Here is a 144,179-nt window from a genome sequence, read left to right as displayed (position 1 = left end):
TGAAATACACCTACGGAAGTATTCCAAGAAACAAAATATATCGCTTGAGTTCTATTTCCTAAACAAGGAATCCCATTGTTACTTGTAAGGATAAATGTGGACAATGTGAACCTCACATAAAAACTAATTTTTATTAAGGGCCTCTAATGACCTCTTTTAAATTTAATTTTTAAAGAAGAAATAAGAGGGAATGTAACAGCCCCACTTTTGCCAGTTTGCTAAACAGCAGAAGTTTATTGCCTTCAAGTATAGTCTTTATCACAGTCTCTTTTGCATTATACTGTATATGTTGCCTCTCTCAGTAAACTATAAGCTTCTGAAGGGCAAGCTGCTAATTTAGGGCATTTTGTGCCCCCATAGTCCCTTCCATTTATATAGGATATTGCATAGTTTTTTGTGTAATACGTTGCTGCCCAGTCGACTGAGTGTCTGAAGAAAGTTTCTCTGGGCGTCAGCCCTACAAAGTTATGGCGTGGAGAGATAGGCATATACAGCCAATTCTTGTTACTCATGGTAGTTAACGTTCTATATAGCTGCCGCAAACGCTGAATTAGCGAATACTGAACCATCTGGGGGACATACAGGATTAGGTTCCTGCAAGCCCCTGTAACATTTTCATCAACTAAGCAATCTATAACCTTGTTTTATGTGTGTTTCTCTTTAAAGACACTTTATTTAATGCATGTTGTTGATGTTAACATTGAACTCATGGCCATCAGCACTACAAGTTATGCCTGAACAAAAAAACACACATATTTTGTGTATAAGGCATATCACAGCCTTTTCTCACTTAGGAACACTAGATAGCACTTCAGCATTATACTTGGAGCCTTTTTAAACAGCAAAACCACCAATAAAAATGAGAAAAAAGTGGCAGTGAATAGGCTGCAGAAAGGACACGTTTATAGTATGAGAGCTGAAATGAGAAGGCGGAGCACAGCCTTCTTCAAAACCAAGTGAGAACATGCAAATCGGGCAACTAAAATTTTTCACTACTCTGCACATGTCTGTAAATGACAACGAAAGCACCATGAGTATTGATTTTGAGGTTGCAAATAAATGTTAGCATTTAAGCAAATTTGCAAATATGGAATCTGTGAATAAAGAGAATTGACTGAGGAAACTAAAGATGAGATAAAATGAACCTAGACAGGGGCCAATGAAGAAACTTGACCCAGTTCAACATCTACATCTCAATTCAACTGCACACTCATTTTCCCACTCTGCTCAAGTGCTACTCTACCAGGTTGGAAAATTTGTGCTATACTTGTGGCTTCCAGCACAAGTCCAAAAGATAAATGGGTTTCTGGATTTGCTACCTGCTGCTCTGCCGTGCGTTGACCTGTAAGTCTCACCTGAGAAGCGAGTTGACATTTACTGAGAATTGAGCACACTGCTGGTTGCTTGTTCCTTTGCCACTTTACCAATACAATTCTGATTTGTCGGGGGAAGACAGCAATGTACTCAATAAAAAAAAAAAATGACATTCCCAGAGCCCCTTGGTTAAATAACCAAGATCTGGTCAATGGGAAGCAAGTAAAAGTTGGCTTGGTCTTCGGGGAAAAATTTTAAAGTGAGGAACATTCAGTTAGCATGGAGTTTGTTGTCACTTCATCACCTCTATTCAGCCTAAAATAAAGATACAGGAGCTGAAGCATCAGTAACCATATGATGTTGAATGATCTTGCTTTCAAATGACCATCCCTCACTAAGGCAAGTGGAGCAGAAAAATAAAAAGAGCCTAGATTTCTGATTATATGATGGAGATGCCTTACCAGCCTCACCTCCAGATTTCCCACTAGAAGGAAATAATACTCTGAATATTTCTAAGGTGTCTTTTTGCTTGTTTATTTCATTTTGGAATTCTGTACTCACTGCTGAATGCAATTCCTTTCCTTCCTTTTTTTCTCCTCCTAAGTCTTTCCTGAGCTTTGTCAATATTCCTCATGACCCTCTTCTTGTTTAATAAGCTATATTTCCAAGCTTTTTGGTTTTTAATTAATATTATTCTTTCAAAGCTTCTATACTTCCCTTGCTTTCTCAGTTTGTCTCTGATCCACTTGCCAAGAGTTTCACTCACAGCGTCTCCTCTTCTCTTAGAGCCCTTGATGGCCGTTTGTGGGTTCCAGAGCTCTTGAGATTAAAAATGACAACGACCTGTTTTTCCTCCTCTGGTCGATGTTAAACCCGTTCAGGCAATTGCTCTCACCAATTTGTACTCTGGGATTGGGGGCACTTTTTCTAATTTTGTTCAAAGTATTGTCCATCTATATCTTCTGTAGTAATCCTAGTTGCTCTGTCTGTTTTAGTGAAAGTATTTGAGCAGATTGAAATGTGATAGCCTCTCTCACGGTCTTTTCTCTCCCAGAAGCTTCATTTGCATCGTATCTGATGATAGCATACACCACCAACAGGTACTTTTATATGTATTCTTTTATTTCTCCTTCAGAAAATGCTTTGAGATAAATATTATTATTAGTTACATTCTCAGATGACAAAATGAAGCCCAGAGAGGTTAAGTAATTTGCCCAAGGTCACCAAGATAGAAACTGATGGAACTCACATTTGAAGTTGGCTCTGTTTAGCTCATTCCTGAGTGCTGTGTAAACCTTTTAAAAATGAATATGAAAGCACCATTTCACAACTATGCTCCCACAGAAAGCCTCTGTTCCCGGCCTCAGAAAGGTCATAGAGAACTTCGTGACTTTTGACTCTAACTCATGGGTTAAAATATGTGTTAAAACAGATGGCTGAAAGTTTTTAGGTGAAAAGGAATCTGGTAAAAGTTTAAAAGAGAAACAGAAGTATTTTTGTTTGTAAAAGTCTAGGCAGACTCTAGTTAGGACATTTGTCCCCATGCCTATCCCTCAGGCCCCGTTGCAAACATTAATATCTTTGCGATAAAGGAATTACCAGACCACCAAACTCTGTCGAACAGCATAACTGCTTGACAGCACACTTCAGCATTCTGTTTACATGGTTAACAATTCTGGTTCCTTTACTTCTCTACCTAGGGCTTTTACAAACAAAAATGCTTGGATTTCCCCTTTAAACTTTTCTCAGATCCCTTTTCTGTGTCTGTGATCTCCCATAAGAATTTAACATCTCTGTTGGCACATGCATGTTTAAAATAATTTTTTCTCTTTTCCCAAGTTTCCTCTTACTATTGTTTTCCCTTTGAACTAAGAGGACAGAGGGGCATAGAGCATTGGGTTAGTGAGAAGAGGAGGTAAGATGGGAGGCACCATGTGCCAGTTCCTGGGGCAAGTGATTTCCTTTTAATATCGAAGTTAATCCTTGCATGGTTGTTTCCTGTACATCGTTACAATCTCAGCCCAAATGTTCCCTCTTTAGATAGACAGTCCATAATTCCTAGAGCTAAACCCACAAGGGCCCTCCCTATCTCCTACCTCAATGACTCTCTCAACCAGAGCTCTCTTTTATTTTCTTTAAAGTATTTTTTTCCTTCTCTGAAATAATCTTACTTTTTTGCTGCTTCCCATGTTTACTTTCTCTTTTCTCACATCAGAAAGTAAGCTTGTCACACAGGGTTTGGGTCTTTCTTCTCAATCATTGGATCCCTAGCTCCTAGACATTGTGGGGCACACACATAGTATTTGCTCAAGAAATACTTACTGAATGGATAAATGATTAGATAAAAAAAAGGAGAAGGAATTCTGGGTAGGTAGAGGCCAGAATCTCAATAGAATCAAAATGTTTATGAGGATAAAAATCTTAATCAAGTGAAGAAAGAAGACTGGCAAGAAGAACTTAGAAAATAGAGATGGAACCATGTTTCCTTAATTCCCTCCAAGGCAATGTACAATGGGTCATAAAGTTAAAACAAATAGGCCTTCGATCAGATTAAATAGTCTTTCTTATACTTTGTGCAGCGTAACCTTTGCTGTTTTCCCTCTTCTCAACAGATTACATTTTCCTTACTAAATTGATAGGTAGTTTGTGCTATTAAGACTCACTTTCTAGATGAAGGCCAATTGCATGCCAAATAATGATTATGAATATCCCAAGGCAGAGTAAGGCTCATTGCTACCTCATCTACTGTCTGATAAGCATAATTTGTCCCATGAACATTTGTTTGCTCAACTCATACTGATGTAGGTTCTTTCTTTCACGCTGGGATCTGGATATAGTAAACTTATGCATTATCTAGTAATCATTATTGTGAAGGAGTCACATTAATATGTTAAGTTTTGCTTCAAGATGTGCTTACCTAAGCATATTGTATGGTGGACCTGGAACTTAAATTTTGAGTTTGTCAATATTTCTTTTGTGAAATATCTGGGATATTCTCATTACTCAATTGTGCTATTTTAAAAAATAGGACTATCTGCTACTATATGAAGGACAATTTCCCCCTTTGATTTAGATTATAACTCTGTCTGATGCAAGCAATGGTATAGGAATTATTATATTTTCAATATCTAAATAATCAATTAGGTGTTCATAAACTTGAGTATTGTGATCTGTTTGGTAAGACAACTAAAAATAACACATCAATTTTTTTAATAATCTCAATGTGGCCTATACAAACATTTTAATTAAATTTTAATTTTAATTAAAAAATTAATACAGAATGCCTATATTGCAGCTGGCCCCATGGCCAACTGGTTAAGTTTACATGTTGCACTTCAGCGGCCTGGGGTTCATCAGTTCAGTTCCTGGGCACAGACCTGCACACTGCTCATCAAGCCATGCTGTGGTGGCATCCCACATAGAACAATTAGAATGACTTACGACCAGGATATCCAGCCATGTAATGGAGCTTTGGGGAGAAAAAAAAAAAAACGGAGGAAGATTGGCAACAGATGTTAGCTCAGGGCCAATCTTAAAAAAAACAACAAAGAGCTATTCCCCTTCCTTTAAGAAAAAAAAAGATTGCCTATAAAAACTTTAATGTATATTATTCTAAAACTAGTCATTCCCATATTACTTTTATAATCTTTGTATGAGAAATTCTCTTTCCAATCATAGGGTGAGCTACCTAAGTTAGACAAAGTGCCCCACTGAAAACAGGACAAATGGTTTATGAAATATATTTTTAAAATACTTTTTGAGGTATTGAAGAACTGACAACAGAGTAAGGAATTATCAAAACAAACTCTAAATGAAAGGGGGAACACAGACAGGGAAGCAGAGTTTTTGGACTACTTTTGTGCTGAGAGCAGGTTGCCGAAGCTTGTGAACTTGAACTTAGGTTTTGGAGGTCTTGTGGACACAGAGGAAAGACTCCTCGACACTGAACAGAGCTGATCAGGGTGAAGGGTTGAGGACATCATCTTTGGGAAGTTGTAATCACTGGAAATTCCCCCCATGGATACACAGCTCAAATCTACCTCTCTTTCTTTTTCCAAAAAAACCTTCAAGCTGTGACCTTACAAGGAAGCAAATCACCATATGTGAGAAGCAGCAGAAACAATAGAAATAGAAATAGACCCAAAGACATCAAATATTGGAAGTATCAAAAAAAGATAAAAGAAAATATTCTCACTACATTCAAAAACTAAAAGCAAGCAAGGAATGTGTATATATAACAAAAAGTTATAGAAGACTTTTAAAAAATAGAAATTCTAGAAATGAAAAATATGCTAATAGTAAAAATAAAATGATTAAATATATCAGCCATTTTGAAATACCTAAAAAGGAAATTCATGAGCTGGAAGGTAAGTCAGAAGAAACTACCCCAGATGTCACACAGTGAGGCAAAGTGATAGAACTACAAGTAAAGTTAAAAGACACAGGGTGTAATATACATATAATCAGAGTTTCAGAAAGAAGACTATACTCCAAAGATTGGAGAAGCCTAACAAATTTCAAGGAGTTCCAGGAGAAAAATTATTCCAGATCCAAGGGCTGAGAAGCAAGAAAGAATAAATATCAAAGAAAGCAATAAACATTGATTTTGTCTTGATGAACTTTGGTTGTATAAAATAATAATTGTCTCATTGAATTAAAAAGAGAAAGAACTAAAATATCCAAAAGCATCATATAAGTCAGGAAGGAGATAAATGAATTGTGTTAGTTTAGGACCTCAAGAAGCATGCATCAAATAAGATTAGATGCGCAAGGGATTGATTACTGAAGGATAAAGAGAAGAGAGCTGAGACCACGGGGAGAACAATTAGACCACAATACAGGTCTCCCACATGTGAAAAGAGAGGAGGAAGAAGCAGCATTGGGGAGGAAGAGGATCACACTGCAGCACAGATCTAAGAATATTTCATCCAGGCCCATAGGAAGTTCTCAAGCAAAAGCTGTCCATCAGAGGAATGCTGCACTGGGCAGGAGTGGTCAACACTACAACCCTCACTGTGGTCATTCTGGGGAAAACATGAGAGCAGCCTAGGGGAGGCACAGCCTTGGCATGAAATCAGTGGAGCATCCAGAGAGGCAGTAGCTGGGGCTGAGAGTCAGCTATGCTTCCCACAGCAGAAGAGCTGAGAAACATTTCTATGACTGCCGTATGGAGTTAAATTTTCTAATATCTTTGTATTTTGGAGGAATAAAGAGGAAGATAGAGATGTGGATGAGTGTAGATTTTAGTAGGTTAAGTATGCACATTGTAATTTCTAGAGTGTCCAAAGTATATTATTTCCAAACCAGCAGAAGAGAGACAACAGAATAATAGAAAAGGATTTTAGAAGAAGGCAAGAAAAGGGAAAGGGACAAACATAATAAGACTATGGAAGAAGTAGAAACCATAAAATAATATGGTAGATATAAACAAAATACATCACTTCTATGTTAACTGTAATGGACCAAATGCTCCAGTTAAAGACAATGATTGTCAAATTGAACCTTTACAAACAAACTGTAGGGCCAGCCCTGATGGCCTAGTGCTTAAAGTTGATGTGCTCCACTTCTGGGGTCTGGGTTCAGTTCCAGGGCATGGAGCCACACCATTCATCTGTCAGCAGCCATGCTATGGCAGCAGCTCACATAGAAGAGCCAGAGGGACTAACAACTCGAGTATACAACGATGTACTGGGGCTTTAGGGAAAAGAAAAAAGAGAGAGGAGGATTGGCAACAGATGTTAGCTCAGAGTGAATCTTTCCTAGCAAAACAAAAACAAAAACAAAAATAACTGTATACTTTATCAGACACATCCAGTCCCTATGCTAGATTCTACTTCTCTTGATATTCTTACTTTTTTTTTTTTTAAAGATTTTATTTTTTCCTTTTTCTCCCCAAAGTCCCCCGGTACATAGTTGTGTATTCTTCGTTGTGGGTTCTTCTAGTTGTGGCATGTGGGACGCTGCCTCAGCGTGGTCTGATGAGCAGTGCCATGTCCGCGCCCAGGATTCGAACTAATGAAACACTGCGCCGCCTGATACGGAGTGCGCGAACTTAACCACTCAGCCACGGGGCCAGCCCCTTGATATTCTTACTTTTAAAAAATATTTTTTAGCATTTTTTTGCTCTGAGAATGAACGCAAAAATACCTAAATTTCATAGGAAAAAGTCAACTTAGAATTTGCAATTTATTGGAAGATGTATGTAGAACAACGGTGGTTTTTCTTCGGTAAATTTGGGGGGTATGGAAAGGCCAAAGGCTTTAAATTTTCATGATAAAATAGCAATAACTGTTTAAACTATTATTTCTGAAAGGAAACTGAAATACCGTATAACTGTACACATATTTAATTAAACTATTAAAATTAAAACAGAAATTAAAAATTTTATTTGGTGACAATGGATTTAGTAAAACCAAATCCTTAAGTTATGCAATTATTTTGATTAATAGTAATGTGAAGAAGCCATAAAGGGATATATGAATGATTATGTATGTTTTTCTTTTTCCAGTAAAAAGGAGCATGGCCTTTCTCCAGGAGTGACAGACTTTCAGAAGGGATTTTTTTTCTGCCTGGATAATGGATACATATTCGAGAAATACAAAAAACCTGATGGAATGTGTCATAGCTGTTTATTAGAAGATTAAGAAATGATCTTAATACCTTTTTTTAACAGGCAATGGGTTCTGTCAGTTGCACTTGAGCAAAAGCTATTGTACATTTTAATCAGACCAATTTCATTTTCGTGGCACAGCAAGGAAGGTTTAATGAACTCCACAAGCAAACTTTGCTATGCTACAGGCACATCTTCAGTTTTAACTATGATTTCTGTCTTCAGTTCCCAAACGTTTAAAATCCAGTTTCAAACGAGGGTTTATTTCTAACTTTCTCTCGCATGGCTTTCACCACTGCTGCAGCCGGTCACGACTGATCCCAGGATGGCAGCTGACCACACTGATGCCTGTGTTATGGATTAAAACTGACACTCTTCCCATCCATAAAGCCAAATGTCCTGAAGAGTTAATAGATATTTATATATTCCTTATTAACAAGAAGCAGGTCTCAAAATCTTTCATTGTGAGCTCTAAATTGATCTTCTGTTCTATTAAGAAATGTTGTATATACAAATCTTGACTGTGCAGCATTTCTCAGTCATATCTTATTTCCTGTTGTCCATATGTCATGGGGAACTTTGTTGGAAGATATGTTAGGAAATGCCAAGTAATATTTCTTGTTCTCTTTGACCAATTGTTCCTGTGATTCTTCAGACAGGGGATGAAGCCAGACAGTGTTGTTCTTTCTTTTCTGCTTCTCCTCCTCTGCCGTCTCCCCCACCCCCTCCTCTTGCTTCTCTCCCCCACCCCTCAGATATTTCCTCTACAGAGCTCAGCAAGGCAAATAAAAGAAAACTTAGAGTACTGATTTTTTTTCTTTTAGTGAGGTGAAATAAATTGTTTTTTATGACACGAAATTTCAGAAAAAGTAATTTCATTGAACTCTTTGTAATGATGCTATGTTTCAACATCACTCTTTTTAAAAGGAGAAAAGACTCTTGAATGACACTTTGTGATGTTCTGACAGCTAAAGAGGGAGATGTCATCGTGATTCTGAGGGCTTTCCATGTCACTGAGGCTGTTCCAGGATTGTGACTGATTTTTGGTTTTTAAGGCTCTCTTTTGTTAAAAGGGTACAACTTGTTTTTGAGGGATATTAAAACCCCATCAGCTGTCCAAAGAGATAGCTAGGAGTTGTCTAATCCATCCTTCTAGACAAGTCATAAAATCTTTGTAGTCCTTTTAGGGAACCTTGGACAGTGTAACATCTGACCATGAATCACACATTTGCCCTGGTGTAATTTAAAGAACAGGGATTATTTAAAGTAGAGTTAAGAAGAGACAAAACTTACAAATTTAATTTAAATTGAATGAAATACTATACTATATATGAAGTGTGTAGCATGTAGTTGGTTCGTAGGAGTAATAAACACATGTTGTTTAACCTTTGCATTGAAGATGTGTTTTCCTCTCATGGTTTGATAACGGACTGGGTATACACCACCGCTTATTTCTCTACTCTGCCGTATCTGTTTCTTAAGGTTTGTGAGTATTGCTGCTGCTTCTCCCAAATGGAACTTACAGAAAACTTTCTACCAGCCTTGACCAGTTCTCCACCAACCCATTGGTTCATATGGTGAGGCAGAACCCAAGGACAAGAGGACCTTTCATAGGACCGGATGGAAACTCTGATACTTTTGTGAAGAGCTCTATATAATTAGTCCCCAGTGCACTGTGGAGGTGGCTCTGCCATTTTGACAACGTAATTTAAAACCTGACTTTGCTTTAGAATTGTGAGTACTTATTATGAAAATAGACTTCAATGATCTGAATCATACATCCCCCTCTCAGTTAGGTGGTTTTAGCTTATGCATCTTGCACTGTCTTTTTATGTTTGAGTTTTTATCAGTTGAACAATCTACCTGTTTTTCATAGAAATATTACTTGATTTGGGAACATTGGTAATAGTCTTGAGAATATTCATCTCAGTTCTTGATTTAAAGCTCACTCTGCCCACAGGAGTTTCTTTTTGTGACATATCTGAGAATGTGGAAGAAAACATCAATTATGCTTATGTCTTGAGAATAGTCAATCTAAAGTGATTAGCTGTCAGTTTTTACCAACATCGCTGAGAATTTCTTCATTAACTTACCGATACTGACTGTTCTCTGTGGTTTAAAAGATAATTTATATTCAGTAGATTTTATTTTTTAAAACCATATTGCATAATTCTGTACTTTTTGCTTTCAGTCTTAAAAATTGCCTTAGCTAATACATTTTCAAGGCATTTTTGAATTAGTTGTGTTTATGACAAAATAAACAATAGCAATCATAATGAGAATAATGTCACCTTCACAAATGTAGCTCTTTATATTAATTTTATGCCCTTTTCATATCACTGTCACTAATTAATTCACAGTGACATTTTAACTGAGTGTTTTTAATGGCTAATATTAATTACACAACCCCTGTAAAAATTTTTTTGTTAAATAATTCTGTTTTTACAGTTTTTACTGTTATGAAGCATTGCTAGTCCTTTACTTCCTTTCCAAGTTGATATTTAAATAATTTAGAGAGCTGTGAAATTGCCTGTTCTTTGTCTCTGGATTGACTGAAGATTCATGTGACTGCGGGTTGTATATATTTCAGTTCAGTATCATCCTTTGCCTTGTGGATTTTGTTTGGAGACAGTTCAGCTAATGTGGATAGCCACATTTGGGCTCAGTAATACTTTGTCTTCCTTAAGTGATCAATTTCAGTGAAATTGTTGCTGCTTTAAAAGACGGCCTCATGCTTTTTCATGTCTTCAATGACTGATTGTGAAAGAAACATTGAGGGCTTTTTCAGACTGCCACATATCAACCTGACATTTTCTGCCTTACTCTGTAGCTTCTGATTTTTCTTCAAAACCACTCACGGAAAAAAAAAAATTGAGAAAGTTTTTAAGTTTATAAAATTGTCTTTCATTTTATTTTTATTTTGTTTTTAAAGGCCTTTTCACTACACTCAGAGCCAGTCAAGAAACGTGAAACCCATTCCGCCTTACTAGTAACTACTTATCCTCCTATTTTATGTTATATCACCTTCATGGGCAATGAGCATGGCTAATTCAATTATTGTACCTCCAAAGGTCTAGTACAGTGTCTGTCAAGTAACAGGTGGTCAAATAAGTATTTCTTGGCGTTCAGAACTCTTGTTGTGAGTATTATCTGTGAAGCCACTAGTACAGTGGCCAGCTGGTAATAAATACTTGATACGTGGGTTCCTCTCTAAAAAGATCTGTGAAGGCAAGGACAGACTGTTGGTAAATCATCTGGCACCTGGTCACATATTAAGCACTCAGTGAGTGTGTATTGAATAAATGAATGCCATGATTTAGTCTTAGGCTTTTGTTACTTCCAGTTCCAGCTATTATTGCCTTGCATGCTTCTAGTTGCATACCCATAACTAACTCAGTAATTTTTGCTAAAAGGTATCATTGTTTGGCATATTCACAACTTTTAATTTCTACTGAGAATGAAAGAATCAAAGGAAGTTTGATAAACCATCTTTTGATGGTTTAAAAACCAGCATTTTGGCTCTGCCTCTCTCTTATCATTGTTAGGTTGACACCCCTTGCCATGGACTTAATATTTTTGTCTCCCCAAAATTCATATGTTGAAATCCTAACCCCAAAAATGTTGCTATTAGGAGGAAGAGCCTTTGAGGGGTAACTAGGTCACAAGGGTGGAGCTCTTATGAATGGGATTAGTGCCCTTATAAGAAGAGACACACGAGAGCCTCTATCTGCTCTCCACCATGTGAGGATGTGATGAGAAGATGCTGTCTGCAAGCCAGGAGGAGTACTCTCACCAGGTACTGGATCTGCAGCCACCTTGATCTTGGACTTCTAGCCTCCAGAACTATGAGAAATAAATGTTTGTTGCTCAAGCTGCCCAGCCTTCTGTTACAGCAGCCTGAACTAAGACATCCCTCCATCCTCTGTAAATCATCCTCTGCATCCAAACTAAACTTCTTCATACCAGGTGGCCATAGAGAAGGTAAAGGTGCCTGTCCCACCTAGAGTTTCAGGTGCCCTAACTAAGCTCAAAGTAAATAATTGTTTTTTGCAGCTGCTACAAAATGGTGACCCAAATGATATACATGGGGACTTTTATTTCTTTCCTGAAGGAGAAGATAAGATATATTATTTAGCAATTTGGGTACATGAAGAGAGTACAAAAGATAGGTACTAAAGATAGAGGTGACTCAGTGGGACTTGCTACGACCCCACATTCCCAATCTGACACAATACTTTGGTTTTAAATAACTGTGTTCAAGAAAGTTTCTAGAGAATATGGCTCCAAGTGGTGTACCTCTGGGGGCCAGATAGTAACATACTACCTTGTGTTTAAGGAGGGCCATCAACCCCCTTCATTCCCACACACTATGGCACAGCTTGGGGATGCACAGCAGGCCATGGTAACAAGCTTCGCCAGGAAGACACACAAAGCAGTGATAGGGCATCTTAACTAGTGGGTGGGAGTCAGAGGACAGGAGTGGATTTGTTCTTAAGCACATGTGCTCCAGGCCCCTGTGGATATCCAAACATGACTGAGACAATTTTGAAGGCAGAGTCTAAAATCTTCTAGGATAAAGGAGGCATTAGACACTGACATTAAAGGTCTAAGGCATTTGGATCAAAACACGATGAGATAATGGAGTAATTCAAAGCTACCACTGGTGTTTACTGAATCAGTCTCCAGAGTGGCTGAGAAAGACAGCCTGATCTTACCAGGAAAACAGAAGGATATAGTGTTCATGTATTTAATCATATACTTAATATAAAACATTTAATATAAAACTTCTTCCAATAAAGAACTCTTGTCAGAGGGTACTTTGTAAAACACACACACATACATACAAACAAATACATACATGAGTGATTTTTTTAAATTTCTCAGATGTAACAGAATATAAAAATATGAACATATTCATGGATGAGTATTGTTTAGAGGTTTTTTTTTTAAATGAACTTGAAAAACAATTAAAAATAATTAAGTTCACCAAAGAAAGGACAAGTTAAGAAGTGCAAGAAGAATAATTTATCTGGGCTATGGCCCATGTTAATTACATGTGTTCTGAATATGTCAGTATGATTCAGAAGGACTGGGTAAATCTAAAGGAGTTAGATTAGCTGGACTTTGAAATTTGGTGGCTTTTAAATATTTGTTACATAAAACCAACCAGCTCTGTGGAAGAATAGAAAATCAGCTTTGTACTGTTTGCAACATGGATGCATTCACGAATTGAAAAATTATTTATTGAGCACCTATTGTGAGCCTGATATTGTTTTATGGGATGAAGGTGTATCAGAGAGCAAAACAGACAAGTATCCTTGCCCATATGACATTTACATTCCAGCAGAAGAGCATAAAATAAATGATAAACAATAAGACTAAAATCAATGTAGATTATATAGCTTTTAAAATGTGACAAATGCTATGAAAAAAAATGAGAGCAAAATGCACACTTCGGGCATGAAAAGATGCTGGAATTATAGGTAGTAAAGAAAAATACGTATAACTCAAGTTCATTCATATGTGTCTTAATTTCTCTAATACCCAAAATCCTTAGCTTCCTTCCCTACATTCTAACCTCTGTTATACAGTCAGTTTATTCAGTAAGTTTCTAAGAAGCTTCTTAAAATTTTGTTTGAGATTTGGTCCCTTGGAGGGTGAGAAAGTAGGAGCAAGTGTTAGTCTACAAAAGGTGAATTTTGTAAAGTGTATTGTTTATGATCCTCTAATTTCATGAAGGAAGAAATAATCATACTTAGGTTCAGATACTCATATTATCTGTGCTTAGACTCAGATGTGAGTTAAAAAAGTGCCCATCAACAGATGATTGGATGAAGAAGATGTGGTATATATATATACAATGGAATACTACTCAACTGCAAAAAAGAACAAAATCATCCCATTTGCAACAACATGGATGGACCTTGAGGGAATTATGTTAAGTGAAATAAGCCAGATAGAAAAGGACAATCTCTGTATGACTCCACTCATATGAGGACTTTAAACCTGTGGACAAAGGGAACAGATTAGTGGCTACCAGGGGAAAGGGGGGCGGTGGGGGGTGGGCACAACGGGTGAAGGGTTGCACCTACAACACGACTGACAGACAATAATATACAACTGAAATTTCACAAGATTGTAACCTATCATTAACTCAATAAAAAATTAAAAAGAAAAAAAAGTACTTTCAAAAAGAGCTCAGATTGTTTTAATGTCAAGTTATTTATGACCTCTTACTTTTGAAAGAGACAAAGTGTTTAAGCCAATAAAAATTAAACCCCATCTCTGCAGACTGGGTGTTCAGAGGAAATAAACCTCTGCCAGGAATATAGGACTCTTGGGGTGGAAAGGCCAATGGGAAGCAGACCCTGCCTGCTCAGTCTACTGTGTTCTACAGACATCATTTATAGATGTTGTCTAGTCCTCTCCTTTGAATGATGCGCTGAGAAGCAATCCTATTCTTCCAACCCCTTCCTAGTCCCCATTGTTACTGTAGAACAGGGGTCTGCAAACTTTTATTTTAAGGGCCATATAATGCATATTTTAGGCTTTGTGAGCCCAAGTCTCTATTGCAATTGCTCTGCTGTTGTACTGAGAAAGCAGCCATACCCCAAATGTAAACGAATGGCCATGGCTGGGTTCCAATAAAATTCTATTTACAAAACAGGCAGAAGTCCAGATACAGTCCACAGGGCAGTTTGTCAACTCCTGCTCTAGAGCAAGATCTCATTGGAGAGTGAGGCCTAGCCAAGTCATGACACAAAAGGAACATTTAATAAAAAGCCCATTATTGACAACCTCCATCTTAAGAGGGGAACGCCGTTCACGGAAATGTAGCCTGCTTTGGGACCAAATATGGGGGAATAGCTTTGAGGAGTATCAATAGGAGTGAGAGGAAGCTATTTCTGCAGTTTCCTTCCTTATACTAGATATCAAGTAAAGTTCTTTCCCTTATTTATACCTTCATGCTGTGAAATGAAACTACATGGACATATTAGAGGGAATGTGAAGATTCATCTGGTTAGCTAACAAATAACAAATCCCGATTAAGAATGCCAAGGGAAATTGCTTGAAGTACACTCCATGATAGAGATATAAGACAGAACAAGACACAGCATCATTTTAGGTAATTTTTATGAATGAGACATCCATGATGTCTTGTAAATTCCATCCATATATTGGGAAAATGTAGGCCTTGTGAATAGATTTTGATTCTGTAGCACCTGGTTAAGTAAATAAGATTGATGATTGAAGAAGATCAATTTTGAAACAATTGTAATTTACTCAGATTGAGACAAATCTAACTACTAAGTTTAGGAATATCCCACTTTGGTCTATGCAGTCTCAATTCACACTAGGGAATATCTATTATAGTGAATAAGAAAGATTTATCCACACACACACTTAGATACATCAGACATATGATAAACAGAAGTCCAATTAACAGAAAATTAAGGCAGCTCTTGTTGGAACGTGTATGAGTCTGCTAGGGCTACCATAACTAAATAGCACAGACTGAGAAGCGTAAGCAACAGAAATTCATTTTCTCATAGTTCTGATGCCTAGAAGTCCAAGATCAAGGTATTAGCAGGTTTGGTTTCTCCTGAGGCCTCTCTCCTGGGCTTGCAGAGGACCACTTTCTTGCTGTGTCCTTATATGGCCTTTTCTCCATGCCCTTGCATCCCTGGTGTCTCTTTGTCTTCTTATAAGGACACCAGTCCTGCTGGATTAGGGCCCCACCCTTATTACCTCATTTAATCTTAATTAAATTTTTAAAGGCCCTGTCTCCAGATAGAGTCCCACTGGGGGTTAGGGCTTCAACATATGAGTTTTCAGGGAACACAATTCAGTCCATAACAGGGCAAATGGCATACAGAAGTTGAAAATGCTTGTGCTGCCAAAATTTTAACTGCTGGACCAAAAGCCTAGTATTACTGAAATGGTAATTGGGATTGCAAATTATACAGGCAGGTAGGGAAATATTTCTCCATGAACGACCACTAATAAGCATGTAGCTTTGGGAACAATTTTATGTTAACATTTTTCAAATTGATTATCTTGAATAATAAAGTATTGTTTTCATAAAATAGCATGTTAATTCCAGCACATAGTTCCAAAAAGAGCCATCATTGCATAAAAACAAAAACAGAGCAGAAGATTTTAAGCTTATAATTAAAAGTTGGAAATTTAAATAGAATAATACATAAAGTAAATGTGGTATAAAATTTTTATGACTGAGTTTTGAAAAATACTGTATTATCTCCGTTTAAACTGATGTTGTAATTTTTTCCTCTAAGTACCAATTTCTACTTGATAATCCTCAGTCCAGACCACTGACTCTCTCTTCTGCCTTTATAGTAGGGAATTGCATTTTTCTGCAACACAAAGTAGAAAATGAACATTCTGTGCTGACGTAAAGATTGGTCAAAACAACACAACATGCAATAACTCTCAGAAGCAAAGAATATTAATGATCATGTTCTATCATGATCCCAAACTTTGTATAATTCCTATAAGAGTCAAAGATACAGGATCTTATTTGCATGAAGTTGACAAAATTTTTATACACATCTGATTATTGCTCAAACTACATTTTCACTTAAAGCATCCAGAAATCCAAATATAAGTTATATAATATTCTGATGAAGTAAGAAAAAATGTTATGAAATATTTTAGAAATCTTTCTTTTGAAGTTTTTTCAAATCTCAAACAATTTAGATTTAGAAAGGTAAGTCATAGAGTATAATTCCTTCTCTGTCGTGTCACAAATTGTTTTGAAATATTTACCATTTTTCTAAGATGATAAACAGTACAGAATTATTTCAGTTTTAAAGAAGAATGTATAGTTTTATTTTGAAGTTCCTCAGAAAGAATTTTCCTCATATTTGTACTTAATATATGCTAATTTTTTTTAGAGAAGTAATAATTTCCAATTTGGAAACCAAATTCAGCAAACCATTTAATTCACTAGTCACTTGTTTATCTGAAATAATCATTTGATACTACTTCTAATATTTCAATATTATCTGAAATTTCTTAGGCAAGGCTCCAGTATCTGTTAACATGCAGTCTAACCGAATTTTTTATGAGCCACATAGTTTCCTCAAAATTATGTATTTGTTTCACTTATAATGTACTGAAATAAAAATTGCCAATCTTTTTGCAGATGCCTGAATACCATTGTTCAAAGAATTATCAATATTCACAGAGTTCTGGGGTTCCGTTTGCTGACAAACTTCATCCAAATTAACTCTAAATTGTGATCATGACAGTACATATATAAAAGTCTTCCTTCTCTCTTCCTAAACTTTGGGGAAACTATTAAACATTCCACCCATGTTATCAGCACTATTGTATTTCTGCCTGCTCAATTATGTTAAAATGAACTCTTAGTTGCTGTAGATAAATTTTTATAACTCTGTTTAGATTGGTCTCAGTCATTTTTCTAATATAATGAAAATCAAAATGCTTTCTTTAATTAAGAAAACCTTTGATGCTCTGAGAGTATTTTGCATTAATTGACAGTCATACCACTGTTGCCCCATTGTTTGTTGCATGACATTCTGTTGAGTTAATGGAAACAATGAATTCACACATCCTGCATCATTTTGGACATCATTATTTTTCTGCCTACAGAATTGTTCAAATCAATCTGTGAGCTCATAAATAAAACATCTCTTTCTTAACTTTGTGATTTCCAACAACTGAAAAAATTGATTTTCTTTACAAACGAAATAGACTCATCATACTCCTTTAACAGTAAACACTATTTCCCAAAAAATAAATATTTTCAACTCTGGATTTCAGGTTTCCTTCAATATGTTTTTTTGCGAGAAGATCACTTATCTACAACAGTTCCATCACAAAATCTGTTTTGACTCCAAAAGCAGTAGCTTCAAATGTATATTACTTTTTCATGTGTTCTAATTTTCTAAGAATTTTGTTTTTATTAGAAGCTTCTGGTTTTGCTTCCAAATAAATTATAGCTGCCTAGAAAATACATCACAGTTACAAACATGCTAGACAAAATGTCTAAATGTTAAAGGAAAACCCAAAGCAAACACAAAGCATTTCTAAGATGCATAATGTTGAAATGAATAAATAAATGAAATGATAAGGTTTATGTGGTTGTGATGATACAATTAAAATATCATTGAAAGCTGGGTTATTGTGCATCATTTTTTCTTGTTTTTTTGTAATTTTCTATCTTGACAAAAATTTGTCTATTTTCTACTGCCACAGAACAAACAAAATCACTGCTATGTTTCACCATTTATACAACTATTAATTTGTAATATTTACATATTTTTTCCCTGTGAAGAAAAATAGCAGCAAATATTGGGGCTGTGAAGGAGAACACAGTGGTGATTTTGAATGTCATTGTATCATTCATTTAGTGATGAGGCATGGAGTTCGCCTAGTAGAGTGCCCAGAACCACCATGTGTGGCTTGAGGTTAGCTACCTTTCTAAGTCTTCAGCCCCATTGGTGGTGTCTATTTCCAAGCACTCAGCAGCTACATTCAGTTTTATCACACCTGTCAAGTCCTTCATACCGTGCGTAAATTCTGTCATTGATCTGAAGCATACAGCACACAAGGAAAACAACCACCACCTTATCAAAATAGGAAGGGAAAATTCTAGCATCCTACTCAGCTTTATAATCTCATTACTACCATTCCTCTTTTTGTTCTCATGGTTTAAAATGAAAACAAAATAAAATTCTCTTCATTGATCTAGATCACCAGTGAAATATCTCCTTATTATCCCCAAGTTTGATTCAAAAATCTTTCGATAACAGACCAGAGACTTCTGCTTTAAATCTGGAGTAACAAGGACTAGCTTTATCCACCCACCAGAAATAACAAGATACACACAAAATGAGTGACACCATGGTTTTCAAGACATTGAACATCACTGACACAGAAAAGTAAAAATTTCTTAGAGATGAGAAACAAATTTGATGAGCCCTACAACTGCATCAGCTTACTGTCTGGAGAGTTTCCAGGCCCTGGTGCAGGGAGGAGAAATCTAGGCAGAGCCCAGTGGACATCTTGAGTTGAAGAGCTAGAGCTGGAGGTCCAAAATAACCAAGGCAGATAGAGTTTGCAGGGCAAAGCATTTCACAGCAGAGGGCTCCATGGACAAATTTCTGGAGGTCTATGGAGGGCAAGACGTGAGAAACAAATACAGAATAATACATGAACTGATGTCTCCCTGAGCAAGATTCTAAATATATAGTCGGAACCTTCAGGCACCTGCTTATGTTCTATTATAATTAAAATCTTAGGTGAAAACCTTAAGAAGATCCTCCAAAGATGCTTTGTGGAGTAAAGAGTGTGACATAGGCTGCAAAATACAGAGCCAGGGAAAGCCAAAAGTGCAGTAGGGACTAGCAATGTAAGGGTCAATGCTGGAGAAGTGAAGAAAAAATACCATCCTGATAAGGAGTAAAGCCACCACCAGATGAAGTCAGAATAAAATAAGAGATAAAACATGGAAGGCATGGGGCCAGCCCAGTGGTGTAGTGGTTGGGTTCCCACGCTCTGCTTCAGTAGCCAGGAGTTCGCAGCTTCAGATCCCAGGCAAGGACCTAGTACCACTCATCAAGCCACACTGTGGCAGCATCCTGCATAAAATAGAGGGAGATTGGCATAGATGTTAGCTCAGAGACAATCTTTCTCAAGGAAAAAGAGGAAGATTGGCAACAGATGTCAGCTCAGGTCCAGCTTTCCTCGCCAAGAAAAAAAAAAAAAAAAAAAACCAGAAGACAACAAGAGTGGTGTATGTGGAAGGGAAGATAGAATCTAAGTTGAAGAATAAGGGAGGGTTAATCACCTTTGACATAGTTTTGCCTAAAAATTTGAACCAGAATCTGACCCAGAATCTACATCTAAACGCTGGTTAATGGAAAGTATGGGTTGATAGAAAAGCAAGTTAAATGGCACCATAAGGAAGTAAATTCAGAAGGCAGACCATTGTCTATGACTTAAAAATAAACACAAATATCTCTACAAACCAATGACATGAAATCAAAAAGAAGGAAGTATATTAGAGAAAAAGAGATTCTTAAGAGATATAAAGAATAAACGCAATGTGTAGACCCTATTTGAATCTCAATCCAAACAATTCAACTGAATAAAGTTAGTGTAGAGATAAATCGGGAAAATTTGAGCAATTAGTAAGGAATTTTTTTCTAAATTTTGTTAGTTAAGAGCAAGGAATGATAGTTATAGTAAAAATTTCCTTAAAAATTATTGTGCCTCCTGGAGCAGGCCCTGTGGCTGAGTGGTTAAGTTCGCATGCTCTGCTTTGGCGGCCCAGGGTTTTGCTGGTTTGGATCCTGGGCATGGACATGGCACCGGTCATCAGGCCACACTGAGGGGGCATCCCACATGTCACAACTAGAGGGACCCACAACTAAAATGTACAACTATGGACTGCGGGGATTTGGGGAGAAAAAGAGGAAAATAAAAGAATGATTGGCAACAGTTGTTAGCTCAGGTACCAATCTTTAAAAAAATAAATTATTATGCCTACTAAAGTATGTGAAATAAAATTATCTCTGAGAATTTCTTTAAGAATGCCAAAATAAAAAGAGACGGGGCAATACACAGAAATGATTGGAAAAATATTGAAAATTGTTGAAGCTGGGTGAAAGGCATGTGGGATTCACTATATTATTCTATCTGCTTTTGTGTTTGTTTGAAATTCTCCATCATGAAGATTTTTTAAAAAGAAAAGATGTGGCTATTCAATCATACTTGATTCAGACCTCAAAAAAACATGGAAATGAAACTCAGAGTTTTTAATGCTTATAAATTTAAGCAAATCTTTTAACTCCTTCTAAACTCAATTCACTCAGGATAATATTGAAATCATAATTCATACCTAGCTCAAATGGTACCCAGGATCAGTATAACGTACGCAAATGTGGGCTGTAAACTATGAAGCTTTATTAAATATTATCTATCTTTATTTATTTAGCAACAGTTATTAAATACCTTCTTTGTACTAGGCACGTTCGCATATGTTGTCCAAATTTATCCTCACAACTATCCTATGAAGTTGATGTTTGATGCACAAGCTAATAGGCGTAGGAACTAAATCTCAGAGAAGACAGTAGGATTCTCAAGGCCGCAGGTCTAGTGAGCCATAGTGCCGAGACTGGGCAATCCTGGCTGGCTTCCACGCCCAGTCTTCCTCCATCCACTGCGGCATGTTTCCCAGTTATGTCAGTTTTAGGATGAGTGGGAAAGTATGGGTAATCCGTCTCAGGCATTCTAAATGAACCTCTTGATGAACGATTTACAACCACAGACTTTCAGAAATTGTCAGAAGTAGGAAAATCACTGGATTGTCTATAGTATTCTGTGTAAAAATACTTCAAAAAATGCTGACACCCAAAGGATAACCAGAGAGAAAGTGACGTGTACATGCAGGATAGAAATAATACCTTAAGACAGACAGCACCTTGCCTCCATGGAAGATGAGGACAGAGTGATATTAATAGCCTCAGTGACTTTGTGGTGGACTTGGTTCCCAGAGAAGCAGCTGACTATTTGGGGAACAAGAAGGCACCCAATAATATCTTAAAGCCGTAACGGTGCTAATGAGCTTTCCTATGCATATAAATGATGTCGTTAATGACATCCTCTCTGTGACATAGACCCTAGGGAAAATATAACTTTGGAAGCTGTGATTGCCTTAAAATGCCTTTCTCTAGAGACTAACATTTACTCAAATTGTCATTAATTCCCAAAGAAACAAGTTAATGCAAACAGTGCTGGAAATTACATTTGAGTTCTGCTAAAAAGCAGGTCATGTGTAAATACAGCTAATGGTAAGAAACAAAGAGCAGGAAGCAGTGCAAGCATCAGCAGCATCTTTGGCTGCAAAGAATAGCTACATGACACCAAGCTCAATTTAAGCCTTCCCTCCCACTTGGGTAGTTCTGCATCACAAATGATCAAAGCCATCAACTTGAAGGAGAACCTAATAATGACAGGGATTTGAGTGTCACGGCTTATATTTCTTTATTAAATCACTTTTATTACTTAAGTCTTGAATAAAATTAAGTTTTTAGCAAATTGTTAATAGCTTCAGCAAGATGGAGTTTGGGGGAGGGGAGGAATGAGAGATTCAGAGTGTTTGAGAAGTTCCTAACTGTTGCATACCAGAGCCCAGCCACACTGTTTGCACAGCCTCAGGGACACGGCTCATGTTGACTGTGCATTTGGTCAAACCCAGTATTTCCTATCATTGGTCTTATGGAATGGTCTGCTTACTCTCCTTACCTTGCCAGCACCTATTCCTCATGACCAGGATTTCGTTCTTTCCTTGAAAAGGAAATAGAGATTCAAAGCATCCTGGAAATGCCAGCATTGTGCCTGTGGTAGAAACAATGGGGATTACATAAGGGGATTGGGAGCCACAAACAAGTTGAATACAGGATAGGAGATTAACTTTGTGATTTGTGTGTTTGTATGCAGGCAGGGATGTGCACACTGCTTGGCAGGAGTAAGGGACTGTCCTAAAATTATGGAGAACCCAAGATTCAAACTAAGTACTCTAACATCGCATGGGGTGTCCTCTAGATTCCACCTTGCTATGTCTCTTGCTATACAGATCATTTTGCCTTGCACTTTCTCGTGCCATTTGGCAGCTGATTACAGAAGACACTAATTCAGTAAAGCAGAGGCCACTGTGAGGGAACATGATTAAAATAATAACAGTGGGCTGAGAATTGGGAAGTCTGAGGCCTAATCCTTTTCTAACCTTAAATCACTTAAATGAGCTGAGCCTTGTGTTTCCTCAGGAGTTTAATAGGAAGATTAGATTATAAATCACAGAACCGGGTTTTGTGTTGAATGGGTTCATTGATTGATAAGGACCCTTCTATATTTATATTGCTGTTTTAACACATTTAAAGCTATATAAAATTTTAGCTATTATTATATACTAACACTCAGCCCGTGTTTATATCACACCAGCACAAATAGTAAATCAGCAAGGCAATTCCCTGGAAAAAGCCAGCCAACTCAATTAACTAACTGAAATGTCTATCTAATCAAAAAATTTTCCCTTCCTCTTTTTGAAATTTTGGGCATGCTAAGCATCAATGTCACTTTGCATTTTAATCTAGAATGCAGTGATTTAGATAGCCCCTATCTGAATCATTAGCTTGCTAAATAATTAAATCCATTCCCTGACAATTTTTCACAGAAAACTTTTGTCATACAAAAATATGAGGTTTTTTAATCATCACCCATTTCCACCAACATTAATAGATACAGGCTGGACAGGACACAGGTCAAAGCAGTATTGGTTTCCTATAAGCATGAAGTCAAACAAGCACATTTTTGCCTTTCAGGTGGCCTGGTTGGGTTTAAACACTTAAAATGAAGTGCTGAATTTACATAATTCAGACCCTAGGATCAAATTAGACAGAAAGAGGTTAAAAGCCTGAAGAGTGAATCTCAACTCTGTCACTTACAAGCTTTCGACTTTGTTCAAGGTATTAATCATGCTGAGCCTTGATTTCCTCGCCTATAAAATGGGTATAATAATCCCATTATAATACAATGCAATGACAGTTGAATTAGTTAATCCACATAAAGCGCTTAGAACATTCCCTGATGTATAGCAATATTCACTGTGTTAGCTAAGAACATATGGGCTTATAAACTTTAAATTTCTGAAGTTTTTTGACCTTTGAAATGAAGTCGTTACTGTCCCTCAAATGTGTTCTCTGAGGTCTTGCCTAATATTATTTTAAAATGTCTTGACTATACATTTTCCTCTGTATATTAGCATTCTCTTTCACATGTTTATAAATCTAAAGGAAGTATCTGTAAGATGAAACTAATCAATATTTATTCTCATATAATTAATTTAAAAAGCATTGTACTTGAAATACGTGTTTCTTAGTTTTAAGTGGTTGAAGTTTTTCCATTCTTTAAATTCTTAAACTCTCCCCTTCACCTTGGCCGCACAGACTTACACGGTGTCTACACACACACGCACACACACACACAGACACACAGACACCCAAGCCAAATTAAAGCAAGATAAATTAAATCATTCTGGCACATAATTAGTTACGTCTGAGCAAATTATAAAGCATTGATGTTTTTTTCCTGAATCTTCTCACCTTATCTCTCCCCTCTCTCTGTTGTTTATACAGTTCTATGAAATGTCTAGAATTAAGTCCTAGAGAAACAAATTTGCAGATCGTGCAATATTTCAGTAGAGATATGCTGCAGGGCCCTGTGAGTTGCGTTTGTGTCTATCAAGCGACCCTATTCTAAACATGGATTCTTCCACAGCTGCTTCCGGCCTGTCCATGGACTAGCTCAGCTCCAGCCAAACAGGAAGCCATGGTAGGCTCCAGACACTGTATTTCTATCCACAGGACTTCTCCATGATTTTGTTGCCTGCAGGAACTCAAACAAAGCGATGGGTGACAGATAGAACAAAACTTTTGGAGACATGGAAAAAATGTAACCTTCTGCAGATCCTAACCAGATGTTTCATAGCCATTTATTTATTTCCCTGTTTTTCCTCTGCTAGCAAAACAGTTTAAATTTAACAGATTCATTATATACAACAAAGTGTTGTTATGTGAGCCCTTGAACATTTAACTTAAGAGCCAAGAGGTTAGGCAATTGTTTGAATTTCCTAAGGAAAAACAGATGTGGTTTCAAGGTCTCATGGTAATGGAATTCAGGCTGTGGGGAGGAGTTGGAAATGTTGCCTTCCTCTGAAGCTGCCACTCTTTTGTTTGTTCACAACCCAAAGGGCTTAGGCTGTGTGGCTTGGAAAGGTGGGTCAAAGTCATTTGTTCTTCATGCTTAGAAAGATATTAGTGAACTGATAAACTCAATAGATCAATTTTCTTGTTTATCTGTAAATTCTCTTTTGGGAACATTAGGTTGTGAAACCAAAAGCCAATAAGAGTAATTATAAATAGTGGATGGGACATTTTTCATAAAGTGTTTTTGCTTTTATCCAATTAGTTGAATCAATTTATTCAACTAAAGATAAAAAACCACTATATAGGGGCTGGCCTTGTGGCCGAGTGGTTAAGTTCACACACTCTCCTCTGGTGGCCCAGGGTTCACCGTTTTGGATCCTGGGTATGGACCACTCATCAAGCCATGCTGAAGTGGCGCCCCACATAGAGGAGCTAAAGGAACCTACAAATAGGATATACAACTATGCACTGGGGGGCTTTCAGGAAACAAAGCAAAAAAAGAAGAAGATTGACAACAGATGTAAGCTCAGGGCCAATCTTCAAAAAAAAAAAAATCCATATAGACACTGGAATAGATGGTAACAAATCCTACATCATATCTTACAATTATCTCATGAGACATGTTGTCACCACAGTGTTAACTTCAACTACTAGTTTCCAAACTTATCTGATTATTTGTAAATTGGGATGTTTTACAGAAGAAACTCAAGTTCTCTGGAGCCCCCTCAAATTTATGAAATCAGAATATTCAGGGACAGGATCTGGGAATTTGTCTTTTTAAAAATCCTCAAATATTTTTGATGATCAACCCAATTTGGGAATTACTGATCCACACAGGTGATTTGTCAATTAGCTGGTGAATTGCATCAGGGCAAACTGTTACTAGATGCATCACAGCAAAAAGCCAACAGTTGATTCTAGGGTGCCCAGAATTTTGACCTGTGAACACACATTCACGTTAGGTCTAAAGAATTGACTGCACTGGTGAGAGGCAAAGTCAGAACTCCAAGTTGGGCAGAAAATTAGTTCAAGCCTTCCTTTTCTACATCAGGATTCTGAGGCCCAGAATAATGATGGGACATTTGAAATAAGCACTTCGGGACTGGATTACAAGAACACAGCATGAGCTACGTTTGTGGTCTCTAACGCCTCCTAGGGATTGCCAACTTTGTAATTACAAACCTGTGCTGTGAAACATCTACCCACATGCATAGCAGATGACCAAGACAGCATCGGTTCCCTCTGCCTCCTTAAACTTTAGACAGGCTGCTTCTTGCCCCCAGCTCCCTGATCTCCCTTTCCTTAGAGCATTTGTGTTAGAAAGCGTGTAATTGTAAATTATTCTTCTATTTGAGCTGTAAGTCTTTTAAAAAGCTTCTTCACAGTTTTACAACCCTGAGCTGTCTTTCTCAAGGACATGGGATTATCTCTTTGAAATGTAATCATCAAGGAATACAATGGCCCCATTTCCCATTTTCTGTGGGAAGGTAGGAGCCTAAATTATGAAGGCACCTTGCTCCAAATTGTAAAACTAATTCTTGTTATGAAGATACGAGGAAGTTGAGTTTTCCTCTGGGCAACGACAATTACTTAACACAGGTGTCCTGTGATCCCCCCATCCCAGCTCTTAAAAACTTTCCAGCCCTTTGTTTCAGCAGAGTTGAGCTCATACTGAGTTCTGGTCTCTCTCCTCTATTGCAATAGCCTTGAACAAAATCTTCCTTGATGTTTAACATTGTCTAGGGCAATTTTTGCCTTGACATAAGGTACTGGGTACTTTACAGTAACAGTCACTCATGTGGTGTTCTATTATATTTCATCTATTTTCAAATAAGGACCTAGATTAAGATAGATCTCCTGTTAGTCTTAGTGTCTGTCTCTGAGAGGGCAGTAAATCATACGTGTCATCTATCTAAAAGAAAAATGAGTATGCTAACTATATATTACAGTAATCTACACTAGCTATATATTACAATAATATACATCAGCTACATGTTACAATAATCTACACTAGCTATATATTACACCAATATACACTCGCTACATGTTACAGTAATATATACTAGCTATATATTACAACAATATACACTAGCTATATATTACAGTAGGCCTGATGATGGACAGGGCGTCAGTTCCATGGGTCATAGCCAGACATCATGCTAAGTAACTGAATAGGAGTGGCAAAGAAACTACAAGCATATTAAAATGACAGTGATGGCTACAGAAGTGTGAGTTCTCCAGTCTGCTTCTCTGATCAGAGGAGGGGGAAAAGAGGTAGGAAATAAAGCAAAGCCTTTAGGATTTGTTAAATAGATATCTATATACATATCTGGAGGATGACAAAATTGGTAAGCTATTTATAGTTTGAAATCATCGAGGAAAGTAACTATGGGGAGCAAGTTATTTTTTTTTCAGCCATATTTTCCTCTTAAGGGCCAGAAAGTCACAACAGTAGGTCTATTCAAGTTGGAAAGAACAGAATAGCATTCATTGATCTTTCCTGGTGCCCAGATGACTGGATATCCCAGACACTGGCTCACAAAAGCAGAACCATGCTAATGACAGTAAAAGAAAACTACGTCTGGGGAGGAGGGGAGAAACATTCAGAGCTAAGGGACACTTTAGGAACCTCTCATTAAACTACAGTCAAGGATGACATGTGGTACAATATTCCTTCTATGAAGACATGTTTTCTTTCAATATTAGTTTTCTCGAGGACTGCTGTAACAAAACCACAAACTAAGTGGCTTAAAAAACCGAAATCTATCATCATACAGTTCTGGACGCTGGAAGTTCAAGATCAAGGTGTCAGCAGGGCTGGTTCCTTCTGAGGGCTGTAGGAGAGAATCTGTTTCATGCTTTTCCCTAGCTTATGGTGGTTTGCTGGCAATCCTTGGCGTTCCTCGGCTTGTAGAAGCATCACTCCAATCTTTGCCTTCATCGTCACATGGTGTTCTCCCTGTGTGCACATGTCTGTGCCCAAATTTCCTCTTTTTATAAGGACACCAGTCATATTGGATTAAGACCCACCCTAATGACCTAATCTTAATTAATTACATCTGCAATGACTTCATTTCCAGTAAGGTTACGTTGTGAGGTACTTGGGTTTAGGACTTTAACATACGAAGGGGTGGGAGGAGTGGCAATTCAACGCATAACATTCCAACATTTAAAAAAGTAAAGATTTTTTTTTCTCCCCAAATCCCCCCAGCACATAGTTGTATATTTTTAGTTGTGGGTCCTTCTAGTTGTGGCATGTGGGATGCCACCTCAACGTAGCCTGATGAGTGGTGCCATGTCCGCACCCAGGATCCGAACCAGTGAAACCCTGGGCCGCCACAGCAGACTGTGTGAAGTTAACCACTCAGCCATGGGGCCAGCCCCAAGATTTCTTTTTATCATTATAAAGTTTTTGATTATTGGACCAAGAATGTAGCTCTTTTCTATTTAAAGCGTAGTTTGCATCATCCAGGAACTTGTTAAACATGCAGTTTCTGGCCCACCTTAGTCCTGCTGCATCAGATTCTGCATTTGAACAAGCTCTCTGCTGATGCACATGCATATTCAGGTTTGAGAGGTGCTGCTGAAGCCCATCATGTCACATCTCCTAACCCAGCTGGGCTTCCAGAGAGGGCGAAACTCAGCTTCACTCTCACTTGCGACAATTTCTCTTTCGATACCTCTTCTGTCAGTTTTTCTCTTCTTGTTCCTATTTCCCTTCTGGTATATGGAAGCTATCTTATTATATTTATTTTAAAAATTAGCTTTGGGTTTTATTGTATCCCTTTTGAGATTTATTGTATCTGTTCTTTTTTACTTGAAATCACCTTAAATCACTTTTAGGAAGTATGCAGATTATAGTCTATCTTTCTATATTGGTTTTCTAATAATAAAATTGCCTTCCCTTTCAAGGCCTCTGTGATCACTGCTAAAATCCGCCCTGCTCCTGGGCCACGAGCTCCACACCACAGCCCAAAGTGGGAGTGACAACTTGGACAGACATTGGTCTCGTCTCTTTGGTTTTTTGAAATATTTTCTTTGACTGTGGAGTGAAGAAGTGAAAAATGATATACGCTCTATAGTCTAGTATAAAGTAAGTGAGTAAATGGTTAAAGCTGTCTGTTCAGAGTTTTTGATCCAGCAAGGAGGGAAGTAAGCAGAGCTGTTACATTCATTAAAAAAGTGTTATAGCCTAGTAGACAGCAGAATCCTGTGGTTGGAAGAGATGAGTGTTGGAGTCAAAAAAATCTGGGCTTGAATCAGAATGATCACATTTGCAATGCTTATGATCTGTTGTGAGATAGTCAACCCATCTAAGCCTCAGATTTCTCACCTATAAAAAAGGGAATAATATGGGGCTGGCCCCGTGGCCGAGTGGTTAAGTTCGCGCGCTCCTGCTGCAGGCGGCCCAGTGTTTCGTTAGTTCGAATCCTGGGCGCGGACATGGCACTGCTCATCAGACCACGCTGAGGCAGCGTCCCACATGCCACAACTAGAAGAACCCACAACGAAGAACAACGAAGAATACACAACTATGTACCGGGGGGGGGCTTTGGGGAGAAAAAGGAAAAAATAAAGTCTTTAAAAAAAAAAAAAAAAAAAAAAAAAGGGAATAATATCCACCAACTAGAATACTTATAATAGAAATGTTATATTAGACAATATGTGTAAAGCCACCTGGGAACAGTTCCAGATATGTTAAAAATACTAAAGAAATGGTCATTTTTGCTACCTAGTGATGTACAAGTTTCAACATGCTTTTTTGTTCTTGAAAATCAGGCAAACTTCATATGTGAGAGCCGTTGCCCAATATCTTTCTGTGACAAACTTCTCTGGAACTTGTCAAACATTATGAGAAAGAAAATATGTGTAATTGGCCTAGAGTAATCTCATGAGATAAAATAAGCTTTGAGGAATGTAAGATGACTTTGGCACAGCAATGATATAGTTCAGATTATATGTGTAAGGGAAAGTTGGATGGTGGTTTTGCCAGAGGAAAATAAAAGTTGGAATCAAAAGTACGTAAGTGGTGGGAACGTGATGAAAGTTAGGAAATAAAATAATAGAAATCCTAAGATAGAATTAAATTTTTAAAATTCTTCTATTTAAGTCTGCCTCTGCTGTTTACAGATGAGGAGATGAAGATGCAGAGGGTCGGTGGTGCGCAAAGTGGAATGAAGAGGGAGTTAGCACTTCCTCCAGTCTCCAACACAAGCAGACCATAAGGTATTGTGCCAATCAAAATTCAATAACCCCTTGCCAGCCAGCCTGCTGCCCTTGTGCCTCTCCAAAGTAGCATTCCTGGAGATCCTGTCAAGGCCAGACATGCTGTGGCCAAGGGATCGTTGAAGAGCTGGGTCTAGAAATCAAGAGTTTTAACTCTGTATTTACTGATTTTCCTCTATGCCATTTTATTTTTAAGGAAACAGTGATAGGTAAAAAAGTGTTATAGCTAGGGGCTGGCCCCGTGGCTGAGTGGTTACAGTTCCCTGTGCTCTGCTTCAGTGCCAGGGTTGGTGGGTTCGGATCCCAGGTGCAGACGTCCTCCACTCATTAGCCGTGCTGTGGAGGCATCCCACATACAAAAAATGGAGGAAGATCGGCACAGATGTTAGCTCAGGGTTAATCTTCCTCAAGCAAAAAAATGAGGAAGACTTGCTACAGATGTTAGCTCAGGGCGAATTGACCTCACACACACAACAAAAGTTATAGGCAGCCCTGGTGTCTACTGGCTAAGATTTGGTGCTTTCACCACCATGGCCCCAGGTTCGTTTTTCCACAGGAAGCCACATCACCCACCTGTCAGTTGTCATATTGTGGCAGCTGCTTGTTGCTGGGATGTTAAAAGCTATGCCTCAGGTATTTCAAATACCAGCAGGGTCACCCACGGTGGACAGGTTTCAGTGGAGTTTCCAGACTAAGACAGAGTAGGAAGAAGAAACTCTCCACTGAATTCCAAAAGAAACTGGCCCTGAGAACCCTATGACTGGCAGTGGAGCATTTTCTGGTACCTCGCCGAAAGGTGAGAGGAGAGCACAAAAAGACCCTCTGCTGTACACAGGGTCACTACGAGTCAAAATCTACTGGACAGCCATAACAACAAAAAGCAGTTATAGATATGTGAAAATTGATGAAAACAGTAATGTAAATAAAAGTGAGAAAATGATACAAAGTTTCCAGTCTTGAGAACTGAACAACTCTAAACCACATTTTTTTATCGTTCTTTTTTAACTGTACTAAGCATAGAGTGCATCCCACTTCTTTAAGAACCATCTTTAATCAGATGGCAGACGACTGTTGGTATGAGGCACTAAATTCAAAAGAACTTGAAGTGCTATCTGTCAGGCCCATGGGGTATCTTAGATTACTGAAGTGCATCTTTAATATTACTGAGAGAAATCAAGAAGGCATAAAGTGGATCGCAAAAAATACACCTGAAAATTCATCTTAGAAGGTGGATTTTTTGTCTTTTGCTTTCATATATGAAACTCTACTTCCCTAAATGATATGGAATTGCCCCGATGCAGTCTCTTTGAAGGATTTGTTCTTTAGCCTTTGGGAGAAAACTCAGATACCTATTTTAATCATTATAGCTGTAAAGTTGCTACAAGAAGCAGAGGCATCTGGTTCCAAGCTCAAATTTTATTTCAGTGAATGAATCCAGAGTAAATAAACCATATTCCTTCATACTACCTATAGTATTGAATTATGGATGGCTAGAATGAATAACCAACAGAATCTCAGAGGAATGAAAAAACCTAGGAGGCATCCCAATGTCCCCTGGCTACCTGCCAACAGTCTTACTTTCTGATGGACAGTTCTTGTTAAAAGTAAGAAAATCAGTAAGCATATCAACAGGGAAGGATTTTTCGCTTAAAGTGACAGAATGTAGATCTACCACCAGCTTAAATAGATAAGGGTTTTTATTCCCTCAGAATAAGATGTGGCAGCCTAGGTGTGGTGAAACTGCTCAAGGATGTCATTCAGAACACAGGTTTCTCTGTTCTTCCTGCTCCACTAGCCTCAGTGGGTGGTTTTCGTCCTAAGGCTTGCAATATGTTTGCTATCCCTCTAAGCATGGTGTCTGCCTGCCAGCAAGAAGAAGGAGGAAAGAGAAAAAGTCAAAGAACACCTTGCTAGAGTTGTCCGCTCTGTTTAAAAAGTTTCCCGCAGTCTTTACCCAGTGACTGCTGCTTCTGTCTCACTGACTGAAATTGTGGATGTGGCCATGCCTAGCTGGAAGAGAGTCTGGAGAAGCAAGTACTGGGGTTTCCAGACTTTATAGTTGAGAAAGGAAAGAGAGAATGAAAACATGGATGGTCTGGAGAAGCTAATCCATGTAGTCTGTCATAGCAAGTAATCATATCTTAATGAGATGATGAAGCTGAAATTGCAAATAGTTTATTTTCTAACTTTTTAAACTCTACTTCATGGTCTTTCTTCCCAAACACTCCTATGACCCATTTTAATTCATATGCTCTTACGTACTTCATTGTGTTAATGGACAGATTCAGAAGAGTGTTGTTATGAATGGGTAATAACTTAGTGAAAGGGATAATGTGTGTGTGTGTGTGTGTGTAAATTCTGGAAGGATTGCATGGATCACTGATATGCTGATATTATTATTGACCACTCCAGATCCACTTTTCACCCCTTTCAACTGTGCATTCTACTCTGAGTGGTTTACTTGTATTGAGTATATCAGTAGGGTTTCCGTGCTCTCTGACCTCCTACTGGGTTCAGCCAATGAGGAACCACCCCCGGAGGTCAGAGGGTAGGTGAACTGTGAGGCTATTAAAGCCCAGGTTCTTTCCCTGTGAGCAGGCATCAAGATGACTTGTGCCTCAGCTGAAGGCCACTGTTCCTCTCAAGAAAGCCTGCTCTACACCCAGTGGCAATCAGCTATGCGTGTGTATTACAGTTGGGAATATTTGAGTACTAACTAAATTGAGTGGATATTGACTATATTAAGAAATTATTGTTGTTTTTAAGTATGAAGTGGTATCGTGAATACATTTAAAAAATATCTTTTATACATATATTTAGAAACATGGATAAAATGATCTGATATATGAGATTTGCTTCAAATAACCTGAAAGAGGTGAAGTAGGTGAGTTATAGATGAAATCACCTTGACCATGAGCTGATAGTTTTGTTGAAGCTTGATAGCTACATGTGATTATCACAGATTTTCTCTCCTTTGCCCACACTGGAAAATTTTTGTAATTAAAATTAAAAATAAAATGGTCATTGTCACCTGTTATGGCAGGTGTATTTGCTTCAGGTGTGTGAACAGCATGAAAACTGTCCCTATTTTTGAGTGATTACTATAAAGTAAGGCTCTGGAATAGGAACTGAATCTTTTTATCATTTAATCTGCACCACAAACCCATAAGATAAATATTATTTTCCCCATTTGATGAGGAGGAAGTAGAGACTTAGAGAAGTTATGCAGTTGGTTCAAAGTTATAAAATCTAAATTCTGGTATTTGAACTAAGGAAAACATGTGCCTTTTTCCCAGTCTCACTCAGGGCTACACATTAGGCCTAGATTCACAGGGAAAAGCGGAGATCTATCAATGAGGAGTGTAGACATTTGGTCAAGAGACGTCTAAATTAAGCCAAGAAAATTTCATGATCTATTAGAACTCTTTTTCCCTATATAATGATTAGATTCATGATTGTTTCTTCATTCCTTTCTTCAGCAGTATTTATTGAGTTCTCTTCATGTGCCAGCACTGCTCTAGGCCTCAAGATAAGACAGCATACAAGCAGAGCAGGTTCCTGCCTCTGTGCAGCTTATTGTCTGGTCTAGTAGGAGGGACAAAGATTTTAAAGGCAAATAATTACAAGGTAACATATTATGAAGAAAATAATTAAGGAAATTGAAATAACAGGATAGAAGAACCTGTATCAGATTGTGATATCAAGTAAGGTGCTGACCCAGAGGATGAGAAAGGGTTAAGTTTGTGTGTTTGTTGGTGATGGGAGGGTGGGGAGATGGGGAATACCAGGCAAAAGAAATGGACAAATTTTTGTAACCAAAAACATTGCTTGAAAAGCTGAAAGAATACCAGCGTGGCTGGAGCAGAGTGAGAAAAGAAACGTTGGGAGAAATAAAGTTGGAGATGCAGGCAGGAGGCAAATTAATCAGGGTCTTGTAGATACAGTAAATAGTTTGCCTTTAGTCAAGGGCAACCTTGGCACTCTGCGAATCCAGAGTAATAATGCTGTTTGTCAGCATTTATCATTTATCAAATAACTTGTTAATAAATTCTGTGTGACTCCTGCCTATGTGCTGAAAAAAACCCAAAAACATGAATCTCTCTCTCTGCCTGATTGCTTACTGAACTCCGACTACCTCACTGGATGTCCCACATCCTCTTATTATTTGTCTAAAATAAACTCAGCACGTTTCCCCAAAATCTACTTATCTTGCATTCCTGATCCCAATGAAAAGACCAGCATCCACCCAATCACCAAAGACGGAAATCTAGATTATTCATCTGTATCCCAGAATACTCTCCTAATAGTCCACCAATTGCTAAGTTCTATAGATTCTATATCCACAGCATCAGGTATACCCACAACTTCTTCTGCATCTTTACTTCTATTGCCTTAGTTCAGGTGTTCACCATTTCTTGGGATGATTTCACAACCGGCTATTTTTCTTCTAGGCTTACACCTCTCCTGTCTACCCTCCATCCTATCCCCACAGTGACCTTCTAAAGCCCAGTATTTGACCTTCTCCTGTTTAAGATCTTTTGTTACAAATTTTACTCTAAATAAAGTTCCTAATTCTTGGTATGGCACAAAGGGCTCTCTTAGTCTCATCTATTCCTCAGTCTTATCTTTTGTAGCATCATTTCTTGGAGCCTTTATTCTAGCCATACAGAAATGCGTGCAGCCCTCCTGACAAGCCAGCCCAAGTCACACCTCTGTGCTGCTGCTCGCTTTGCCTGGAATGCTCTTCTGTTTCCCTCTGACTGATGCATGGATGACAATTATTGAGAGAGGATTGACTCCCCTTTGAAGAGAAAGCTCTATCATTACATGTTCTGTGAAGGCTTCCTTTTCAACCTTGGCACTCTGTGTATTGCACCAAATTTGCACCTCTAACAATTCAGCACATTTATTTCCATTCTATACTAATTTTCCAGTGCTTTATTTTCACCAATTCTAGATGAAAATAAGTTAGAAGCAGAAATTTTCCTAGGAGAGGATTAATTAGTGCTAAAGAAATTTTAAAGCAGGAACAATATTTTATATAGATTTAATATTTCTAATAGTATATATAGTTATACAAACTCTTTCCAACAGTGTATTCAGTTATATTAAACTGTTAAACTGTGACCATGATGTTAACATGCTTTGTACATTACTTAGAGAAGATATCTTTCTAATGGAACATAAAACGCTAAGAATTCTCACATCCTGACAGTGTGTATACATACGATACCAGTATGGGGGCACCGTCCATAATATTTTTATTATTTTACGTCTTGTTCTTTTCATCCTTGTCCAATTCATTTTATTACTTGAACGAAATTTCCTTTTTTTGATAACTCATTTAAATTATTCTTTATTTTTTCCATTACATTAAAGTGGAACTTGGTATCATGCTGTCACAGCAATAAGATCGTGATTCTAGAATTTTTTTGAAAAAAACCTCAATGTTCAAAACAGCCTGAAATAGAATATAATCATTGCAGTTTGCTTTCGACAGATGTATAAAGCAATTTCATGCTATATCATCTCCTTCAATCAGCATTATAAAAGAGTGAGCTCTGCCAGTAATTAGTAACCTTTTGTCTTTTTCTCACAATTTTCTTCCAAATGATGTAGATGTCCCCATCAAGCACCTCATCTAACTGTTACCTTATACAAACCCTACCATTTCAACACTGAAGTATGGATAGATTTTCACTTATTTTCATAGTAGAATTCATAGCCAACTAGTAATATGCCATAATGATCCTGATTTATCCTGTATTATTTGGTTGAAGTTATATACACACACAAATCCTTTTTCCACCATTTATTTCTTTCTGCCTTTACACCCACTTCTTGGAACACATGTCTAAGCCCCTCTAGAGGCTTCAGTGTCTCCTTACGGGAGGATGGAGGCAGAGAGAGGGAGAGAGAGAGAGACCATGTGTGTACTATGTACCAACCTAGTCCTATTTTATTGAGCTTTGTTAGTTTGTTTTTAAGATTGAATGTTGAATTTTCCCAGATGTCTTGGAGACATATAAAGAAATTATTTTTATCCTTTACATTACAAAAACATAGAGAATTATATCAATAAATTTCCTAGTATTAAAATAACCTTGCATTTATTTTATGAACCACATCTTGTTACGCTGTAACTTCTTTCAATTAATTGATGGCTTTCAATTAGTTGATATTTGTTGCTAAATTCTGTTTGTTTATCATTGAGATTTGTCCATATCGCTCTCAGGTTTTAATATCACTTTCATGCTCATGTCATTAAATATTAATTAGCAAATTCTTCTTCTTCTTATATGCTCCAGAACAGTTTAAGTAGTATTGGAACAGTTTAGACAGTACGCCTGTCATTTTGGGGAGACTGTTTGGCACTCTTCTTTTTCTCAAATAGTGTTCTTCTTTTAGATTTTCTATATCATCTTTGGCAAGTTCAGAAAGTCGTAATTTCCTGGAAAATCGTCTATTTCATGTATATTTTCAAGTTTATTTGTGCAGAGTTAACAAAGTGATCTCACAGGAATACTTTAATGTTCTATCCGTATGTGGTTATTTTCCCATTCTCATTTCTTGTTGATTATGTATGCTCTCTCACCCTTTCAGAGTAATTTTGGTAAATCCTTATTCATTTTATTGTATTTTCTCTTAATATCCACGTCTTTTATTTATTTAGTGATTTTGCCATCTTTCTGCTTGTTAATTAATAAATTTCTGCTTGTTGTCTTTCTTAGTTTTCCTCACATTCTTCTTAGCCTCTTTTTTATACTTTTCTATGTCATTTTCTGACTTCTTTAGTTCAACAATTAATTGATGGATTTTCATTCTTTCTAGTGAATTAATGTGTGTATTTAAGACTATGGATTTTTCTGTTTTTCTTTGACATTGCTTTTAATGGTTCCCAAATCTTTTGATATGGAATATTTTTATTACTGCTATTTTCTAGCTTCTCCTTATTTACACATCCAATTTTGTGAGGTTTTTTTCTGCTTTATGATCACATAGTATTGGGATTTAATGAGGTTTGCTTTCTTGCTGAATATATTGTCAATGTTCATAAATGTTCCAGGGATACTTGAGATGTTTTTCTGTTTTTTGGATATAGAGTTAATTACATAATTATCAGAGTATTTTTGTTTCTATTTATGTCTCATAATTTTTACTCTTATTCATTTGAACTTTTATGGGTCAAGAAAGGTGAACTAGATTTTACTATCATTAACATTTTTATATTATACTCCTCATAATTATGACTGAATCTGTTTTTATGTTAATCTTATTTGGAAAAAAGTTTTATAATTTTTTAATTTTCACTATAGACTGCAAACTTTATCATATAACATGACTTTCTTTGTCAATTTTGTCTGATGTTAAGATCTTAATTCTTATTTTATGTGTGCTTATATATGCCTGCTTTTTTTTTATTTTTGCTTTTTTGCTCGCCTTTTTATTTTCAGCTTTTCTGAATTTTTTTAGATTTGGAGGCTGGAGATCTGTTGTAGACAAAAAATATTTGGTTTAGGCTTTATTATTCAAAAGGGAAGATTTTAGCCCATTTACACTAATTAATATGATATATATTTTTTGTTTCAGTTAGTCTTCATACATTATGTTAAATTTTCTGTTACTAGTGCTTCTTTGTTTTTTATGTTTTATTACATGGTATTGTTTCCTTTACCTGTTATGTTCCTACTTATAATTTAGAATGTGATATTTTTATTATACTTTGAATATTGTTATACCTATAACTTTATGTATTTAAACTTCTATTTCTGTAACCAGTATGGACATTGACAAAATAACTACATTTTCATTGCCTTCTCTTTTCTCTCCTTCCACTATTTAATATTTTGTATTACATTTTGTGTCATTTTCTTGGTATTTATCGTTTTTTACTCTTATATATACTCATATCTCTATTCAGGATTAACAAGTTGAAATCTTTCTTTTGTCCCTAGTTCTCCTCAATGAGGAAGGCACAATACTTACACTATCTTCCATATTCTTTTCCACTTTCTTTCTTAATTTTAGTTCTGCACAGTTTATGTGTCATTCTCTGCGAGCAGAGGGAGGAGGAGATAGAGTTGAAAAGAAAGGTCATCCTAGAGGGTCTCCAGCTTATATTGGTGGTAGGAAGCTATTTCCTAATCCAATTCAAAGCCAAGTTTTAGGGAAATGCTAGAAGAGAAATGCATCTTAGGGGAGTCTGACATTCCCTACATAGTTGGCCCTTTGCTCAGGCAGCAGAGGAAGATGATGCAGTAGAAGAGGAATTAGTGGGAGAGCAACCTGCTCTCGCTCTCTCTCTGCTAGATGTGGCAAGGAGGTGAAAAATCCAGTGCATCCGGGGGACTCTGGGAAACAGCTAGATTTGAGCTGTTTGGTTAATATCATCCCTCCAAGACAGCTGTCTTCAAGTCTTCTTAGCAAGAAGCTGCTAAATATATCCTTTTATGGAAAGGAAGTGGTAGAAGTTAAGTCAAAATCAGATTTGAGCCTCATGTATAACTCATGGGGGAGCTAGCATTTAGACTCCTGAGACACAAAATAGATTTTATAGCCTCTTTAGCCAGAAAAGACTAACAACAAATAAATGAGGATTATGACTCTGTCCCAATAAATAAAGGATAAGTGCCTCTTCCCCTCGTCCCTTCTATTGATCCCCAGTGCTGGAGTAGCTGGATCTAGAAGAGAGAGGGAGAGAAGGAGGACTGAAGGAGTGTCCTTTGTCCCTACCCCCCTCATTTCAGGTCCCTCCAGCTCAGTTGGTCTACTTTGAGTGGGAGGGGAGGAGAGCTTTAAGCTGAGTGTCTGATTGAAATGTTAATATTTGCTAAATATTCACTAAAGTGCTGATTACTAAATATGACTGACAATTTATGGATGGAATCTCCCCAGAGTGTTAAGGAACTGGAAAGGGAATTTGGCATAGCATGGCTGAAGATAGAAAGCTGCTCAGAGTTGCACCCCACAGTACTGAGACTCCTGAAAACACTGGTTGCTGGGTCTTAGCATAGATAATGTGCTGGTTTCTTTGTGTTGATTGCGTGAAGTGAACTTGCTGTTGGCGGAAGTTAGTGTTCAGATTTGGCAAGGAAGTTGCCTGGATTAGTAGATTTTCTTCCTAATATGGAGCGAATTTCTTTGGTATGTCCCAGGTGCATGTGAGTTTGTGAGTTGTTTTTGTCTTCTCCTCATTCAACAGAAAGTAGTAACTCTGAACCTAGTCTATCTCCTCACCCTGCAAAGACAGTCTCCTGGGTATGTCCTCACTTGTCTGGTCCTTCCCTGTTCTCCTTAGTGGCACAAAAGGCCCAAAGAATTTCCATACATCAGTCCATAAATCTTATTCCTTTATTTCCAGTAAAGAGATTTCACACCACTTCCTTTACTTTATCTTTTCATTTTGGAAAAATTTGAAGCTACAGAAAATTTGCAAGAAGCTAATTTATGTATACTCATTCACCATTTGATAACATTTGGTACGTTTACTCTCCCTCTCTGTACATTGTAAGTACACCTGTATACACACATCCATAATATACATAAATAAATATTATTATTTACCTAGCCAGTTACAGATTTTATGATTCTTCACCCATAAATACTTTATTTATATCCTAAGAACAAAAACATTCCTTGAGGTAAACACAGTATAATTATTAAATTCAGGTAGCCTAACTTTGATACAAAATAACTATATCATTCATAATCAAAATTCACCGGTTGTCCCAATAATGTGTTTTAGAGCATTATTTTCTGATCCAGATTCCAATACAAGATCACCCATTGAATTTAGTTGTCATCTCTCTTTAATCTTCTTTAATATGGAACAGTTCTGTAAGCTTCTACATCTTTATATTGACATTTTAGAAGAGCATAGGCCAACTCTTTTGCACAACTTTCCTTTGTAATAAAGAATTTTACTGTTTTTTGGTGTTTGCTGACAACTTTTCATTCTCTCACTACCTCTTCCTCTTCTGCCTTGCATCTGGGCAAGGTGGTCGGAAAACCCAGGTATTCCCTTTTGGGTGCCTTTGGAGGCTCAAATCATGTAAGTTCCTACTCACGTGCAGGAAGGAACCACTTGCTTTGGCCCCACCACCTAATCACCTAAAAACCCCAAGCCAGTCTCCCATTCCTCTCTTTCAAACTATTTTTGGATGTTCTTGGGATCCATTCCACTTTACCCAGAAAGCTTTATGATATGGGTAATAAACTTTCCATTTCACCTTGGTGTGTGAGTGTGGCATCATCACTCTCAACATTCGATCCAAATTTTGAGTGTGAGTTCGTTTCATTTCTGCTGGATGCCTTTAACACCCTCAATTTAGACCGTATGATTATTTGCTCCCAAATGCATTTCACGCTGTGCTTTTTAGTAGGAGAGAACAGGAACAAGTGATGTTGTGCCTTTCTCAAGAGGACCATGACGTCAATTTTTGCCATTATTGTTGACAGTAACTCTGATCACTCGGTTAAATTCATGAAACTTGCTTTGAGGCACTATGTTCTGCCCTATTGCTTAAAATCCTAGTTTTAGGCATGCTTTCTCAGCGTCTTCCCTCATCTCTATTTGACCTGCACTGCATCTGGCTGTCTTTCTACATATAATGCAGAGCTGGTTACCAGTGTCTCCAATTTTATTAGTTTTTGGCTTCTGTTCTTGTTTTCCTGTTTTTTTTTTTTTTACAGAACAGAAGGAGACAGGGACATGAGTCCACATTAAAAAACCAAAACACCCTAATTTATTTTGTTAAACATTTTTCATGTCATGATCTATGAAATAATTGGAACAAAACTGAAATTAAATTAATTAATATTATTGCCACAGGAATCATCACACCTAGGCTGATTTTATTACTGTAAAGAGACTATGGTAGCAATCATAATTCCTAAGCTCAAAAAATTGAACACTGCTAAGAAAAGTAATTCAGGTGGTTGAACCTTATTAAAATTCCCAATTTAGAACTTGAAAATGGAATGGGTGTTTGATTAGAAACCCTGTCTGGATAATTCACAGCCTCATGGAATATTTTGATTATTTGGGAGAGGCTGCCGTGATTCACAAACTGAATTTCTCCATCTCCATAAAGATGCCTTGATGAAATAAATGCCACTGGCTTTCCTCCTGTAGCAGGGCTGCAATTGATTGCTTTCCTGGAGATATTCTCAGCTTTCAGAGATATGCCATTGATATGTTTATATTTTCTTCTTCCCACTGTAATATGATGAAACATTTTCCATCAAACACTACCACACCTGGGGGAAGTGGGGAGATATTGGTCAAAGGGTACAAACTTTGAGTTATAAGTTGAATAAGGTTTGGAAACCCAATGTAGAACATAGTGACTATAGTTACTTGAAATTTGCTGACAGTAGATCTCAGGTATTCTCTCCACACACACAAGAAAAAAGGCAGCTGTATGAGATGATAGATATGTTAATTACCTTGATTGTGATAATCATTTCACAATGTGTACATATATCAAAACATCATGTTGTACACCTTAAGTAGAAACGATTTTTATTTGTCAATCATACCTTAATAAAGCTGGGGGGAAAAAAACAACCACATCTTTAAGAACAAAGCTGGAAAGCCTTTCATTAAAGGCTATCATGCTAATTTTACCAACCTTGTTTTCATATGATGCCGTGTCTGTGATTTTATTCATGTTTCTCTGTTTTGAAGATATGGAGAAATTGAGGTAAAGTCAGAAACTGAGTTTCTTCAGCCCTAACTGGGGAAATAAAAGTGATCCTTTTTATTACACACAAATGGTTTAATTCTAAAATCTGTTTTCCTGATTTTGCAGCTTCTAAACCTTGGGAAGATGAGAAAGCACTGAAACTATTTTCCTTGTGTTTTCAGTTATTCAAGAGAGAATGGCTCAGAGAAGCTGCCACACTTATATTTCTAGCTGTGATAGAAAAAAAACAGCACTGACATAAAATATTACCAAGGATTCTATTTTTCATTTTAAAATCTCATTAAAAGGATATACTTAAAAGGAGAACCTCAGCTAGATAGCTTTTTTTTAACTGTCTTACCAACCATTAAATTAAGGTAGCACAGAAGACAAGAAAGCATAATTGACAGCAGGGTGTGTTACGCCTGTTGCTCTATAGGAATCGAGCAATGATGAAAAGGTTAGGATGTTTTCACCAAAGGTGTCTCCACATTTTCTCATTGTGGGCCTGGCCCTTGCTAATAGAAACAAGCCTAATTTTAACCACCAAGATGTCCCTCACTATGGTCTTAACCTTTTCAGGGGAATTTTCTCTTTTTAAATGTAGGCAGAAGTTTTCAAACAAAATTCCATTTTAGCAAAAAGTCTCACAGATGGTCTGAGGCCCAGTCTTTTGATGGTGGATGACAGATGCTGTCATTTTCAAAGTTCATTTTAGTGTCAGGAAAATGAATAAAGTACAGGGGGAAATAAAAATATTTTCCAAAGCCAGCTCAGCGGGCAGTCTGAAGTATTCACGATGCTTTTCATAACTACCTTGCCCCAGTGCTCCTAGCAAAACTTCTGAACTTTATAAAGAAAGCTGGGCAACCAGAATTGTAATAATCATAAATTCTGCTTATATGGAAACTTCCTCAGAATTGAGTGGCAAGCATGAAGAGTACATTATCAATCATTCTCCCAATTTCATTTGGTGGGAAGGGGGCATAGCGTTTCTTTTTTAACAGATTCAAGAGAGGAGAGGTTATAGCACCTGCAAATGTCATCTGATGAAATGGCTTAGGGGCATACTTTCCTGCACTGGTAAAGTGTCCTCCTGCCTGTCCACTCCTTGACCCAATTGTGGGTGCTCATCACCTTCTCCCTGGTCTAGGGGTGCATCTGATAAGGGGATGAGGCGGGCATGATCCTCAATGGGCCCAAATTTCTAGAGGGCCTCCCTCCCTGTCCCATGAGCACATCCCCTTGCACATGCTTTATACACACTGTAAGGCTAACAGCTAGTTCTTCCTGTCCTTTCCACTGCTTCCTCAACAGAAGTGATTTTCAGATTTCCCAGCAAAAAGAATGCATTTGGGAATTCGGGTGGAAAGCAGGTAGATGGAGAGAATTGTTTTGCAAGTGACAGAAACTGAATAAACTCACAACTTACTCATGGGCTAGACCATGTTTTTCTTTATACTGCATATACAGGGGAATATCCACTCCTGCTTGTTGCTTCTCAAGCTGTAGCCCTTTTGGGACCTCAAGGCTCAAAAGCTGCCTCCCATATGATTCTAGAGTATTCTTATCAAACGAAGCACCATTCCTTTTCACCATCCCCCAGACTCCACATACACACCAACATACTTTCCTTATTTTATTTTGTCACTCCAAACTTCCTTGCTTTATTGATCTTAAGAATATTTTTGCCACTTAATATCTGTTCTTCTTCTTTTTCGTGATGCCCATAGCGATCATATTTTATGCTTGATCTCACATGAAAGAAGCCAAACAAAAATCCCCTCCTGGCTCTGTTTTGTTCTTAAGCCACTGGAAAAAGGAAAGGAAATGGTGTTCTTTGGGGTTGCCTAAGACTAACATTTATTTTTCTCACACTGTTTCCATCCTAAAGAATTGCCCTTTATGAGTTTATTAATGATTAATTACTCGAGGTTCTCCATATGGAATTTCTGCTGAGAATCACCATGCCCATGGCTGTGAAAGAAAATGCCAACGTATTTTTCTGGTGGACAAGGTTATAGTGAGTTCAATACAGTAAATCTTGAACTCTTAAATATTTTACAAGAAATTTCTAATCATACACATATATTTCCTACCGCCCTTAGTACATTTATTTTAGTAAAAAATGATGTGTGCTCATGAGTGGGTTTATTGACAGTAATATATAAGCAGATTATTTTTTACTGCTGGCCCTTCATCCCACTGATATTTTATAATACAATTAGTAGAATTTCCTGTATCTACTTTATAGATGCATTTTATGATCAAAACAAAACATGAAAAGATATTTTGAAGACTTTTAGACTTTAATTTAGAAAAACATATCATTTAAAAGACTCATTAAGTTTTTTACATGTATAATTGGTGACAAAATTCTCGGGTCAATTTATCTGTTTAATGTCCTTCACATTTAGTACTCATTTATTGATGGCAATTTTACTATTTTATATACTTCTGATGCAAATGAGATCCCTGGACTCAAGGTCTGGGCACTAGTTCAAAATAGGCCTTGAATTTAAAAGAAAAAGAATAAGCAGAAAACTTAGATGTGCCCCCAATCTCTCTCCCCACTCTCTCTCTCTCTCTCTCTCTCATACACATACACACAAACACACAAATGCATGTGTGTGCCTGTACAAATGTAAACACACATATATGTTTTGGCATCTTGAGGTTTTGGACATTTTAGAAGACTTGGCTCAGGACAGTGAACAATGGTAAACAATTCATCTGGAGGAAAACATTGGAGACTTTGATGCTTGGTGGGAGACAGCTGCCGAGTAAACCATGGCCTTCAGTTCTATAAAGGGGTTGAAGATGTAGTGGACAGATTAGATTATTGATGGAGTAAGATTCTCACAGAGATGGGATGTGAACCTCCAACATAGGCAGAAGAACTGACTCTGTTTATGAGTGTGGATATCTCTTTCTCTGAGACAATGGGGAAGGAAATTAAGATGGATGAGTTATTCAGACCTGGTAATTTCTATTTTTTTCTGGGAAAAGATAGCAGTGTGACTACTGAAAGTGAATAGGGCAAAGGTAGAGTTGGAGGCTTGAAGGGAGTAATAAAGCTCAGAAAATAACTACCGTAATGAATGGGAGAAGTTATTTACCAAAAACTGAGGATGAAGATGATAAATTAGTAGTTATACTCAGTCATGTTGCTTTCAGCTTTTCTCTGTTAGCAGTCAAGATGTAGGACAGGAGAAGTTGGATGTTGGTATTAATCCAGAGTAGGGACTTTGCAGAACAGGTTTAAGTGATAAGACCAGAAGGTAAGTAACATAAGGTGGTGAGATGGAGGTATTTAAAGAATGGAAAAGTTGGACTGTGTGGTCTAGTTGGATGAAAAAGGAATAGAGGGAGGAACAAGTTGGTAGTACGAAGTGAAAAGGACTGACTGGAGATTGGCAATGGCCTAAGATAAAAAGGAGGCTAAGGAGCTGGGGTTTTTTAGGTAGATAAGCCATATAGTGGGGATAAGGTAATAATAACGTTGGAAAGGTAGAAAGCTATGGTTACAGATTTGGAACTGAGGAAGTTTCAGGTAACAAGATCCAAGCTTAGGGTTAGTTAAGGATAGCTAAAATTGAGAAGATCATGAAACTGTGGATTGGGTTGTCTTCAATTGAGAATTTGAGTCCTCAAGGATGTAGACAGAAAGTGGGAAAGAGAAGATGACTGTGAACCAGGTGTTGAAGATGATCTTGGAGATGTGATGACCTTGAAGGCAGAAAGGAAAAAGGAATAAAGGGAGTAGCTATGGAGATGTGGGAAAGCCCCCTACCAAAAGGAAATGTAGCATTAATGAAGGAAGAAACCACAGAGTGCAGAAAACTGACTGAGCCCCAGAAGGCTTCTTCCATAAGGAAAACACAGGGAAAAAAAAGATCTTATCAACAGTTCTGGAGTTAACTGTAGAAAGCTGTACATTCAGATTACTTACTAATAAAATTCAGATATGTTAATATGGAATCTAAAAATAAACATGTAGTTTCCATTTCCCAGTTGTCTAGTTCTACCCACAGCTTTATATCATTATTCCTGGTTTCCTGAGACTGAATTCCATCAAGATTACATATTTTATGCTCAATGAACCTGAACCATTAATGAATATTTAGTAACACTTTTGGAAATTTCTTCTGTCTTTTCAGTGCTGAGTGCTAAAGGCATCATCTCTGTTTTCGGTTCTTCTAGGTCTCAGGTGCCTGGATTTGAATCCCAGCTCTATTGGTTAGTGGCTGCATGGCAAAGAACTTAACTACTTGAAATCTCAGTTTTCTCACCTACAAAATAGGTGTAACAATAGTATTCACCTCACGGAGAGATTCTGAAGATTAAATGCGATAATCCATGTAGAGTAAATGTAAAGAACACAGGATGGAGACTGACACATAGCAATCACTCAATAAACACCAGCTGCTGTGTTATTATTGTTATTGAACAAGATTTCCTTGAGTAATCATTTTACCTCATGATTAAATTTTATCATGTATAAATTGGCAGAGAACTAAAGTGCTATGGTGTTTAATTAACTAACGTAAAAGTACCCATGACTGAAAAAAGGGCAATAAGACAGAATCATAACTAAATCAATGTGGTGCAACAAGCTTGGGGCCCTTACGTAATCCATTAGGGGAATATCTCACTTCAGGGCATATGATATAAACATAGTGAACCCGGAGTTGGAAGATCTGATTTCAGGTGCTGACTCTCCTCCTTCCTCCATTTTCGTCCTTGAAGAAATTCCTTCCTGCAGCCTAAGTTTCCTCATATGCAAAATGAAAGTAATAATAGTACCTCCCCCCTGGGTTGTTAAAAGTATGAAATGGTCTAATTAGGTAAAGCAAGCAGCACAGCACTGAGTCAGGGTTGGGACTTGATAACTCCTCCTCCTCTACATCTCTCCAAATTCCAGCAGGCTTGATCATCTGATTTTCCAGCTCACAGGTTATTCGAAACAGCAAATTAAAGTGTAGGAGGCTGATAGAAGAAGTTTCACTGATTTTGATAAAATGTGACAGCTGGTAAACTAATGTGGTGGAAGCAATACAAGAAAAATTAAAAACACATATGAGATGTGAAAAAAGCTGCATGGAAATCTAGGACATTTAATTCAGCAACAAACAGCCCGGAAAACGTCCAAGGGGATGAGGGATCCCTATTATAACACAGCACATTGATTGACGCTGTCAACAGGGATCTTGAGCCGCGGGATTGTGATCTGAGAAGAGGCCCCGTTCTTGTTCTTAGGTTTAATAAGAGTAGGTTGGGGCATAAAGTGAGAGAGAAGCCAAATTCTGTGCATATACATTCACACATTGTATCTCAGTTCACAGCAACCCTAAGAGGTAAATAATTTTATTCTCCCTAATTGAGTAGAAAACTAAAGTATAGAAATATTAAGTAACATGCTCAAGTTCACACATGAAAGTGGGCAGTCTGTCTTTGTAAAAATTTTTTATCAAAAATGATTTTATAAAGTTAAAAATTTGGGGAAGTATGATTATAATCTAAAAAAGTTAATTAACATAAGACCACTTTTTTTTAGTTACTACAAAGAGAGGGTAAAATATGCATCAATTTAGACATCAGAAATTTGTAAACTCAGACTCAGATTAGCTCCCACAGAAGGGGAAAAAGAGCAAAATTCGATGGGGGACGTGAGCATATTTTTTGAGATTCTTTGGGTTTCTGAGAAATTTTATACCATATAAAAAAGCATTTTATAGGTATTGGGATCATCAAAGAAGAAATAAAATGTAGACTATTGTGCTGAAAATATCTGCCATAAATGCTGTTATAATGGGATGAATTGTCTTCCCCCAAAATTTATATGTTGAAGCTCCAACCCTCAGTACCTCAGAATGTAATCATATTTGTAGATAAGGTCTTTAAAGAGGTGCTTAAGTTAAAAGGAGACTATTAGGGTTGAGCCCTAATAAAATAGGACTGGTGTCTTTATCAGAAAGAAAGTGACACCAGGGGCACCGGCACATAGAGGAAAGGCCACATGAGGACACATAGGGTGATCATCTACAAGTCAAGGGGAGGGGCCTTGGGAGAAACCAAACCTGTCAACACCTTGATCTTGGACCTCCAGCCTCCAGATCTGTGAGCAAATGAATTCATCTTGTTTAAACCTCCCAGAATGTGGTATTTTGTGATGGCAGCCCTAGAGAACTATAGCACTGAGAAGTGGAGTGCTGCTGTAACAAATGCCTAGCATGGCAAGTGGGTAATGGGTAGAGAATGGGAAAATTTTTGAAATGCATGTTAGAAAAAGCCTAGATTGCCTTTGACAAATAAAAATGGCAAGTAATAGGATATATTGGAGTATATGAGGAAGCCATTTTGTGTAAACCTAATTCAGCCTGACCTTGTCTTTCCAAAAGGGCCTGACTGAGGCCATTGAGCATGCATTGTATATCTGCTTTAGATATTCCCTATGGCAAGAGCAAAGGCCCTTGAGATAAAGGTGCAACTTCCCTCCCCCTCCCGACATTGGCATTTCTTTAAGGATTAAGCATCTTTCCTTAGGCTAGAAACTGATTTGCTGCGCTCACCTGTGACCACCCAGCTCAAGACAATAGACTTGCCTCCTGCTATGCCCTCCGAGAGAGCAGACCCACTACCTGCTGTGTCCATCAAGTGCTGTGCCAACAGGGCAATCTTGTGACTATTGTGGGAGGGACATTTCAAGCATATGTGAAACACCCTGTTTGGAGGTATATAACCACTCTGTGTACCCCACTTCTTCGGTGCCCTTTCTTCCTTGGGGAAGAATGGCCCTGGGCCATGGTCCTCAGATTTCAGCTCAGAATAAACTCACCCAAATTTTCATTTATACATTGGTTATGGATTATTTTTGTAGACACCTTGAAGAGACTCTTGGCAGAAATATGAATGTTAAAGACGATTCTGGTCAGGTCTCAGACAGAAATCAGGAACGTGTTATTGGAAATTGGAAAAAAGGTGACCCTTATTTATTTTTAGGAAGATCAGCCCTGAGCTAACATCTGCTGCCAATCCTCCTCTTTTCATTGAGGAAGACTGACCCTGAGCTAACATCCGTGCCCATCTTTCTCTACTTTATATGTGGGACGTCTACCACAGCATGGCTTGCCAAGCGGTGCCACGTCCGCACCCGGGATCTGAAACAGTGAACCCCGGGCTGCTGCAGCAGAACGTGCACACTTAACCGCTGCACCACCAGGCCAGCCCCAAGGTGATCCTTATTATAAAGTGTGAGAAGACTTGGCTGAATTGTGTTCCAATGTTTTGTGGAAGGTAGAACTTGTGAATGATGATGATGTGGGGTCAGTGATCCGAGGAGTCAAAAGAAAGATTTCTTAGACTCTTAAGATCTGGCAGTAGTGCTCTTTTATTTAGAGAATAGTGTGGAATAGCATGGGGACAGGGCCCATGGGCAGTCAGAGGTGCTGCTGCTGCATGGGGACAGGACCCATGGGCAGTCAGAGCTGCTGCTGCTGCTGCTTGTGTTGCCCCTGCTGGCATGGGGACAGGACCCATAGGCAGGCAGAGCCGCTGCTGCTGCCCTGAGTTGAGGGTTAGGGCTAATTTTATAAGGCATGGGTATGTGAGTCATCTCTTTACAAGACAAAGGAAAGAACATGAAAAAACGTTAAAATGGTATCAGTGCAGGTGGGGTCTGGTCATTGGGTGATCCCATGGCTTTTAGACAAGAATCAAATCGGATTAAGTAAAGGTTAGAAAGGTTAGAAGCCACCACCCTAAATTAGTTACATGAGATTGCCAGACAGCAACCAACTTAAGTTCTTGCCTTCCCCATTAAGAGTTTCTAGGGACAAGGTCATCTCTCTTCTTCTTCCTGGTACAGAGAGGGAGGCACCTTTTACAGATAGAGATTTACCTTACAAATGTAAATGTGTCCCAACAAGGGCAAGTTCCGTTCCCCAGAGCCTCCCTCCCTGTCCCAGTTTATCAGAAGCAATCAGCCCCAAACAATCCCGATGCCAAAGAGACATATCCTGGGGTGGCCAATTTCAGGTCCCTACAAGGTCATCCCCCCTTCCTTCACAAATGCAAATATTTCTCGAAGAGCAAGCAAATTCCAGTCCTCGGAGCCTGCTTCTCATCTGCAGTTTTGAAAGTAACCAACCTAACATCCTCATCAATGACATTGGATGTTTAGCTGAAGAGACTTTTAAGGAACATGTTGAAGGTGCAGATTGGTTTCTCCTTGCTGCTAATAGAAAAATGTGAGAGGAGAGAGAGAAATTGGAGAAGGAATTGTTAGGCAAAAGGAGCCCGAACTTGAAGAGTTTGAACATCCTCAGCCTGACCATATTGCAAAAAATGTGAAAATTTGCTCTAGATAGAAGACCAAGGGCATGGTTTGACAATCAGTCCATAAAGAGATTATGGGTGTGACTCAGATCTAAACAGTGGTCTCAGCAGAAGCCAAGAACAGAGAGAATTTCTACCAATAGAAACACTGGCAGTTTGGGCTGAAGAGGAGAGCTGGAACAAAATGGAGGAAAGCTGTTCAACTTCTGGGATTCTACAGGTCAGAATATCAAAGCTGTCCAACTACAAACATGCATTATCCTTCAAAAAATGGAAGAAATGATCCCAAAGGTGATTCATGATGAGGATTTTAGGCTGGTTAATTTTAAAACTGCAGATGAGAAGCAGGCTCCAAGGACTGGAGTTTGCTTGCCCTTTGTTGGAAAACATTTACATTTGCAAGGGAAACCTCCATCTGTAAAGATGCCTCCCTCTCTGTGCCAGGGGGAATGGGGATGGCCTTATCTCTAGAAACTCTTAATGGGGAAGGCAAGGACTTAAGTTGGTTACTGTCTGGCAACCTCATGTAACTGATTTAGGGTGGTGGCTTCTGGCCTTTACTTAATCCGATTTGATTCTTATCTAAAAGCTGTGGGACCACCCAATGGCCAGACCCCACCTGCACTGATACCATTTTAACTTTTTTATAGGTACTTTCCTTTGTCTTATAAAGAGATGGCTCACATACCTATGCCTTAAATTTAGCCTTACTCTCCACCCATGTTTGCAGCAGCAGTGGCTCCTCCTGCCCGTGGGTCCTGTCCCCACGCAGCAGCCTGACTGCCCATGGGTGCTGTCCCCATGCTATTCCACACTATTCTCTAAATAAAAGAGCACTACTGCCAGATCTTGAGAGTCCAAGAAATCTTTCTTTCGACTCCTTGGCTCACCGACCCCGCATCATTTCAGACATCCGCAGGGCTGCCATTCCACCACAGGTCTGGAGGCGAGGCTGTCTGCTCCGAGGTTTCAGTTTGGGGTCACCTCCTTGCTCCCAGCAGGCCAGACTGCTGCCACCCAGGGCCATGGAGTTGGAACTGCAGCCCAGGGCCCAGAAGGCAATGCTACCACCCCAATGGGCCCAGAAATCGGGTCTATCACCCCAGTGAACCCAGAGGACAGAACATTGAACCAAAGAGGATTATTCTGAAGCCTTAAAATCTTATGGAATTTGCCCTTTTAGGTTTGGACTTGCCTGAACTTGTGACCTCTCTCTTCTTTTCGATTTCTCCCTTTTGGAACAGGATTGTCTATCCTATGCCTGTCCCACCATTGTATTTTGAAAGCAGATAACTTGTCTGATTTCACAGGTTCGCAGCTGGGGTGGAATTTTGCCTCAGGATAAATCTTACCTACAGTCTCACCCACATTTGCTTTAGATGATATTTAGATGAGATGCAGACTTAGAGTTGTGGCAGGTTAAGTCTTTTGGGCTGTTGGGATGGGGTCAGTGTATTTTGCATGTGAGGACAGGAATTTTGGAGGTCCAGGGAGCAGAATGTCGTAGACTGAATTGTGTTCCCTCAAAATTTATATGATGAAGTCTCAACCCTTTGAATGTAGCCATATTTGGAGATAAGGTCTTTAAAGAAGGGACTAAGTTAAAACTAGACCATTAAGGTGAGGCCCTAAGTCAATAAGACTGATTTCCTTATAAAAAGAGGAAGAGACACCAGGAGTGTGTGTGCATAGAAAAAAGGCCAAGTAAAGACACAGAAGCAGTCATTTGCAAATCAAGGAAGGAGTCATTTGCAAATCAAGGAGAGAGGTCTCACAAGAAATTAAACCTGTCAACACCTAGATCTTGGACTTTTAGCCTCCAGAACTGTGCGGAAATGAACTTCGGCTGTTTAAGCCACTCAATCTGTGGTATTTTGTTATGTCAGTCCTACCAAACTAATAGAAGCCCCTGCCTTGGTGGCAATGTTGTGTGATGCGGGGTTGGTGAGCCGAGGAGTTGAAAGAAAGATTTCTTGGACTCTCAAGATCTGGCAGTAGTGCTCTTTTATTTAGAGAATAGTGTGGAATAGCATGGGGACAGGGCCCATGGGCAGTCAGAGCCGCTGCTGCTGCCCTGAGTTGAGGGTTAGGGCTAATTTTATAAGGCATGGGTATGTGAATCATCTCTTTACAAGACAAAGGAAAGAACATGAAAAAACGTTAAAATGGTATCAGTGCAGGTGGGGTCTGGTCATTGGGTGATCCCATGGCTTTTAGACAAGAATCAAATCGGATTAAGTAAAGGTTAGAAAGGTTAGAAGCCACCACCCTAAATCAGTTACATGAGATTGCCAGACAGCAACCAACTTAAGTTCTTGCCTTCCCCATTAAGAGTTTCTAGGGACAAGGTCATCTCTCTTCTTCTTCCTGGTACAGAGAGGGAGGCACCTTTTACAGATAGAGATTTACCTTACAAATGTAAATGTGTCCCAACAAGGGCAAGTTCCATTCCTCAGAGACTCCTTCCCTGTCCCAGTTTATCAAAAGCAATCAGCCCCAAACAATCCCGATGCCAAAGAGACATATCCTGGGGTGGCCAATTTCAGGTCCCTACAAGGTCATCCCCCCCTTCCTTCACAAATGCAAATGTCTCTCGAAGGGCAAGCAAAATTCCAGTCCTCGGAGCCTGCTTCTCATCTGCAGTTTTAAAAGTAACCAGCCTAAAATCCTCATCATTATGCATCAATTAAGAATTCTGTTATAATAATTCATAAAGACGATAAACTACAGATTCACAAATAATCAACATTAAAACGATGTTGAGTGCAAATCAGCCTCCATGCTGAACTATTACAGGAGAAAAATCAGTGTCTAGTATCCTCATACATCATATATCATCATACATCCCATTACATGAGAATTACATTCTCTACTGATTTGCTATTTTAAAGAGCAATGCTAGTTTAGCATATATTAAGTTTTATTAATTTAATAAATTTAATGTAATGGTCACATTCTTACTTCTGATCAAGAAATTGTGCCTCATTATTCACCCACCCCATAGCCTCAAGATTCTTGCCGTCAAACATTTTCCTGGTAGAAACTTTTGCTTCTGTTAATACCATAGGTGTTCTAATCTAGGCCTTCTCCTTCCCATACCTAGATTTCTACTGCTATATAATCTCCCTACTTCTAGTTTACACTGTTCTAACTTATTATTTATACTGTTGTCAAATTAATCTACTTTGCATTGTTACCCTCTTGTTCAAAAATGAACAATAGCTTTTTCCAAATATCAAATAATCTCAAGACTTTCCAATAATCCGACTCCTACTTTCCATTAGTATAGGAAATCTTTAATCATCACCTACCCTTCAAGTCTTTAAACAGGTCTTCTCACCATTCCCTGGATAAGCCACGTTCATTGTTACATCCTCATATTGTTGCTTAATCTGTTCTGCCATCCTACCTGGAATGAAGAAACCGATTCATGTCATTAAGACCATTCCAAGTCTTAAAAATTATCCAACTGCTCAAACCCATATTAATTCTACCCTTCTCAGAATAGTTAACTCCTTGAAGATATCACAAATTGGAGTTTTATCTCCCTGGTAAGAACTATCACGTTACCCCCAACCCCAATAGTGTATAGTACAGTATTAGTTACTTGGAGGGAACACAATGGAAGCTTGCCAATCAGCTGTAGGGACCTGAAATTGGCCACCCCAAGATATGTCTCTTTGGCATCAGGATTATTTGAGGCTGATTGCTTTTGATAAACTGGGACAGGGAAGGAGGAATGGAACTTGCCCTTTGTTAGGACACCTTTACATTTGTAAGATAAATCTCTATCTGTAAAAGGTGCCTCCCTCTCTGTACCAGGAAGAAGAAAGGAGATGACCTTCTCTCTAGAAACTCTTAATCAATACCAAAGGCAAGGACTTAAAATCTGCATTTTATTGTGCTTCTCTTGTAACCTCCTGTAACTGACTTCCCTCCCCCTCCCAACATTGGCATCTCCTTAAAGATTAAGCATCTTTCTTTAGGCTGGGAACCGATTGCAGCACTCAGCGGTGACCTCCCCAGCCCAAGGCAACACACCTGCCACCCCGTGGCGTTCACTGAGACAGCAGACCTAGCTCCCATTTCCATCAAGCGCTGTGTTGACAGAGCAGCCTTGTGACTATTGTGGGAGGGACATTTCAATGACATGTGAAACAACCTGATTGGGGGTATATAACCACTGTGTGCACCCCACTTCTTCAGTGCCATTTCTTCCTTCGGGAAGAGAGGCCCCGGGCCATGGTTCCTCATAAAGCTTTGTTTAATTTTCTCTTGCTGTTCTGTCTCATGTGAATTTAATTCATTCTCCAGCCAGAAGAACCCACATTTGGGAAGAGGAAATGTCTTCCTCCCCTACACAACACATTCACTGTCTTCATAAACACTTCCAAAGCATTGTATTTTTTCATAATTTTCGAATTCATTAATATGTTGGTTGTGCTTTTTTCATGTTTCTATGCCCAATGTCCAGCTCGTAGCACAACCATTGCTCAAAAGAGCCTGATAATCTGTGAGTAGAAACAGAGGCAAACAGACAGACGCTGTGTGATAAGCGAATTCACAGAAGCCAGCACAGTGCTGCTGCAAAGTGATCGACTACGCTTTCTGGATGAGAGAAGGGGCACACCGGGAAAGACACTTGAGCTCAACCTTGAAGGAGGAACAGGAATTCATTTGGTTCATAAGGAGAAGGATGTGAGAGTGGAAAACAGTCATCTTTTTAACAAATAACATACATAAGGTATTTGGTTGATGCTTCTCTGTCTGAGTTCAGTACTCATTGACTTCTTCAATAGACAAAAAGGACTAAAAGCCCCTTTTAAAACCACGAAAATGAAACTAAGTAAAAAAACTTGGAGTTGGGGAGGAAGACAAGGGAGAAATAAAGTCTGGAAAAGAGATGAAAGCTAACATGACAAACAGGAGGAAAAATACAACTATTACGTTTGACCATGTAGGGACCTGAAATTGGCCACACCAAGATATGTCTCTTTGGCATCAGGATTATTTGAGGCTGATTGCTTTTGATAAACTGGGACAGGGAAGGAGGCTCTGAGGGCCCTTTGTTAGGACACATTTACGTTTGTAAAGTAAATCTCTATCTGTAAAAGGTGCCTCCCTCTCTGTACCAGGAAGAAGAAGGGAGATGACCTTCTCTCTAGAAACTCTTAATCAATACCAAAGGCAAGGACTTAAATCTGCATTTTATTGTGCTTCTCTGGTAACCTCCTGTGACTGACTTCCCTCCCCCTCCCAACATTGGCATCTCCTTAAAGATTAAGCATCTTTCTTTAGGCTGGGAACCGATTGCAGCGCTCAGCTGTGACCCCCCCAGCCCAAGGCAACACACCTGCCACCCCGTGGCGTTCACTGAGACAGCAGACCTATCTGTCGTTTCCATTGAGTGCTGTGCTGACAGAGCAGCCTCGTGACTATTGTGGGAGGGACATTTCAATGACATGTGAAACACCCTGTTTGGGGGTATATAACCACTGTGTGCACCCCACTTCTTCGGTGCCCTTTCTTCCTTCGGGAAGAGAGGCCCCGGGCCATGGTTCCTCATAAAGCTTTGTTTAATTTTCTCTTGCTATTCTGTCTCATGTGAATTTAATTCATTCTCCGGCCAGACGAACCCACATTTGGGAAGAGGAAATGTCTTCCTCCCCTACAACCGTAAAACTTAGCCGTAAGCTTTCCAGCAGACAAAGGGAAGAGAGAAAAATAAATGTTACTCAAACCTTATAAGATAACAGCGAATATAAATATATCTTTATCCCAAACTGAAAGAAAATATCTCTCTTTGGAAATTATAGAGAGAAATCTGGGAGATATAATGGACAATGTTCTCACAAATATTTTTAATAGCTAACACAAAAATAGATGCCTATAAATATTTTCTTACTTTTTTTAACACATCTTACTCAGATTTTTATTTACAAAGAAAATGTACTGAATCTTTGTAGAAGAAAAGCATATAAGTCACTCATTCAAAGCAAAATAAGATGAGAAATATGAGACTATCCTTTAAGAATAGACTTTTTAGTCAGTAAAGTTGTTTTCAACTAGATCTTTAACTCTAAGGATTGTGTCAAAATTCTTCTCAAATGCCAGACACTCCCAAAAAAGATAAGAAATTTCCTGGTGCTAATAAACTCAATAGTTTTACTTGCTACACACATTAAGACTGCTCCTCTTCTTTTTTAAGAAATAATTTAGTTGTTTGAGATGCTATGAAGTCATCAATCATAGCTTAGAATGATGTCCACTGTGTATTTCTGCACTAGGCCTACTGAGATATGCATAAATGCACATTTATTCAGAGAGACATTTCACAGTTCTCTTTCTACTATGAAAATTTTTCAAAACAAACTTTTTTGTGTATTTATTTTTTCCCTGAAACTTAAGCAGAGGACTATGCTTTTATGTTTTGTAAACATTTACCCTCAGTTGCTTACTCTTGCTTTCTTAATTAGTTCACAGCATCTACTATGTATGAGTTAGATTTTATGCAAGGAGCACAGAATAAAAGAGCCAGCCCAGGCACCATGGTTTGGCCTGGTGTTCTGGCCAACATCCAGGGCCTCTGAGTGCCATTCATTCATCTTCTATTTGTATTTAAGACATTGTCTTTATTGGCTTTCCTAAGTGTCACTATCTAAATCATTTAATCAAGAAAGAAAATTGTGAGAACAAAATTTGGCCTGCCTTTACCATATTCCCAGAATGTGAAAAGTTTCTTAATTCTGTTGTTGTTTGTTGTTCCTGTCATCTGTTTAGGGATTTCCAAGCAAGAAAATGTCTCATTATTTCTTCTCTGTATCTTAGCCCATTTGTTATGACAGTTTTCTCTTTCATTTCTTGTTCAGCTTTCTTTATTAATCATGAAATATAACACAATTGTGGAAGAAAGAGTAAGAAACTGAGTGTGATGCTGCTGGCAATGAAAAGCCTGCCAGGCATCCTAGTGTGCAAGCCAAATGTCAGGCAACCAATTCACTAAAGCCAGAGAGGAGAACACATTTCTTTAAATGCTAACTGAAAAGCATCACTTGTGTGGGAGACATGGACTTTCAGAGGCCAGATTAGTGCCCTGTGATGCTGCTGCTGCTGCTTCTTTTTCTTTTTGGTGAAGAAGATTTGCCCTGAGCTAACATCTCTGCCCCTTTTCCTCTATTTTGTATGTGGAACACCACGACAGCATGGCTTGATGAGCAGTGCTTGGTCTGTGCCCAGGATCTGAACCTGGAAAGCCCAGGCCACCAAAGCAGAGTGTGTGAACTTAACCACCACGGCACCGGGCTGGCCCCAGTGCATGTGGTTTTTAACATTAAATTTCCCCGGTCAGATACAGAGAAAAAAGAAGATTCTTTCATAATATTGTGATCTTTACAAAACTAAGTTCAAAGGCTAATAGTGCTGTATTAGGCTTTGAGTGGTTGATTTAAGTTGTCTTACTTTAATCAGTCACAATTTCCTTATAACTCCCTACCAAGGGTCAGCAATCTTTTTCTATAAAAGACTAGAGATTAAATATTTCTGGCTTTACAGACCACCCAGGCTTTGTTATAACTAATCAACTTTGCCATCGTAAGGCAAAAGCAGCTGTAGACAATATGTAAGCAGATGAATGTGACTGTGTTCCAATAAAACTTTATTTACAAAAAGAGATGGTGGGTCAAATCTGGCCTGCAGACTGAAATTTGCTCACTCTTGTTCTGACTCTATAAAGGAAGTGATGTGCTCAGTTTAGTGATGCCTGTTATAAAATCAAAAAAGGGAGTTTAAATTTCATTACTAAAGAAAAGAAGAAAGTTACTTCTTTCACTCAACAAATATTTACAGAGCACTTGCTGTGTGTCAAGCACAGAGCTAAGTGTTAGGGAATCAATGAGGAACGTCACACAGTGTTTGCCCTCGAAGCTTACAGATAAAGAGGAGATGATCAAGTAAGGCAAATTAAAACATAGAAGGTGATAAACCCTATGATGTGGGGAAGTACAGGGTGTTACAGGAGCACATAGGAAGAAAGCCGTAATAGCCATAGATAAACTTCTTTCTATTTTCTGCCACGGACTTTAGAGCAATTCATGATTCATAAAATCCTTTCTAACTTTACAATTGGATTATTTTATTCTCATATTTCCTTTATCCTTACTTTAATTCTCCTCAATTTCTTCTTGCATTCAATGATTAATGTCAACCCACTTTTGTACAATTTAGTCTATAGAAGATGCTGCTGTTTAAAATCATATAACAATAAGGTGGGAAGAGACCCTTACACAGCACCTGTTAGAGTCCCCAAACATTTCGGTTGAGAAATAACAAGACTTGGAATGGCTAGATGATTTGGTCAAGGCCCATGGAGAAGGAGGATTAGAATGTGGATTTTTGGCTCGAGATCAGTTCTGACTCCTGTATAATATCTTGAAGTAAGAAGCAACCTTGTGGCCAGTAAATAGAAAAGTAAGAATGCAATCTTTAAATTAAGAAAAGGTGGGACTTGATGTAAGGACTGCTTCAAAAAAATGTTTTATTTTTGCTCTTTTCTGAGCTGCAAATACATTTTAATCGGATTCTCTAAAAGTTCATTTGGTTTCTTGCCAGGCAGGCATTCTTGCACACTTACCGTTCTAATTATAATTGTGTGGAATGTTACCCCTTTTTTTTCAAAATCTTAATCTATATTTAGGTAAATGATTTCTAAGTTAAAAGCACTCAACACACCATGTAGATAATTATGAACCCAAATCTGCCATTATAAAATTTCCTTCTTGTAGCAAGCAAAACGTAGATTTCTTGAAATTTTTTATTTTGGTCTGGCGGTCACACTGCTTGAAGCTACTAAGCATTCTTGCAGAGTCTGAGAAAAGTAATACTTACCAGGTTTCAAAATAAATTAATTATAAGGAGAAGAATTTAACAAGTGCCGAGGCAGCAAGGTCAATGAAAAGAGAATGTGGGAACAAAAAGCTGTAGTAGTCACGGAAAGCCTCGATGGTTTGTACGATTGAGTTCGCTTCTAAATAATTCTGCAAACACCAGTCTGCAGGATGGGACAAGTTACTGACAAGACTGACATCAAATCCATTCTTCCCCCAGTGTCATCGAGTCAGCATTTAGCTCAAGATAGATTTTTTAGCTCAGTTTTGTTTGTAGAGTGAAATTTGTCTGTTTTTCTGCTGCAGTCTATAACCCAGAATCATTTACAGGACAAGAGGAAGGGAATGGAGGCACAGGTTCATGGGTAACTTTCTTCTCTCAAGTATACTTAAAAGTCATTCATTTAGAAAGGGGATATTTAAGTGAAAAGAATAGAAACTATTATAAAGTTAAATATGCTTTTAGTAATGGTCATAAACATAATGGCTATAATGGTGAGTTAGAAATTAAGTTGATAGACTAAGAGAGAAAAAGAAAAAGGTGTGGCAGTGTGAGGAATTGTGTTGGGGGCATCACCATGGGACTAGTAGAGAATTTCTTCTAAGACAAAATCTTCTCTTGAGAGGCTTGAATCTATTTACTTAGACGACATACTTTGAAACCTGTCAAACACAGAAAGTGGTAACGCCAAAAGATTTTCTTCTTACGTAAGAGTGGCTTCTCCTCAATCTATAAAAATTTGACTTCTCGGAAACATTCTATAGAAATTCAACTGAAAACTTCCACTAGTTTATTGTCCTAGCACATTGGCCCTCTGGTAATTTCACCAACTATGGTAATTATTGACTGAAAGTGTGTGTGTGTGTGAGGGGGTATTTTGTATGCATAATTAGAATAAAAAATTTCTTTTGAGGAAGTTAGCCCAGAGCTAACATCTGTGCCCATCTTCTTCTATTTTATGTGTGGGACACCTGCCACAGCATGGCTTGATAAGAGGTGCATAGGTCTGGGCTCAGGATCTGAGCAGGCAAACCCTGAGCTGTCGAAGCAGAGAGCACGAACTTAACCGTTAAGCCACTGCGCAGGCTCCATAGAATAAAAATTTTTAACAACCAAAGTTGTTAAAAATTACAGCTCTGTGTTCATTGGTTACTTGTCTTAAACCTTTCATAGTAATATTTAGCAATGCAGCAAATAAAGTACAATACATTTAAAAGAATCCTAGAAAGGTTTAGAAGAATTTTTAACATAAACTGGTCCAAGCTCCCATCCAGTCATTGAAACGCTTCCACTATCTCCATGCAACATAACTAGTATAAGGTTATAAACGTCGTAGAAAAATTATGTTGAATATTTATAAAAAAGACAAGTAGGATAAATACCAAAATATCAAGATTTGTGGTAACTTAGGATGTTTTAAATTTCTTCCTTGTGCATTTAATGCTAACTTTGAAGTAGAAAATCAAATCCAAAATGTGTGAAATAACAAATGCCTTCTTTTGTATTTTTCTATAACTTTTTCACCAGAGCCCAGAGCTTAATCTCTGGCTTACTTAAATCTAATCCGTCTTTTACATTGCAGGCCTTTAAATATATGAATTAGTCCTCATTTGCCACTAGTCTTTCCTTTCACTAGATAAATGGATCTATCTACTATGGATCTCCCTACTGAAGATATGAAGATGGACATCACACATGCTCTTTGGTGCTTTGGGGGTTGGGGGTAGGCCATGTTTCAGTGGGATCTTGATCATCCTGAATTTATCTCTACAGTTTAATTTTATCTTCTATAATCTTTGATTACATGCCTCTTTCCATAGCTTCTGAACATGTTTTCCTTAGATCAAAGCCCAAGTACTCTAGTCTTTGTTTCATAAGACATAATTTCATGTGTCCCCTTGTCAGTCATTTGTGCTTAAATTCTTTCACTTTTTTCCTAAGATATGACCTCAGAAGTAAATATTTCAATGTGGCAGAATAAACATGGGCTTTGGTTTGTAAAACTGGAGTGCAAAGTTAATCAGTGGGGAATTGGTCCTCAACAGGGGAATTTGGACTGTAAGCAACAAGAGTTGTTGGCAAATTCAGGAGAAATTAGATTAGGTCATTCAAATCTTGTGGTGAGAGACTAAAAAATTTTAAAGCTCAATTTGGGATTTAGGTTTTACTACAGTGCTTGAATAGATCCAGTCACTCAATGAATACTTAGTAAATACTTACTGGGTATGAGGTACAATAGACAGGAGTAGATACAGGTTTGGGGACATTAAAGATTATACAATTGGTGGTGGTCGTGAGGCTTCTTTAAGAACAAGAATACCAAATTAGGTGTAAAAAGAAATATTTTCTTTTGTTTAGAATAAGAAGGCAAAAAAGATAAAAATTTTTTAAATCTGAAAATATCACAAAATTCAGAAGAAAACACAATATTTTCATGAAACAACTGCCTAACATCTCTAAAACAGATTTTTTTCCTACATATTTTGGCTGCAGATGCTTTATTTCTTAAATGGAAGTAATTTTATAATGTTATATGCAAAGAATAAAAAAAATGTAATCTTTCCACTACCATGTTTGATCCAAATTTGTTTTAATTATTATTGATTGTTAGAATATATAAAACATGAAAGACATAGGCTTATTTGTTGTGAGAATTATTTATTATACACATGCCATACGAATGCAGGCATTCTGAAAAAAATTTTTTCATCTGACTTTTAGTATTAAAATATTTATATCTATATCTATATCTTTTCTTTAGAGTCAGTTAATTCATCTTTAGTACTAGGTGCTAAGATACAAGAGAAAACAAGAAAGACACAGCAGCTACTTTTCTGGAGTGTGCATTCTAAGGAAGAAAGGAGAATACCCAAAGAAACAAGTAAATTAAAAGTTAAAGTTTATGATTTTATCTTTTTCTCAAGCAATTCTCAAAGTGTGGTCTGAGGTCATTTGGGGATTGCCAAGAGACCCCTTTAGGGTGCCCGTGAGGTCACATCTATTTCCTTAATCATACTAAGAGATTCGCCTTTTGTACTGTGTTGACAGCCAGCCCTAGTGGTCTAGTGGTTAAGATTTGGTGCTCTCACGGCTGCGGCCTGGGTTTGTTTCCTGGTCAGGGAACCACACCACCCCAACTGTCAGGTATCATACTGTGGCAGTACCGTGATGCTGAAAGTTATGCCACCAGTATTTCAAATACCAGCAGGGTCACCTATGGTGGACAGATTTCGGCAGAGCTTCCAGAGGAAGACATCCTAGGACGAAGGAACTGGCCACCCACTTCCAAAAATATCGGCCATGAAAACCCTGTGAATAGCAGTGGAGCATTGCCTGTTATAGCACCAAAAGGTAAGAGGGTGATGCAAAAAGACTGGACAGGATTCTGCTCTGCTATACATAGGGTTGCTAGGAGTTGGAAGTGATTGATCACACTAACAAACTGTGTTGACTTTTGCACCAATGATGCAAAGCACTGATGGGCAAAACTTTGGGTATACTAATATGAATCAAGGAAGTCCCCAACTGTACTAGCAGTGACTGTATTCTTCACCAACACGAACCTACTGTATAAAGAAAGCAAAGGGAAAGTCAATTGCACTTAAGAGTGTTCTTAATGAAGCACTAAAAATTTTAATTTAATTAAATCTCAACGCTTGTATACACACATTTTTAACAATCCATGTGATGAAATGAAAAGTATGTATAAAGTGATACTGTTACATACTCAAGAAGATGGTGTCTTGGGGAGAAATCACTTGTGCACCTGTTTGAGATGCAAGTTGAACCAGCCACTTTTTTCATAAACACCATTTTTGCTTTAAAGAGCAACTGAAAAACTAAGGTTATTGACTTGAGTTTTAGAATACATTTTCCCAAATGAGAAAAAAGTGATCTTGTTACTTGAATAAAACTCAGAATTTGTTGCCCATAACAAAATTTAGAGTTTCAGGGAAAAAAAATTTAAAGTTTGGAAAACTTTCATCTTACCACCATGAACTTGAAAGCTTCCCATTACTTAAAGACTTTTCTAGAGAGATTGGTGGTAATATGAACAAATGGGATGATTATTTCACACTGTTTTTGAATGACCAATGCACAACATTTCAAAATCATCCAAGCATAAAGATCTGTTCAAAGTGTAAGACTGACAATTGAATTTAATGTAACAGAGTATGTAAAGTTCATTCATAGTGTTTCAGATTCCACATTTCAATTAAACTTTAAGATATTACCACTTATCAAGTTTAGTTATAGTATCAAGAAAATATATTCACAATTTTCTGAAAAAGGTATTAAAATATTCCTCCATTTTCCATCTAAATATCTACGAGGCCAAATTTTCTTCAAATACTCCAGAACAAAACATTGCAAGAAATTGAATGCAGAGGTAGATATGAGAACATACAATCTTCTATTAAACCAGACACAGAGGTTTTTAAAACTGCAATATAATGCTCCTTCTGTCATCAACTTTAATTGTTTTGGAAAATATAGTTATTTTTCATAATAGTGTATTACTTATGTTGATATATAGTGGTTTATTATTTTTATTCTTAAATAAATAAACATTTAAAAATTTTCAGTTTTACTTTCTAATATGTTAAATATCAGTAGCTATAATGCACATAAACAAAAGCTGTTTGGGGCCCAGTGACCTAGTGGTTAAGTTTGGCACAATTTGCTTTGGCAGTCTGGGGTTCAGTTCCTGGGTACAGACCTACACCACTTGTCTGCAACCATGCTGTGGCGGCGACCCACATACAAAATAGAGGTAGATTGGCAACAGATATTAGCTCAGAGTAAATCTTCCTCAGCAAAAAGAAAAAAGTTCTTTGGAGTTCTCAATATTTTTTAGGAGTATAAAAGATTTCTGAAATAAAAGGTTTGAGAACCACTAATTTATATCCATCTTTCTTTTGTGCCCCTAGTTTTTTCTAACTTTTATACCAGCTGTTTCTAAAACTGAGCATAGCCAAAAGTTTTCTCCTACCTTCTCTTGATTATCATCATAGAGCATCAACTCTAGTCTGCTGTTATTAAACTGTGTTATTATTACCTGCTTTCTGCTTTGATATCTAGACTTTTCACTTTATGATGATGACCCATGTTTTCTCTCATCAGAGTTTTACTTTTTCTTGTCCCTGAACTTCTTGAACTCTGGCTTGCCAAAGTCCCTGTATATATGTCTGATCATTCAATTATTTTATATGATCTTTTTCATCTATGCCATCATGAATTAGAAGTGGTGCATCAGACAGTTTAAAACACTGGAGGAGCTCCTCTCCATTTTCTTTTTTCCACTATATTTTCCTGTTCATATTTTTGTCTGTTTTTTGTATCCATATCTTCAGATGGGAGTGGGAATGGGAAAGAAGTTACGTTATGTAAGCAATATTTTAAAAATTCCTGGAAAGTTTCTACTCTGAAAAAACAATTTTTGATTAGAATTCTGCTTCTTCAGTTGATGAGTAGCTTTCATTGGCCAATTGATTGCTGTGACAGTTTGTATTGTTGTTCAGCAAATATTCACTCCCTTCCCCTTTCACTGTAGGCGGAATATGCTTCTCTACCCCTTTAGTGTGGGGCTAGGCTTGGTCAACGGGCATTGGCAGATGTTATGCAATCAGTAGATTTAAATGTGATTGCATGGTATGGCTTGGCTCTCGCACTTTGCACATCTTCTATGAGAAAAACATATCCCAGATGGAACAACCAGCAAGCTATGCATGGAGCCAAGTCTAGTGAGCTCAGCTTTAACCAGCAGAGCTAAGGTCAACCACAGACTTTGAGTGAAAGAATTGACCAAGAGGGCCTTAACTTTCCCCTAAGCTTGGCTAACCTTCTGAAAGAATTCTTCTGTCCCTACGTCCTGATCTCCCTTTCCTTAGAGCATTTACTTTAGAAAACTTGTACTCGTAAATCCTTGCTCTGCCCCCTTGAGACACAAATCTTTTCAAAACCCTCTTGCCAGTTTTAGAGTCCATGAATATCTTTCTCAACAAACTGGAATAATCTCTTTGAAGTGGAATCATCCAGGAAGATAGCACCTCTATCTTCCAGTTTCTGTGAAGGGTAGGAATCGAACTTTGGCAGGCACCTTGCTTCTAGTTGTAAAACTATCTCTCATCATGAAGAAAATTTATTTTTCCTTTGGGTAAGGCCAATCAGCAAACAAAAATGGCCACAATTCCCTCCTCCCCTGACCCCCCACCCAATACATGCACATACCCCAGCTTGAAAAACTATCCAGCCATTTGTTACATTGGAGTTGAGTTCAGACTGAGTCTTCATCTCTGTCCTCTATTGCAAAGTCTTCCCTGCCTGTGTAACTTTGCCAGGTACCAGTTTTGCTTTGACAGATGAAATGTTTGTATTGTAAGACACTGAGATTTGGGGAGGTTTGTTATGTAGCATTATTGCTGCAATAGCCAACTAAGAAATTTGGTTGATTTGTTTATACCTATGTACTTCCTACATTATTTGAGATGACTCTAAAATGGAAGAAAAAAACACTAGAAAATAATCATATGGAGAAAATAATAATAGTTGGGGAGTAACAACAAAGAAAGATCTAATGCAAAAAGTCATATAAAATAACCTGTCTAAGAACAACTACTGTAGTCAAGCACCAAATTTATGCCAGACTTTATCTTCCTGGCAGTGGCAAATAGCAACCCTTATCTGTAACTGGAAGAATACTAGTAGTTAGAAGAGAGTTATATTTCCTAGTATACAACTCCAATGGGTAAACTTTTATATAGCATCAACATTTTCAGCAATTTAGCCAAAGGTGCAGAAATAATTGTGTAGCTTTCTTTTTAGTGCCCCTTGGTAAGAATCAAGAGCATTTTATTACATGATGATTCTATGAAGGTGTTTCTGTAAAGATGGAAAACAATAAAGTTTACAAAACTCATGGTAACCACAAAACAAAAGAAAAATTCAGAGCAGAGTCACAAAAAATTTTTTTAAAAAAAGAGGAAACACTGAGAAATACATCACAGAAAACCACCAAACTGAAATGGCAGACAGAAACAGAAGGAAAAAGAAACAATGGATATATACAGCAACAAGAAAACAAAAGCTAATAATAAGTCCTCATATATCAATAATCACCCTAAATTTAAATGGGTTGAATTCACTGATAAAAAGACGCAGTGGGTGGATATATTAAAATACAAGACCCAACAATATGCTGCCTCCAGGAGACCCATCTCAGCTCTAAAGACAAACATAAGCTCAAAGTGAAGGGATGGAAGATGATACTCCAAGCAAATGACAACCAAAAGAAACAGTGTGTAGACATACTTATACCAGACAAAACAGACTTAGAGCTAAAAAGGATAATAAGAGACAAAAATAGACATGATATAATGATAAAGGAGATAATCTCTCAAGAAGACCGACTTTTATTAAAACATATGGACCAACATGGGAGCACCAAAGTATATGAAGTAATATTAACAGACCTAAAGGGAGAAATTGATAGAAACACAATAATAGTAGGGTACTTTAATACTCCAGCTACTTCAATGGATAGATCATCCAGACAGAAAATCAACAAGAAAACATTGACCTTAAATGAAAGATTAGAAAAGATAGACTTAAAGAGCATTCCATTCCAAAAGCAGTAGAATACACATTCTTCTTAAGTGCACATAGAACGTTCTCAAAGATAGACCATATGTTGGGAAACAAAGCAAATCTCAATAAATTTAAGATTTAAATCACATTAAGCATCTTCTCTGACAACAATAGTATGAAACTAGAAATCAACTACAAGAATAAAGCTGGAAAAGTCACAAATATGTGGAGACTAAATAACATGCCACTGAATAACTATTGGATCAATGGAGAAATCAAAGGAGAAATCAAAAAATATCTGGAGATAAATGGAAATGAAAACATAACATACTAAAATATATGGGATACAGCAAAAGAAGTACTAAGAGAGAAGTATATAGTAATACAGGCCTACCTCAAGAAACAACATTACACCTAAAAGAACTAGAAAAAGAAGAACAAACAAAGCTCAAAGTCAGTAGAAGGAAGGAAATAATAAAAATCAGAGCAGAAATTATATGAAATAGAGACTAAAAAGACAATAGAAAGGATCAATGAAATTAAGAGCTGGTTCTTTGAGAAGATAAACAAAATTTTCAAACTCTCAGCCAAACTCCCTAAGAGAAAAAAGAGAGAATGCTCAGGGCTGGCCGGGTGGTGTGGTAGTTAAGTTTGCATGCTCCACTTTGGCGACCCAGGGTTCACTGTTCAGACCCCAGGTGCAGACCTACACACCACTCATCAAGCCATGCTGTGGTGGTGTCCCACATACAAAATAGAGGAAGATTGGCACAAATGTTAGCTCAGTGAAAATCTTCCTCAGATTTTCCTCAAAAAAAAAGAGAGAGAGAGACAGAAATAAGTTTCAAATAAATAAAATCAAAAATGAAAGAGGAGAAATTACAATAAATACTGCAGAAATATAGAGGATTATAAGAGAATACTATGAAAAGCTATATGCTGCCAAATTAGATAATTTAGAAGAAATGGATAAATTTTTAGAATCATACAACTTTCCAAAACCGAATCAAGAAGAAATAGAGAATCAGAATAGACCAAACACTAGTAAGAAGACTGAAATGGTAATCAAAAACCTCCCCCAAAATAAAAGTCCAGCACAAGATGGCTCCCCTGGTGAATTCTATCAAACATTCAACGATTGATACCCATTCTTGTCAAACTCTTCCAAAAAATTGAAGAGGAGGGGTTACTTCCCAACTCATTTTATAAGACCAACATTACCCTGATACTAAAACCAGACAAGGACAACATAACAAAGGAAAATTACAGACCAATATCACTGATAGAAATAAATGCAAAAATCCTTAACAAAATATTAGCAAATCAAATATAACAATACATTAAAAGGATCATACACCAGGATCAAGTGGGATTTATTTCAGGGAAGCAAGGATGGTTCAATATTCACAAATCAATCAACATGATTCACCACATTAACAAAATGAAGGAAAAAACTCCACACAATCATCTCCATAGATGCAGAGAAAGCATTTGACAAGATTCAGCATCCATTTATAATAAGAATTCTCAAGAAAATGGGTATATAAGGAAAATACCCCAACATAATAGAGGCCATATATGACAAACTGACAGCCAACATCATACACAATAGCAAAAAACTGAAAGCTATTCCCCTAAGAACAGAAACAAGACAAGGATACTAACTCTTGCCACTCTTACTCAACATAGTATTGAAAGTCTTAGCCAGAACAATTAGGGAAGAAAAAGAAATAAAAGGGATCCAAATTGGAAAGGAAGAAGTAGAACTGTCACTATTTATGGACATGATTTTATAAATAGAAAATTCTAAAGAATCCACCAAACAAACTGTTTAAATTAATAAATGAATACAGTAAAGTTGCAGGGTATAAAATCAACATACAAAAATCAGTTGCATTTCTATACACTAACAATGAACTAGAAGAAAGAGAAGTCAAGAATACAATCTCATGTACAATTGCTACAAAAAAAAATATATAAAATACCTAGTAACAAGTTTAACCAAAAAGGTGAAAGACCTGAACACTGAATACTACTAAAACATTGTTGAAAGAAATTGAAGCAGATACAAAGAAATTTAAAGATATTTAATGCTTATGGATTGATATAATTAATGTAGTTAAAACACCCATATTACTTAAAGCAACTACAGAGTCAATGAAATCCCTGTCAAAGTCTCAATGACAGTTTTCATGGAAATAGAACAAAGAATCCTAAAAATTGATACAGAATAACAAAAGACCCCTAATGACCACAGCAATTTTTTTAAAAAAGGAACAAAGCTGGAGGTATCACACTCCCTAATTTCAAAGTATGCTATAGTAAGCAAAACAGCATGGTACTGGCACAAAAACAGACACACAGATCAATGGAACAGAACTGAGAGCCCAGAAATAAACTCACACATCTATGGACAGCTAATTTTTGACAAAGGAACCAAGAACACACAACAGAGAAAGGAAAATCTCTTCAATAAATGGTGTTGGGAAAACTGGACAGTCACATGCAAAAGGGTGAAAGTAGATCATTATCTTTTACATACACAAAAATTATCTCAAAATAGATTAAAGGCTTAAACGGGAGACCTGAAACCATAAAACTCCTGGAAGAAGACATAGGCAGTATGCTCTTTGATATCAGTCTTAGCGTATCTTTTTGAATGCCATGTCTCCTCAGGCAAGGAAAACAAAAGAAAAAATAAACAAATGGGACTATGTCAGACTAAAAAGCTTCTGCACAGCAAAGAAAACCATCCACAAAATTAAAAGACAACCTAACAATTGGGAGGAGATTTTTACAAATCATATATCTGATAAGGGGTTAATATCCAAAATATATGAAGAACTCACACATCTCAACAACAAAAACTAACAACACTATTAAAAAATGGGCAGAGAATATGAACAGATATTTTTCCAAAGAAGATACACAGATTGCCAACAGGCACATGAAAAGACGTTCAACATCACTAATTAACAGGGAAATGCAAATCAAAACCACAATGAAATACCACCTCATGCCCCTCAGAATGGCTTTTATTAAAAAATAAGAAATAACAAATGTGGGAGAGGATGTGGAGAAAAGGGAACTCTTATACACTGCTGGTAGGAATGTAAATTGGTGCAGCCACTATGAAAACAGTATGGAAATTCCTCAAAAAAATTAAAAATACAACTACCATATAATCCAGCTTTTCCAATTCTGGGCATTTATCTAAAGAAAACAAAATCACTAATTCAAAAAGACATATGCACCCCTGTGTTCATTGCAGCTTTAATGACAGTAGACAAGACTTGGAAATAACCTAAGTACCCACTGACGGATGAATGGATAAAGAAGATGTGATATGTATATACAATGGAATACCACTCAGTCATAAAAAAACAATGAAATCTTGTCATTTGTGACAACATGGATGGACCTTGAGGATATTATGCTAACGGAAATAAGTCAGACAGAGAAAGCTAAGTACCATATGATTTCACTCATGTGGCAGATTAAAAAACAAGCAAACACATAGATACAGAGAACAGATTGGTGGTGACCAGAGGCCAAGCAGGAAGGGGACAAGGAGAAAGGAATAAAGGGTGACATTTGTATAGTGACAGAGGGAAACTAGACTTTTGGTGGTGAACAAAATGTAGTCTATTCAGAAGTCAAAAATATACTGATGTGCACATAATATTTATATAATATTATAAACCAATGTTACCTCAAGAAAGAAAGTTGATAGGATTAAAAAGAAATTAAATGCCAGCCCAGTGCTGGCATTTAATATACATCACCTCTTCTTGCAAGATAGTTATTATAATCCCCACTTATAGGATAAGGAAACTTAAAGAAGTTAAGTTACGTGGTCAAGGTTTATTTGACTCTGAAGTTCATCCATGTTTATTAAATTAAATTTTTTACAGATTCATCATTTCTAAGTAATTTTTAAATCATAAAAATTGTAATGCACTTATCAGAAGTTATTATTAAGCCTACTTCAGGGTTCTATCAATGCTCAAATTTATTGCATCCAATGTGTTGTTGCCTGAAGCAATGCCAGACTGACTGCACAAGACTCATTTGTGGGGTTATTAAAGATACCTAACCCTAAACCACTCTCTGAGCCTCTGATGTACCAAGCTTGATGGGCCCAGCGTCTATATTTTTACAAACTCTACCAGCTTTATCTAAGTCAGAGGCAGGTTTAAGAACCACTGCACTAGACTTTACTTTTTCAATAAAAATTTTTTCACCTGGGAATTTCACCAGAGTAGAATAGTAAATATTTTGTGTATACATTGATAGCAAATGCCTCAAGTTTAGGTATTTTGTTTAGTACATTGAAAGGAGAAACTTGTATCTCATAAACCAGTTAAAGAGATGCCAAAGTTCATACTTCATTCTTTAAGTAAAAAGTTTTCTGGGAAAACAAAGGTAATTTATTAAAAAATATCAACCAGCAGGCAAGGTCAAAACATTATTTAGCAGACAACTTTGGGTCTTTTCAAAAATTTAAACTATGACTTGGTTAAAGCTCCAAATTTCAACGCCTCAGAGAAAGGAAGAAATGGGCTTGAGCTGGAGAACGTTTATGGTTTGGATTCACAAGTGCCCTCCTTATAACAAGAGAACCCAATTCAAGGCTGTCTGGCATTTGATGGTGAGTGGGGCTGCCTCCTGATGGGCCATAAATGTGTCCCCAGACTGACTTGCTAATTGGAATTGGTGATTAAGTTCTGTTCCTCAAGATAATGAAGAGTACCAAAAATTGACCACTGTGGTGCTTACAAGGATAAGAATGGGTTCTTTTTTTTTGTCACCATTTGCCCAATAAATTTAGCTGTTTTTGAAAACTCTATTGCAATAGGATAGTAAGACTACTTGTGCTATTTTTGGTGTGAATGATTGTCATCCTATCACCCAAGGCAGGAGCGAGACTATTTGGTATCCAAATATACATAAAATACATAGATATATGGCTCCCAAAATGGAAGAAAACAGAAATTCTGGAGGCCAAGTCTTCCCACAGTCTCAGAGGTATGAGTCAATTACTATTTTAGGAGAATTGAGAGGGAAAAAATGGACTTGAATCGTAGTTTGTACATTGATCCTTTGTAATCTTTCCCGTTATATATGTCTTCTACATCAACAAGTTGCTACTCAAAATCTTTTCTTAACACTTCTAGAATAAAATTAAATATCTCATGTATATATGGCAACAGGTACTTTATAAGTTGTACTTTGGATGGGAATTATTGTTGCAATTTTTTAAAAGCCCAAATCATGGGATATCTTATTTACCAATCTAAAACATTTAAAGTTTAAGATGAGAATTCTACATATGCCACGAAAAACTAAAAAACATTAAAAAAAGAATCAGATATAATTGTATTAGTTTCCTAGGGCTGCCATAACAAAGTACCACGAATTGGGTGGCCCAAACAACATAAATTGATTTTCTCACAGTTCTGGAGGCTAGAAGTCCAAAATCAAGCTGTCAGTAGGATTGATTCCTTCTGAGGAGTGCAAGGGAAGGACGTGTTCTAGGCCTCTTTCTTCGGCCGTAGATGGCCCTATTCTATCTGTGTCTTTCACGTTGTCTTCCCTGTATGCAATGCCTCTTTTTGTGTCTAAATTTCCCCCTTTTATAAGGACATCAGTCATATTGGATTAGGGCCCACCCATACGACCTCATTTTAACTTGATTACCTCTCTAAAGACCCTATTCCCAAGTAATGTCATTCTTAAGGACTGGTGATTAGGAAGGACTACAACATTCTTTTTTAGAGGGGGCCGAAACAATTCAACCTATAGTAACGGACAAAACTAAAGAAATATCTTTAAATTTTTCCACAAAATGAAAAAAGCAACATAGAGGGCTTATTCCTATCCTCCTCCCAGTATACACTGCACTTACAGTGCTCAATAATTAGATGCTAACAGTGATGATTGGTCTGGTAAAAGATGTTACATATAGAAAGGGTGCAGTTTAGTTGCGCATCAAAGTTTTTAATAGCGAAATCAACCTATTTAATAAAAACAAATGAGATGTATTCTTCAAAATAACTAAAAAAATTTTGCTGAGGAGCTCAGTTTTAAGTGCAGGGCTTTTTCATTGCACACTCTGTCTATCACTTCATTGGAAATTTTGGAAATACTCACCAAACAGAGATTGATATCCTCCCTCATAGACTTCCTCAAAGCAAATGTAGAGAGAAGATCTCTACAACGGGTGTGTGATCAAACTACAGGACTGATGGATGTGATAACTAACCTTGTTGTGGCAATCATTTTGCAATATAAATGAATATCAAATCATCACATTCTACGCCTTAAACTTACACAATGTTCTATGTCAATTGTGTCTCAGTAAAGCTCAGAATAAAAAGATACAAGTACTGGAGTGGATTGTAACTAATTGGCAGCAGCCTGCAGTGGATTCCATGATGAGTGGAATGGTTTCACTAGCCCTCCATTCCTTCTTTTTTTTTTAGATCGGTACCTGAGCTAACAACTGCTGCCAGTCTTCTTTTCTTTTCTGCTTTTTCTCCCCAAATCCCCCCAGTACATAGTTGTATATTTTAGTTGTGGGTCCTTCTAGTTGTGGTGTGTGGGACGCCGCTTCAGCATGGCCTGATGAGCTGTGCCATGTCCGTGCCCAGGATCTAAACTGGTGAAACCCTGGGCCGCCAAAACGGAGCAGTGAACTTACCCACTGGGCCTCGGGGCTGACCCCTCTGCATTCCTTCTGTCTGCCTCATCTCTCCTGCTTCCTCCTTCAAGTCTTCTACCACATAAGCCACTCTATATAGCAATGCTATTAATGTAGTTCCATTGCTCTCACAAAGCAGAGGCTCTGGGAGTATCAGGGCTCCACTCTTGCTGTATATTCTTGTAATAATAACACAACACAAAGAGTGAATTCTACCGTAAACTATGGACTTTAGTTAATAATAATAATCTATCGATATTGGCTCATCAGTTATAACAAATGTACCACACTATTGCAAGATGTTAATAATAAGAGAAACTGAAGGAGGAGAGTATATGAAAACTCTCTGTTCTTTTGCTCAATCAAACTAAAACTCCTCAAAAAGTAAAGTCTATTGATTTTTTGGGCCGGCTCAGTGGTGCAGCGGTTAAGTTCACACATTCCGCTTTGGCGGCCCAGGGTTCGCCGGTTTGGATCCCTGGTGCGGACACGGCACCGCTTGGCAAGCCATGCTGTGGCAGGCCTCCCACATACAAAATAGAGGAAGATGGGCATGGATGTTAGCTCAGGACCAGTCTTCCTCAACAAAAAGAGAAGGATTGGCAGCAGATGTTAGCTCAGGGCTAATCTTCCTCAAAATAAATAAATAAATAAAGTCTATTGATTTTTAAAAGTCACCCTAAAGAAAATTATGCTCAGACTCAATACTGTGTGAAAAGTCTCTGAAAATATTCTGAATTCCAGAGTGCAGTTTTATCTTTTGCTATTTCCACTGCAGGGTTTCAGATTAATCAAATAAATAAATAATGAATTAGAGTAGCACTTGAGAGCTCTTCCACACTTTCAGTTTTTAATGTTTATCTCAATGAAGAAGTGTCTGTTTGCAGTGTCACTTTTGTAATGCTTAAGACATTCCATTATGAAAAGGAAAGGAAAGCACTTAAAGAGATTTCGTGAAGCAGTTGTCAAAAGCAGTTTGTTTGTAATCTAATAAGAAGCATATTACTAGTAATTATTTTTAAAACTGGGATTAAGCTAAGCAAGTGATGGAGGTTTTTATTACTTCTTTTCTTCAAACTCATAGCCATACAAATAACATATAATAAGATTCTCTGGGTCTTATTGCTCTCATTTCAGGTCCCTTCTCTCCTCTCCCTCTCTCCCCACCTTTGTTTTCTCAGCACTTTCTCCCCCATGACCAACATTTAAAGAAAGATTTCTGTAGAGACCCCCTGCTGTGTGTTTCAGACTTAATTTTTCTACTGGCTTACATCCAGATAATGTGATGCTTTGACTCACAGTTGCGGGAATGGTGCCTAGCGGTAAAACTGAATTCACATTGCTTTAAATTGTTGAGTTCTTTGGTTTTCATATTTCTTGTTGCTCCCAAACATCCAACCAACTGCCACTAATGACAACAAAAATGACAATATTTGTGTAACATGAACATGCAAATTGACACATTTGGTAAGACTGTCCATTGTTCACCAGTTTCATTTATCCTTACTTTGTGCTAAGAAGGTTTCATGATAGATGATTCTGGAGTGCTTGGAATAGCAATTTCTCACTTTCTGTTTATTTTACACTTATTTTGGTGTATAGAATAGCAAAGTCCTTCTTTACTTACACATTTTAATGAGAAGATATTTATTTTAACAAGCTAGAACCTAGGAAATACATGTAGCTTGCAACATAAGACTTCCTTTCCTAGTCGTAAGTAAATCAAGCTTAACTTAGAAACCTACCCTAGATCTAGGTAGTATCTTGACCACACACACACACACACACACACACACACACACACACACCCCTCCTGCCTAAGAAAGCAAGGAGATTCTGCAACTGTAATGCAGATGACCACTCAATTGTAAATTCACACACATCCAGTGCATCTTTCTGGAGTCAAAGTCAAGTCAAATTTCGACGGAAGATTCTGGGGCGTTTGGTTGGATAGTCACACATTCAGAGCTGAAGCTTTTATTTTATTTTGTCTTTTTCTCTGGCATGAATCCTAAACACACACATCATTAAATCTTTACTGAGGGTTGAAATGTTAATTTGTGATTTCTCCCCGAATTCTCTGAAAATGATGTAGTGAAACATTTGGAAGTCACTTAAGGATCCAACAACCTTGCAAACTTGTGACAGATCCACAGCAGCACCTCCGTAGGGAATGGTACTCCAGAGGTAGAACAACTTCACAGAGGGAAATTGCCACAAAAGACCCTGCAGGCCCAAATCCCCCTTTTCTTCTCCCACAGCCCGTGATTACTATGCCTGGAGAATCATTTATAAAACTCCCATGTGCAGAGTCTATGGGTGATTAATGAATCTGGGGCTGTTGCAGAGCACCCAGAGATTTGTCATTCCTGGAGTCAAGCTAGCAAGAATGAATTCCAGCCAACGTTCAAAGTCAGAGTGCAGCGTGCTCCAAGTGGCCTGAGAAACTTCTGGCCCTCTGACTGCCATCGTCTCTTAACTTTTTATCACAGACTAATCATACATTCTCTTTTTTCTTCCTTTTATATTGAAATAAATGGAATAGAATAATAAAAAATATCTTTGCCTCCAGGTTATGCTTTCTCCTCTCTCTCCTTGTTCATGTTGTCACTCCTCTTCCATTTCCTCTTTATTTTTATATCTAGAATTCCCACTCTTTGTAATTACTTACTTCCTTTGTTCTTTCCGTATTCCTCTGTCCAGAGTCTTGTCTCTATCTCCTTACTATTCCAAATCTTTCCCTGATTTATAATCTCTAGTAACTTTTCCGCCTTCAAAGATTTCTTATCTTTTATTTCCATCTCTCTTCCGTTCTTTCCTCTTTACGTTCTTTCTGCTACTTGCTGTTTCACTCCATTTATCCCTTCCCTCTGTTTTATACTTCCAAAGAAAAATCTCAACCTCTGTAGAAATTGACTGTGATTCTGGAGAAGATTTTGGAAAGAATTTAGAATGTTTTAAAATAATTCCTCTTCTTTGACAGGTGCACCAAATGGAACTTCAATTCAGTCTTCGAGTCCAGAAAATTGGCATATATGTTTTCCTGAATAAATTTACATATTGAATGTAAGAGGTCTCAGTAAATTTATAGTGACATAAAATAAATACTAACTGTATGGATTACGGAAAAACTATGCAGTAAAATCTACACAGTCAGGGAAGATGAGAATAGGCTTGAACATGGAGAAAACCACACCAGAATTCTAAATATTCACCTGATTCAGAACAAGGAATAGGTTTTAAGTGAGCACAATATAAAGAGCCCTATTCTCTTTTTCTTTTGTTTCACCAACGGAGCAGCAATGAACTGTGTGTGTGTTTATTTTCAGGGATGGGGTCGCGGTACAGGAGATGTTCAGTGTGTGACTCTTCTAGAACTGTATTCTAGAACCAAAATTTGTTGCTTGAAATTGAATTTGCATCACTTTAGTGCACACCTATGCACAAAATAGAAAAATAGCTCTGAAACCTAATCTTAATATCTGTTGAGCATTTATTTAGATGAGAAGTTGGAGCTTTATGCAGGATTGGAGCATGCTCTGTGCACAAACGCTAGTAGAAATACTCAACTACTCTTCTATTCACAATATTTTAATTACTTCTTTCCAAAACTTGAAAACTCTTCTCCTTGGAAGGTAGTTTAGCAACATGCTGCCTGGAGAGTCACATAACCTGCACATCCCCAAACATAGGTGGATTTTCTTACTCTTCCTTCAAGCCACATCCAGGACTCCTTTCTGAGAGTTTTGGCAAATAACAATTTCTCCCTGTGGCAGACACAATAATGGCCCTCCTAAGACGTGCACATCCTAATTCCTGGAATCTGTGAATATATTACATTACATGGCAAAGGTGAATCTAGGTAGCAGAGAGAATTAAGTTTGCTAACAAGCTGGTCATAAAATAGTGAGAATATACTGGATCATCTACGTGGGCCCAATGTAATCATAAGCGTCCTTAAAAGTGGGAGACAGAGGCAGAAGAGGAGGCAAGAACGATGAGATGCAATGTGAGATGGACTTTCCTGGCAATTAGTGATTGCTATGGGTTAAATTGTGGCCCTCTCCCCCCAAAACTACATTAAAATCCTAAACCCCAGTACCTCAGAAGATGACCTTATTTAGAAATAGTGTCTTTAAAAAGGTAATCAAATTAAAATGAGGTCATTAGGGTGGGCCCTAATGCAGGATGACTGGCATCTTTATAAAGAGAGGAAATTTGGACACAGACATGCTCAGAGAGACTATGTGAAGAGACACATGGAGAACACCACTTGAAGGTGGAGGGTTGGAATGATGCATATCCAAGCCAAGAAATGTCAAAAATTGCCCACAAACCATCAGAAGCCAGGGGAGGAGCGTGGAACTGATTGAGTCTCACAGCCCTCAGAAGGAATCAACCCCGCCAATACCTTGATTTCAGACTTATAGCCTCCAGAACTGTAAGACAATAAGCTGGTATTTTAAACCACCTATTTTGTAGTACTTTGTTATGTGAGCCCCAGGAAAATATTACTCTGGCTTTCAAGAAGGAAGGGAGCCATGAGTCAACAAATGCAGGCAGCCTCTAGAAGCTGGAAAAGGCAAGGAAATATATTCTCCTCTAGAGGCTGCAGAAACGAATGCAGTTCTGCTGACACCTTGATTTAACTTTGTGTTACAGACTGTTTGTGTCCCCCCTAAATACGTACATAGAAGTTCTGATCCCAAATGTGACTGTATTTGGAGTTGGGGCCTGTGGGGGAGGTGATAAAATCTAAATGAGGTCATAAGGCTGGTGACCTTGAAGAAGAGGGAAAGGAAGAGGCTGAAAAGAAGAACAAGGAGACACCAGAGCTCGCTCTCTCTCTCTGCCATGTGAGGATGCAGAGTGAACGTGGCAAACTGCAAGTCAAGAAGAGAGTTTCTCACTAGAAATCAAATTGACCAGAACCTTGATCTTGGGCTTTCCAGTCTACAGAGTTGTGAGAAAATAAATTTCTGTTGTATAAGCTACAAGTCTATGACGTTTTGTTATGGCAGCCCATGCTGACCAAGATGCCTTGTAAGACCCTTATTAGACTTCTGACCCCCAGAACTGTAAGATAATAAATTTGTGTTGTTGCAAGCACTAAATTTTGGTAGTATTTTACAGCATTCCTGGAAAACTAACACATTGCCTGTGTCATTAAATTTCTAGTGATGTCTTAGCTATCATATAGATTGGCACCATGACAAGCTATTTGTTAGTCCATCTTTTAGTTATTTTAGCTTAAAACACACTCCAATTAGAGCATCCGAGTAGACTTTAGATCAGAAATGCAGCAAAAGGAGTGATGGCTGAGAATTACAAACGTGGTATTATACAGTCAAAGGCACAGCATTGCACAACCATCGTGGCCTTCATTTTACAAGTTCTAGTTTTACTTGTTTTGCTTTTAAATAAAACTTTTAAAAGACAGTTATTAAATAGTTCTTCTTACCAGAAGAACCTGTTAATTAGGTAACTTAAAATTCTATGAATACAATGTTTCAGGAAAAAATGTCAAATGATCTGGTAAATTATTACTATTTGTGGAACATTTCACATCTATAATTTTATTTGAAGGCTATAAATTTTTCCTGCTGCCCATGAAGCATGGATAAAGCATAGAATTAGCATTTTGAAGAAGACCAAGGTAGAAAATATACCTTGACAGAGACTGGGAAAAATTTAATACAAATAGCCAAAAGCCTAACACGACGTGAACTAAAGTAACATTTTCCCATCAATCCACAGTTTCAGAGTATCCAGTAAACCCAAAGCTATACACTCCTGGGATTCAATATTTTGTAGACTTAGAAAGTTGGTAGAATAATGTCCTCAGATTTCTTCCAGTTCTGCCATGTAAGAACTGAGTAGCTTCGAGCAAATTCTTAACTCTTCTTTGAATATCAACGTCTTTAAACTTTACGTCAAATAACTCTCCATTTTTACGTTTTAATATAATTAAACTTATATTTCTGTAAAAGTTTTACTTATGTTGTTTAGTTTGTGTAAAGTATTTAGCACCACGCTAACACAGAATAAGCTCTTTATATCTTAGCGACTATTATTATTACATCCTCAGCAGGTTGTGTCAGTTAACTTTTGGTGCATAGAAAATCGCCACAAAATATACTAGTTTGTATTTCCGTTGATTCAGTTTAGGATTCTGTAGGCCTTCTGGGTGGTTGTTTTTATCTGAGTCAGTTCAGCTGATTCTCCCAGACTTGTGTCTCTTGTCAGCAGGAGGGCTAATGGGGCTCAGTGACCTAGAATTGCTTCAGTCTCATGTGTAACAGTTTGTTGGTGAGGGCAATGGGGAGGATTGGAACACTGGTTCATCAACTGGCAGGTTAGCCTGGGCTTCATCAACTGGTTGTCAGTCACAAAGTTCCTAAGAGTAGCAAGAAGGTCAAACCTACATGTGTTTTTCAAACCTCTACTGATATCATGCTTGTTAATGTCCCATTGGCCAAATCAGTGCTAGCCTAGTCAGTATGGGTGGATACTACCAAAGGGTATAGATGGGGAGGCATCATTTGTGGTCATTTTTGAAATCAACTACAAGTTTGAGATCCACATATACATATGGCATTACTCAACATCACCCTTGAGATGTCTCATTTGCACCCCAACTTAATATGTAATATCTGAAGTTGAACCTGTCCATTCTCTAGGGTTTTATAACTTAGTAATTGAAACTACTTTCCAACGAGTTACTCACGCCAGACTACTAGAGGTCATATCTGACTGTTCTTTTCCCTTTGGCTAATAGCCAGTCAGTTACCAATTTCGTTAGAATGTGTCTTCTACAAATCTTTGAATCCATCCATTCTCTCCATCCCCACAACTACCACCCAAATCCATGCCACCATCATCTCTTGCCTGGAAATGTAACTTGCCAATTGCAGTAGCTATCTAAATAGATACTTTGCTTCCCTTCTACATCTATTCAATTTGTTCTTCACAGTACAACTATATATTTTATAAAATGCAATTCTGATTATGTCATATCACTACAGAAAAACCTACACTGGGCTAAGGGGTTTGAAAAACTTGGCCTTATAGGAGAAAATAGAAACAAGAAGACTAAGTTTTCAAGAAGGTAGTTGGTGATAAAACTTAGGAACTCTGTGTGTGTGTAAAAGTTATTTTTGGATAAGAAGATATGATTGTGTTTGCAAGTAGAAATCCTTGGAAATTATGGAAGGAAGAACCAAGGGAACAAAGTCCAGGCAGAGTTAGAAGAGATAAAATCGAGAGCACAGGCAGGGTTTCTAGAGTCAGATGACGTAGGCTGGCCAATGTGTTTGGTTTTATTCAGCAGACAATTAATACACAGTGCCTGGCATATAGTATGTAATTAAATAATTGTTCGATAAATTAAAAATGATTTTTATGAGGAAAATGACACCATCCCATTTGTTTTCCAAATCTAAGTCTTGTTTAAATAAGAAGAAGCTATTGAAAAAGTAAGAGTTTTGAGTTAGAAAAACTATTTGAACCATGTGTACATTATTTTGTCTAAACAGTAACAAGGGCCTAGACTAGGAATGGAAAAGGAGAAAGGAAAGGTGGTACTGGGGAGACACTTCATAGGCAGGTGGTGACCTCCAAGGTTTGGTGATCACCCGGATGAGAAGCAAAAGAGAGGTGTGAGTTGCATTCAGACACGTTGCAAAGTTTCTACACCAAGAGTCTGAGAATATTGTTAAAAGAAAAGAGAAAGAAACACACTTATGAGTTGTTGAGAAGAAGATGATCAACTCAGTTTTAGACCTACTGGATTTGGAACCAGAGTGAAATACCATCTTCTGACACTTAGAAAACAGCTGGGATAAGGTTTCCTTGCTTTCATGTTCCTCTTCATCCCATTTTCTCAGTCTGGGATGCCTTTGCTCTACTTTAATTTTTTAACTTTTATTGAACCTTTAGGATATCTCTTAGATTGTCTTCTCTAATCTTCTTAGTCAGATTTTACACTCTTTCCAACTCCCTTTGACAACACTTTGCTTACATCCATTTTGAACCAATTACTTCACAACATCTTACATTATAGTGAGTTTGCCCATCTGTATCTCTCATTAGACTGGAAACTACTTGGGGTGAGGGGTGGAAACTAAGAAATTATCTCTTCTTTACCTTGATGTTTTCACAACGATCTCAATGCCTAGAATATATGACGCTCTTCCTGCTAAGTGAATAGATACTAGCATCGTTTAAAAATTTTCTCTTCTTCCTCATGCTTGGCTCATAAATGACAGAGTAAGCATGGTTTTTACAGGGCATAAGAGAACAAAATATGCAGGCAAATTAAATGCATACAGAAAAAACTTGTGAGGGAGTTATAATAATACATTTACTATTGAAAAGTGCATTAAATTTTTATTATTATTGATTTCCATGGTGAAATAAAAAAATGCTGAGTAGAAGTCATAAAACCTGGGATCTAATTCTGCTCCCCCACTCTTTGGTTCCATTACTCGGAGAAAGTTGACAAAACTCTTTGGGCCTCAATTTTTCTCATCTACAAAATGATGTTGAATGGTTTCTAAGATCTTCAAGAATTCTTCACTTTCTACCATTTTTGTCTTTGGCTAATTATACAGGTAAAACAAATAAAGTATCCTGATCTAAAGGAGTTGGAAGAAATGCAGTACAATCAAAAGGCACTGCCATGAAATAGCCACATTTTTCCAGGCTCCAGTGCAAACTTCTGAATCCCATGAATCTTTATCCAGAGGGACACTGTTGCACTTGGTAACATCTGAATGTGTAAGGGCCATGTCTAACATTTAGGAAGCTCAGTTACTCTATGCCCAGCCTAACTTATATAACTGTGAAACAATTCTGCACATAGTCTAGAGCAGGTAGCATATGTGCCAGGGCTGACCAAACTTGGCCATCAAAGTCTGGATTTGAGTGTGTAAATAATGGTACTTCCCATCATGACAAGATGGTGAAGATTTGTCTCTCCCTGCTCCTCTGCAATATGTGGAACTATAAACTCTAGAAATATATCAAGAGGCAACCAAAGAAGAACTTTGAAAGTTGGAAGAAGAAGCTGAACTGGTTAGAGACCCCAGGGCTAAAGGAATAGCACAGCAGGAGGATGTCTTACAAGCCCACAGCCACCAGAAGAAGGTGACCGAGGCCTGGTGTCTCTTGATTCCCAACCTACCAACAAAGGGCATCCCAGGTAAGCTCTTTCCTACTGCAGATCAAAACAGAGTACCTCTGACAACACTGGGCAAACCGAGCAGGACCAGCAAGGGGAATTTAATCAACAGTCCTGCTGATAATTATCAGCTAGGAGAAGCCCTCTCCTTTCCCATTGGTTCTATGACTCCTCTCTCCAACCCAGAAACACCATACAACCAGGGGACAAAGCAAAGTGGGTCCCAGCACAACAAGCACAGTCCAGGATGTGCTCATCTCTCCTGTCAAACCTGAGATTCTCCTCTCTAACCTGAAGACACCATGCAGCTGGGGAGCACCAACACAGGGGAACTCACCATCACAAGTTCCCAGCCCAGGAAGCACTCCAGTCCATGGGTCTAAGAATTCCTTCACCAATCTAGAGGGACAGGGCACCCTGGCATTGGTAAGCTCTTTTGGATCCTTCAAGTAGCATCAAGAGGGACCAGCAGGAGTCCCAGTAGCAGGAGATAAAGCAACCAGACCAACCACTCAGTATCTGAAAATTAGACTGTAATTGGAATCACAAAAGTAGACCAGGACCTACATGCCAAATCTAAACAGGGTGCCCTCCTATTAAAAGAAAATAGTTTAAATAGGGCCCAGAGTCTCCTAGCCAAAATGTTCAAGATACAATAAAAAAATATATCATCGTACCTAGAACCCAGGAAATCACAACCTGAAGGAGAAAAGACGATCAACTGATACTAACACTGAAAAGAATAAGATGTTGGAATTACCTCACAAGGATTTTAAAGAGGCTGTCATAAAAATGCTTTAACAAATAATTATAAATTATCCTGAAATGAGAGAGAAACAGAGAAAATCTTAGGAAAGAAACAGAAGTTAGAGTTAAAAACAAATGGAAATTATAGAATTGAAAAATAAAATAGGTAAAATTTTAAAATGTCAGTGGTTGGGCTCAATAATAAAGTGGAATGGACAGAGGCTAGACTCTGAATTTGAGGAGAGAACAATAGAATTCATTCAATCTGAACAACAGAGAATATAGACTGAAAAAAAAAAAATAATAATCAGAGCCTCAGGGACCTGTGAGACAATAACAAAAGATCCAGCATTCTTATCTTTGGAGTCCCAGGGAGAGGAGAGAGGAGATGAAAGAGTATTTGAAGGAATAAAGTCTGAAAACTTCTCAAGCTTGACATAAGACACAAACCTACAGATTCACAAAATTGAAGAAACACATCAAAACACATCATAATTATACTTCTGAAATGAAAGACAAAGAAAAGATCTTGAAATGAGCCAAAAAGAAATGACACATTACCTGAGTCCATGGTGACCATAAGAAAATAACACAATATTTTTCAAGTGGTGAAAAAAAGAATTGTCAACGATGAAATCTATATCCAGTGACAGATAGAAAACTCTCCTCCAGGAGTGGAGGGAGAATAAAGACCTTCTCAGAGGAAGGAAGACTAAAAAGATTTGTCAGCTGCAGACTTCCCTTAAGGATTGGCTAGAGAGGCTGGTGTTGTGATACCAAGGACAGTTTATATCAGGTACTATAAAGCAACGTGCCCTCAGGAATTTCATGTTCCATGAGTGGAGGCTCCATTTAGATAATTCCAGCAAAATAGAGTGAAGTGAAATATTCATAGAGTGTTACGGAACACAGAACGTGGGGGTCATTAGGCCCAAGCAGTGGTGCCTAGGGGAGGTGACATCCACGCGAAGCAAGAACCAATTGCAGAAAGCAGCTTGAGGGAAAATCTTGGTGAAGGGAGAGAAGTGCAAAGTGGGAAGCTAGCAATAAGCAGGTGTCTCTTGGACAGAGAACAAAGGTGTCTAGTGAAGGCTAAGCAAGGACAGAACACAGGCTAACATGGAGCAGGGGCAGCTTAGGGAAGCAGCATGGAGTGCTTTAGAGAAGGAATTTTTACAACAGAAAAGATGTAAAGGGAGGATTTCCTTACAGATCCTCTGTGAAATAACCAGTCTGGACAAATCACTTAGTGGAAATGCAAATGGTAAGGGCTGATTGATTTTAATGGAGAAAGAAGACACTTGCTTTGTCAAGCTATTGTACCCGGTAGCAAAAGAGAGAAAAACATCAAAAAGTGCCCTTCGGGTACCTTTTAATTTTCTACAATGGGAAAGTTCTTAATTCCTTTCTAAAATAGCCCTATGGCTCCTTTTTTTCTTTTTAGCATTCAAATGACACTTTTTGAAACTTGAGAAAAAATAAATTGAACGAGTAGTTTATGATAAAGCGGTTTTCCACGAGTGTGACTGGAAGATTTGTATTCCTTTTTCTTTATTAGAAAAAACAAACATTTATGTTTTGTAGCAAAAACTTTTTGCAATTTAGCTGCCAGAGGAATTTTATCTTTTATACTAAAAATATCACAGTTTATAAGACTTTTTAATGCAGAAACATTTATTTGCCATCCGAGTGACTACGCCTCTGTCTGTGATATGTACAATAAAATATAATGAAAATATAATGGTTTATGGGATTGCTGCTATATAATTTGTGGCACTTGAAGAGGTAACAGTGCCCAGCAAGTGCTTCCAGGATCACAATACAACAAATGCCCTCCCAAATAGGCCCAAAGTAACCAGGTTAATAGCTAAGCGCAAGTGATAATTTTGTTGAGGTCGTGTATGTTTCCTTTACTCCACTGGGAGAAAGAAGGTCTTCCAGCTGTTCCTTAGAAATACTCTCATCTCCATCCCTTCTCCATTCCTACTGCTAAAATCACAGCTCATTCTCTCAGTCTCTCGGCTAACCAGCTGGTCACCAAATTTTTATCACCTCTAACTATCTCCTTAATCTACCCCTTTTTCTCACTTGATGGCCCTAGTTGAATAACCATCATTTTTCCTGTCACTATCACAGTAAATTCCTGGCTGACCCCTGGATTTCTCATTTCATCCCTTCAAACTGTCCTTCACAGAGCTAAAAAAGTAAGTGGTCTTTCTAAAACATGTATCTCAGCATATGTTCCCTCTGTTTAAAAGCCTTCAGTGGTTTGCAGTTGCTTTCAGAATAAAATCCAAACCCCACGACTTGGCCCCAGTGCTGTCACAGGGTGACTTCTGACCATCTTTCTGAGGTTTTCTCCTGCTGGGTTTGCCCTCACAGCCCATGTTCTGCCAAACGGAACTATTTGCAGTTCTACCATTGGGCCCTGCTTCTTCATATCACCCTGTCTTCACACAGACTCTCTCCTCAGTCTTAACACCCTCCCTATACTTACTTCCTTTGTTGTATTGATGAATTCTTATTCATTTTTGTTTATGACTCAGTGTGTTAGTTTGCTTGGGCTGCCATAATGAAGTACCACAAACCACGTGTCTTAAAAAACAGAGATTTGTCTCACACTTCTGGAGACTAGAAGTCCCAGATTAAGGCGTCAGAGGGTTGGTTCCTTCTCAGGACTGTGAGGAAGAATCCGCTCCATGCCACTGCCCCAGCTTCTGGTGGTTTTCTGGCAATCTTTGGCAATCCTTGGCTTGTATAAGCATCACCTGGATCTCTGCCTTCATCTTCAAATGGCATTCTTCCTGTGTGCATGTCTGTGCCCAAATTTCCCTTTGTATGACACCAGTCCTATTGGATTAGGGTCCACTCTAATGACTCCGTTTTAGCTTAACTACCTCTGCAAAGGTCCTGTCCCCAAAGAAGGTCGCATTCTAAGGTACTGAGGGTTAGGACATCGACATATGAATTTTGGGAGGGCACAACTCAACTCCTAACCTTCAGTTTAAAGGGAACCTCTATGACATTTCCTATAATCTTTCTCTCATTTAAAAGATCCTCTTCTTGCTTTTGTTTAGTCACTGTACCTTTTAAACACTTTTAAAATAATACCTAGTACTGTGAATCCTAATTGCTGGTTTACACATTTTGTGTACTAATGTGCACTATTGTATATCACAATTGCTAGTTTCCCCTGCTATATTGGGAATTCCTTTTTTAAAAAAGACATCTTAATTTTTGTTTTTATTCCCAGCACTTATGATAGTGTCTGTGTATATATATTAGTTGCTCAATAAATGTTTATTGGATGAGTAATGAGTGAATGCATAAATCAGCGTATTGCAATCTACTTCAGTTCAAAAAAAATCTTAATTTCTAAAAATAAAAATGTTTAAAAATCGATTAACTTTAAAATGAAATTGACTTCAAAGTCAAATAAATTGTTCATTATTTTATAAAATTAATGGATTCACTTTTTTAAATTTCAAATGTGAATCTTATGACTGAGTGAAGCATGAATTTTATTTAATAATACTTTTCAGTTGACATAGTTTTAAAATCTTTGTTTGGACATCTAGGCTCCCAGTCAATGCCAAATTTATGTGGTGCTTTATACTTTGCAAGGTGCTATCTTCCTAGAAGCTATCTTATTTGATCCTCAGAACCATTTTATTCTATTGACATTATTATCCTTACTGTAAAGACAAGGAAATTGGTATTTAGAGATGTTTTGGACTTTTCCAAGAGCAAGAACTAAAATCCATATCTTCTGATATCTTCTCTGCAGATAAAAAATTTTTATAATTGCAAAAATGTATACCCATAATAACTTTTCTATTGTTACTGAATTGTATCTTTTAGGAACTCAAAATAAAATTTAAGTCAAATAAAGATGAGTGTGTATAATTAACTATGTTCACAAATTGTCAAACATTCCATAAGCTGAGGAATGAAAAATTTAGTTTTCTCCCTGAAATGTATTTGCTTCATGGGACTATGCCCTTATATTCATTGGAACACAGACCTAACTGCAAAGCAATAGACTACATGATAATACAAAGGGTGTTTTCATAAAGGGCAAGTGAATGTGCTCTAACAACCTCGTCTAGATCAGGAAGACTGCGGCAGAAATAAGAAAGGAACCAGAGACAGTTTAGATGAGATTAAAATGATTTCACCAAGAATATAATCTATTTGTTAGTTTTTTCCTTTGAGCAGAATCTTCCATTACAGGAAGAAAAATAAAAGAGAAATTAAAATGTTTGGAATCTCTCTTATCTGTAAACCTTCAAAGTTGTGTTTACCTAATTGGATTATAATGAAACATAAACAATGAGAGTCTGGCTGTGACACTGGGCAGATACAGTAATCAGCTGGGTTCCAACTGCTGGGAAAATCTCCACTAGAAACTTCTCAAGTTCGCTCGCAAGATGATAATTCTTTACCTAGGGCAATCAACACTTCTAAATAACAAATCAAGAGAAGATGAATTGTATTTCAAGGTTAACTCGGCACAGTCCTCACAGATTTAAAACAGAGAAACAGGATCTATATTTAGAGCTTGAGGTCTGGGTCCACCTCATTATTTTCAGTGTCCCTTAATTTTACTTGCATTTAAGAACTCCTTTAAGTCACACACCAATACATCCATAAATTTCTTCTATTTTTTCCATGATGCTCTGCACAGTGTCAAGCACAAAGGAAGTGTTGGTGAATAAATATTGATGGATGAATATCCATTTAGGGTTTTGGTATTTCACTGTTTCATGGGCATAGCAAAAATGATCATCATCTTTTCCAAAGCACTTTCAAATGATTTATCTCATTTAAACTTCGTAACAATAAGATAAATAGATATCATTAAATGAATCTTCAAAAGGCATAATGATGACTGGCTCAGTGGCTATTTAGAAAACAAAGGGCAATGACTAGCAGGGAATGAAAGTTCTGCCTGTCAGCATTCCCCGAGAGGACTATGGAGTTGAATTGTCATAGAGAGCAGGTTGGCTGCACATCTAGAGAATCTGTCATTAAGAGAGGAGGTCTGGAGACAAATGCCTTAGTCCACTTCTTTCTTTTCTTTTTACTATGACTGCCACCCAAATCACTGTTAATTTGTTCTTTGATGTTCTATATTAGCTGCCTGACTAGTCTCCCTTCATTCATTGCTCCCTTCACTAAGTCCAATATGTTTCTACAATGCTTCTAAGAGTGACCTTTCAAAAACGCACATCTGATTTTATCACTCCCCTGTTTTTAGAGATAAAGACTTTCCATTGCTCTTAGAATAAAGATTACAGTCCTTGACTTGCAATGCCCTGCAAGTTTAACCCTGCCCACTTCTTATTCATCAGTAACTTTTCCCTTTTGCCTTAGACATTTGCATACTCTGGATCCTTTACCTGCTGGACTTTTTCTCCCCTCTGCCCATGCTGCTTTGCTTACCAGGGACTCTGTTAGGACCCAGTTTCAATGTGACTTTTTAAGAAGGATATTCCTGATTTTTTATCTGATTTTGAGAAAGATAACTGAAACATTTATTATATTTTGAAAGTTATATCATCATGCCAATATGTCTTTAACAGTTATAGAGGATTATAATGTATAATAATGGTGAAAATTACCTGAAATTAAAATATATTTGGAAGATTAAACTTAATGGTTTTTACAAAAGAGTACCTTTGGCAATTAGGTTATGATGCACTTCCACACAGTAGGTTGACTACATTCAGATAAGAGTCATAGTGTAATTTGTAAAATCTGGGTCAAACCTCAACAAATAAATAACAAATTACTCTTAATAAGACACAATGTATAGACCATGACATTGGAAGATTCTTATGAATTTTTCCAGCGGAGAGCTGTAGTACAAATAGACAGGCCAAGAATAAAATCTCGCTAATTTTTAGTGACTGCTTGAATAATAATATTGCTAACATCTTGTTTAATAAGGTTCACATGCATTTAAGATTTCGATTTCTTTGAATCACGTTCTCTATTAATTGTATACTCTTCCTGGAAATATAAATGAGGTCATCTTTTTCACTGAATCGATTTATGTAAATATTTTATATTGTGCAGTAGTTTGCCTCTATTAATCAAGGATAATGTAAGACATTTAATGGAAACATTTGGAAAGCTTAAATGTGTGTAGTATAGAGAAGATATATTCGGGAGACAGTAACGAAATTAATAGCAGTGAGAATTAGTGTATTATGAACAGTGGAACAGATGGGAAATGATTTGATATTTTAAAAATGAACTTTTTTCCAAATTGGAGCAATTACACATGCTCACTGTAGACAATACAGAAAAGCCTAATGAGGAATTAAAACCTCTAATAACATCATCATTTAGAGGTAATTGACTAGAACCTCAAAATTTCACTGTATTCTATTATTTTTATATCCTATGTTTTTTTTTCAAAATTATAATCACATATGATTCACACTTTTAAACCTTCTTTTCTTATTTAGGAATTATTTCCTAGGCATATTTTTTAAATCTTTTGGAATACACGCAAAGCATACTTTTTGTTTGAAAATAAACATGATTTTAATGCTACCATAATATTACAATTATGATTAATTTATTGATTAATTCTCTAATCATTGGATACTCAAGATATTTCTTGTATTTTAACATTATGAATAGCAAACACCATTGTTCAAGAACAATTGTGCATGTGCTTGATTATTTTAGTAGCATGGATTCCTAGAAATGTGGTACTCGATCACAATTTATGTATATTTGTAATACTTTTGAGATTATTGCCAAATTGCTTTCCCTAATGGTGTACAGTTTACAGTTTAATCATTTGTTTGTGAGAATGTTATTTTTCTACTTACACTTACCATTACTGAGTGTTATTTCAAAACATCATGCCAACTTCATAGTTTGAAAATGTAAATCAAGGGATAAGATCTTTATTAGTTGTAAATTCTCCACCATATGTACGTAGATGTCAGTAAACAATCTTAAAGAGAAACAGAGAGCTGAATGCAGTGGAGCAGTGGTAATACAAGACTATGGTAACCTGTCTAGAGGCTGGCCAGGCTTTTTAACTTGACCTGAGGATGGTAAAAATTACAATCAAGAATACCTTTAATATGCCAAAAAGGAAAGAAAAGATGAAGGAAGGGAGTTCCCTAAGTATTCCATCTAATTTTGCTTATTTGTCTGACCCAAAACTTCAATCTTGGATCATGTATGAGATTTGAGGGGTGGGGAGAGATGCCAAAGAAAATGCTCTTAAAAATCTTGGGTTGAGGGGCTGGCCCAGTGACATAGTGGTAAAGTTCGTGTGCTCCACTTTTGCCGCCCAGGGTTCACAGGTTCGGATCCCAGGCATGGACATAGCACCACTCACCAAGCCTTGCTGTGGCAGCATCCCACATAAAATAGAGGAAGATTGGCACAGATGTTAGCTCAGTGACAATCTTCCTCAAGCAAAAATAGGAAGATTGGCAACAGTTTTTAGCTCAGGGTTAATCTTCCTCACACACACATAAAAATCTTGGATTGAAAATAAAACAACCAAACAAGGGAATGTATGCCATTCATACATATTTGAAAAGGTTAAGTCTCAGGATAATCACTACACCATTTCTTCACATATACAATTTCCTTTTAAAAATATCCTCCAGGAAAATCACTCAATATTGAACTTTAGTAAGGGCTACCCCTACTCACAGATACATGCCTGTAACACACACACACACACACACACATTCTGTTCCTGGTACAATTGTGTGAATTCAAATGTATTGAGAATGCCAGCTGTCAAAAAAATCAAAATAATCTTTTTGCACTGTAGCTTTCCCATTCTAAGAACTGCCTATGATTTGCTTGAATATGACCGCCTGGTCATTGGAATAAAACAGAAAATATGGAATTTTGAGTTTATGCTTGCTCACAAAGAGTAAAAATAATCAAAGACATTCATAACCACCACATTTACTCCTCTGCCTATTTTATAACAGAATCAATGTGAGGGAGAGCAGAATATGCCACCTCAAAATGTGTCACTTAGTCATGTGGATTGTTGTGAGCTGAAGGCAATTAAGACCCAGTAGACTCAGGAAAAGCTTTTTACCTCTCCCTTAACCACCTAAAAGAATTTAGACAAGGGGTCTGTACCAGGGAGAGAGATATTACCAGAGATAACTTATATATCAGAAAGATTTATCTACATGGCATGGCAAATGTTTGTTTACCAAACATTTGCTCTTTTCATCTTCCTATGAATTGTCTTCCTCCCATTTGTAGCCTCAGATCCTTAGTCTTTTTCTTTAGCTCAGTGTGGTGGTGTGTAAGCCTCAATTGTCTGACTGCTTCTGATCCTCCTGTTTTTGTGGGGGTCCCATATATACGTAATTAAATTATTTTTTCTGTTAATCTGCCTTATGTCAATTTAATTACTAGGCCAGCCAAAGAATCTAGAAGGGAAGAAGGGAAAATTTTTCTTTCCCTAAAAATGCTTTTTCTTTCCAAATCAGCCATTAAGGATAAAATTGAAAGCATTGCAATCTGTGTTCTGGTTATTCTAATGATGGCAAACGATGAAGCTTTATCATTAGCAAGTATTTTCACCTAAATAGAGGGTGACTAAATATATCCCTTCCTTTAGAGATTTTGGTAGGAAATAGAAAAATGTTGATGTTTCCATTTGTATGTGGCCAAACAGTGAGGAAGAATCAAGCATCTCCATGATGGAAAATCCAAGGTAAGCGCTTGCAGAGTTTCTGGCTTTAGTTCCTACAGGCTGCACCGGGGGAGCAATCAATTTGCTCCTGATTGGTCAAGACACACCTCCGGAGCCATCCAGGAAATGTGAGGGGCTGCTTTGGTGGGCTCAGGTGAGTTCCTCAGAGTTGGGAGTTGCCTCAAGGAACAGACATAACTTTAATATCAGTCCCAAACCTAAATTTCCCACACACCAAAATTTGTGTTTGAAAAGAACGATCTAAGCTATCCTAAACACTTAATGTTTTCCTTTAGTTCCCCAAAGAATTTTTGAGAGGTCTTATAACACCTAATAAAACGACAAGGCAACAAAGGAAAAAAGGCAAGGGTGAGTGGGTGTGTTGGTATGTGGGAGGATATCAGAAGTTCTGCGTAATGAAACTCAGAAACAGTTGTCAAGTTCGTTCTCCAGACGTGACTTGTATTTGCATTGAGTCAGAGACATTATTCCCACAAGAGAAATGGTTTAACAATTCATCAGTTCTTTTCTCTGTAACTGAAGGCCCCTCAATTATTCTGCTATAAAGCACAAAATCTAAGGAAGAGAGTACTGAACATGCAACCCCAGATCAGCATAAAAGAAGGGAGCTATGCCTTCAAACCTGTGGTAACAGGCACAGTTAGAACTGCAATTTTTAAGGAACAAGTTCTGTGGTCTTTTGCTTATATTTTGAAAAAGTCTTAGTCATATAAATTTTGTGCTTAAAATCTCAAAGTAACAGACATGTTATGAGATCTAAGTATCCCTGAAATCATCATGACCCATTATATTATACAATAAAATATTGTACTCATATTATAGAAAATAAAATTGAGAAATAATGAATTAAATCTAATTTGACTTAGAGTAAAATAATATTAATATTTCTTGAGCATTTGCTATGTACCACTCACATTACTAAATACTTTAAATATATTACCTCTTTAATACTCAGAACAACCCTGTGAAATCAGTATTATTTTTATTCATATTATAGATGAAGTAAGTGGTGCTTAGTTAAGTAACTAAGTTATGATGGCTCATAACTAGTAAATAGGCAACTCTTTAATTTGGATTGCAATTTCATGATGAAAATTTTCTATAGCTATGATTTTTTAATTTTAATTGAACAAAATTTAACTCAGGGGTTGCGAAAGTTAGAGATAACATCTATTTATCTTTGCAGCTATTTTCATATGTTTTTTAACATTCTAAAAATAGACTTTTATTGTTAGCTTATTACAAGAATTTGTAATGATTTTCATACTGGGCCTTCAGATAATTTCAATGATTGAACATAGAGGGAGCTCCAGGAATTTTCTCTTCCAGGAAAAAAGTTTCTTGAAAACTTTATTTCTCATCCATGTCAAAACATCTACCACATGTCTCTTCTCTTGTTGCAACCATATTTTATGAGGATTCAGCCAGAAAAATGAACCTATGAAAATAGGATTTGAGTTGCAGCATGTTTCTTTCCAGTGAATATCAGCACATCTATTTGATCAATTTACAGCTCTTAGTAAGTTGTCGTTTACATGTCAATATTGAGGTCTGAAGTTAGAGCCTTATTGTCATCCACTGTGTTCAATACCATCATCAGCATCTTGCCTAACATGCGTCATTTCATAGAAGGCAAATAGATAGTTATGGGACTAATTAATAAGAATGAATAAATTCTTACTAAATGACTTTACATGTATATCACTTAGCATATACCTAGCATATAACTGTTGACTATTATTATTATTACAATTATGAGCCAATATAATAACAACTTATATCTTGGAATGCTTAACAATCTGATGAGAAAGATAGAATAAGTCCGGAAACAAATAGAGATATTAAAACGCTTTCTAAATAATCAGAGAAATAAAATGTAATTTACATGACTGTATGTGTTTTGTGCACTTGGTCCATTTTCCCCACTAAATTGCAAGACATTCCAAGATATTTGCTTACGGTTTGTTGGATAAAAAAGAATAATAATACCCTAAATGTGTAGGATACATTTTATAAATCTATGAAATTATAGTCATGAAATGAAAAGCCTTGTTGTGGTTACTAAGTTGATCTTTAGCTTGCAGTTATAGTGTTTCTCAGTGTTTGTGAGGACCACTGGCTGCGTGCTTGAGAATAACCTGCAGTGTTTTAAGAAGTATAGTTTTGGGGGAAAGATTCCTAAATTAAGCTTCCAGTTTTAAGTGATTTAACATTTAAAAAATTTCTTCATAAGAAAGGTAGGTTCTCCTACTTGCTCTTTCTTATTTCACAGGACATGTTTGATTTGTTTAGCCTCTCAAGTTGTAGTCATCATTGTCCAAATTGCTTCAGTGTAAATACAGGTAAAACCATATTTAAGGACCACGGATAAGTTATGGCTCAAATTTTCCTGTTTAAAATTTGTAATCATTTTTCTTTGAAAAGAGGTCCATGACCACTTGCTTCAGAATAAGCTAGGATGTTTTGAGAAATGCAGATCCTGGGTTCCTTGCCAAGCCAACTGCATCAGCTTCTCTGAGGGTGGGGCCAAGGAATCTTGATTTCAGGCAAAAAAATAGTGATTTTTACTCACACTAAAATCAGCAGAAAAGCCTTATTTCTTTGCTCTTGAGCTCATAGCTGTGATTAGTTAGAGCCATAGTGTCTGAGTGAGGAGCCACTACATGCTAGCATGAGTCCTTTTGTGGTGAGTGGTTCTTGGCTAAGATAATACAGTGCTGGACAAGATCAAAAAGCTCTGAGGGTCTGCTAGGTGCCATACCAGCCCAAGCTCTCTTCCACCAGAAATCCCTGGAGGGCAGGATTCTGGAATGGGCAGCATAAGTCGGGGCTACTACAAAATAGAAGGCATAAAATTGATACCCTGAAAACAGAAAATTGCTTTTTTCAATTACTGTCCTGATGTCTCTCTGAATTACAAGGATTCAGTGTTTCAGAACGATTAGCAAACAGAAATTTCTAATTAAAGTAATAAATTAGCACAAGCTTAAACAGAAAACCTTTTTGTGTTTCTATTTTTGTCAGTAACGGAGAAACTGAGAATCTTGCCTGAGTCAGTCAGTATCATCAAACTGAATGCCAACGAGTATCATTCTGTAGATGTGTGGACAGGATGGCCGTACAACCTGCTGAGTCTGGGATGGTTCTGATACAAGCCTGATCTTCTGGTTGAAGCACGAATAGCACCTTCTTTCACTCTAAAAAGTGTCCTGGTTTGGATGATAAATTATGTGGTCCTCTGTCTATAGACACATCTCTGTAGAAGATTGAGCAGAGTGTGACACATCCTTGAATTTGTGTGTATATTTTTAAAATCAAATGTATGATCTCTTTGCTTTATGAAAGAAGGATTGTCAGGAAAATGCTTTCCAGTGAACTGAGGTGTCTGGTAGTTTGAATACTGATCTCCTGAAATTCCTTATGCTATATATACTAGGCCTTTTGTTTTGGACATTTTAAACATTCTGATGACCATGAATCAGAAGGACCTTATGACTCATGTCCCCCAGGCTCTGAGCTATAAAAGCAGGATCCCTTACCCATAATTGGGAACTAAAGTAGCTTTAATTGTGTTTAAAAGTCTTTTGGGTTGTGAATGGAAACCAGACTTCTCGTAGTGAACACGGCATAGCTATACAGAAGTTGAAATGTAATGATGTACGCCTGGAATTTATATAATATTATAAACCAATGTTACTTCAATTTAAAAAAAGAGAGAATCTTTTGGAAGGAATTGAGTTGAAAAGTATATGGGCCTAGGTACTCTGAAAGTAGACAGTGGAAGACAGCATGACAACAAAGGGCAGATAAAAAGACAAGCAAAATGATTTTGCTTTATACCAGGAAAGACATTTGGAACTTTCTATTTAAAATGCTCTTTGTGACCATTAATTAGTTAATCTTAACAACCTCCTGGTAGAATACATCAGCATTATTATCACTTGCTGCAGATGCAAAACTTGAAATACTGTAAGATAACGAGGCTTTAGCAAGAATTGAACACTAATGAATGGCATAGTAAGAATTAGAACTGAGTCTCTCTTGGGCAATTCTATTCAGAGTCCACCAGGCCAGAGTCTCTGTAGTGTAGCCAACACACCACTCTGTGATTACAGAAGCACATCCTGAGGAATGCCCAAGTTTGGTAAGAAAAGACCAGCTCAATGCTCTGAAAGCTAAATGAAATATGTGTGTCCATGAGGCACAGAGATGCTATCTTTGCCTAAGACCTCTGCGGAGAGAAAGACATGGTTCAGTTTGCTCTGAAAGGAGACACATACTAAAGAAAATCAGCAATTGGCTGTAAGGGACTTTACGTGGTATCACCTTACAACAAAGAGTAATAGAGAGGGACCAAGGGAACAAAGATTTTTGTGTTTTGAGTTGCAACTTTGCAGAATATGGTTGGAAACAAATAGCTTACTGGGATCGTCACCAGAAGAAAAAAATCACTGCCATTTTCTTAAACCCAGATAAAAATCTGAGAGGGAACTGGCTAACTTGAAGAAAGGTCAGAACTGGTGAACCATTTGTTCTTCTGCCTCACACTAACCAGTCAGCTGCTAACTCAATTCACTGAAGAAACATTATGTCAAAACGTTAGTAATCCACTTGTAGAGAAATAACAGATGACAGACTTTTTCTAAAATTTTCAAATGGTCTTTAGTATTGAAAGTTCTCCTCTGGCAACCAAAAAGTTTTCCGACTTTATATTAGTGTGGGATAGGAAGTGCCTTAGGAGAAAAGATGGACTCCTAACTTATACTTACATCAAAACAAATTCCAGAGTTTTTATAAACTTCAATGAAAAAAGAGAAATACTGGTTAAAATACATATGACTCTCTAAACAACACAGATAAATATCCAAAAGAAAGATGAGCAAATAAAATAAACAACAAAAGAGGAAATACAATTAGCTAGTAAAAAGTTTTTAAATGCCTAATCTCACTAGTAATTTTTTAAAATTTCATTTAAAAATAGATAATATGCATATATACGTATATATAAAATACAGTAATTAGATTGACAAAGAAGAAAAATAGTATTACTATCTTGCCGGGGTCCAGCCCCAGCCGGAACAGGGTCTCCTGAGGATGGACGGTGTCGGCGAAGGAGGAGGCAGTGAGACAAGGAGTTTGGTGTCCAAGTCTAACTTTATTTTGTGTATGCATGATTTATATAGGGCTCAGGATATGCAAGGATGATTTCATGAAACAGTCCCAGTATATTTTTTTGGCTCACGTAAGCGGCTTTTTGTAAAGTAGACAATAGTCCTAAGAGCAATTGATTGCAAGGTAGACAATAGTCCTAAGAGCAATTGATTGTGTGTAGGCCTGGGGGGAGTCAAGCTTCTGCAATCCTTTACTTCAAGGAGGCCACCCCCAGCGGCCTCCTGATTTAGTGGGCCGTGGCAACCACCGTCCTCCTAGAGAGATCTGTGGGGGCCACAGATTTCTTTGTTCGCTCTCCACTCCCATGGCTCCACCCAACCAAAGGACAGGTCAAAATGTTCTTTCCCTAGAAGATGTTTTTCCCCAGAACTTTCTCTAGAATATTGCATTGTATCATTCTCATTCCCAGGGCCAGGCTGACTTCCCCTGAAATAACCCCAGGTGCAGAACAGAGTGAGCAGAAGCAGGAAAGTCAAAAGTACCAGGGAGACTTATTGCAGGGGAAGCCTGGTAGATTCCCTTGAGGATCGCTGTGCGTCCCCTCATCTCTCTCCCGGACCGTGTCACAAGGCAGAGGCTTAACTTGTAGGCTGACGGCTCCCGGCACTATCTAGTGTTAGCATGCATGTAAATAAAAGGTACATCCTAAAAATTGAATTGTTAATTAGTAACAGGTGTCTAGGGGGCAATATACAATATGTATCAAAAGCTTTAAAAATATACATGCCTTTTGGCACAGAGATGTTATTGAAAGAAATACATCTTGAGGGGAAAATCATCAAACAAAGATCTAAGCAGAAGAGTGCTTGAAAAAGCAATATTCATGATATCCCAGATAATGGGAACAACAGAGAATTGACTGACTAAATTATTATACATTGTAAAAGGAAGTACTATGTAGCCATTAAGGAAAGAAGAAGAACAGCAACAGGACACAATCCTGCAAACAATATTACATTAGTTCTACAGAGGGTGCCTACTCATTTCCCAGGAAGCTGTACAAACTGTCAGCATCTTTTTGGACCTGACACCTAGGTGTTTTTTCATCTACACCAAGAGAACTACTTGATAATTATTCTAAGGCAACATGCTTTGGGCAGAGCTTAGAGCTGCTTTTTTTGTGACATCTCATCCTTGCTCCTTTGGCTGTCCTAACACCCAAGGCAAGATAATCCTGAAAAATATTCCTCTAAAAAGTACTGGTGAGCTAATTTATTTTGGGAGAATGAGAGAATAATATGTAAAGAACCATATGAAAGAACAATGTGTAAAATATATAAAAACTGTATTCAGTGGGTTCCAACAGATATGACTATGCCTTTTAGTCTTGCTCTGAAGTACTAATTGCGTAGGCATCCTTTCATTCTGCATTGTATATACATTTGAATCCTAAACCTGTCTTCTCCAGAGAAAGAAAGGGGCAAAACTCCCCTCAAAATATTTATTTACTTAAAAGAAACATTCAATACGACACTATAATTTACTACTGCTATGTCATTAGGAATCTCTGGGATGCATTATCTGGGTTTTTCTGACCCAATTTCAGCTTCTCTTATTGATGGAGAGAATTTTAGAATAGCGTTGAGTCACATAAAGCTGTAGTTCTCAAACTTGGGCATCCATCAGAATCACCTGAAGAACCTGTTATAACACAGACTTCGGGTCCCAATCCCCAGGACTTCTGACTCAGGAGTTCTGGAGTGGGGGTTGATTTTGCCTTTCCAAGTTTCCAAGTGATGCTGATGTTGCGGGTCTGGGTATCACATTTTGAGAACCACTGACTTCAAGAAATGAGCAACAAAGAAATCACATACTCTAATCTAATCTATCTAACACTACGTGTACAAGCATCTTTCAGACAGACATCAAAAAAGTATATTTGCCTTACAATTTACACAAGTACAAATCTATTGATTAATGATACAGTAATAGATGTGTCATACGATGATGTCACTACAAATTAACTTCCTTATATAGTTTTTGCAGGTTTTATGCTTTAAATTAATAAAAACATGAATTCCAAAGTTTAGAATAGAATGAAGTAATTTATTTAATCTAAGATTGTAGTTAAGCAAACTGATCCTTCAGTTCAGCCTTATGCAATCTCATTTTTGTGAAATTAACTGGTGGGTGGTACAAATGAGATTAATAAAACCAGGTATCACTTATTACTGCTTCCGTCATTATTTGGAAATTCTTAGGATTAAAAATACTTCTGTTGCTAAATTGTATACTGAATAGAGGGTTCTGATGAAGAGGTGGGGCATAAGGTGGATTTAGCTAGTGATGGACCATGTGTTTTAATATATATTTATACCTTTTTAAACTATGTGAATAGAAGCTCAAGAAAGTCACAGAATTTGCATAAGCAGCACAGTTAGAAAAGCAGAAAATGGTGCTCCTGGAGACCACTGTGTATTTCCAGGTCCAGGATTCTGTCACTAAGTGGTTGCCATTGTTTTCTTTTCATTTAACTTCTGGAAGCAACCATTCAAATACTATTGCAAGCAGTAAGTTACATATTTGAAGCTTAGTAAGCTTCCAGAGTTTCCAGAACTTTCTTGGCATTAAGGATAACAGTTAATGATTACCTTGTGGGATGTTAAGTTAGGCCAGTAAAATCAGTGTATGTGAGTGCCTGTGTGTGAGTGTGTGTGTGTATATCTGGGTGAAAACTGTCCACAATCAGGGCATAATTTTAATCTCTAAAGCTGTATTATTAACATAGACATCACAGAGTTCTTTTTAGATACATCTAAATAACGAAAGTGTCTATCATGCTTTTCTTCTTTGTGGTCATTGACATTAAACTTTGTGTTTTTACCTATTTAGTCCTACAGATTTTCAGTAAGCACTTTCCCATTTCCATAACACCAAAATCCTGGCTCATTGCGCCGTTCCTAACAGCATCCACAAGATCACTCCTCATTCCTTGACCCAAATGATCAGACATTTAATTGTTTCGCATGCTGTAACTGATGCCTTCTTGTTCTATTTCAGGGATCATTTCTCTCATCATTCATTAGACCTAGAAGTCTAATGGTAAAAGAAACACTTTTTCATCCTCCTCGTTTCCCAGAGGATCAATTTGGATACTCTTTTTGTCTTTCTCTGCCCCTTTACTCGCTCTGCTTCTCTTTGAGTTACCTGGAGCAGTGTTTATCTTTGGAAACATCTGGACAAGCTCTGTCTTTTCTATCCTTGTTCCTCTGGGGAACAGAATGCCTACAGTGAGTGTTGGTTTTGCTGCCATCAAGAGAAGTGGCTCTTCTCCAAGGGAAGCTTCTGCAGCCTTGTGCTGCCTTGACTAGGTGGTTAAATCTAAAAAATTCTGGAGCTCAGGACTAGTAAACCCTCTTTCTTAACTGCCTTAAAGCCATGTTTTCTAATCTTGCCTCTCTTAGTAATAAAAGATAAATTTTGCTTCATAACCTGAGTAGGGAGGGGAGATGCTATTGATTGTGGCCACTACGGACCCCAACACCAAGCGTAAATCTCATCCGAATTTATAGATTTTATGTTATTCATAAATCCCTCTCTATCTTTCCCTTCCCACAAGGGTCATGGTTTTTCTCGTTTATCCTATTATATGTGTATGTGTGTGGAGGTGTCTATATGATTACATGTAAACGTATGCATAGAACCTTCTTTGTCTTGGATACTGCTTTTCTTATGTTTTACTCTGGGTTCATTACTCTTCTTTCTTCTTTTTCAGTGGCAACTCCATACTCAGACCTGCCTTATTGACCTTGCCAAATTACGACACTTGCTTTCTCTACTGAGCCGTAGATTCCTGTGCAAAAACCAGTGTTTGCTATCTAATATAACAGAAGAGGTATTAGTGAATAAACGACAAGAAAGAAAACAATATCAAAAGTTAACCAGGATGATAAAGATAGTATTTAAAATCACTGATAAAAATATGCATTAGTTAATAAATGGCTTGGGCCACCTGAGTAGACAGCTGAAAAAAAAATAAGATTTCTACATCAAAATAAATGCTAGGTAGATTAACCAATTAAACCAACAAATTAGATAATATATATGATAAAAGTAAATAACTAACATAATAAAATGAGAAATGAGAAATTTGTAATCTTGGAGAAAAAAAATCCTAAGTATGACACAAAGCTCAGAAGCCATAAAGAGAAAGATTCTGTAAATTTGACCATAAAAAAGACTTAAAAATTGTATATAGCATAGGGTCTTGATTGATAGCAGTATGGGATTATTTTTCAAAATGACAAATGCATACACTCTTTTTAACACCAGCAATTCTAGTCCTAGGATTCTTTCCACAGATATACCAGCAAGTGTAAGAAATGACATATTTTTAATGTGTCATTCATTTAAATGTGTCATTAAATGTGAACATTCATTTTAGCATGGTTTATAAATACAAAATGTTGGAGAGTATAGCTGTCCTTCAATAAAGGACTGATTCCATTTTGATATATAATTGAAGATAAAGATAGCAGTTCAAAAAAAAAAGAGATAACTTGCTGTTCTCTGACTGATTTCACATAGACTAATTTATGAGATAACTTGTGAATAGCTTGACTAGGGAAAAGCAAGGTGCTGAACGGTAGACGTAGTAGACTGCCTCTTAAGTAAAAAGGGAAGATGAAGATGGAAACAAAGAAGACATATATAATTCTGTAGGAATACACAAGAAATTAGTAACTGTGGTTCATCCAGTGAGAGGAATTAGTGAATCAGGGAACTGAAAGGAATGGTACTTTTCACCACATAATCTTTAGAATTTCTAATTTTGTATGTTGTACACATATTACCTGTTAAAAGGAATATTTTAAAAGAACAAATCTGTATCTATAAAATTCCTCTGAAAATTGTATAAGATTTTAAGCCAGCTTACACTCATCTTCTCCATTTCCCACACATCCCAGGGTTTGTTGAAAGTATCTGGAGTTTTAGCTCTAGAATGTTTTGTTGTTGGTGTTGGTGCCGTTGGGTCGATTCCAACTCCCAGAGACCCTGGGTACAGCAGATGGATCCTGCCCCATCTTTCCGTGCCCTCCTCTTACCTTCCCGCACTATATCAGACAATGTTCCACTGCTTTGAAACCTTCATAAGGTTTTCATGGCCAATTTTTTTAGAAGTGGGTGACCAGGTCCTTCTTCCTAGTCTGTCTTAGTCTGGAAGCTCCACTGAAACCTGTCCACCATGGGTGACCCTGCTGGTATTTAAAATATTGGTAGCATAGCTTTCAGCATCATAACAACACACAGCCTACACAGTATGACAACCGTCAGATGGGCAGTGTGGTTCCTTGACCAGGAAACAAACCCAGGCCTTGGCAGTGAGAACCAAATCTTAACCTCTAGACCATCACTAGAATATTAACTTTAAATTGAAACATTTAGAACATTATGCTTCATATTAGCAAAGTCTATACATTTAAATTTTGTAAAATGCTAAGTTTATAACCAAGAAGAGCATATCTATGGAACGTATTAATTCTGGTTTTACCCCTGACTGCAGTGGCCACCATCATATGTGAGAGCAGTTCTGTTTGAACATAAGTATATGGGGAGCATATTGATGAAAATAATAATAATAATCATGTTTTCACATATTGAGGTATATGGGGAAGCTATTCTGGTTTAAATTTGATTTGGCCTAAAACTTGTTTTCCCCAGAGTAGCCTGACTTGTGGCCTACCAAACACACATTGTACACCTGCTTCGAACACTTCTCAAAAGAAAAGAATGCATTCTTTAAAGATGGGGATGTAATGTCTCCCTCTGTCTGATGCTGATACCAGTACTTCTTTGAAGATAAGTTTTTCTTCCCAGAGAACTAAGGTCAAGTTGACCTGCTATGTATGTACTAAGCTGCAACGAAACATCTCCTTGAGACTTTGGGGAAAAAAAATTGTATTCCTGTCATGCTTGATGTATGTTCTTTGTTATGAAATGGTATATAACCATGCTGTCAACCAGGCTTCCCTGGAATGCTTTCCTCCCTGTGGAAGAGAGTGCTTCAAGACTAGTCCTTAGCTCAATAAATATCACCCTATTCTTATCTATACATTGGTTATTGATTATTTGCGTTGACAATATGATTTAGAATCATTATAGAGGTAGGTTTGGGGAGGTAAAGTTTAAGGAAATATAGTTTAAAGAAAGCCTTGGTAAACTTGCCAGAGTATTAATCATTACTTCTCAGTCTACAAAGGCTGGATTTGAGAGAAAGCTACAGGATAACCATATCAAGTCCTGCCAGTATATATGACATAATATTACTTTATTACCCTTTCTGCCTGTGCCCCTTCCAGAAGACTCTTGATTTCCTGTTTTCCTCCCCATTTCATGAGGTATCTCCACAATGCAGCCCATATCATCTGCCATGGTAGAATGCAAAAAAGAACACAATAGTTTTTAGCTTCCCCCATCAAGAGATGGAGTCTGCTTCCACTTCCCTTATGTCTGGGCTGCCTTGTGCTTTCTTTGACTGATAGTATTGGGCTGCAGTGATGTTATGCAAATTTGTACCCTACACTTCAAGGGGCCTTCCTCTCCTGCTGGTAATGATACCCTGTGAACTACATGACCAAGCTCAGGCTGGCCTTCTGGATGATGAGAGAGATGTGCCCTATGAGCCTTCACTGTCCCAGAATACAGTCGGTGAAAACTCAGAAGGAGAGCCATCTAGTTGAGCAGCAGCTGAACGCAAACACATGGTGAGTCTAGCCATACGTGTAGAACCACTCAGCTGTACCTGGCCCAGACTCCAGACCCCCAAGAATCATGATCTAATTAAACGGCTGTTGTTTTAAACCACCAGGTTTTAGGTCGGTTTATTATGCAGCAATAGTACGTTATTCTCCTGGAATAGCCACCTCGCTGGTTTCTCGCCCCCAATGTCAGTAACTAATATCACCCTGACAAACAATCTTTCTCAATACTTTTCAGAGATACACATATTTTAATTCCTAAACTTGAGTTTTGATACTATTTCTTTTTTCAAAGAATTCTTCCTTTCACTCGAATTTCCAGACCCTACACACAAGTTCATCTCCCCTAATTCTCTGCTCCCTTCTGCTCTGTCATTTCCTTTCTACCAACTCGTCCTTCCTTATCGCCAAGATTCACCTTGTCTAGAGGGTCCCTTTAGACTAACCGCCTTGCTCATCAGTCACTTCTCTTCAGTTAGTGATCTAATATGCAGATTACTAAACTACCTTGGAGCTGTTCACATGTCGTGTTGTAATCGTTTTCCAGACCAGGTTTAATGTAACACTGGGCATGGAGGAACAGTAACTGACCTTTGAGATATTAACAATTCCTCAGAAAAAAATAGTTAATTTGATCAAATACATCTGGGATATATTGGGGTAAGCAATAACAAACTGTTTTGGGTTTTGTTTGTCTATTTTTAACATCTTAAATCCTTTTCTTCATAACATTATATGAATTGTTAACAACCAAGGAGATATAACTGGTCCCAAACTAACCATGGAACTGTTGACACTCTACTGGACAGATTTTAAGAACTGTTATCTTAATATTACCTTAAGCTTAAATACATAAAAAAACAGCTGTTAAACAAAACCTGTAGTCCTTAATGGCCTGTGTAAGAAAAACAAGAAAGAGAATTGATTAGTGATATGGAAATTAAAGAAGCTTTTTAATTTTTCTTAAAATTCAGTACTGTAAATTTCTAAACTATGAGAATTCCTTTAGATGTTAGATTATTCATATTTTATGCTTGTGCATATTTTTATAATATTTGCCTTTGTGACTGAAATAGATATCTTAAATATCAGTTAATCTTTGATTAAGTCATCTCAATAACTCACATATTTATTAGAATAAATGTATAAACGTAAACATAGTTTTGTAAAACCTTAATTATATGTGTGACAGACTGAAACAGAGCTGCCCAGTCGTGTGTCACAGCTTTCTCATTTGACACGAATTGGTTATAGGTATACCACCATATTGATCGCTCAGGCTTTCAGAGGGCCTCACAGCCAGGGTTCCAGGCCAGTGCCCTCTGCTCACGTCAGCACTTTATCTATTTACTCAATGTGCTGTACAAAAGTATCATCTTCTACATGTGCTATGAGAAAAACTTTTTGGAAGCACTATTTCTCAAACTTCTGTGTGCACAAGACTCATCTGGGAAACTTAATAAAACACAGACTCTGAGGCCCCATTCGCTGAGTTTCTGATTCAGTCAGTGTGCGGTGGGACCAAGCATCTATATTAGTAATAAGCACCTCAGATATTTCTGAGGCAGATGGCACGAGAACCTCCTTTTGAAAAAACACTGGTAGATCAGTAGTCAGTATCTTAACAGGAGAAAGGGAAACATTTTTTTTTTTCCTTAGCAACTTCTTTGCTCTCATCCTATAAATATGGGAGCATCCTAGGGGTTCCTTTTTGGACTTCTCTCTTACTCTCCTGGTGATCTCTTCTAGTGTCAGGGTTTTAAACACCACCCACATGCGGATGACCCTAAAGTTTCTATCTCTAGTCTGGACCTCTGCAGTGAACTCTGAACTTGGTTATTTTATTTACTGCTTGTCATTTCCATTTGAATTTATAACAAGGAGCTCAAATTTGACATGTCCAAAGCTGAATTCTTTTATCCTTACATCTTCTCCTCCTCCAGTAGTTCCTTCTTTACTTAACAGCATCTCCATTCTACATTCTCAGTTGTTCTGGCCAAAAGTCTTAGTGTCATTCTCAGCATTATTCTTCTGTCTTCCCACCCACCTCCAAACCAACAGTATATCCCCCCAGCTCTACTTTCTAAATATTTCCAAAATCATTTCCAGTAATCATTTCGTCTTCTCTATTGCTACTCTCTAATCTAACCCACCATGCTTTCTCACCTAGACAATTGCAATCGCCTCTTATCGATTCTCCCTCCTTCCACACCTGCTGTACTTGCAATCTATTCTCTACATGGCACCCAAGGTGAGACCTACAGACTGAATGTTTGTATCCCCCCAAATTCGCATGTTGAAGCCTAATGCTTAGTGTAATGGTATTTGGTGATGGGGCCTTTGGGAGGTGATTAGGTCTTTGCATGAGATTAGTATGTTTGTAAAAGAGCCCCCAGAGAGCTCCCTTTCCCCTGTCAGTCATGTGAGGACACAGCGAAAAGAGCTGTCTGTGAGTCAGGACACTGAATCTGCTAGCACCTTGATCCTGGATTTCTCAGCCTCCAGAATCGTGAGAAACAAATTTCTGTTTGTTCAGAAACCACCCAGTCTACGGTATCTTTGCTATAGCAGCCGAATGGACTGAGACAGTGAGTCTCCTACAGTGTAAGTTAGATCATATTAGTCCTCCACTCAAACCTTCCAAGGCTGCCATCTCACTCAGAGTGTAACCCACTGATGGGTCCTCTTCATCAGCCTACCGGGCCTTCTATATTTCTCTCTATCCTTGTCTCCACCAATCTCCCCCTCACTCGCCTCTCTCCAGCCACTTTGTCTCCTTTATTGTCTATTTAATAGGCCAAGCAGGAACCCACCTGAGAAACTTTGCACTTGCTCTTTCCTCTGCATGACTTCATCCTCATTTCCTTCAAATCTCTGGCCAACTGCCACCTTCTCAGAAGGAGCCTTCTCTGACCACACCCCTAACACTCTTTAGGCCCCTAATCTATTTTTGGTCACAGCTATTCATCACTTGACATATTAATTTTTTTCTTGTCTGTCTCTCTTCAAAGTAACTCCATGATATTTAGGAAATCCATCCATATTATTCATTGCCACATTCCCCAGGATATAGAACTGTGCTTAGTTCAGAGTATAAACTCAGTGTTTCAATTAATAAGTGCATATACGATAATATGTAAAATATATGGTCAGTGAATATTATAGTGTCATTAATTCACTTATTGAAATATACTATTAGAAAGAACCCCTCTCACACACATATCAAGGGTGACGGATGTAGATTGAACAAATACTAAGGTAAATGAATAGCTGTTAACACTTGATTTCTGGGCATTTAATTAGCAATAAGAAGAACTACTAAATATTGGCCATGGTTTACACAGAGCTTTCCACTGTACCATCAGATCCTCACAACCATACAGACGGCTATGATTAATACCCTTTTTTATAGATGAGAAAATGTTGCCAGAGGGTTAACATTACTCACCTTTGCTCAAACAGAAATTATGGGGCAGAGGAATAGCAGCAGAGATTTATTGTGCTTTCAAGATGTGTCTGGCTCTGCATAAGTGCTTTTCAGGCATCGGGTCAAGAATCCCATAAGAACCCTCTGAGGAAACTTGCATCCCGAGTTGTGGATGGAAACAAACATAGATTAAGTTACAGAGTGAGCTAAGTTAGGATTCAAAAGTGGGCGGTCTGACCCTCGAACACAGACTCATCACCTGTTACTCTACAGCTTCCCCCAGGCCTGGGGCACCCTCTGCTCTGCTCTCTGGTGTTTTTGCTATCACCGTTACTGATAACTTCTGGGAGACTAGACTGCGTTCTGTCGGACACGTTCAAAATGCTCATTGAGTAGGATATGGAGATATTCTACTCCACATTAGGCAGGCAAAAGATGATACAGCATTGTCAGATGTTCTTAAGTAAAATATTAAAAATATTAAATCATTCAACATTTAAGGTTATTGCCCTAAAATAGAGTTTTCAAATAGGTATAAAGGTCAAGACTCCATGAAACTGTTATATATTTAAACATTAGATGTGACAATTATTGTTGCTGTGAATACGTTATAAAAAAACTTACCTTTGGCACTCATACTTTCTTTTTTTTGTATTTGACAACAGCATTGAGCAGTTTAATCTTATTCTGAACGATCCCATCAGATATTGAATAATTTTCTTAGATCTGTAAACTGAACTATTCCAAAGCCACGTGGTAATAAATCGTGCATGATTATAGTCTGATCATATAAATACTATCACTTCTTGAACGTGGGCATGTATTTGTTCTTTTGCACTGTTGAAAAGTTGGTGGGAGGATTGGACTTGCTGTACTATACTAATGAGATTTTCTGGACTGCAATTACTCCCTAGCTGAGTTTTGCTTTTTTAAAGGTGATAAATTACTAACCATATGCTGTGTGACTCAAGTTGTTTGGTGAAGAGGGTGAGATTGATGAGCCCAGATGGGCCTTTGCAATGAAGACAGAAACCCGAGATGGTTCAAATTTGAATTAGGTCTGCTAATAAGATGTGTGTAAGGAAGAGGTAGATAGAAGAAATATCTAAATTTCTCATAAGTCGCCATTTATTCACCAGTATCTGCTGTGCACCTCTGTGTGCTAGGCCATGTGATGTATTAGAAATGAGGAGTCCAATGATGTTTACCACTTCTGGTCCTCAAGGAACTTACAGTCTAACTGTACTCAAGGCTTTCTAAACATTGGTGCTTGCCTCAGTGAAGTTTTAATCAACTCTATGATGGTGAACACAATGTTGTCCCTGGCCCTTTTTATCTTGGACTAGGCATCCATAGTTGCATGGGTGGGAAGGGGGCAGGGATCAAAACATTCTTAGAACAGACTCTCCGTCAGTTCTCGAATCTGTTTGCTCAATGACATAGCTGAAATAGTTAAAGGTTCAGCTAAATTACCAGTTAAAGTGGTTTTTCCTGCCGTTCACAGGTCATTTTCTAACTATCTCATCTTAACCAATTATGAAAACCATTGACAAAGACCAGAAGGGAAAAACATACGGAGATCCAAAATCCTTGAAAAAACGCTATGGCAGAAGCCCGGGAAGCAGGTGTGGAGAGGGCATGATTAAACTGTAGTAACATTAACTTTGCATTAAACAGAAGCTTGGTTTGTTATTCTGATTCTTAAAACCTGTCTCTCTGAAAACATAGTTTAGCGTTAGTTTGGAAGTCTCATCAAAATAAAGAGTCATTTTAAAAAAAAGTCTAAACCGCTAAAGAAGGATGGTATGTGAAGTACAGAGATTTAAAAACGGGAACGTTTGAGAATTTAGACATTGCCTGTGAATAAAAAATATTTTTAGTAATGGCAATTGTGGAGTTTTTCTATATTTCAGGATGAATGCTAATACTAATTCATAAATTTTTTTTTCTATGTATGAGCAAACTGCAGTAGTAAAAGAAACGGCTGCTTCTGTCAAATAGGTCAATTTTTAAAAAGTAGCTCAACAGTTACAAAACATTCATCATCCATTATTTGGGGGACAGGGGATTGGTAAATAAAATGAAAAATCACTCGTATTGTTTTTGTCTTTGTAAATGATTTTCAATCTCCCTGCTTCATAAGGGTCAACTCTTCTGCCTTTTCCTCTGGTCTCCCTCCAAAGCGGAGTAGCAGGCATTATCTCCTGCCTCACGGTTAACATAAAAGCCATCAGAAATCAGCACTTTGCATCCAGAAACATCCTTTCCTATTTAAGTTTACGTAGAAGAAAATAATTAAATAATTAAAATGATAATAACGATGATGATGACGATGAAGACGATGACCAATAGGAATTAAGTAAGCGTTAGGTGCCAGATTGTGCTAAGTGCTTTATAAACAAGCAGTTAATTAGTCTCTTATTATCCCAGTTTCTCAAATAATAAAATCAACACTACAAGAAGTAAAGGAACTTTCCCAGGGCCCCATAGCTAATAAATGACGGAGCAAGTAGGTCAATCAAGATGACTGTGGCCCCAGTGTTGAAACCTGTCCTGCTCCTGCAGTCTATCTCCCACCCTGTTCTACATCCCATACCACTTTGCCTCTCTAGAGATCTTGAAATAGGGTTATCCCTCTGGTTTCTGAGCACTCAATATTTCCCTCTCTATGGGCTTTCTCCTGTTCACACGCATACATGTGCTTTAGGCAGAAGAGATGGGAGGAATGATGTCATGGAAAAGAATATAGTATGTCTATGACAACCAGTCTTACTGGAATACATACTGTGACAATATGTCTTATTTAATCCTCCTAACAGGCAGTGATGTCAACTTACGATGCTCTTTCCCATGAGACTGAAAAACTGAATATATTCTGTTGGGTCAGAATAGATGGGGGTGTCAGGATTCCAACCCAGTTTTCTCTAATCCTAAACCCATGCTCTTTTCATACAATAAAAATTTACCTAAAATTTGTGGTATTTGAATATTTTTTACTGGGATATTGGAAATTGTTGTTGGAAAATTCCGCATATGTGTTCATAGGTTCCTGAACAAACTGGGATCTGAAGGGAAAGGATCTCTATCACTTTACAGGCTGTCCCCAATGAAAGTATCCATTATGTTCATATCTTGATAGTCAGTATCTCTCTCTTCCACTCTGCACGTCCCTTGAAGGACCAACATAAGCCATTGCTCTTTCCCTTGCCTGAAGAGTTTGATATCCTATCGTTTGTTTATGAATAGATTTCTTTTTTGGAGTTCTTGGTGCATTTGGAACTTAATTCTCATCTCATCTTAAATTCTGCCAGCTTGTAAGATACCTTTACAACAACCATGCAAGTAATCAATCTCTTTTGCTTTCAATCAATACAGTATAATTAATTTGGCTGGTCGGCAATGGACAATGTTTCTTCCTAAATTTGCAGTATGTGAAATACCACTCAGAAGCAAAAATGAAGAATTGTCTCTATCAGTGTGATCAGCTCCTTGATTGCCATATTATAAGGTAAATACACTGCAAGAAGCTGGGGAGGGAATATTTGGGTTGCAAACCCTAAATACTGCTTTTAGTTTTAAAGGGCAAAAAAAAATATTTCTCATATATCTACTTCTGGCAAAAAAAAAAAATGAAATGATAACTCCTCTGTTGGTTTGAAGAAAAGCTTGATCCAGTGGTATCTTGGACAAACATCTTGATTTCCCAATGCTTTGAACCTGATAAAAGCAATTATTTGATCTAATCGCTTGTTTGTATGTCTCTAAAATATTCAAACTGAATGCCACCATGATATTGAGCAACAGTCAAGGCCCTTGGAGGTCTTCACTAGTCTTGCATGTGAGATCTTAAAGAGACTACGCATTCAAAAGAGGCCTTTACAACTTTTTCTCAAACATACATACTAGTAAATATTTATTATATTACTGAACCATGGTTACTAAAAGCTGTAAATGCTTGCAGGTGTAACTCAGTAATTAGTGCACCCAACATGCACCAATCTCCAAAGCTGAATCAGGTTTATGATCAGTTCCATCATTTCCCTTCATCAGACATCCCAATAGGAGATTCCCAAGAAGAGGTTTCCAAAGGTTTGGAGTAACACCAAAGTACTTTTTCCAAATGGCAGCTTTTAAAAAAAGAAAGCAAGAGAAAATATCTTCTTGCTGGTATTGGAAACATTTAAGTTTTATTATGGTTTGGATGTCATAATTCAGTTAGAAATATCCAGGGGACATAAATAGGTCAATAGCACTGTGGTGGTATTTATATTCATTTGGAAATTTTAAAAACATCACCAGTTCATTAAAAAGGGGGAAGAAGGAAAAGTAAACAAAGTCACTGCATGCTGTTCTGAGTAACCAGGCAAACATTATTTCAGTCTCCTTTGTCTCATTTTGCTTTTCACTTTCTGGATCTCTTAGCAACCATCATTTTCATGCCCAGAAACAAAGGTAAAATATTTTGTTAAGAAGTATTTGGGGTCGTTGCTAGTTTGTTTTTCTTTAAATAAAGCCATGTTTATTCCAGTTAGAATAATGGGAGGAAAACAAGCTTACGTAGCCTCCTTCCTGGGATGGTAATGAAAACGATCTTCAAAATATAATTGGAAGCATGGCTGTGAAAGCATAATCTTCTAGATATGGTTGGAACACAGGACTCCCTAGACCTAATTACTGCTAAATTGGCAAAAGAAGCTGGAGATGCTTTGGATAGTGCTTCGCCCTGTGCTTCTGAAATGCTACAGATCAATGTAATTTTATTAGTTCTGGGTGTTTAGAGCTACACGTATCCCAAGTTGTTTCTCAGCATCATAAATAAAATCTCTAAACCTGCATTATCGACAACAGACAAGGATAGAAAGTCATAGTGTTAAGAGAAAAGCAGATTTGCCACTAACTCAAGTGGCCTCTGAAGTCAGATGAACCAGGTTCCTAACTGCAGTTTTGCCACCTATCAGCTGCGTATCCTCGGGCAAGTTATTTAATAGGTCTGTTTGTTATTCAAGAAAATCAAGCTAATAGTGACTACCTCATGGAACTATTATGAAGAATATGTCTTTTTAAATTGCATAGAAGAGTTTACCTTAGTTCTTGATACTTAGCAGATGCTTAATAATTTTTTATTATTTTATATTTTCTATAACCATCACTGAATATTCCTAAGCTCCAGCCTTACGTGAACAGGAGTTAGTCACGTCCTTATCGACCCACCATAACGAACTCCCAGAGTTTTTCCTTGTTCTTCATGACTCATGCAGCCCCATAAGTTGTAAGTTCAAAATCAAATTTATCATATTTCCTCCTAAACTTGTTCCTCCTTCCCTATTCCTCTTAACTCCTAACGATGTGTTTCTGCCATGGTCTCCAGCCCCTAGAATCTTCCTCTAGCCCACCGTTCTCTGCCTAATTCCTCACAGTCACCCAGCCACCCAATGTAGTTAAGCATATTTCTAAAATATATTTCCCATTCATCCTCTCCTAACTGTCACTGCTACTCGCCACTTTTTGCGTTTTGTCACCTTGTGCCAGGAATAACCACCTGCCTGGTTTTACAGTCAGCAGGCATTTTCTTCTTTAAATCTTCCACTGTTACTAGATCATCCTTCCTAGACGAACGTTTGGATTGTATCACTCATCTTCTCTAAATCTTTCCACATCTTCCCACTGCCTGTCTACTGAATCAGATACAACCCCCCACCCCGCCCCCCAGTCTGGCATATCACACAGCAACAAGCACATTTTCTTTCCTGGCTTATATTCCATCACTCCCCTACAGAATACTTAGAATACTCTTGCTTTACATCAAACTATTTCATTGGGAATCAAGTCTGCAAGTCTGTCTTTAACCCCCTGCTTTCGTGTCTTTCCTTAAGCTGTTCCTCTACCTAGGACGCTCTCCCTCCCAAGCAAAAATTAAGTCCATGTTTCAATATCATCTCATTCATGAGATCTTTTTAATCCTGCCTTAAAATTTATCTTTTAATTTTCAAATATCATAAATGTATCTATCACTATCAGTGATGCGTTATTTAATACATCAGTACAATGCTTTGCCGCTTACAGGTATGCTTGTATATTACTTATAAAATGATACCTACTCTGTTCTGTGTTGTTTATTTCCGTACTAATTGGTATTCCTACTGATAATGGCATTGCCCTACAAAGAATTTTTTCTCTCTTTACATTATTGAAGTTCTATGAGAAGAAAAGAGTTTATCTCCTTACTCAGAGAGCTAGTTACAAATTAGAGAAAATTATAAAAGCAAAAGACACAGATTGTCAGCATTCGTTCAACAAGTTTTAAACATATACACACACATACTTATTCTAAGATCTGTTCTGTGCTGGATGCTAGTTGTATGAGAAAGGTACAAAAGAAATAGTTATACAAATAATAACTTATTTTAGCTGTGATGAATGCCACTAATGGAAATGAGTGTAATGACACCATGGCAACAACAGTGATAGAAGCAAGATTAGACCAGAGAGAAAGTGTTTTAGACGAGAGAAAAAGACAGTGAAGTTTTGTACAGAAAAGGGAAATTGCCAAAGAAAGTAATATTTACACAATAAAATGTTTTGAAATACCTGCAAAAATATAGATGGATATAAGGCATGATACAAAAAGAGGACTTAAGAATAATTCTAAGATTCTATGTCCACAGACAGAGGAATGGATAACAAAATGTGGTACATACATAAAAGAGATCATTCATCCTAAAACAGGAAGGAAATCCTGTCATATGCTACAACATGGGTGAACCTTGAGGATATTGTTACATTAAATGTCAGTCACAAAAAGGCAAATACTGTAAAATTCCACTTATGTGAGGTCCTAAGGTAGTCAAATTCATAGAAATGAAAAGTAGAATGTGGTTACCAGGGCCTGGGGGGAAGCTGAGAAAGGGTTTAACGGGTCTAGAGTTTTGCATTTGCAAGATGAAAAAGTCCTGAAGATATTTTTCACAATGATGCAAATGTACTCCATGCTGCCCAACTGTACTGTAAGCTGTACAGGTGTCCACCTTATGGTTAAGAGGGTAAACTTTGTTATGTTTCTTTACCACACACAAAAAATTCTTACTTTGGCCCATAAGGTCCAGTGCTACCTATGTGGTATCCCTTCTTACAAGTGGATAACACACTGCCGACGTTATTATTCTCCAAATAACAGTTAGTACACTCCTGCCTCGGAGCCTGTGCCCTGGCTGTTCTGCTCTTCCCAGTTTATTTGAATTCATTGTTCCCTACTTCAAGTCCTAGTCACATGCGATCTCCTCAGAGGGTCCTCTTCTGATCCCCTAGTACGCAATCTAAATCATTTTCTACCCCCTTTCTCAGGTTGATTTTTCTTTGTGGCATTTACCACCACCTGACATGTTGATTTATTTGTGTTTTGTTTTCCCCATTAAAATGTAGATGTCATTACAATAAGGGCTTTGTCTTTTTTATTGATTACTCATTGATTTAGACCCAAGTTTGGTAGCAGTGCCTGGTATATGATAGACATTTATTTAATATTTGCTAAATAAATAAGTAAATGACAGATAAATCATTTCAACACTAAGAAGAGAGATGATAATTGAGCCTTATGATTTGAAATGCTGCTCATAATTATTGTGAATGTCCTGCATTCCACTTACACCCCTGTCATAAGCTACTGGTGTTTGCATACTACTGTGAGACTCGTCACCATATCATGTGGTACCCATCTAGCTTTGCCAACAAAAATAACCTTAAAATTGGTTGCCAAAAAAACAAAAATGACCTGATCTATAGATCATTGATTATGCCCCCTATGAGAAGTGATTTCAAGTAACCCTATCCTCTTCTTCACAACCTCCCTCACCCGTTCCGATCCCTATTAAAACATCCTGCAAAGGGACCGATCCTTTAATTCTAAAATTGAAAACAAGATTTAACATTGAGAAAGTTATGGACCTTAACTCACATTCACAAGAAGGAGTATAAAACATCGTGTTTGAAGACAGGTTTTGATGGAAATATCAGACTTGACCTTAACGTTTTGTATATGATAAGAAAGACATTATTTATTTGGGGAACAAAAGGCAAGTTGGGATTTTTGATTTGTTTATTTCACAATTTCTAATTATTTCTCTTACATGGAAATCTACCCTAAAAGCTTAACTTGCTCTTAATATTCTTCATGATTTAAAAATTGAAATTAGCAGGGCCAGCCCGGTGGCACAGTGGTTAAGTGTGCATCCTCCACTTTGGTGGCCCAGGGTTCATAGGTTCAGATCCCAGGCATAGACCGGCACACTGCTCATCAAGCCATGCTGTGGCAGCATCCCACATACAAAAAAGAGAAGAAGATTGACATGGATGTTAGCCCAGGAACGATCTTCCTCAAGCAAAAAGAGAAAAGACTGGCAATAGATTTTAGCTCAGGGCCAATCTTCCTCACCCCCCTCAGAGGTTGATATTAGCCTATGCATTATAATAATATTTTAAATGCAAGGGCAGATATAATTCTAAACTGAATGATTCTGGACATATCTTGCAGGAATAAATGTTTGCTTTTGCTTTTGGACTTAAGTAGTTTCAATTTACTTTGCAAACCTCTTTCATGTTTCCAGTTCTTAGCTCTAGACATAATACCCTCCACAGATGGTGGATGTCATTTGATCCTGGCCCTTTCTAGCAAATTCGCATATGTCAGCAAATGAGCCTAAAACAACTCCAGGTTTCAAATGCAAAACATTTGTAAATTGCACTGATTCATAATCAGGACAACATAATAAACTACAATCTAGTCATTCTCAATGGGCCTTATTCAGCAGAAAAAAGCTGTAGAATGGAAGCCAAGAGAGGATGTTGAGCTTGGCTCTCCCAGTACTAGACTTTTGGAAATTCAATTACTCGCCTGTGGAAAGTACTGGAATGATAGCCCTGGGGAATAAAATCCCTCATCATTTCAGAACACAGAATAAAAGGCCAGACTTGCCTGTTACCACCAAGGCCCACCAAGAAATTTAATTCCCATCAACTTCCATTTTCCAACTTGAATTAAACACTTTCATAGTCAACAGGCTATCAATTACCAGTCCATTGCCCCTACCCCAGCTTAGTTTAGTTATTGATTTAATATCAATTACCATTAATATTTTAGCATCAATCAATGTGAATTATTGTGGTATAGGAGGGTTGCATATAAAGGCAGAACATTTCTATTGTTATGGTTATTTTTAAGTACAAGATTATTTCTTCTTATATCCTGAGAGAAGTGAGGGAGCCCAAAGTCATATAACCCAGAACCAGGATGGCACTTTAAAGGAGTTAATATAACTCAGGTCTCAACAGAGGTCTTGTTAAAAAAAAGTCTCTGATAAGAAAAGAGAAGGAATAATGAAGAAGATTGGTATAAATAATTCTGAGACACATTTACACGGAAACCATGTACATGTAACACATCAAATAAAATAAAGTATTTAGGAAAAGTAAAGTTCCTGAAGCCTTTGTCATTGGCTGTAGCGTTTTTATATTTTCAAAGAATAACTCTCTGCTGTTTTCCTTCTGGAGAAGCAAATGGGTCAACCAGGTCTGACATTTGTGCCCTTTTGAGAATTTAATTAGATAAGAACCAAGCTATAAAAACAAAAAAGAAGAACCAACCACCTATCAAACCTATCTGGCTAATTTGAACCACACAGAGTTAGAAGATCTCAGATTGATGTTTCAAAGCCTGAATAACGCCAAAAATTGTTACCATCATAAATGGTCTTCAAACAAAGGACATAAAGCTGTGAGTGACCATCTTTCCACAAAAGGAGCTTTGCAATTTTATAAACCCCAAATTCCCAAGGCTCAATCTCAGGACTTTACATAATGACTGTAAAAAATCAAAATATCTCTCTATTTTGGTGCCATCCAGCACCCAGCAACTCCGAGTTATCCTCCACACCATGTCTCAGTCGCTGGATGATTTTTATTCTCCTCGAAGTAAGTGCACATGTATTGCCGCTGCAAACATTAAACTCGGAGCATTTCCATCAAAAAACTTTCCTTGAGTTCTAAAAGAGAGTTCCCCCTGAAAATTTTATAAATAAGAGGTTGACATGTAAAAGACTTAGGAAATTAATTTATTCAGTGTAAACATATAAATCTTTATTTTTGTCTTATTTCTTCCTATCCACACCATGGAAAAGTGTTTCTCTTTTTTTACTTGAAATACATTCAAAATTATTCAAATATAACAATAATATGTTTATTATTTAAGGTACAGGTTTTCTAATCACTGCCCAAGACAAAGGGCCACAGGTGAAATAAAGAGTCTAAATAATGTCAGCTTAAATTGATGAAGTTTGGGAATTTGCTTTGTGATATTCTAATCATTTTGTATTTTAGATGATTTATTTATACGCAGTATTATTCTGGAATGATTTGAGGCAGGCTAAAAAGAGGCAGGCAATCCAGAAAGACAAATTTTTATTAAAAAGTAAGAGAAACATGACAAGGGACAAATAAGAGCAGACAAATAAAATGAACTCCAGAGCGATAGCCACAAATAACACAGGCAGTGAAAGCCTAGCCACTCATGGGAGATGGGCCAGGACATTGATCTGCGTCCAGTGCTTTCTAGCAAGTAATAGGAAATGAAAACATAGAATCACAGTACCCATAAGTTAAAAGCAAACCAGCTGATTAAGGCGAGCACAAATATTCCTTATAATGAGACAGGAGAGAAATTACTCTGTGTCCTTATAGAGAAATGCTGTGAGATTTATTTAACAAACACCCTTCTTACCATCCTTCAAATAAACATAGTGATATGTGTAATTGTACTGCCTCTATATAATGCATCTTTATGTAAGCCAATGACGTTACAACAAAGCACAGTTCAGGAAAAACCAGTTCACCCAGGGACCGTATATTGCCATCCACATAGAGTTCTCTCTGAGAGTCTGGCTGAATTCAGGGGTGGACTTTATTGCAAAGGGAATGCACAGGCAATAAGTACAGTTTTCATGGCATTTTTTTCTTCTTAGAACTTAACACATATTACAGTAGTCCCCCCTTATCTACAGTTTTGCTTTCCACAATTTGAGTTACCCACAGTCAACCACGGTCCAAAAGTATTAAATGGAAAATCCCAGAAGTAAACTACTCATAAGTTTTATATTGCATGCCATGCTGAGTAGCACGATGAATTCTTGCGCCATCCTGCTTCCTCCTGCCTAGGACTTGAATCACCCCTTCCTCCAGCATGTCCACTCTGTGCAGCATATCCACCCATTAGTCACTTAGTGGCCATCTCAGTTATCAGACCAACTGTTGTGGTATCACAGTGCTTGTGTTCAAGTAACCCTTATTTTACCTGCTGATGGCCCCAAAGTGCAAGAGTAGTGATGCTGGCAATTCGGATATGCCAAAGAGAAGGCACAGAGCAGCACTTCCTTTAAATGAAAAGGTGTAAGTTCTTGACTTAATAAAGAAAGAAAAAATATATATATGTGGAGGTTGCTACAATCTATGTCAGGGAAATTGTGAAGAAGGAAAACGAAAGTCATGCTAGTTTTGCTGTCACACTTCAAATATCTACGTACAGGAAAAAGCACAGTATAGAGAGGGTTCGGTACTATCTGCAGTTCTGGCATCCAGTGGCAGTCTTGGAGCATATCCCCCCCAGATAAGGGGGGGCTGCTGTATAACTGAGCCTTTCATCTCATTCTAGGCCATAAGCTTCGTGAGAACAATAATAACATTGTATCCCCAGGTCCCAGCAAAGCATCTGACACACAATAGACATATGAACAATGTTCAATATTGAATGAATGCATGATTTTCAGGAATTTCCACAAATATCGTTCCTCTCACTCAAGCATTTTGGGATTTTCTTCCTGACAAGCACCTGGAGGGCAGGCAATGCATATGATAGATCACTGTGGAGGTACATGATTAAAGCAATCAGTTGGACTCACTTGAACTTCTTTCCAGTCATGCTAGTGATGGTAAGTACATTGCCTGAAATTAGATAATGCTAGACTTATATAGTAACAAGTGATTATCTTTCATTAAAACTGTAGACTACTAAACCAGCACAAGTATGGTTATTAAACTTAATCACTGTGGGGAACTTTGGGAGCAGGTATAAGGATGCATTTCAGAGTTATCCAACTCAATGGGAGAGGGAACTGGGATGTTTACACACCAACAGCTTCCATCAGTGACTGGTTGAGAGCTCCTCCCAGAGGGATGTTAGTTCCTTGGCATTTCTGGCCTGGCCTTCTTGAGGGTGGAGCAGAATCTGGGAGCCAGAGAAAGTTCTCTGAATTGGTAAGGCCTATGGGAATAGAGATGAGGTACTCCAGCATCAGCGACAATAACAGATGCTTAGGGAGACACGATGTACACTTAAAGAAGAAAAGTTAGGTAGAATTTGGCAACTTCCTCAAATAATATTCTACCGTTAGACTTTTCCAAGCATCAGGAAGAAACTTGGAAAGGAGGAGAGAAAGAAAGAACTACGCATTTTATTTATTCATTCACTTATGTATTTATACATTCATTCATTCATTCATTCGTCCATTTACTTTTGCCCTCCTCCCTGCCTTTGAGGGATCACACAGCGCAGATTCAATCTTAATAAGCTTGAAGCTCCCAAGCAGAAGACTTTTCTGTCACCTGCTTAACACTTTGATTTTACCCATTTGCCATTTAATTTCCATATTATTATTTGTATTAAAACACCTTCACTCTCTCCTGTGGGAAGTTTTCAGTGCTTTACTCTAGCATCTGTAGCTGAGAACAAGATACACAACTTGCTTTGAAGCACAAATATGTGTTTCTTGCATCTGAAAATAGCCTCAATCAAATAAGGTCACAATCATGGTTACTAAGCAGCCTGCAAAAGCAAGGACATCCAACTTTCCAGCTTATGGTCAGGGAAGTTACATGTGAAAAACAAAATATGTTTCACTGTTAAGCAAACATTCCTCATTGGGAGTGAGTCAACAAAACTGTGGGTGGGTTATCTGCACACACAACTAGCAAAATTTGAGCTACAGAATATTAAAGCTGAAAGCCAAGTCAATAACGTGAAACATAAGAAAAAATAATGGAAATTAAGGTCTTGAAAAGCTGTTTCTAAATTTAGCAAGTCTGATCTAGATACAAATCCTAGTTACAGTGGGTGTGGTGGTGAAAAGCTGGTTAGCTCTCAGAGATTCCAAAATGACACACAGAGAGGCAATTTTATCAGTTAGGATTAGGTTTGGCTGTAACAGAAACAAATATTAAGACTCAAGGGAAATAAGAGATTCTTTTTCTCTCTTATTTCAGCTAGGTCCAGAAGTGGGCAGGGTAGGCGAGTATGGCAGCTCCATGCTGTCATCGGGGATCCTGATGTCTATTTTTCTACTTCAGTGTTCTAACATATGTCTATTATCTCCAAGGTGTTCTCATGTTTCAAAATGACTGCGGGAGCTCCATCCATCACTTGGCCATTGCAGGCCACATGCAAGACAAAAGATAGAGAAAAAATACCTCCTTCTCAAATAATTTAAATCCAGCAACAGCCTTCCTAGGGTTTCAGACACTTCTGTGTGTTTCCAATATGGTCAGCATTACTTGTGACATGGCCACAGCTAGCTACAAGGGAATCTGGAGATGTCTCTTTTTCTTTGTTTGTTTAATGCCAGATGGCAATGACCAGGACTGTACTGTAACCAAGATTTATATGTATACCAGATTTGCTTAACTTAGAAACAGCTTTTTAGAACCTTAACTTCCATTAATTTCTTTCTTATTTTCCACTTTATATTTCAAGTTAGTAACTTGGCTTTTGGCTTTAATAGTCTGTTAATATTCAAAGTTCTGTTATTATAGTAGAAGGGGAAAGCAATTATTGCTCTAGGCAGTTAGAAGTTACTGCTTCTGAAGCCAAATGGAAGTAAAATCACCAAAAAGAGAGGGCTTGTGTGTGGCCTTATCTTAGGAATAGGCAGAGAAAAAGAGAATGGGCTGGAGAGTATCATTCCTTAAAAATTTTGACCAACCAACAGACAAAGAGTCATTCTCCTTCACCCATCCTCCTGACAACAGAACATGCACCCAGTTCGGTGCTGTGTTTTGATAGCCAGTGTCTGTGGTGGGTTGACTCTAAGCCAAGATCTTTGCTAACCGGTAAATGTACCCCTTGAACCAACCATGCGACAGGGGTACTACTTTCTCCATTTTACACATGAGGAAGGAAGTAAAGTGCCAAGGATGCAGAACTTGAAAGTGGTAAAACTAGGATTTAAGACAAACATTTAGATCCTAGAGGCTCACTCTTCACCACCATGCTATATATTGTTTCCTTTTTTTATATCTTTAACAGAGCCAGGATTAGGGTGGAGTGAGTGGGACATATGCCCTGGGCACAAAATTCAAGGGGCTGTCAAAAAATTCAATAGTCAAAAGGAACAATATTTTGATGAAATATTTTTTTAAAATAAATATAAATGCAAAAATCCATGATGAATAAGTACCAAATTTTTAAATAAAGATATAAATGTTTGAGGCAGGAAAATGTCCTATGACTTTGACTCTATGACATCTGACAAGAGAAAGATTGATCCCATTTTTTGAAATTTGCACATCACCTAGACTAGGGTTTCTCAATAGTGCCACTATCGACATTTTGGGCTGGAAAATTTTCATAGGGGAGCTGTCCCGTGCATTGTAGGATGTGTAACAACACCCCTGGATTCTATTCATTGGCTGCCAATAGCACTTTCTCCAGTTGTGACACCCAAAAATGTCTCCAGATATTGCCAAATGTCCCATGGGGACAAAATCACCCCAGTTGACAACCACTGACCTAGATGCATCTGATTTATTTTTGAATTGTTAAAAATAATTTCAAGTCTCTAAAACTGCACAATGTTTCCATAACACATTCATCCCAGAAATGTCGTTAATGACTTTATTAGAGATCGATTTGTTTTGTACAAACACACTAAGCCTACGTGATGAATTCATTGCAATTTTAAAACTCCTCTGTAACTTGATTATTTTCTATTTGAAGAAGAGAAGAGAGCTCAGGAGAACTGAATCTGAATTTTTCATAACATTATTATTCCAACATTAGATAGAAATTAACTTTTATATCTCTCTTACCTCAAACATCTTTGTAATTGATAGCTAAGATCCCAAGCCCTCATTAAATAAACAAACAAATCAAACATACAGAAGGAAGAAGGAGGAGGGGGAGGGAGAGAAGGAGGAGGAGAAGGGGGAGGAGGAAGGGCCTGAAGAGCCCACGATAACGCACAGGTGCACGTGATTCTTTCTGCTACTGCAATGGAAAGAATCTGTTTGGAGCCTTACTGACCTTGCTTTGAATCCTGACTCTTCTTCTTAACTACGTGATGTTGGCTAAGTTACTAACTTCTCTGTAAAATGTGCTCAGTAATTCAAACCTATATGGGTTCCACGGAGAATGAGATAAAAGCATCTAGAACATTCTAGATACAGATAGACAATACATAGTAGTTTCCATTATCCTTTCCTGTTTATGTTCTGATGACTTCTTTCCTTATTGGGTTCATAACAAATTTTCATATGTTCCTGAAGTCTAGGAATGTGATGCAGGACAACATACTTTCTATGCAAAATTTCAATGCAACAAAATAATGTAGGTGCCCATGAAGTTGGTCTAATTTCTAGATTGCAAGGTTTTCTATTTAATGATGTTCTTTTTTAAGATAAAATATAATGTACTTAAAATTATGCTGTTTCCATGAATCAAGAAACTTCATAAGGATGGCTAAAACATCAAGCAATTGAAATACTGCTATCTCTCCACAGAATTCAATGTCCTGTTAAATCATCTGTCAAACTCCCTCCAGTGAACTCAAATTATTTACAAACATTGAATTTTTAAAAATACATTTATCCAAGAAAGCCATAAATAACAAGTTCAATTTCCTTGAATAGTCAATGCATTTAATGAATCTGCAAAGTGTAGACAAGCTACTTCACTTAGGTTTATTCTGCACAAGAGAAAGAGTCCATAAAATGCAACAGCAGAAAACTACTCCCCCAGCACAATCAGAGAAATTTTATTATTGCAAATCAGAAAGAACACTGTTCTAGAAACTTAGATAAGTAATGCATGGCCCAATAATAAAGGAGAGGTATCATACACTGTCTGCTACAGGTTGGACAACCACGGAAGCCAACTCTAAGATGGAGGTTAGCACAGAGGAAGATTATCAGGGAATGCCCCTGAGATCAGCATCTGCAGAAGGGAAGAGAAGGGAAGGAAGCAGAATTAGTCAGAGGAAGGTGTTGGGCTATGATGCAGTCACAAGGAAGGCCTTAGCCAACCATATGGGGAGCTTTGAATCAAGGATGACCCTCCATGGTTTTTAAGAATTTGGGTGATGAGGCTGAGCCTTTGCATCTCCTCCTCAAGGGGGCAAGACTTTGGGGAAGGTGGCTCTTCTCAACTGAGGAAATTCTAAAGAAGGCTAATAACCATGAGCTGGGTGCTGGCAGCACACCCAGCAGCTGGAACAATATGTCCTTCATTTCTTAAGGAGGTTCTGGGTGGCACATCACAGCATCTACTACTGCTGTATTATTTTTACCTTATATTTTTGTCTGAGCCACTTTTTAAAAGAAACACCATATGAAAGCCCTTAAAAACCATCATTAATATCCTCATGAAAGAAATTATAAAATAAGCTGTTTGAAAAACAAAGCTACAAGCATAGAATTATATTTTTTGAAGGTGTCAATAACTCTGGCTATTGCCCAGCCAAACATTTAACAGATGGAGAGACTGAGGTATCAGGAGGTAAAGGGTCTTGTCCTGGGTCAAAGTGTGGCTTAGTGTAGACTCAGGTCTCTACGCTCCACCGTTCTTTATCCTATAAAATCCTGTACGTAGTGCTTCCCTCTTGCTCCACAATGAATCTATTTCCTAGCAATCCTAGATTTAAATGATCTATAAAAGGTGGGGGAAAATAACAAACATAGTTACAAAACCTATAAATACTTGAAGTATAGAATGGCCATATTTTCATGATCAAACCCTAACAAATTCCCCACCTTTCCAAGAATACTGTGGTTCCATCCACTCCTTCCTTCATCTTCCTCAATGAAGAAGGATGTGTGGTATGGGGGAAATGGGAAGTTATCACTCTTAATTGCCCTGAGGTGTCAGAGTCAAGAAAACTGCTGGAACCACACTTATAAGTTCTTGTGCATTCCCCCAACCTCAGGAAATCCACTGTGTGGTCATGCTGGAACTGTATCTATCTGGATTGCTAGACATGAAAGAAAAAATGAAGCTGGTCACACTTGTTCCCTGTGGATGTAAACCCCCTATAATTTCTACTGCAGGAGTTATTTCCTGGTATTGCTTAAATGGATTACTCAGGACACCTAAGGCTCTCTGCCAAAGAATACATTATAGGACATCTTATCCCAGCCTAAGTAGTCAATCTAGTTCTACCTTTACATCTCGTTTCAGTCTCTGAAATCAAAACACTCAACAAAACAAAAACACTCAAGAAAAGAAAAAGAACCCAAAAATTGAAATCAGTTACAGATCTCCCTGAAAGTATGAAACGTGATCAATAGCTTATTCACCATTGGATTCCATAAGAGTCTCAGGATGAACGAGGGGAGAAGGTAGAATGTTCATGGACTTGCCTTCTTGCTGTATGGATGGTGTCCTGTCAGCCACATTGAACTCACCAGCCCACATCTCCACTGTTGAATCAAGAAACAATGCATATTGATAACCAGAAGGTAAGTAATACTGCTGACCTTGACAATCCTGGACAACGCAATAGTCCCCAGGCTGTTCCGGAAATATGCATGCTGTCAGTGATGTTGGGCCTGTTGGTGGCCACTACAGATGACACAGACTAGCCAAGTAGGAGACAGTACCCACCCATACCAGAAAGCCTGACTAGTTACAACATAGAGAACAGGTGGGGAAGATAAGTGAAGTGTGAGTCTCTAATTTCCATTTTTTCCCTAGAAACTTGAGTGCCACAGGCCTGTGGCAATGTTTACCCTTTTAAAAATTTGTCATGCATATATTCTGAATCATTTTGCCCAAGAAAACTTAAATGAGGTGTGAAAAATGCGAGTTAAAAGTACTACCCTAGCCAAAACTCATTTAGAAAGGAGACCCGTGGTTAATTGTAAGGCAGGAGTCAGCCTACCTAAATGGATAGGTCAATTGGACTTTTGAAACTGAATGACGAGGAAATTTTTAGGCTGCCATCCTAGGTCAAAGACCAATAGGCAAGATGCCCAAGCAGGGTGCTGAGCTTGGCAGATTGTGCACACAGACATTGCTTAAATTTTAGCTCCACAAATTCAGTCACTTCTACTAATTTAATTACAAGGTCTTCCTTGGCAGGTGGTAGTTTTACACACACTCACCATTATTCAGTACATTTCATAAATTCTATTTCTATTTAGTGGGGCTTGTTTCTGGAGGTAAGAGAGACGTTAGAGTCAATTGCATCTATTTCTGACACTGCTTACCCCCAGAGACTCTTTCCACAAGCCAGACTCAAGTGGGCCCCAAACACTTGAGTTTCATCACATCGGTTCAGCAGATATGCTAGCTAATTAAATTTTAAAACAAGGGTGAAGAAGGTGAGTCTCAAAACTGATCTCTAATATCCCCCAGCCAGCTCTCTGGCAGCTATATTAGGAGAAGATTTAGTCAATTTATCCTCCTACAGGCCTTAAATTCAACCTGTTTGATATAATCGAAGCATGAGTGGAAGGAGATGAGCATTTTAATACTGACATCTAGATTCCCATGAAGCCTAAGATTCACTCTAAGTCCTAACATGTCACCTCTGATTTGAGGCAGCCTGTCACTGTGAAAATACTACCAGAATATTAAAATCCTGACTTCTCTGCAATAGTGCACCAGAAAATACTCATGTCAACTTCACTGCTTCATAAAACTAAAATACGAACATTAGGATGCTTTTAGAATTGTAAAATAAGTACAATCTAGATTCTAGATTCTGGATTTTATTCCCAATTCTGTCCCCAAACTCTCATATGACCTGGAAAACTCGGTTTTTATCTGTAAATGAGGAAGCAGGATCATATGATAACCAGGACTCCTTGCCTTTACCATTCAACAATTCTACATTTATGTCTATAAATGTAACAGCTATAAGACAAGACTAAATCTTGTATCTTGCTGATATCAGCTTTTTAATCTATGTTCTTCCCTCTTACCTGGTTGCCACCGCTGAAGTCCAAGTCTCCATCATCTCTTGGTTGAACTAATGAAAGAAATTTCTAACTGCTCTGAGCATGTTTATGATTCTATCCATACCTTGCCTTCAACTCCCGAATGGTCCTTTTACCTGCAGTGGAATTCCATTGTTCTGAGGTTTGAAGCTCAAAAACCCTCATGTAACCTGAAAGACTCAGTATCATCTGGATTCTATCCGGGATTTATGTCTCATTTTTCACCACATTCGTATCTAGCACTTCATTTAAATATATTCATCATCTTTGTCACTTTTGGGCCTTCCCACATATACCACCAGACCTCCTCGTTAATATACTAAATCTAAGTCCCAACTCTTCCTTCACTTATCACCTTAAACGTGATGCTATATGGGGGGCTTTCCTAATCCACCTCAATCAGTTCTCTCTGATATACTCTGTCTCAGTATCCTATATTTTGCTTTATAGTATTCATCCAAATACTAATGTAGTATATATAAGCAGGATTATTTGTCTCATAAATGTCTCCTTTTAAAGACTGCTTATTTTGATTGCAGAGAGAAAGACTCCAGGAACCCCTGGATTTAGTAAAATTGACCCAGGTTTCATATGGAGAAAATCTGGAAGAAATTTTCAGCAAGACATTAAATCTGCTTTTTCACAGTGAGCAAACTTAGATGTTAAAAGCCTCTGTGGCTTCAAGATTTTATACAGAAGCATTTGGAGACTCTAAATTAATTAAAATTAAAAAGTAAAAATAAAAATAAATTTAAAAAATAGACTGCTTGTTTTGATAACTTCTGTGTACCCTGGGTCTGGCACAATGTCTAGCACAAAGGAAGTGCTTGAAATTGTGAAGGTTGAAATATCTCTAATAAAATGTCTAACTACCTGGTGTAATCCAATCCTGGTAGCCTCTTTCTTATCCCTCTTACTTTTCAATTTTTATATAATGGCCATGGGTTAAATAAAAACACACAAGATGTTACCAACCATGCAATACAATTTCAATTGTAGACTAAGCTAGAGCTGTTTACACTTGAAAAATGCCCTATTCCAAATAGTCTCAATTTATATTACTCAGCTTATCCACAAGAGCGGTGTCTGCTACACAGCCTTTGCTAAGTATCTCTGCTTAATTAGCACCTACACGTGATACGGCTTCTGTCAACTACTACTGAAAAGCAGGAAACAGAAATACAATTTCTGTCAATCAAACTTATTCATATGGATCACTAATAACTAGTCTTGAAAGAGTCCCTATGAAATTATGCCTCAGTATAAGAAAAGGCAAGATATACTTCTGAAATAAAAAATATAGAAATGAAGCAATAGTAGAGGTTTGTATAGAGATCTACAAAAGATCATTATGGATTTACAAAAGCGAATTTCTTTGTGCATATCAAATATTGCAAAGCAAACTGTGTCCTCTTTGAATCTAAAATAAACTTTAAAAATTATGGTATATATTTTAATTTATTTCCAATTCAAATTTATCATAAGATTTTTCAATCTATAGTAAAGAGGCTTCTTCACACCAGGACTTACTCATCTGTAGGATCTGAAAGGATAACTGCAGTTTATCACTATCATTTCAGGATTTGAGGTGGAAGCAAGAAGAAGTAAAAAAAAAAATTCAATTCTAATTCTAGTCCTCCTCTTCCTTCTTTTTCTTCTTCTTCACCTTATCTCCCATAGGAAAGAAAAATAGGATAAATTGGGTTAAGGGGATGAACAGTGGAAAGAGAAAAGGAGGCAGAGAGAGTACAGAATAGCTGTAGAAGAAGATATTTAGAAATCATGCTCATGTTTTCAGCAGGAATGCAATTCAGTTAAATACAAGCCAAAAATTGAGTTAAATACAAGCCAAAAATAACTGGAACACTACTCTTCCTTGTTCCATACTACCTAGACATTTCCATATATGGAAAGCTAAGGCAAGAACAGTAGATACTGAAATCGTGTCAAAGAGGACTAAATATAGTTTCTTTCAAGCACTTCCTTTGTTCTCTCTTCAGGCTCTCTGATATGGTCCTTTGTTCTATATGGCTGCTATTGAAACAAGAGATTCATGAACCGTAAGTAAATATACTTCATTAAAGCAGAGTATCTCCAAAACAAGACAAAGTGCAAAAACAGATCTGTTAAGTTGAATTGAATGAGAGGATAAATGAAGGAAGCATTCTGTGAAAATCTTCCATTCATGCACATCAAGTAAACAAAGTTTGTGGTAAGCAGAGCTTTTCTCTGGTAGTCCCAGATCACATATCCATTTATCATGCTTAAAATTAAAGTCTGTATTTCTGATTTTAAGTGGTACCTCATGATCAGTCCTCAACGCAGACTCTCCCAGTTTTTATTGAAAATACATACTTGCAGACAATGACAACATTAACATCAACACAAACATACATGCACACACACAAAAGCCACCTGTCAGGTAGGATTTTCATGCAAACGATCATCAGAATATGGAAGGAATTTCTACTGACAACAAGATCAATTTAAATCGATTGACATCTTTAAAGAGTGAATTATCTCTTTTACGCTTCCAGAAACATAATTCACTATCCATGTAAAAGTAAATATATCCTGCATTCTTCATTCACTCAAGACCCATGCTAATCAAAACACTGGTCAGCTGTGCTGCTACTATTCTTGCTGTTTTTAAGATTTCAGCATTTTGAATCCCCACATCTATATCTCCTATCAATACTTCCCATCAATAATTGCGTTCAGGTAAGGAATTCTGGCAGATGAACCTCTGTGAAGTCAAGTGCTATAGATGAAAGTAGAGGAAAGGAGACAAGAGAGTTTAAGATTAAGCTTTTCCATGTGCACCATGTACTCGTAGTGACAGAGAATCAGACCTTGAGGATAGGAGAAGCTCTCCTATAGATACAGTGATCTCCACTGTGAGGGAAAACACACATGTCCAAACAAACCACTTCACAGTGGGACCTGGCTTGGAAGCGAGCACACCATTTTATCTGACGGTTTAATGTGACCACCTTCTAAGTAAATAGGGAGTGGAATCAAAAACAATCTATGGTTTCTATTTATAATACCAAATCTGGGTAGAATTATACTTATTTAAGGATATAGCGTGAGACAGAGAGAATAAAATAAAGCCTGTAAAAAGATTCATGCAATAAAAAGGAAAAGAAAACCCATCCTTTAAAATCAGAATCAATGAACTACATTATTTAGGAAAAACAGGTTCAAATTAATAATGACATTATTTAGAAGAAAAAAGCTGTAGAGTTAGACATCTACATCAGAAAGCAAGAAGACATGAGGACTTCAATGCAATATGAATAGCAAGTTATATGGAGATAACAAGCTGAAATGAAAATATGTGATTTAAAAGGAGAACAGTAAGATAGGGAAGAGGCAAAAAGGAAACTAATAATACAATATTAAATTTAAATTTGCAATGGCATCAAGGAAAATTAAATACATAAAAGAGAGGAATAACTTGGAAAGCTATTACTAAAAGCAAATAAAAAGGGCAGACAAAGAAAAAGCTGAAAAAGATCATGGTTCTAAGGAGGGTTGAGAAGAGTGAGGAACATGGACATTTGGAGTAGGAGAAATATTAGAAGACATGGCTGAAGAAAAAATACGTAAACTGGAAAAATTTAAGGAGATCTAAAACACAACCATAATGTTCCAGATGAAATAAGTAAAAAGAAATTATGCCTTACCAGGGTAAAAAAATTCATTAACAAAAAAAGCCTACAAACTCCAGGCAGACAGTTTCCTTACAAAAACAAAACCTCAGACTTCTCCTCTGTCATAAAGAGGAAAGTGGAGACACAGCTATAATCCTTCAAGAAAATCAGTTGGGATAGAATAAATACTTGTGCGTTCAAATAATCTCCTATTAGTAAAAGCAACAGAAATGAATTCTTAAGTCCATAAAAACTCAGAAAATATCATCATAAACTTTTGTTTGAAACCAAAGATTTAATACCTACTCCAGACGACCTAGAGGTGAGACAAAAGTAAAAACTCAAAGATACAAGTAGTTTTAGAATTAAGAATTATTATTGTTATTACATTAAGAATAATAGCAGTTAACATTTATTGGGTGACCATTTTGTGCTCAATATTTGATGTGAATTATCTCATCTTTACAACTACTTCTGACATAAACGCCATAATCTCTCCCTATTTATAGTGAGTACACTGAGGTTTAGAGGCATTAAACATTTTCCCCAAGATTGCTACAGCTTATAAATGTCCTGCTTGAATTTAAGCTCACAATGGAATCTTTCCTTAACTATGTTTGAACTGCAAGATCAAGCTTAGATTAATTAATTGTAGCCCGATGTCAAAACTTGGTTCATCTGTTTCTTTTCTATTTTTACTCCTTTGCTAGTCCCCAACAAAGTGTTTTCCTTGGTATGCAGTATATGTATAATTCAGGCAATGTCTATTGTCACATACAACCTCTTTAAACAGTAAAGAAGATACTGGTTTTTTTCCAGAATACTGGTCATGACTAACCTGTATATAGCACTTACCAAGTGATAGGCACTCTTCTAAGCAGTTCACACACATCAACTCATCTCTCTGCATTACACCAATGTGAACACGAAGCATAGAGAGAATAAATAACTTGTTCAAGGTCACTCAGCTTCCAAGTGGCAGGGCCTGGATTTGATTGTAAGCTCTATGTAATACTGTTTTCATTAAAAAGGATGGGGCAATAAGGGAATTTTTCTTCACAAAATCAGAATTGTGTAGAGAATTATTATTTTCATTTATTTCCCAGGAACTTGAGAAATTATTTTTCATATTTTTAAATCTCATGTTGAATAATTTGATTCCTTGTTTTTGTTAATCAAGGAAAACTAATAAATCAACCTAATCACAGAAATATCCTCTCTCAACAAGTCCCAATGTATATCTTCTTCCATCAAAAACATTTTCTGATAACTATTCTTCACAATCAGAATATAAAAGTTGACATCAATATGTACAGAAAAAAAGAAAATTAGAAAAAACATTAAAATGTTAAGAGGCTACATCTGTTCATAGAATTCTGAATATTTTCCTCTTTATCCTGCCCATGTTTTCCAAGTTTTATAGCTCCCCCCTTAAATTACTGTAAACGTATGCATGTAATACATAAACACAGTTAAGTAAAACATGATGCATGCAAATACTGAAAAGAAAGGTAACAATGTTGAGTGTTTATTCCCGGATGGCGAGATTATAGATGAACTTTCCTTTCACTATATTTTTTCTGAATTGTTCAAATTATTCATAACCAGAATGCCTTATTTTTGTGGTGGGCAATCATTTTTAATAAAAATAATTACAACATATGATCACAAAAATTTATGCACGGGGGGTCATTTTCAGTAGAACAGACTTCACACATGCTCACATTCAGAAACTGCTAAAGCTCTGGCGTGTGTCAAGGGCAGCCTGTGGGTTTGGTTCCACTTTGCTGTGGTTTACCCAGACTATAAACATTCCTTAACTGTGTCAAACCTTCTAGTACACTAAACCACATTAGAAAATTCTCAAGGGTTTTCAAATCTCGAATGTGCCATATTTTAACTGAGGCCTATTTAAATAATCGTTCTTACAAATACTCTTAACTTTTTTTACAAAAGAAATAATTTATCACAGCATATACTGAATATTACCTATTTATTTATGCATTTAAACAGTAAAATTACCTAGAGTAAAGCAGTTGATGTAAAGTCTAAATTATTTACTCTGAGTAATTTACTCAATCTACAGTGACAGACAAATTTAGCTTTGTTTGAATTTTTTTTTATTAATATTATGGTAGATTACAACCTTGTGAGATTTCAGTTGTACATTATTGTTAGTCATGATATGGGTACACCACTTCCCCCTTTGTGCCCTCCCCCCACCCCCCCTTTTTCCTGGTAACCACCGATCAGTTCTCCTTGTCAATATGTTAACTTCCACCTATGAGTGGAATCATATAGAGTTCGTCTTTCTCTGACTGGCTTATTTCGCTTAACATAATACCCTCGAGGTCTATCCATGTTGCTGCGAGTGGGCCAATTTTGTCCTTTTTTATGGCTGAGTAGTATTCCATTGTGTATATATACCATATCTTCTTTATCCAATTATCAGTTTCTGGGCATTTAGGTTGGTTCCACGTCTTGGCTATTGTAAATAATGCTGCGATGAACATAGGGGTGCAAGGGACTCTTGGGATTTCTGATTTCAGGTTCTTAGGATAGATACCCAGTAATGGGACAGCTGGGTCATAGGGTATTTCTATTTTTAACTTTTTGAGAACTCTCCATACTGTTTTCCATAGTGGCTGTACCAGTTTGCATTCCCACCAACAGTGTATGAGGGTTCCTTTTTCCCCACAACCTCTCCAACATTTGTCGCTCTTGGTTTTGGATGTTTTTGCCAATCTAACGGGTGTAAGGTGATATCTTAGTGTAGTTTTGATTTGCATTTCCCTGATGATTAGCAATGATGAACATCTTTTCATGTGTGTATTGGTCATACTTATATCTTCTTTTGAGAAATGTCTGTTCATGTCCTCTGCCCATTTTTTGATCGGGTTGTTTGTTTTTTTGTTGTTAAGCTGTGTGAGTTCTTTGTATATTATGGAGATTAACCCTTTGTCGGATAGGTGGCTTGTAAATATTTTTTCCCAATTAGTGGGCTGTTTTTTTGTTTCAATCCTGTTTTCCCTTGCCTTAAAGAAGCTCTTTAGTCTGATGTAGTCCCATTTGTTTATTCTTTCTATTGTTTCCCTCAGCTGAGGAGTTATAGTGTCTGAAAAGATTCTTTTGAAACTGATGTCAAAGAGTGTACTGCCTATATTCTCTTCCAAAGGACTTATTGTCTCAGGCCTAATCTTTAGGTCTTTGATCCATTTTGAGTTTATTTTGGTGTGTAGTGAAAAAGAATGGTCAATTTTCAATCTTTTGCATGTGGCTGTCCAGTTTTCCCAGCACCATTTGTTGAAGAGACTTTCTTTTCTCCAATGCAGGCCCTCTGCTCCTTTGTCGAAGATTAGCTGTCCATAGATGTGTGTTTGCTTGAATTTTTAAGATTAAAATCATTTAACAAATATTGATTAGTGATTACCAGATATCAAGCACAGAACTAAGGGAAGAGAGACATCTTATTTGCCAGAATTTCATTGAGTGAAAAAAAAAAATAGCCTCATTCTTCTTTCATATTAATGAATATGAATGAAGGAGTGCACATAAATATTCTAAACAATTCTAAATGCTAATATGCTGTTTATCGAGGAAATTCCTGAAAGAATTTTTAAATATTTTTGTTGAATAAAATATCAAACATACCTTTAATCATCCACTAGTAAACACTGGTTTTTCCTTCATTATCTTATCTCATGATCATCACTTATTAGTTCAGAAGTAATATCATTGGGGATGTTCTTCCATAACCCAGAATTTAGTGATCAGTTTGTCTTAAATAGAAATCTTGAGATGAAGAGTCATCTCAATTTGGTTTCAAAGACACTGCAAATCCAAGTATAATCATCATTAGTTCTCAAGAAATTGGCATGAGCTTGCCTTACATATTGAGTGATCTCACACATCACACAGAGTCTGTGGATACGGCAATCTACATAATTTCATTCTAACACAAAACAAGATAAAAGTTAATGCTTTGAGATTTTGAGACTAGAATATGCCCTGAATCTTAATGATGAATTTGGACTTTAGGGAGGAAAAGAAAGGCAGAGGAGAGAGAATAGGGAAAGAGGTAGTTGACTGGTGGCTGGAATAATAATATTTATTTGATGTGACTATTTATTTATTCATTTGTCCATTTAAAATAAATTAAGCATCTAGTATGTGTTAGGGACTGGGGATGCAAAGATAAGCAGGGCAGCCAGGCTTCCAGTCCCAATATATTTCAAAATCTCCTACCTAGCTGATATACAGATTACAAGCCCTAGTTCCTTATGCTGATTCTTTTTACCCAAAACTGGAAATTTCCAATTAAAAGTAGGGCACCTAGTTCTTTTGAGATGTCCTTAAAACCATGGCCCTTCAAAAGAATCCTTGCAAGCAAATTAAGGAAAGTTTGATTCCAGTTACTAACTAGGATGCAACTCTTTTTAAATAAGATTCTTCAAAAGAAGGAGAGATGGTGGGAGAAACTTTTGAAGGTAAGGGATAAATTTATGGCATTGATAGTGATAATGGTTTCATGGGTATATACTTTTCTCCAAACCTATCAAGTTTATGCATTAAATATCTATAGTTTTTTGTATGTCAATCATACAAAGAAGTTAAAAAAGAAAGGAAGAAAGAAATAAAATTGTCTGGTGCTTGTTGTACAGTTCAAAGATTTCATAATGTATTAAAAATGTTTTTAAAAATTCACTGAAAGTAGTGGTTTCCTTACTTGTTCCGAGTTCCGAGTTCTTCATCCAATTCATTCTCCCTATTGTCAGCACTAGACTTATCCTCAAAATTAGCATGTCTGATAAAATAGATCCCTTTTAGGACTGCTCAAAATCACCCACTACATTCAAATCCATCCGGTTTCTGTTTACCTTTGAACTTGTGCATCCTAAACATTCCATACATGTGTGCTACTTGCTTTCCCCCAATCAGACTCTGCTCTTGTCCACCTGCGGTCCTTGCTCAGCTGTTACCTTCTTCTGATGTCATCTCTTTCTGTATTTATCCATCAGTCTGTTGTTACCTTAGGGCCACCTTCTCCAAGAAATCTTCTCTGAGCCACTAAACAGAGCATTTTGTCATAATTCCCTGGGACATGACCAGGTCCTTCCTTCCCTTCCACAAAATCCTATTTTACTTAGAATAAACCCAAATTCCTTACCATGACTTACATGATTGAACTCTGTGGCAGAAACACAGTAAGGCGGTTGCCATGAGCATGCACTTGTCCAATCCTCTCCCTTTGAATGCAGTGGAAACGGTGACTTGCTTCTAACCAATAGAACCTGGCAAAGATAATAGGACGATCACCCCACAATTACATTACATTATGTAAGACTCCATCATAGCAAACTGGAGTGAGAGATGCTCTTGCTGGCCTTGAAGAAGTCAGGTGCCATGTTATAAGAGGGTCTATGTAAAAGCCATATGGCAAGGAACTTTGGGTGACATCTAGGAGCTGATAGTGGCCCCTGGCAGCAATAAAATGGGGACCTCAGTCCCAGAAGCACAAGGAACTGAAATCTGCCAACACCCACATGAGCTGATCTCCAGAAGGAATACACTAGCCAACGTCATCAGTGCAGCCTTATAAGACTAAGACACTGAGCCAAGAACCCAGTTAACCTAGGGCATGGAGAGTGTGAATTAGATAACAAATGTATGTTGTTTCAAGCCACTAATTATGTGGTAATTTATTAAGCAGCAATAGAAAATGAATACAAGCCCTTATCTACATCTCTACAACTTTCTTGACCCTTTCCTCTTCCATCACCTTGTGTGGACACTTAGGCCCTCTTTCTGGTCCTCACTTCAGGAATTTTCCACATACAGATCCCTTCATTTGAAACACTTTGTCCCCACTCTTCCTGTGGCTGGCTCTAAGTCAATCTATGCCTTTTCATCTTGAATGACCTCTCATCAGCTTATCTGGTTACCCTGTCTCAAATTAAGATTCCCTCATCCCATCATGGTTTAGAATTAAATTTGTTTCTCTAATGACATTCATCACAATGTATTATAATTTAATTATGTATTTACTAACACACTTATTTCTAGATTTTCTAGATCCTCCACTAGAATATAAGATTGTTGAAAGAAAGCATAGTTATCTCATTATTGCATATCCAGCAGCTAGCCTGGCATACAGTGAATTCTCAATAAATATGTGCTAATTGGATGAGTAATGGGAGAGGTAAGATCGTGCAAATTCTTACAGGTAGTGGTGAAAAATTTGCATTTAATCTAGAGGCGGATATGATTTCATACAGTTTTTAGAACACCTGTTCTAGTGTTCTGTAGAGTTGATCATCGCCATAGTGGTGAGACATTTAAGATTGACTGCTTTGGAGATAGAATCAATGAGACATGATAATGGGTTAAATACAGAGAATGAAAGAATAAGAATTTATTTATGTATGAATGCAGGTAGTTAGGGAGATAGAGGATGCTGGAGAACAGCAGGGATGAACAGTGGAAAACACAATTCGCTGCAGTTGTGACTGTTTTTAAGTAGAGAATTGGAGGAAGCAGATAAAAATAATCTTCCAGGTTTACAACTTGGGTCCCTGGATGGTTAAAAGTGCCATTCACTAAAATTCAGAGTATAGGAAGAGGAGGAGCTGTTGTCCTTCTGTTCTATACAGAGATATTTATGCATAATTCTTCTCAAGTATTTTGTGAGCTGTTGGAGAGTTATAATCATTAGCACCTAGAACAGTGCTTTGTAAACAATAAATATTAAACAAATGTTCTTTAATCTGAATTATTCCATTAACTTGAGGTCTAATTTACCTTTAAAATTCTTAATATTTTGCATTATTTAAAAAGAAACATTTTATTAGAACTAGAAAAATTGCTTGTCAGGAAAGAAAATTCAGGAAGACAATAAGACAGAATAGTAAGTTTGGTCTAGTGCCAGGGTGCCTTGGATTGCAATGATGATATTTCTATGTCTCTTGCATTCCTCCTGCCCCAATCTTTAACTTGATTCTATTATTTGGTATTGATGTTTCTACATTTTTTCTCATTTTGTTAACGTTGGTGAAACATAAAGGCTATCAGGTAAAACTAGGATTTACAAGGACCATAATAGATAGAGATTGAAAGTAAAATGTTTCATAAATTACCTCGTGGATCTACATCTTCTCACAATGCAATCGAAATCAAGCCAAAATGGATGTGGAACAATTTTGACCTCTTTCTCAGAGACAGGCTGATTTAACTAAAATGGACAGCAGTCAGCTCCATGCTGACCTCTGATGATTACTATTCACAGTCAGTCACTAAAACCAACTGCAATACATTGATAACCTATGACATATGTATATATCCTACAATGTATATGTATGCATGCATTTGTGTATGTGTGTGGCATTTATATATATATATATATATATATATATATAAAAATATCTGTGTGATATAAATATATATATATATCTCACAGGGGATAAATGAATAGACAGATAGCTATCCTACAATATGCAAAGAATGGTGTTGGTGAGATTTGTATGGCTTGTCAAGGAGTTTGGACCTTATCCTACAGACAAGGCAGAACTTGCAAAGTTTGTATAAAAGAGACTGACATGATCAAAATTATTTTTAGTAACTGGAAATAGAATGCAGAATATTTTAGATCACCTTATTTCTCAACCATTCTGCCAAGAACCAATGATGTGCAAAGATCAATTTTAAGACATCTTTTTAGTAAACATTTCATTTTAATTAATTATAGCAGAGTCAATGTTGTTCCCATGCTAATGACAACTTCCTGCTCTTGTGTTATGATGTTCTTTCACGGCATGACAAATGAAGGCCCAGGAATTGCACATGAAATCTGCAGGTGAATATATCTTTAAAACTGAGGGAAGAATGACATTAAGCAATTTGGGAGATATTGCATAGGTAGAATTGACAGAAATTGGTAAGGATAAAGTTTGAGGAAGGAGAAGCTGTCAAGGGTGACAACAAGATTTCCAGCTTGGAGAGACCAGGTAATTGGTGAACTCGTGAATTGAGATAGAGAGTAAATGATATTCTATTTGGGGGGCTGGGGTAAAGAAATGAGTTCAATTTTAGAAATAATGAATTGCCAATGTTTTACTACTAGAATACCAACACTATCTCACCTGGAATGTTTTCACTACTTGGCCCCTAAAAATAGCAGTGCATAAAAGTCCCAACATACTTGTATATTTGAGCAAAGAAGCTCCTCATAAAAAAGAAAAGAGTTAAGAACCATATATATTTCAATCCACTCAATTACTGTTTCTTGCGTAAAGGTCAAAGGATCAAAAATCCTTGACTATACCACTTAAGTTATATGTGTATAATGTGTGGACCTTACACTCAATATAATAACTAGACCCAAAGGGAGATTTCAGCTCAATAAAATCAGTGCACTACAGACATAGTGTAATAATCCATAGCTACCATCAGACTGTGATTAGCCTCAGGCTGAGCCCACAAATGTGAAACAAAGTCAAGAATTGTAAATATAAAAAATAAATCTTAGGTTCACATATGAGGTGATGGACTATAATTAGTTTTTGGGTGGTGAACATGATGTAATCTACACAGAATTCGAAATATATTACAATGTACATCTGAAAGATATATAATGTTCTAATCCAATGTTACTGCAATATAATAAAAAAGAAAACAAAAAAAAAAAACAAGTAAATCTAAGAAAAGCAAATCCCAAATATCTCGCCTCAACTGTAAAATATTTCAGATGAAATGAGATATTTTCTTCTAGAGTGTCTCCCACAGTCCATATGCAAATAGATGACATTCTTGAAATACCTATTGAATTTATTTATGCATTATCCAGATAACTGATTATATTCATATTTATGCCGGGCATGTGAAATGGAAGTTATTAAAGCATTTTTCTGAGTATACGTCAAGTATAACACGTGTTGATGTGTCCTCGCTCCTGTCATACACACATCTATGATTCTACAGCTACATATGACAGCTGTAGAAAACTATATCACCTAAATAATAAACGCTAATACAGAAGGATTTCCTTTTCTTGGCCCAAAGTTTATAATAATTCAGTGTAAGGGATCTAATATGTTGAAAGAAACATTTTTTAGAAAGCTTGCTCAACATAATTTGTTACTCTTGGTACAGTCAGGGTTGGTTACTATAAATCAGTTAGCAAATGTTATCTTCTTGGTATTAAAATGTAAAAATTTGAAATGTAATGGCATATTATTTTCAACTGCCTGGTTACTATTTAAATACAGCAGGCAAGGAAACCATGAAAATAGACAAATCAAACTTAAATTAACAAAGTCTGACTAAATATTGCCTTTCTATTAAAATAAATGCTTCATTATTTTCAAATGAAATTTTTTGCCCTTAAATAAAACTATATGAAATTATTTATGATTATTTATCAGTGAGGGGATCTCCATTTTATAGGTCCCACTCTAAGGAACCTATAGTGAATGAAACATCACAGATAAAGTGAAGTTTATCTCAAGGTCACTTTCCCACTGGTAGACTGCTCAGTGCTGACAGCAGATCAGTGACTCATGAAACTGCTGTGCTGGTGTTCACTTGATACTCTAACGGTGATGCATCCACCTTGTTTTCCTGTTCAGTAATGCTGCTAATGTAGAGTGTGAAAATCCACTAATGAGATCCACCTGAAGAAATGATTAGTTCCCATAAAAATGTCTCATCATGCCATTAATGATACTGTGAAAGGTTTAATGGATCTCTGGAATCCTACCCTGTAAATAGCCAAATGCCACTCATTCACTGAGGGAAAGTAGGTGAAAGTCACTCTTTGACAAGGATGTACAAAAAATAGCCAACTCCTCTTAGATGGAAAATTCGTTTGACCTGAACTTCAACCAATACATAAATATTTCCTTTAACAGATATTTTTTTATTCTCATATTTTTCTCTGTTTTTGCCTAATGGTGTAAAACTTTCACTCTTTTAAATGTCAAATTATCATTTCTTATTCATACTTCTTAACAATAGAGCTCTCTAAGTATATTATTTAGAGTTATTTGCAGAGTAGAGCAAAACTGTATAGCTACTATTCTATTAAAAGTTTTATACAATGATATGTTTGCTTAAAACATTTTTGTTCTAAGTAAAGGGTACTGCATTATAACATGCTGCTAGAAGATTATTATGAAATGTCAAACATCTATTGGGGTCCATACTGCTTTTCATAATAGTATATATTTGTTGAACACCTACTGTGAGTATTGCACTGTATTGTATATTATAGCAGTGTCTAGTGTGGAGAGGACGAGTTTCTGACCTTGAGGAGCCTGTCTTCAATCTCCTGGCTGAATAATAGTAAAGACATATTCTTATTTTTATAAAAAAAGAAAATGGATAAATAAGATGCAAATGAATAGAAACAGTGGTTATGACAATGAAACAAATATTATGATGTTATGTATGTTTCCTGATACCTGAATACAAGAAAAAGTCATGTATCTTTATTTTCCTAAAATTAGTCAGAATTTAGTCTTTATTTTTCTAAATTAGAGTAAATCTAGATCAGCCTCTAGTAACCTGATTATTGGGAAATTCAGGAATACCTCTATACAAAGAAATGGATAATTTTAGAGGCAAATTCAGTTTACCAAAATTAACCTTGGTAAAGCTTGGAGGATTAAACAGAAACATTTTCATAGAAGAAATAATGTTGGAAATGAACTACTTCAGAAAAATAGTATCAGAGACAGATGTTTTCATCAAATAATTCTACCAAACACCTAGAGACCAGTTGGAACACAAATGATCAAAAACACTCAAATTCATTTTATGAAGGAAGAATAATATTGATACATAACCTAAAAAAGATAATAGACAACAAAGGAAACCGCAGACTAATATTAGCTATAAGTATTGCAAAAATTCAAAATAAAATATTAGTGAGTAGATTCCAACACCACCAACGCACCATATCTGTTATGAACTGAATGTTGTGTCCCCCTAATGTTCATATGTTAAAACCCTAATCCCCAAGGTGATGGTATTTGGAGATGGGGCCATTATGGATATAATTAAGGTTAAATGAGGTCATAACAATGGGCTGCTGATCCAATAGGATTAGTGTCCTTATAAGAAGAGACACCAGAGAGCTTTTTCACTCTTTTTCTAGATTTAGTAAACTTTCCAACACTTGAAAAGTTTTCTTTCTCTTTTTTTTTAGGTGGCCACGTCAACAAATATTCATGAAGGAGTTGATGTATGAATTAACACTTGAAGAACGTGTAGTGGAGGAGAAAAGCAGATTATTCCTGACGGAAGTAACACTATCAGAGAAGGTATAGGGTAGAGCCACTAACAAGAGGATATCTGTATGGAGCCAAAAATCTAGAGGAGCAGTGAAAGATGTTTGGGGGACAATTGGTAAGCACAGCCAAAGGAGACAAACTCATCTTTGTCAATGAAACTTCAGGTCACAGACCTCTAGTGTTTAGGGATCTCTGAAGTATCCAGAGGGTTCCCTCTAAAGAGAGATCAACTGATCTTAGAGCTAGCTCATGTAAGATAACATGAATTATCGTAGACCTCATAAATATAGCCAATGGTTTTCGCTAGCACTGTTTAACCTTCTGCATTAGCAGGGGCAATCTCATCCTTTGAATCCACTGCATTTGAGCCTGGGAGTCGTTGTTTCTTCCTTCCTTCGCAATATTCCATTAAGTTTGAGAATGCCATCCTTCCACATTCACTGTGACAGGTTCTCATTCCAGCCCTCTGCCCACACTGCACCTCGCTGGGCTGCTCTCTGGGGCAAATGCAGAACTACATGCTCAACAATGTAGATTCTAAAGCTGCCAAATGAAATTCTAAGCTCTGTGAGTATTATCGCGCACTTGAGCTTTTGCTGTTGTAGTAAATAGTTCAAGTATATGTGATAAATTGGACAACTTTGTCCCTGTTTCGTTAATTGATTTAATCCAGGGCCTTGTTTAGCAACTCATCCTGATAAAAGTGTGACCTTTTTTTATTGATGACCAATTCCTTGTAAATATTTGACTCTTTGTAAATAATATGAATATTATTATTTCACAATAATCATAATAGAGAAAAAAATCCTACATAAACTTCATTTATTTAGTCAGTCATTTATTCACTCAACTAATATCTTTTTGAGCACCAACTATGCACCAGGCAGTGTTCTAAATACTGTGGTAGAAAAACGAAGTCAGTGCCTTCATGGAGCTTATATTCCAGCAAAGGGAGAGAGAAAATTAGCAGAAATAATTAAATAAGACAATTTTGACTAGTGATAAATGCAAGGAAGAAAATGACAGAGTAATTCACTGGAGAAGGACTGGGTGAAAGGGGCTAATTTAGATTGAATGGTCCAAAAAGACCTCTCTGAGAGGGCGGTACTGAGCTCAGACTTGACAATTAGGAGTCAAATGTGTGGCTGAGAATTGCAAATGCAAAGGCCCTGAGGTGAGAGAAATTTTTGGTTTAAAATACAACAGAATAAGGTCAGATACTCACGCAGGATCACATTATAGCGTTCCTTCTGGGTTCTGTGTTCCTGAATTTGGATGGCCAGCAAGGGTGTGGTATGCATATTTGGCTCAGATTATACTAATGTGTCGGGCAAACTTTAGAACTAATAAGCCCTGCAAAAGAATCATGAGGAATTCTCTTCAGGAGGATGTACGGATATTGTGCAAAATGTGTTATAGACATGAACAGACTCCGGGTTTTGCCCCAGTGAGCACTTTTGCATCCAATTAAGCCACCTGACAGCATTTGTCATTATGTAATCAGTCTGCACGCATTTAAAGCAGCAGAAGAAATGGTGCTTTCACTTGAAATTAGTGCTTATTTTAAGCTGAAGCTCAGCGCTAGAAAAGGCTCACTTTCTCTCTGTCACACAAAATTAAGGGAGACAGTGTTTACCAAGGTAAAAGGAAGTGGAGAGCTGGGTTTATCCAGGGAATTCAGTTAATGTAAAAATCCAATCTAGGTAATTTATCTGAATAGGGCAATTTCTCAAATTATATGTTTAATTGTCAATTCTTCACTTGTCTTTGCAGATACAACAAGCAGTTTGCAGTCATTTACAGTGGAAATCTTCTACAGTTCCTTCAGATTTTCAGTTTATGGATTAAAAAACGTTGGGGGAAATCTAAATAGATGTATACACATTTTGTCGAATAATGGACTGTTTAGAAACGTCTAAATGACAAGCTATATTTTTGGATTTGATTTTCACATCTCATAGCCTATACTTATAACTTCAGTGTCTTAATGACATAAAATAATGGTATAATGACTGAAAAGTTAGTTTCAAATGCAAACTGCTAGTTATTCCCATAATGGAGAGAAACTCTTGTTGGCATCGTAAAATGACAACACTATAATCTGAATGAATACTGAGTTTACATAACGTTTTGAAACTTTACTAAAGGAAATTGTTTTCATACCTCTTTAGATGAAATTTATTTCATATCAACTGTTGGATTTTTTTTCTTCCATTGGAACTCTAAGTCCTCAAATTGCTTAATAGTTTTCTCTTTTTTTTGTTTTAGGCATATTATTATTGAAATTTGGGTATAGAATTTAGAAATAGAGAAAATAGTAAAATGAAACTCTTCCTCAGTTCCCACAATAAACTATGCATAGCAAATCTTGTTTCATGTATATCCAAACACACAATCCATCCCACTCTCCCCTGGGTTACTTTGAAACAAATCCGAGGAATTATATAATTGCATCGATAAATTTAACATTTTTCTTAAATTCCTGAAGGTTGCACAGAGGGGCACTCCAGCAAGATGTGGGAATTTTCCCCGCTGAATTCCTTTTGGCTTTTCTCCCTTGGTGAACTAGGCTGGATGAGACTTGGATAAGAATAATTAGACTCTCAAATCCATTCTCCTTTCCCTTAAATATTAGTCCAAAATTTCTCCTGGGTCATCCTGGTCCCTTAGCCCTTCAGGAGTAAAAATACTTGTCAATCATAAGGCTCAGCTAGCCCCAGTTCTTAGCACCCCAAAAGGATGAGAGAAAAGAAAGAGAGAAAAATGGGACCCAATGGTCTCTTCCATACTTCAAAAATCACCAGGAGGGGCCGGCCCGGTGGTGTAGCCGTTAAGTTTGCACACCCAGCCTCAGCAGCCCGGGGTTTGCCAGTTCTGTTCCTGGGTGGGGACTCACGCACCACTTATCAAGCCATGCTGTGGCAGGTGTCCGACATATA

The sequence above is a fragment of the Equus caballus genome, chromosome 17 (genome assembly GCF_041296265.1).
Source record: "Equus caballus isolate H_3958 breed thoroughbred chromosome 17, TB-T2T, whole genome shotgun sequence".
NCBI lineage: Eukaryota > Metazoa > Chordata > Mammalia > Perissodactyla > Equidae > Equus > Equus caballus.
Note: the sequence above shows the minus strand (reverse complement) of the source record.